This window comes from Schistocerca cancellata, chromosome 3 (genome assembly GCF_023864275.1).
Source record: "Schistocerca cancellata isolate TAMUIC-IGC-003103 chromosome 3, iqSchCanc2.1, whole genome shotgun sequence".
NCBI lineage: Eukaryota > Metazoa > Arthropoda > Insecta > Orthoptera > Acrididae > Schistocerca > Schistocerca cancellata.
In genome coordinates this window covers 756,682,056-756,826,234 of record NC_064628.1, presented here as the reverse complement: position 1 = coordinate 756,826,234, position 144,179 = coordinate 756,682,056, and the positions used below count along the sequence as shown (strand labels likewise).

General features: G+C 44.3%; 1 protein-coding gene across 1 annotated transcript; it reads right to left on the bottom strand.

Annotated features, from left to right (window-relative positions):
- Window positions 1–30,479: 30,479 nt before the first annotated feature.
- On the bottom strand, window positions 30,480–112,816 carry LOC126176552 (uncharacterized). The gene is made up of 3 exons (XM_049923711.1): window positions 112,755–112,816; window positions 112,273–112,316; window positions 30,480–31,333 (listed from the first exon to the last, which is right to left on the bottom strand). The coding sequence occupies exons 1-3, from the start codon at window positions 112,814–112,816 to the stop codon at window positions 30,480–30,482; spliced, it is 960 nt and encodes a 319-aa protein (XP_049779668.1).
- Between the last annotated feature and the right edge of the window lie 31,363 nt (window positions 112,817–144,179).

Below are 144,179 nucleotides of genomic sequence, written 5' to 3'. Positions count from 1 at the left end.
TTTTATATTTATTTGCGAACACCTTCACCAGTGTTTCACGTATAATCGAATGCAGGTAATCAGGTATCGCTGTCTTCAGTTCATTTGTTGTCTTCGGATTGTTTTGATACACAAATGCTGTAGACTCACCGCAAAGGAAATAGTAGGGCGGAGACAGATTCGGTGAGCGCGGGGCCAGAGACCTACCGCACTTTCTCTGTCTCCAAATATTTCATCCAAAAGTAGGAGAAACTGGTGTACCTTACAAGCACCAGCGTTGTCTTGTTGTAAAAGTGGATGACTGATCGAATTTTCATTCAGCAGGGCTATAAATAGGTGAATTATCTGGATAATATAGAAATAGGAAGTGACGGTAGTATCAAAAAAGATCGGCCCTATAATTCGCGCTCGCGTTATAGCAATCCACACCACGATTTTCTCTGCGTGCAGTGGCATTTGTCTTAAGGCATGTGGGTTTTCTGATGACCAAATCCGTTAATGTCTGGAATTAATAGGAATAGGTGAAACCAAGCCTCATCGGTGAAAAAAGTTCGATCTAAAGCACCAACACAATGTCAGTTAAAAAATCGCTGAAACCATCCCCAGTTCTTTGGTTACGGCTTTGTGTGTCGTACGAGAGACAAGCCTCTTGCGATAATCCCCTCACTAATTTTGTTGGACTCTGCAACATGATGCACGAAATGTCGTCAAGCTTCCGTTCTGTTAAAATTGTGGGCTAACCATTACATCATGATCTGAACCTGTTGTCTGGAATTTGCGAATTAAATCACTTCCAGTATCACGATGTGGACAACTCGAAGCAAGAAAAAACAATCTAAATTGCCGCCTCGCATGTCCCGTAAAAGTTTTCTCCCTCACGGAAAACCTCTTCCACTACAAACGCTCTCTTTGCAAGAGTAAGTATTCTCATTACACTCAGCCTACGCAAGAACTACACACAGCGCTCATACAACACCGCCACCCCCCCTACCACTGCATGTCCCCAGAATATGTGTGGGCGAGACGTGTGTTGCCAATCTCAAGCGCCTCGCAAGACGAGACACGCGAAACCCGCCGCTGCGACTTTGCGGACGCACGGTACTTGCGTGCACGTTTCACTTTCTGTTATCTCACCCAGACATCGAGCGTCAATTATCTGTTTATTTGTGGACAAATTGGATGCTAAGTGTAATATTTCACTGCTAATAGCGGCCGAACAGTAATTGCGAAAGCTGCTTTTAATGAAGCTTCCCATACTATTTGTTCATATTCAGTTCATGCGTAAATTACTAATTACGATACCGAAATAAATTATGCAATACGCGTCCCTGTTAAGTCAGTAAGTCTTGTCATTCAATTACAAAGAGATGCGCTGCATCCTTGAGACCACGTAATAGCTGCACAAGTTCGGTCACCTCACCGTCAGACAATTAAACTTATTTCGCAGTTTTGATTATTTTCTGTTGACTGAAGCAAGAAAGAAAAAGAAATTCATCGTATCGAGAGTGGGGCGGAATCTGAAAAATGGGAATACCAGGAGATAGTCAGCTGTACTATACTTTTTAGATGTCGCTAGGTTTAATTGGAAGCCTGTAATAATGCGGCGTCCCGTGGCGGTAACGTGAAATAAAACGTTCTAGTGCTTCCAGCTTCTTCTAGGGGTAATAATGTCATGAGCTTTCGACGAAGTACTTCACGGTCATTGTCAAGTGGGAAAGACAGCTAGCTTGAGTACCGCTCACATCGACGTCGGCAAATAGAACATCTTATAATGTTGTACCGTAGCTCAACAGATGGATTACGGACTTGCCGAAGACATCATATGTGTCAGGCGGGAGCTTTCGAGGTGCCTAGAAGCAAATTCAGTAATCTCTACTTTGCTAAATTTTAAAGTAGAAGTAAAAAAACAGTATAGGCGTTCATACAACGAAAATTCGATCAATTACTATGCGATTATGTGGAACGACATTAGGAAAACAGTTTTACATAATATTTTTATCTTGAAGTAATTGTGGTAACATATAATAATCCTTTTAACTTGAAGATAGCTGTTTTTCCTTTTGCAGGTGTATTTTGATGATTTTGCACCTTAGCCAGTTTTGCAGCAGAGTTTTGAATGTATATTTGAAGGCTTGAAATTAGATATCGATAACAAATTATTATATTAACAATCAAGCATACTCTCAAAGATTTACTTTTTATTTTCCGTTGGTTGAAGTTTCAAGAGAGTACAGTATAACATTTCTACACACTCATCTCTGGAGACTGTTTCATCTGTTCACATGCTTCGTTAGGGTCGGATGGATAGACGTTGTCAATCAGAGGCTTGTAAACATCCATTTTTTATATTATGACGCCAGTCCTCACTAAAGTGAATTTCAAGCAAGGTTGTGAAGGTTTTGTTGCAGTGGTTGAATGCGTTTTGGAAGCATATGAGCAACATGGGTGTCTTTTTTTGTTGTATGTATAAAGAAGCGTTTGTCAAGCATGTAGAATTTCTCACCTCTTACGAGTATCTTGCGCATGTTGTTGGAACATCTCTTGAGTACGTATCTCTTGCAGGCAGAAGATTAGAATTTTCAAGCATTCAGAGGCCACTATTTTTTCTGCCCCAGATTTTTATCAGTGCTATTCATTTTGCAGTATATCTTATATTCTTATAAATACCACTACTGTACATACTTCAACAGAAGCACCGTTAACACAATGCATGGCAGTGTAAGATCTGGTTGTGGTTCAACAAATGAAAAGCGACGGATGGCAATCACATGGAAAAAACGCTGCCCATGTATGGCCAATGTGGATATTGCACCCTTTGCTTCTCAAACTGCAACAGATGATCAAGTAGATTGCAATCCTTGCTTCTAACCCCAACTTTTAGTAGGGAAATAAACCCATTTACAGCTGCTTTTTCTTCTTTGAACCGCAGGATGTTGGTAGAAAACACCAAAGAAAATCCATTGTTGTCATAAGGAGACTTCAGAAAAAATATAGGTTTCTGATTTTGCTTCGAGCCTCATTTGTACGTTTCAAGGAAGTTGAGGGTTATGCCGGCAGTAGAATAGCTAGAAGTTCCAGTAGGGCCATCCAAACGTACGGCAAAGTCAAGACAAGGGAACCAGCGTAGGACAGGCACGGTTCGAAAGGCGCAGAGGACCCGACTCTCACAGATATGGCTTTACATGGAAGATGACTTCCGGTACTCACCGAATTCTTCAAAAATTTTCAGCCAGGCTCTGCAGTCATTTTTCTTTTCCGACAGGAGACTTCCTCCGCTGATCTCCTTCCTGCTGCCAAGTAGTATTTCACATATGACAGTGGGTCGAATTAAGAAAGATGAAGTCCAGTTAAACTGATGAACATCACACCAGACACATGATCCACCAAAAGGGCGTTTCTCATAGAGGCTACAATCTTCTTCTTGGAGCTAAATGAGCATTCATACTCAGCTGTTGATTCAGTAATATTGTTAGAAACACAAAGCTGTGGGAATAGATCACGAAGTTTCCTTTTAATGTTTTTGTATTCCTTAACTCCCAGTTCTAACCAAAGAAGGGAAAGTAGAAAGATGGAAGGAGTATATAGAGGGTCTATACAAGGACGATCTACTTGAGGACAATATTATAGAAATGGAAGAGAATGTAGATGAAGAGGAAATGAGAGATACGATACTGCGTGAAGAGTTTGACAGAGCACTGAAAGACCTGAGTCGAAACAAGGCCCCGGAGTAGACAACATTCCATTAGAACTACTGACAACCTTGGGAGAGCCTGTCTTGACAAAACTCTACCATCTGGTGAGCAAGATGTATGAGACAGGCGAAGTACCCTCAGACTTCAAGAAGAATATAATAATTCCAATCCCAAAGAAAGCAGGTGTTGACAGACGTCAAAATTACCGAACTATCAGTTTAATAAGTCACAGCTGCAAAATACTAACACAAATTCTTTACAGACGAATGGAAAAACTGGTAGAAGCCGACATCGGGGAAGATCAGTTTGGATTCCGTAGAAATATTGGAACACGTGAGGCAATACTGACCTTACGACTTATCTTAGAAGAAAGATTAAGGATAGGCAAACCTACGTTTCTAGCATTTGTTGACTTAGAGAAAGCTTTTGACAATGTTGACTGGAATACCCTCTTTCAAATTCTAAAGGTGGCAGGGGTAAAATACAGGGAGCGAAAGGCTATTTACAATTTGTACAGAAACCAGATGGCAGTTATAAGAGTCGAGGGGCATGAAAGGGAAGCAGTGGTTGGGAAGGGAGAGAGACAGGGTTGTACCCTCTCCCCAATGTTATTCAATCTGTATATTGAGCAAGCAGTAAAGTAAACAAAACAAAAATTCGGAGTAGGTATTAAAATCCATGGAGAAGAAATAAAAAATTTGAGGTTCGCCGATGACATTGTAATTCTGTCAGAGACAGCAAAGGACTTGGAAGAGCAGTTGAACGGAATGGACAGTGTCTTGAAAGGAGGATATAAGATGAACATCAACAAAAGCAAAACGAGGATAATGGAATGTAGTCGAATTAAGTCGGGTGATGCTGAGGGAATTAGATTAGGAAATGAGACACATAAAGTAGTAAAGGAGTTTTGCTATTTGGGGAGCAACATAACTGATGATGGTCGAAGTAGAGAAGATATAAAATGTAGACTGGCAATGGCAAGGAAAGCGTTTCTGAAGAAGAGAAATTTGTTACCATCGAGTATTGATTTAAGTGTGAGAAAGTCGTTTCTGAAAGTATTTGTATGGAGTGTAGCCATGTATGGAAGTGAAATATGGACGATAAATAGTTTGGACAGGAAGATAATAGAAGCTTTCGAAATGTGGTGCTACAGAAGAATGCTGAAGATTAGATGGGTAGATCACATAACTAATGAGGAGATGTTGAATAGGATTGGGGAGAAGAGGAGTTTGTGGCACAATTTGACAAGAAGAAGAGACCGGTTGGTAGGACATGTTCTGAGGCATCAAGGGATCACAAATTTAGCATTGGAGGGCAGCGAGGAGAGATGAATACACTAAGCAGATTCAGAAGGATGTAGGTTGCAGTAGGTACTGGGAGATGAAGAAACTTGCACAGGATAGGGTAGCATGGAGAGCTGCATCAGACCAGTCTCAGGACTGAAGACCACAACAACAACAACAACTCCCTGAAAGCTCTTATAGTTTTCCTGTTAACTGAGATTCAAAACTGTTTACAGGAATGAACTGTACTTTCTTCTCCATGTATACTGTCTAGCCTCTCGGGCCTTTCAGATGGACTGGACACTGTTAGATGTCAGAGAAGATCATTATATCTATTGCTGTTTTGCAAATATTGATTCATTCCACTCTAAGATGACTGAGTAGTTAACAATCTTGATTCTAAATTAACAGTAAAACTCGTGTAAAACTGTTCTGCAAGAACGATTTGTATTTTATTGGATATTGACAGGGGTGCAGATTTGAATTTATTTAATTCAGTCATACTGTTAGCTGCATTGGCATAATGGTCAGGATTCTGCTGGAACGACTTAAATATGGTGACACTCCTATTTATCAATTTAACTGCCGTTGGCAGTGTCATTTCCCTCTTTTGACGATCACATGAAAGTGCAGCTCAATGCGTCCAACATTATTCTTTAAGTTTTCTACTAACTCTGCACTATCTAAATATTTCTGTAAACCAGGATATTTGTCTCTCTCTTTCTGACCTGTTGTAATCTCATTCTAGCTATGTCAAAATGGGAATATAAACTTTCAAAGTTTCTCCATTTATCTTGTAGAGTTCTTTTAGTTGATGGAACCCAACGACTTGTAAAAATTTTAACAATATGCAAATTCGTTGCGCCAAATATTTTGCACAGGTGTTTACTTCCCTTTGCTTCTTAGGAGATTGATTGTTTGGACATGAGCAAACAGTTTTTCCGCAAATATCTGAAAGTAATTTATTCCCTGATGGAATCATCAACAGTTAGCTCAAGTCTATGGTTGCTGGAATACCAGATTATGATAGAGGGAAGCAAAATTTTTAAGTTGTGGCCCTACACAACTGTTTCGCTTATCATTCTTGAGGCACCACCATCACATGAAAACATTCTTTTCAATATTCTTCACTCATTCCAAAGAAGATGAGCTTTTTAAGAAGGGCGGAAGTAATACGAGAAGCTGTTCCATTCTTTGGTTCAATCAAATCCAACAACATAGTTTAACAACTGTTAGTATCCTCTGTGGACAGTTTTAAATACACAACTAGTGTCTGCATTTTGCTTAGTGTGGTTAGACTCATCCATTAATATACTTATTCTCCGTTTGTTTTCTATAATGTGTTTCACGGTCCTTTCATGCATAATTTTAACGATATGAGATGTAATATTAGTGCAAGAGAAATTTGTGTGTAGAATTCTTCGCGTATTAAGCCCCTTAAGAATTTCGATATCTGTATCAACACATATATAAGGTCTCTGATATTTTGTAATTTTGAAAGCTATTCTAAAAAGCATGAGCAATGGTTTCAACTTCTTCTTGTTGCAGTCTTATAACTCCTTGTTCTGAGTATTGTTTTTTGCTTAATTCTACTATTTATGTTGCTGATATGTGTGATTTACTTAATCTTTGTTCACAAGTTTTTTCTTCAAACTCTGTTTTGTAGTTCTTTATCATTTCCACAGCAATTTATTTTTTCTTCACCCATTCCCTCGAAATTTGAAGTCCCTGAGGCTTGCGAGGAATGAAATTTGCTTCTGAACACATCTTACATCCTAAGACACCTTCATTAATAATTATCCATGGATTTACCGCACTCTAGTAATTCCAGTGATCTGAAGTTCATCTAGGAGGCAAAACAATGGTGTCGTTGAATGAACCCTTTACACAATTTATTGCAAATCTTTCAGAGGTTTTGCACTTTCGCCGGCCGGAGTGGCCGTGCGGTTCTGGGCGCTACAGTCTGGAGCCGAGCGACCGCTACGGTCGCAGGTTCGAATCCTGCCTCGGGCATGGATGTGTGTGATGTCCTTAGGTTAGTTAGGTTTAATTAGTTCTAAGTTTTAGGCGACTAATGACCTCAGAAGTTGAGTCGCATAGTGCTCAGAGCCATTTTTTGCACTTTCCTCCGCGGCGTGGGTCTTTTTGCTGCATTTTCGGCACTAGTACTATTTTTAATCGAAAGTTTTGCAATATTAATGTCACCTTCACCGGTTTCAGATACTTTAGTAAACTCATTTTGCTTCTTATTTCGTGACAACATAAATAACATCTAATTCCCAACAAGTCACAGTATGTACTGCTAATGCAATCGAGATTCTGTTTCAAATTCAACCTAATTCCACATACATCAGGTCTCGTTAACATAAAACATAAATAAAATCTTGGTTTCAATGCTAAGTAGTATTGACTATTACCGATAAACATTTAAGTTCATTTGGTGCTAGCAGACGGCAGTGGTTAATGCCAGACGAACTAACACATTATTGAAGCACATTTTTCTTTCTAGTCCTTTGTAACGTGCGACAAAACGAAGTATGATTCTTCAATATCATCCATTATTTGGTGTAACATGTGAGACGATTTTCCATTACCTGACCAATTCAGCAAATTTATAGAATTTTTAAACAACTGTAGGGTTAGTATTTAATAGGTGGTCCATACCGCTATAGGTTTTGGAAATTCCGATACTCTATTCAGGCAATTCTATAACTACCGCTTCTGAGTGCCGGTGAGTGCTGGCTCAACTAAAGAACTGCTCTCAGGGGAGTAAACTAAAAGTTAACAAAAATAAAAAAAATATCATCCAGGTGCTCCCGGTTTCAACATGAGGTCAAAAACCCCACACTGTAAAAATGGCACATTACGCAACCACAAGAAAGGTCTCAGATTAGGGGTAGGCCACACGGAACATCAATTTGGCAAAGGAACTTTTCAGAAAACACTTAGCAACAGTAATTTGGAATATACAAATAACGCTGAAGTCAGAAAAATGAAAGAAATATCTGGAGTGGTCATGAAGTTTAAGTACAATTGCATAGGATTGTGGGTCCGCCTTGATGCAAAACACGTTTTGTTTATGTCGTTCCCAAAACTAGTTCGGTGCAATATCGCCATCTTCAGTGCGTTTCTTCATTTTTAAATACGAAAAATTAACATCGTCAGTTACATTGCGAAAAGAAGCATTATTATATGTGCACTGCTTGGTTTCTACATGTAGACATAAATATCTTCATAGTTCCTTTTTACTTTGATGTCACTGCATAATTTCTATGTTTGTTACCGTTTAAACAACAAAGCGTGTTATCTGTAAAGCTCTGAGAAACTGTAATTTACAAATATGAAAACGTGAACTTGAAAAATCTGTTACTACAAGCGGAATTTGAGACTGTATAGTTCAAAAATGGCTCTGAGCACTATGGGACTTAACATCTGAGGTCATCAGTCCCCTAGAACTTAGAACTACTTAAACCTAACTAACCTAAGGACATCACACACATCCATGCCCGAAGCAGGATTCGAACCTGCGACCGTAGCGGTCACGCGGTTCCAGACTGAAACGCCTAGAACCGCTCGGTTACACAGGCCGGCGACTGTACAGTGATACAATTTTTGTGGACAGTAGGCTGTAATGCGTTCTGCAGTGTAGGCCTGCTCATGTTAGTTGCTCGGCTCCGCGAAACACAGAAAAAGCACAACTGCTCACTTTGGCAGTACTTCAAATATTACACCATCTTGCTGTTGACATGTGTCGCGAGATGTATCGCTTATTACGTAAAATTTTGAAAGCTGTATCCGAAATTCTGGCGACTTATGATCCTTACAAATATTAAAGTGCGGGAATAGGCGGCTGGCTCAGCATGCATATGTTTGTGTGAATGGGGGTTGGGGTGGGGGACGTTATTTCTGACCTGTATCTGTTTTCTTAAATCAATGAAGAGTGTGTTGTTGGTGTGTGTTTCACGTTCATTTATTATGCTTTTTGCCTTCCACAAAAGCCTTTTGTGTGTAAATAGTGTTCTAACGGTAATTTGCTGTGTAAGCTGTTGCTGTGTTTCAGAATATGCAGGTCAGATTCAATATTTGCGATATGGTTGTTTCCATTTATTAAGTGTTCCACGAAAGTGGAGTATGTGCTCTCATGTGTTTTGTGTATCTTGTTCCGAAGTTCATACATATTTGTCCTATTTATTGGGACTGATAGAAGTTGCATTTGAGTTGGTTTTTCACTGCACTGCTGAATTTCCCTGGAGTTCTATTGTCCGATCTGAGTTTTTTGTTGTGAGTGCTATTTGACTATCTTGTTTCTTCATTATGTTTACAATTCTATGCACTATGTTAGTATTGTGTATTAGTACCCACCATTTACTTTCTTTAGAGTTGTGGCGTGGTCTGCTGTATTATCTATGTGTTCTGCTTTCGTGTTTTCATACTCTTTAGCTGTGCACTTCCATTATCTTCCATTTTTAAATTGTTGTTGACCTTTTCATGGTCTCTTTTTTGTATTCATTTTCAACAGGAATTTGTTTCTTTGTTTTAGTTCTTGTGGATGGTCTTGTAGTTTTAGAAATGATTTATTTAATATGTAGAGCATACGTGTGAAAATGTGTTGTAGGTGACTGATTGCGTTATGGATAAAAGAGCTGTTTTTTTTTCTCTTACTAGAACCTCCAGGAAATTGTTTTCGTAAGCTTCTCTTGTGAATCGTATTTGAGGGCGTAATGTTTTGAGCGGGCGGCTGTGGCCGAGCGGTTCTAGACGCTTCAGTCCGGAACCGCGGGACCGCTATGGTCGATGGTTCGAATACTGCCTCAGGCATGGATGTGTATGATGTCCTTAGGTTAGTTAAGTTTAAGTAGTTCTAAGTATAGGGGACTGATGACCTCAGATGTTACGTCCCATAGTGCTTAGAGCCATTTCTTTGTAATGTGTTGATTTTATTGTGTATCACTTCTACCCTACTTTGCCTTTCATTTATGAGAGAAATTATTTCGTCTGCATATCAGTACCAAAATATTGTTTTGTACTCTTTTCGTTTCGCAGTACTGTTGAATATTATATTTTCTGTATGATCGAACAAAATGTTGCCTAAGGTTCTACTGATACGCTCATCAGTTAAGGGTTATCCCCTTTTCTTGCAAATAGAAGTTGTTACTGCAATTAAAATAATTTTTGTTCTGTGATTGGCTTTGGTATAATATTGTGATACTACGAGAAGTGAGCTGGGAAGGGCAAGGACAGATAGATCCTCTTTATTATAAAAGAACAGAAAGAAGAATAGGCCAGTCTGGAATATGGTTTGTAATTATGAAGTCGAATCTATAGCGATTTGAACCTATAAACGAAAGGCTCAACAGCCTGCGAATAAAAAGTGAAATTCAGGAATATAACGATGATAACAGCATGAACACGAACAGGAGAAATAAAAGAAGGAATAAATGAATAGTTTCATACTGATCTTCACACTACAAGTAGTAAAATACAAAAATAAGAGCTGTTGCTAGGTTGGCCAAAATGAATGCATATGAGTATCAGTGACATACGTATTACTCGAAGAAAGTAATGCTTTGTCAGACTGTCGCTAGAAATAATTTACTCATTAAGAGTATCTGTTTTCCGCAAAAAGGTACACTGAAATCGGATGATCACAGAGTGTTAACCAAGTTAACCAATGTTTTACAATAAGAGCACGTCATGCTTCTTCAATTATAGATGTACGGAACCTCAAGGGTCCAAAATGTGACTCATACCACGAAGCTCTGACATCAGCAATGAGAGAGAAGTTAAGAAAAATAAAACATTACTTGAAAAACGAATAAAATGAAATAAAAAAAGCTAAATGAGCCTGAAACTTTAAGAAACTGGCTAATAAAAATTAGAGACGCTCTGCGAGCAGACGAGGAAACGATAGCCGCGAAACAGGATCCAGGAAACAGTGCAAAATGCACCAGAAGAAACAGTTAGGATAAAAATAAACGAAAGAAACTATTGCTTTGATGAGGAATGTACACTGAGATCAGAGTATAGAAATACAGCAAGACTGAGAATGCTACAAAGAGAGACAAGAGGAAATGTAGAAGTGCACAAATAATTAAGATCAAATACCCGAATAGTATGTACGAAAAAGAAAAAAGAATGCCTGACGATTTCTGGAGACAGTAGTACTAAAGGCAGTAAACGAACCAAAAAAGTCGGACAGATGAGGCAAAAAATTCAACCAACATTAAATGCATTTAAAAACAGAGATTCTGTGATAATTAAAGAGAAAACACAAATACAATTTACAAAAGAGTAAAATAATTTGAAGACATTATACGCATCAACTCAGATCAGACACTAGGAACTCCACAGGATCAAGAGAATATTAGGACAAGAGAGGAGGAAAGGGAAGAAGCCAAACACGATGGAGTCGATGATACACATATTGAAAAATAATTGTGCACCTGGTGAAGACAAAGTAGGATCAGGGATCATTCAGGAGATCTGTTGTGTGAAATCTACAGAGACATAGATAGCATTATTGAATACGTATTTATAGGAGTGCTGGTTGCAAGGATGAAAGGCGCTCAGAAAATATACTTGTAGAACAACAAAGTGGTTTTTCGACTTTGGTCCAATCGGAAAATAATGGGACTATCTTGTGAACATGATGTAGATATCCACTTCCCGTTTGTTGATTCTAAACAAACTTTTGGCAGTATTAACACAACAGCTACGTATAAAACACTACAAATACTAGGCATCTCAGACAAATTAATACTAGTTGAGTTAACACTAAAGGAAACAAAGGCAAAAGTAAAGATACGTAATAAAATGACTAACAGCTTCAGCCTCACAGCGTCGTAGCTGGAGTATTTTTCTTATAAAAATGCTGAAATCGAGTTAGATATGTGCATATGCAGATGACATTGCAATTGTGACGATAGACATAGACACCCTTAATAAGTTATATGAAGTAGTAGGATCAGAAGGGAAAATAATTGTACTCACTGCAAATGAAAATACGATATGACAATGTCCAATCCCAATTAATGCTTGAAAGCTGTCAGCTATTTCAGTTATTTAAGCGTCCTTTCACTGACCGATAGTAAAATAAGACAGTGTATTACAGAAAGGAGACAAGCAATAAATACAGCCTACTTTGCAAATTTATCGATGCTTAAATCTCTCCAATATTAAGAAAAGGAAACTTAAAAGCATATTTTTCCCTGAACGACCAGTTGTTACATTTGGGGCTCAGGTGTGGACAGTGACGGGAAGGGGTATAAAGAACCTATGAGCATATGAACGAAAAATATGAGGGCTTATGAGATTCTCAGAAAATTGGAGAGAAAGGTGTAATCATGAACTACGTATATAGTTAAATTCATCAAATCTCAGAGAACATAGTGGTTAGGACATGTGGAGAGGATGGCAGATCAGTGGCTGCACAAAAGTACAATGAAAGGAAGACTATATTCCATTAGAAGGAACGGCCAACCAAGAGGAAGCTAAGGGGACAATGTGTTGGATAACCATGCAAAAATAGAGCCCCGAGGATGGAGGAGAGAGCCAGTAAATATATTATTGAGTAGTCCAAAGCCCATCAAGGGCTGTAGTATCAAAGAAGATGAAGAAGTAGCCCAACAGCAAGATTTTCATATTTGACAATGTCCATGGGATATTTGATCGAACCACTCGAAGTCTCTAGAAACCTGGTAATATGTTATTAATTAGGGCTTTGTGATCTTTTCCACTCTGAAAAGTTCAATTGCAGTCTGCTGAAGACAACATAGCAGTTCTAGAAACATTTATGACAGAATGCTCATTGTTTTTATATCTTCATTGGTTTCCAAAATTGGAGCAAAACCATGAAAAATACTTATTTTCAGTTTACTTTAAACTGTTGCCACAATAGTGATGTATAAAAGTTTCCCGTGCAAACCTGTGAAGCTACATATTCGTTAACGTCATCTGTATACAGGGTGTTCGGAAACTTCCGCTACAAGCTTCTAGAACTTGTACAGCGGATTGAGTACATAATACTTTGAATAGGAACCCATTTATACGGCGGTTTCAGTTCAGATGTTTACCTCATCCGCTTCTGCTTCAGAAACTGAATGACGCATGATGCAGTACAGTTATTAGGTAAAAATTCGAAAGGAAACGTAGCGAAACATCCATTTATCACTTAAGCATATTTGTTTGTATTGCCACATTTTTCTAGAGCAGAGGCCAGAACTCATGCCTCTGTCTCTACAGGAATCTCGTAAATTAAACATTGTATACTATCGCACAAGAAGCGTACGTCATGCTCTCTACCCGATCGCATACCAGGACAAGCAACTCCGAGGCTTTTCTCTTTCCCTCAGCAGACGTGGATGCATTCGAACTAAAATAATTACAGAAAGGAAACGGTACGTTTCCGGACGTGTATTCCTATTCGAAATATTATGTACTCACTACCCTCTACTAGTGCTAGAAGTTTGTAATGGGTATTTCCGAACACTCTGTATATCAAACAACTGCATTTCAGAAAATAAGGTAGCAGTTGGCACTCTATAAAGAAGTAGGTTATCTAACTTTACTGAACTGAGTCAAGGCCTAAGGAATTAAGATGAAAGGCCATTGGCAGAGTAGGTGGAGGTGAAACTTAGACAGAACTGGCGAGGTGTTTAAATGTTTCGCTCGCAATTATCCACAGACTGTATCAACTTCTACTCAGCATTGCCAACTACAAATCTTAACCAAGGATGATCATGAGCTACCATGGTACTTGGTGTTATGTCCTCATTAGCATAAGACCAAAACGCAATTACAACTATTGTCGGCCATTGTGTAGCTGCCGAAAGGATGTGATCACAGAGATCTGTGTGAAGAGCATTTCAAGATGATCGTGTGCCTGCAGACAACAAACACATGTGTCACGTAACTTTTCCAATGCGCATTCCAGTAATTACAGTGGGCAACAGAAAAGCTGTGCAGATGAGTTCCAGTGTAGGATGCAATGAAAAATGACAATGAACGTGCCTCGATTGAACGAGAAGCCACAACCAAACGGCAAATAATCATTGAAATTGATGTCTTTGGACGAGGCACTACATGTGACTGTGATATGTATTCAGGTGAAAGTGCAGACAGATCTTTCCATTTTAAACTGTAACTAGTCCATAGCGATGGCATAAAAAAGGCTTATTTACGTCCTTGTACCAGGACAATACCTCATGAGTTAATATTACAAGACGCCAATTATTGATCACACAGGGCTCCTCCTATGGAATAATATCTCAAACAGGAAACAAGTCTGTGTATGAAGAAGCCGGCTTTGCTGCTGCAAGTTTTCATATTCTCTAGGAGTGCGTTCCTACTAGAAATCCTCCTCCCAAGACACTTGCTGTTACGGGCTTTGCAAGTTACATTTATAACAAACTGATGCAGCAATCTTCTACAGTCAAACATGTCCAATGGCCGAATGTAAATCCTTTACCTGGTAGTGTGTTTTTATACTTCGTTCACGCATTCCATGCGTTGTACACATCAGCAAAGTTTCATAACATTCGGCCTGTAACTTTAAGCCATTTCGTTACTTTTATAAATTGTCTTAATTTTATGGACACCAGTGTAGCGATGTATGACGCTAATATTTTTTAGAGATACACAGAGAAATTAAAACGTTTCCCTTTTGAATAATAGTTTAATTAGCAGCTCACTAATTAACTACACGTTCCAAATTATCTGATACCAGCCAATTTGCAAGCAGTGTATACATGACTTGTTTGTGAATGCCACGCACTCGATTTAAAGATTCTTAATCAGCGTAGTGCCCTAAATTTATGAAACACAGATTTAATAACTAACTACACTACATCTGCTACTTCTGTTTAATCAAATGTTTATCTGTAGAATGGAATGACTTGTTCACAGGAAATGATTTCAGATTATATTTAAAATATTCTTTACTACCCATCAGACATTTATTTTATCAGGAAAATGATGAGAGATATTTGTGGCTGCCTGTTAAAATCCCTTATGTGACACTGAGATGTACAGGGCATTTATAAATTAGTCGATACGGAAGTAACCTTTGATTGCGAAAAAGGTAATGACGTACACAAATTTGAAGCCATTTTGCCTGTTTTTCGGCCGTGATTGTCTCAAGAAATATGTAAAGTTTTTTTAAATTACCGCTACCAGTCACAAATTTTGCTAACTATTGTATTATTTATTTGTTTTGCGACATGTGTCGAAGGAATACCTCATCTTCAGACTACATTACAAAAACAATTTCACTAAAAGATCATACTGATGTTAAATAGTCTTTTCATAAATGTTGTGGTTATCCTGTGGAAGAAGAGTAAACTTAGTAAGAAGCGACGTCACTTTGGAAGCTGGACTGATGTTTGCATGAAAATGTTTTGTAATAGTCACTCACTTTGTTCTTCTGGCTTGGCAGTCACGTTGTGACGAGCTGAGGTGTTTCCATTTCCGTGGCTCAGCTCATTACAACGAGACTGCCACACCAGAAGAACAAAGTGAGTGACTGTTACAAAACATTTTCATGCAAACATCAGTCCAGCTTACAAAGTGACATCGCCTCTTACTAACTTTTCTCTTCTTCGACAGGATAACAACAACATTTATGAAAAGAATATGTAACATCAGTATGATCTTTTCGTGAAATTGTTTTTGTAATGCCATTTAGCCTGAAGATGAGATACTCCCTCGAAACATGTCGCAAAATAAATAAATAAATAATACAATAGCTAACAAAGTTTGTGACTGGTAGCGGTAATTTAAAAAAGAAACTTTACGTACAGAAATGTTTGATACAGCACTGAACGCAGTACATCAAGTTTTATTTTCAAATGTTCAATGTGGCTACCTTTTCTAACGTTACAAATGGCCCATCTGTTATCAGTTTCCTGCCAATACCATCTGTAATCAGTCTCCTGCCAAATCGTATGAAGCAAGCCTTGATGTACGGTGACAGCTGTTTGGGTTAGCTGCTGCCGCAGCTCTAAGCTGAGGAACAATCACTCTGTCTTGAAATTAATCCTGTACACAGAAGTCCGTTGGGGTTACATCAGGTGATCGTGGTGACCCAGGATATTATTCCAACACGCCATCTCGCTGAAAAATAAATTTTTTGCCCTTATCCTGTTGTAATTGAGATATCAGATAATCTTCGAGAATGTCCAGGTACAATATGGCTCTTGCAGTTGACTCGGCATGGAAGAAAGGAGCCCGCATCTCGTGGTCGTGCGGTAGCGTTCTCGCTTCCCACGCCCGGGTTCCCGGGTTCGATTCCCGGCGGGGTCAGGGATTTTCTCTGCCTCGTGATGGCTGGGTGTTGTGTGCTGTCCTTAGGTTAGTTAGGTTTAAGTAGTTCTAAGTTCTAGGGGACTGATGACCATAGATGTTAAGTCCCATAGTGCTCAGAGCCATTTTTGGAAGAAAGGACCGTAAATCTATTTCAGCTTACACGTTCGATTACGTGGCGTGGTTTCTACTTACCCCATGAACATTACGCCGATTCACTTTACCGCAGGTACGAAAGGTGTCTTCGTGCTGAACACAGAGTTTTATTAAGAAAATCGTCTTCAGCCTGCATTTTGTTAAACAATGCTACAAAACGTTCCGCTTGTTTTTCTTTGTCACTTTCCCTTAAGGCTTGCACCAATTTCAATTTGGAGGATTTGAATGATAGGCGTTTCCATTATACCTTCCACACTGCAACACTAGACTATTTAATTTTAAACTGGCACGTGCCGGCCGCGGTGGTCAAGCGGTTCTGGCACTGCAGTCCGGAACCGCGGGACTGCTACGGTCGCAGGTTCGAATCCTGCCTCGGGCATGGGTGTGTGTGATGTCCTTAGGTTAGTTAAGTTTAAGTAGTTCTAAGTTCTAGGGGACTTATGACCTAAGATGTTGAGTCCCATAGTGCTCAGAGCCATTTGAACCATTTTAAACTGGCACGTCTCATTTAGCCGGACTACGAACGTAAGACTGCCGAACTTGTTCAATTGCTGCGTCGGAGGTTGCTGACCGAACCTGCCGCGGCGTCCTATATGACACACAGCCAGTTTCAGTTGAACGATTGTACCAATTAATAAAAGTTTGTTTTCGAGAAGGTGGCTTCCGATATTTAGGCGTGAATTGCCTCTAACCTCCAATAGTGGCTTTCGATTCATGAAACTATAAACTACACTGTGTACGCTCTGCACCATTATACGATTCCACGATGACTGTCGGCATAACTCATTCACGCCCGCCACGTAGCGGGAAAATCGGGAACTAAGAGTATTACGCGGGAATAAAACCTGAAGATATACTACACTTAGTGCTGTATCAAGCATTTCTGTAAGTTATTTACCCTTTTAACAATTAAAGGTTACTTTATAACTAATTTAGAAACACCCTGTATCTTAATGAGTAATGAAGATCCTGTTTGCATCTAGTGTTGCCGTTGTGGACATCACTATTCTTGTAAAATTGTGATGGGTTATTTATCATGTCTTTCATTATCATGAAGATGCTGTCAGAACTTCCAAATTCTTGAAGAGGCGGCCTCGAGATAATTTTGGGTGAACACATTATTCTAACGACTCGCTTTTGAGCAATCAAACCTTCTTTTGTAACTGACGAGTTACCCTAGGGAATAGAGCCATAAGGCGTTATGAATGGAAATAGCAAAATATCTTAAGATCTTGATTCGTTTCTATCTAAATCTGGCAATTATACAAAGAGCAGAAGGTGTTGAACTTAGTTATTTGAGAAGTTCAATAACATGTTTCCACCGGCTCAAATTATTATCAATATGTACAGCCAAAATTTTGATGAATTTTTCGCTGTTCACGTCCTTCTACACGTGGACTATATTAATTGTTAGTGTTACCCTGTTTGTTGTGTACGTATCACTAATGCTATGGCTTATTAAATTAGAACAAATCTTCACGATTCTGTTTGAAACACCCATCAGTTCCATGAGAGTTCCATAGAACTTTTGTAGTTCTCTCAGTCTCATTGAAGGCTGATGGTGGTACTTACTATTTGTAGCCAGACAGCAGAACACTGCGACTACCCGTCTATAAAGCTGAATTTGTGTAAATTTTGTTCGGTTATTTTTCTTCGTGTGCACGTGTTGCCTTGTCTTTCATCGCTTCTCGACTCTTTGCTTCTATTTACATTCCTCTCGAAGTACACCACTCTCATCATAGGCTTCCAAGAGGGCTCAAGTGAATATACCGTAAGTTTAATATTGTCTTATATATGATGATATTTGCAGATTACAAATTTCGTTCAGCGCTTTCAACTTGGTTGTAAGACATGTTTAACTTGAAATTACCTTCTTAAATACAGTTGCGTCAGTTATCAGCACCTGTGTGTACAGTGTGCATCTGCAGTGGCGTTCCAAATGGGAATTTCTTCTTGCTGCTACTTGCACAAGTAAAACGGCGCCGAAAGTTCCATATAGGTATTCATACTTCAGTGGCTCTTCATACTGAGTACGGACACAGTTAGACTGGATCTGTGTCCATTTTATTCTTCATTGTGAATACATTGCCAACAGAATGGGATGCATTCGAATATTCAGAATGAGCTACCTTGAACGAAAAGTGCGAGGAATAGACGTAGAACGTCGTTTAGTACTTTGTGTGTATCAAATAGTGACAATATTGCGTTTTTATTCCAGTCTTAATATCTTCTCGAATCACTTCTTCATATACCTGCGTAAATTTTTATATTCAGAATAACCTCAAGAACAATAAAGAAATATAATTTTAATAACACAATAACTGTTTGGTAACCAGTATTTCCAGATCAAAACATGACAGCTGTAAATCGAGTAACAAGTGTGTTTTGAAACCAAATGAGCAACCTTGTCCCGAAAATTGACCTGTTAGGAAGCATGTACTATGGTCAAACTGTTGGGTGTTATTACAGTACTGACTGCGTGTGAACACAAAGACCAACTCACAATAATATGTCTGGTTCTATGTTGTCTCCAAAGACTGTATAACGTGTTGCATTCGGCGAGGAGAAACGTGCGAATGAAGACAGTGCTTTAATTACTCCACATCTGATTTCATTTAATTTTGTACGCATTTTATGTGTGAAATCTTGCATTTAGTTCTCACGTATGTTTCTGAAAATTGCAATACCCAGAGAAAATGACCATTTTGAACAATGATAAGTTGTGGAACAGCATTAAGTGAATAGGATTGCAGAAGGACAGCGCGTCAGCTGATGTACGTAATCCGCCAAACTCATTTAGTGAAAATCAGCCGAAGGAAGTGGAAACGAAAGAAAATACCACTCATCAGTGTCCTCAGGGTTGGCTCTAGGGTGGAGGGATGCAGGGATGTGCCATCTTTTGTGTGGACACCACTGCTGCTCTCATCTGTTGCTTTCCCCTCTTTGGGGAAGTGTGAGGGGGAGTCTGTAGCCTTTCGGCTTTTACTCCCCTGTGAACGTGTGTGTGTGATTTTTCTATAGTTTTTGGTGTCTGTGATTTGTGATGATTGTTGTGAGTGTGTCTGTGGACACCACTAACGGCTCAGAGTGTGCTTGTGAACGCCGTCGTTGGTTGACAGATGCGTAGTGTTTTCGCCGAGGGCCATTTTAACATGTCATACAATGAGAGCTGCATACATGTCACACGTTATCATAATGACTGCAAAGTGGCAATCTGCTTTTCCTCAATAGCATACCACACAAACGCGAAGTGTAGAGACACGGGAAGCGATTATAAAAGCGTTCACGACTTCCTACTATGGAAGACAATCGGGACACAATGTCGTTTTATAGTCAGACTTAATGAGTCTGTTTTAGGCAACTCCACACGCCACATTTTTGCTGCTCATTTTCCAATGACGTGAGGGAAAAGCAGGAATGTTCAAGCAGTCATGGAAGAAAGACTAGTACCATTGCTTCTCGACCTGCGCGTTCGCCTGAAGTGCAGCCCATTGAATATGGACAGAAAGGAAGATCAGGTATTAACGTACCGTCGACAATGAGACATTTAATGGCGGAAAATGTTTGGAATATTGTAGTTTGTCAGTCTTCCAGTATACGAAGTCCATGAACAGATATTCTCAAAGAACAAATACACGCCATCTTTCAAAAATGGTTCAAATGGCTCTGAGCACTATGGGACTTTTAACATGTGAGGTCATCAGTCCCCTAGAACTTAGAACTTCTTAAACCAAACTAACCTAAGGACATCACATACATCCATGCCCGAGGCAGGATTCGAGCCTACGACCGTAGCGGTCGCGCGGTTCCAAACTGAAGCGCCTAGAACCGCTCGGCCACACCGGCCGGCCCACGCCATCTTTCATTGTATGTTACGACACACATAGGGTCCGGTTACAGCAGGTTGGGGCTTCGCGTCATACTACGAGGGCTGATCAGAAAATAAGGTCCGATCGGGCACGAAGTGGAATAGATGTCTTGGGCAATGTTAATACACTGAAGCGCGAAAGAAACTGGTATAGGCACGTGTATTCAAATACAGAGATATGTAAACAGGCAGATACGGCGCTGCGGTCGGCAACACTTATATAAGACAACTCTCTGGTGCAGTTGTTAGATCGGTTACAGCTGCTACAGTTGCAGGTTATCAAGATTTAAGTAAGTTTGAACGTGGTGTTATAGTCGGCGCACGAGCGATAGGACACAGCATCTCCGAGGTAGCGATGAAGTGGCGATTTACCCGTATGACCATTTCACGAGTGTACTATGAATATCATGAATCCGGTAAAACACAAATCTCCGACCGGAAAATCCGCGACCGGAAAAGGATCCTGCAAGAACGGGACCAACGACGACTGAAGAGAGACTTGCAATGTGACGGAAGTGGAAACCTTTCGCAAACGGCTGCAGGTTTCAATGCTGGGCCATCAACAAGCGTCAGCGTGCGAACCATTCAGCGAAATTTCATCGATATGGGCTTTCCAAGCCGAAGTCGTACTCGTGTACCCTTGTCGACTGTACGACACAACGCTTTACGCCTCGCCTTGGCCCATTAACACCGACATTGGACTGTTGATGACTGGAAACATGTTGCCTGGTCGAACGAATATCGTTTAAAATTGTATCGAGCGGATGGAAGTGTACGGGTATGGAGACAACCTCATGGATCCATGGACCCTGCATATCTGCAGGGGACTGTTCAAGCTGGTGGAGGCTGTGTAATGGTGTGGGGCGTGTACAGTTGGAGTGATAGGGGATACCACTCTGACAAGTGACACGTACATAAGCATCCTGTCTGATCACCTGCACTCATTCATGTCCATTGTGCATTCCGGCGGACTTGGGAAATTCCAGGAGGACAATGCGACACCCCACACGTCTAGATTTGCTACATAGTGGCCCCAGGCACACTCTTCTGAGTTTAAACACTTCCGCTGACCACCAAACTCCCCAGACATAAACATTATAGAGCATATATTGGATGCCTCGCAACATACTGTTCAGATGGGATCTCCGCCCTCTCGCAGTCTTGCGGATTTATGAACAGTCCTGCGGGATTTCTGGTATCAGTTCCCTCCTGCACTACCTCAGACATTAATTGAGTCCATACCACGTCATGCTGTGGCACTTCTGCGTACTCGCGGGGGGCCCCACACAGTTTTAGGTAGGTGTAGCAGTTTGTTTGGATCTTCTGTGCAGTATGGCCGTTCGTCGTGTCACGTCGCTCTATACAGTACTGAGCGCCCAGTGAGCACGTAAGTTGTCTCGAAAATAGCGTATCCCGGTAACTGTGCTTGCCTGCCGTAGGATTTCGTCAGATTTCATGCAGCCCACATAACGTAACTGATATGCATTTCCTTGATCGTGACAATTCTCGGCCGCACAATGCAGGGTCAACGAGGACGGACACTCCTGCAGCGTTTTCGATGGGAAGTCTTTTATCACCCACCAAACAGCCCGGACGTGGTTCCCTCTGATTTTCATCTCTGCTCACATGAACCGCTGGATATGAAGACAACACTTTGGCACAGACAACGAGATGCAGACCAGCATAGAGAAATGGCGGAAAGCACAGGCGGCTGTCTCCTAAGAAGAGGATACTGAAGTTGGTGGAACACTGCGACAAATATCTAAGTCGGAGTGGCGACTATGTAGAGAAGTAGGTGGAGTGTGTGGGAAATAGAAACGTTTTTGACTTTCTTTGCGTTTTCCATTTCGCGACCGATCGGTCCTTACTTTCCGAACAACCCTCCTACATTCTCACAGTCATAGTTCTGCAATCCTTTCCATTTGTGTATTGCCACGCACCTAAGATGTGGCACAACTACCATTAGAGTAAATTGAATCCTTCTATCCTTCTCGATGCTGCAATTTTCACACTGTATATACGTGACTTTCTGAGTGTCTCGCTACAGAGCCTAATTTGTTTTTGTTTTGACACCTCAGATTTTAGTTTAATAGTACATGGCATATTTGTAACAAATTTCTTTAAGACATTTTTCAAACGTTTTGTAGCATTCTACTTTATTTTATCTCATGTTTCGAGGAGATTAAATTTGCTCTGAGGTGAAGCAGTGCAAGGTCGTCAAAACTGACCTTTCCTGAAAGTGAATAAACCTTTTAAGCACACAGTGGCGAGACAGACACTGATCATTGGAAGAAACTTCTCTCTCCACTATGTCGGAGTGGATGATTTACTGTCTTTTTAATCAACAGCTTGCTATATACTCAGTTTTTAATTTTTGACACAGGAAACCAAAACTACCATCGATCACTGGGTGCCAACTAGTGATGAAGTTCACGTTACAATTAATGCAAATCCATGAAAGATTGCCATTATAGTCTGTGTAGCTGTTACAATAGTATCTGCTTGAAAATGGCTTTAAAATACGGATTCAGTAGTGAGATGGAAAACTGTGACCACAAAAATACCAGTATGTAATCTGGTTTAGCTGCAACCACTTCAAATATCAGATAGAAAGGAGAAAACTCTTAAATGAAACACACAAACAAATTATTATATTTTCTGATAAACTAGCAGTTTATTACCATTTACAATATTGAATCCAAACTGATACAATTTGGGTGTGTGAATAGTAATTTTTTTAATGTTTTTGTTTTATTCTGTGAGCCATTAAAAAAAACTTGGCATAATCTTGACCAGTGAGATACTTTTGTTTAAAAGATAATACGTACAGTCTCTTGCAAACATTATAGAGCAGCTTCATTACTTTCACACATGTTCATACTTTCGCATTCTCTCACATACACCCACGAACATTTGCATTTAAAAAAAGACATCTCCTCAATGTCATGGGCCTTTACACATTAATAATAATTAATAATATGTAATAATATATACATCACAAACATTGCCTTCGTGAGGGGGAGGGAGGAGATTGAGGAAAAATAAATTAGAATTAGTAATTTAATATATTTATATAAAACATTTCATTTTTCTGCCTGGCAAAACGAACAAAATTATACAGCAATAATATGTAGTTCGAAGTAATATACAAATGAGACATACATAAGACATGCGTCATTAAGAAAAACTATACACTATTTACTAATAACAAACATACTAAATGACAGTTTGGATATTTCTGCTAAAGTCTCTCACAAATACTTTTACAATAAAAATCACAAATAATTCAACTCAACAGATATTTCGTCACGGGTTTTACGAAAATGTTGTACAAGCAGAAAAAGAAAACCTTCTGTCAGTGAGAACTGTGAAATTTGTTTAAGTAAATAGATGCAAAGTATCTAAAATATGGTTTTTTTGCACTTCGCAAAACATTTTTTCATTTCAGCATAATGAAGATGAACGTGTCAATCACATATGTGATCAGGTAAACTTAACAAACATGACATGAATTCGTTGAACTTACAAATTCACAATTCTAGACTAAGCATGTCAGAAAGGCAAAAGCAAACATCGTTCAATGGGCTTTAAATAAATATTTGTCTATAAAATTCTAGAGAAATAAACGTTTGGCTGTAGCATTCATAATGTTCACAATTTTCTAAACAAAATTTTACTTATTCAAAAAACATAGCAAAAAATGTGTTTTTTTCATTTCACCAGAGATTACTTCCATGAGAGAATCGAAATCATCTGTCACACAAATAACTCAAGCTTTCAGATTCATACACTAACTCATACTAACTACATAGTTCTTCCTACTCCTCATCATTAATTCTGTCTACATTCGGATAACACGAAAATGAAAACAAATAATAAAATGCAAAAAAAGAGAAACAAGTTGTAACAAAAGAAAAAAGACATGTTTTGGATTAGACCTGTCGCGAACAACAAATTATTTTCAGCTATGGATATCAGAAAACTTGAATTTCATTTTCAAAATAAATGGGTGTAGTAAAAAGCAAAAATGTGAAATCAATATCCAGCACCCACATTTTACTCTATCACAATAGAGGAAATGAAAAACAATGAGGATGCCGAGCATTATGAAGAAAAAACTAAAGAAGTAAAAATAATTACACCTCCATTAATCCTCGAAAACAGAAATGCGCAAAAAGGATAGAATAAAGAATGTCAGAAAAGTTACTCATGCACATGCAGTTAGTATAGTTAATGCATAAAAAGAAAGGAGGAGTACAGCAGATATCAGTACAATACAGCATTTCAGTTTCACGACAAATTTGGCTGTCGACTGTAAAGTGCGAAAAATATGTGCACACGAATAAAGGTTGAAACAACACGAATAAAGGTTGAAACAACCGACGGCTAGCATTCAGAAATCAGTAACATTAACAAACTGTATAAACTTGAGTTGGATAGTAATCTTCAAAGTATCTTTTGACATTGTACCCACTCAGAGAGTACTGAAAACTGATTTTGAAAACATGTAGCAGTACGGAAGTACAGAAATGCAGATTTCTACATGTAGAACCATATATCAAATTTCTAATTTCTGTGTCTAGTGACGGCACGCGCCTGAAGCTGCATCTAATGTGAGAGGTAGCTTGCTCACACTGGTTTACACACAATTCTAACATAGAAATCTAAATCTAATTCAAAACATTTATAGAATTTCTGCATTCTCGACTATCGAAATAGGTTTCTACACACTCTAGCCACAATTATAACAATAGAGCAGTGAGATCTCTACAGTAATATGACTATATCACTCTTTCATAGTCTATGTAATTCACACACATATAAAATGCTCGTTTTAGTTCACAGTGGTGTACATATTAAATATTTTTTTTTTACTTTAATGACAACATAGTTCTTTATTTGGACGACTTCAATAGGAACAAAGTTTCATTCTGTCTCGTGTATTTCTTCAAGTAAAATATACTGAGATATAAAATAATTATATATGCGAACACTCCGCAAAATTTTGTGAAAAACTAACGAAGTATTTAAGCAATGACGTGATGCTCGTAGGTACACGGCGAGCGACAGAAGCTGCTAACCGACCTGCTGTGCTGCTAATGCGACATGAATTTGTACTTTTTAACAAATCTGTTCTCTACCAGACTATGAAAACACATCGAAGGAAAGCCCAAAACCGCAAGGATAGTTTCAGTGTGATAGAACCGACCTGTTCTAAGCATCTAACACTCCATCTAGTGCAGACCGAAATCGAGGCGAGGCCTCAAATGGGAGGGGAATTTGATATATGGCAATACAACAAAATCAGTTTTCTTGTCATAATGAGCTTGCGGGACGAGTAGCAGAAAAATCCTCGTGTTAACAATAATGCTTACATCACACATAACAGCTCAAATAATTCTCGTAATAATTAACAAGTTTCAACTGGGTGGGGGGAGGGGGGTTGTGGAGGAGAGAACTTAGGATGGGGGCGGTTGCGTGTGCCCATGATATGGTAAGTTGTCAGTGCCTCGCTCTCTCGGCCGCGCAACGCATCGCCCACCCAAAGAAGCTACAGCATGCTCTGTACGTTTCCTGAATGCAATGGAGGCTTCATTCCCGGTCAGGATAAAACCACTGAACACTTTAGTGCTCTAGTACCGGTGGAATATCGCAGTGTAGGTGGCAATCCTTTGCTGAAAGTAGCAATTGGTCTTTTCTCGTAGCAAAAAACACTTTGCTGAGCTAGTGGAGTTAGCAGTTCTCGCTAGTCTGTTACAAGAGTGGCCGGTACAGACAGAAGATGATGGAACGAGGCCTTAGGAGTGGACAGTGTCCAAGAGCGAGAACGGTCCGCTACTTTTGAGGAGGGCCCGGGAGATGGACTTTGCAGGGTGGGCGGCGCGCAGACACGGCCGGGAGTGTAGGCTTGCGGCTGGGCTGCATGAGAGACAGGCGGCGAGGAGGTAGTACAGTACATACAACTATAACTTCACTTATGGCAGTTTGCCCCCCTGCACAATAAGTTTAATTTATTTATCTTCAAAGATATGAAATCTACTAGGAACCATAATCAGTTGCATTTAACATGCATCTTCACCACACCATCTTCAATATCATGTACATTTACAAAAAATCTTGTGAACAAAGAAAAACAATTTTTATAGTAATAATATCCACATACGTACACTTACTACAAATATTACTTAAACTGGGCGAGGTTTCGTATTTTGTACGTCATTATTATATTTATATAATAATAAGAAGCTTTGTAGTGCCACACAACATAGCAGTTTTTTTTTTACTTCATTTTGCATCTGCCGGGCGCGTTTCTTCGGCTTTTCTTTCTGCGTTTGGCCTGGAGGATTGTTCTACAGTTCGATTTTACGAACGGCGGCAAAAACGAAATTCTGAGCCTGGTGTGCGATTTTTTTTAAAAAAAAAAAAAGAGTCAGCTTCCCTGCTGCACACAATTTTCCGAGTTCCTTCTCTTCTCTTTGACCGCTCTCTGATTGTATCTCGATCGCGGTACCCCCCTTGCAGTTTTCACCCTGCTGTTAAAATTCGTTAAATCTCCTTCAATAAATTTATACAAATGGAACAGCTCATATACGAAAATATTAAAAATATATATCAGCTATTGGTTAATATATAATTGAAATATTTCAATTACGTATTATGATCTTCTTAAGGATACTTGTGTTCTTTCCCAGACCGTGGTCAAAAAATTTTTCTTTCTTTTCCTTTTTTTTTAGCAACTCCGCTCGTCGCTAGGCGACATCTGGCCCGCAGGGTGCGCGCTCTTGAGGAACTGCGGCGCAGAATTTTGTTTTCGCGATCAGAGAAATTCGTCGGGTGGCGAACCACTGCCTATCCTCAATTTGATGGGTTTCAAACGGGCCCAACTGCCTGGGTGCGTACTGGCGACCCTACAGTTAACGTTAGTTCCGATGTATCGACTGCCGCGCAAGCAGGAAGTTGATTTAGCAAATCGGTAAAAGAAAAAAGGTCTCTCCCTCTTGTGAATGAAGGGCTTTCAGGATGTATTAATTTTGCTTCGAAACTGGCAGCAGTTTAGGAGTCAAGGGTCCGAAACCAAAGAGTAGCAAAGTAGATAACCGCGCGTTTCTGCAGTGCTGTGTACGTCCTTCTCCCGTACTCACATCGGAAAGGAACAGAGACGTTAAAATGTTTTGTTAGAGGAACTGAGAAGAGGAAAGGGCATAGCATTGAGGATGAGCACTAGTGTCAAGGCGAGCGCGCCGGGGGTGGAACCGCGCCTCCCGGACCCCGAGCGGCGGTAGCCCAGCCACCCACGCGTTCGCCCGCACACCTTAAAAATGGCGACTCCACGTCCTAGCACACACCGACCACGTCCCGGCACACAGATCTATTAATAGTTACAATTATTAATATCTTATCATTAGTAGTATTATTATTATTATAGAAAAAGCATTCATAAACAGGAACCTTAGTAATGTTAGCTAAAGATAGGAACCTTGGGTGCTGGGATGAGGCCCGCCGAGGCTGCGGCCGGGCGACTGCGGGGGCGGTTCAGCCCCCGGCGGCCGCCACGCCCACCGCCCCGACGAGCCCTTTTTAAAATCTGCGGAACCGTCCTCGTCCCGAGCTGCGAGGGCGGCCCGTTTCTTTAATTTCTCATCACTCTCTCTATCTCCCTCTTTCCTTCCTTAAAATTTAAACATCTGATTTTATCTTTTGGCGAGCGCTCCGAGCCTTCTTTTAAAACAATCACGCGTGACAAAGCTAAAGAACACTTCGAGTGATAGTTCTCATAGTACTGGGAGGCCGGAAGTGAGCGCCGAATTTCTTACGCTCAGCTACGAGCCACTGACCGGGCAAAGTTGACATCACTGAGAAAGTACCCTGGCTCAGAAAGGCGTCTCTAAAGTGGCTGTTCACCTCCCGAGAAATTAATATGGCCTCTGTGGCTACAACTTTCTTTTAAGTTAATAACACACAAAAGTTTTCATACATTGGACCCTATCTGCTGAGCTAAACAGAACCCAAATCTGACAGAACACAGTTTCTCTTTTTTCACATTAGTTTTTAAACTTTTCAAGTGTAATTTTTTGTGTAGACGTGTCTTGGTTACATTTTCGTGTGTGTTTGTATCTGTATGTGTCTGTGTTTGTGTATGTGTGTGTATACATTTGCGTGTGTTTAACGTGTAGAATAATAACATGATAATAGTACAACCAGAAACAAACTGACATATACACAAACAATAAGCTAGTCACTTGTTTTTAATATATGTTTTTTCTTTACTCATAATTATTTTCTTTTAAAAATTGTCATCTCAGTACTCCAAAGTCACAGAAAGCAGCGAGGTTTGGATTTCATTATCATTAAAATTTCATGACATTTATAAAGTTTCTCCCTCTACAATTTTATAGTAATTTGCAGTTAATAATCATTGCCTTAATATTTACACATGCACGATCAATATACTGTAGCCACAATGCTCAGATTTTGAATAGATTTGCGTAGCTACTGTGAAATACTCTGCCCAATTCATACTTCCATTACGTTACTTTTCATTAAAAATGTAAAGTTGCCCACGAGGCGACAACAAAAGAAGACACATTCTAGTGAAACGTGCAACAGTCTTTCAAGCACAGTTCAGTACGGTTCAACATGTATACACTCAGTGAGAAGAATAAACTCTGTGCCAAACGCTTAGGAATATTTTCGTTAGTGGCGCTGGTCATGCAGCTTTACTTTAGGAACTCGGTACACTCCAGTGGCTGCTCTGTAGGTGCAGTCAACGCCTTAGTAGCTGTTTGCAAATAAGACTCTAGTAACAAATCAGTCAGTATAAATTTGACAATAAATCCAATGTTTACCATTCGAAAGAAAATAAATAAACAGGTGATAAACGTACTGAAGTGGATTGCAATAATAATGATTTTTTTCAGTAAGGAAATTATTTGCCAACAGTACACAAAAGTACTTTTGAGGGATACAAAAGTAACAGTAAAATTACGTTAGTACAGCTCCACGGTATTGACTATCACACATACACACCTAATCACAACACATGATTTGGTCTAGCCCAAAAATAATAAATCTCAAGTAAACAATTATCATCTCCATTAAGTTTATTCAGATGATAAAACTCATTCCAAAACTATCTTTGTTACATATCTGTAATAAATAGTAACTATGTATGTAGTATTTCTTCCTAGGAGAAGTGTTAGGAATATCTCACGTGTGTACGGTTATTTTTTAAAAACCTGGCACGCTTGACGAAAAAGAATCACACAATCACAGTTTTTTAACTGCGACCGTTCCATCGCTTTAATTAATATTACACGACATAGAATCACAAACAGAACGTTTTAGAGTCTACCCTTGACCTACAAACGTCGGATACTAAACTTTCTTTTTTTTCTCCAATGTCTACACCAAACAACATAGATTTTTTTTAAAAGCCCAAAATAATAAAAGACATGTCATTTGTCATTACAAGCTATTTATGGAACTGTAAAATACTTCTCCAGCATAGGATCTGCCTCTGTTGCGGCATTATTTGCGAGGAGAGTGAGTAAACTATTACCACGAGTTAACTACGTGTGTCGTTGTACGGTACAGGAGAACAGGTGTCCAGAGTTCGGGCAGTGTCACAGCCGAACGGAGGCCTGGTACATCGACGGCAGCAGCAGTTGCTTCGAGCCGCGGACTAGTTGTCCATAGGTTACAATAATTTGACAGACCAGTGCCGGTAGTACAATTTTTCAGACATTTCACGGTTGGTGATCCCATTCGGATCACGCACAGAAGTTATGGGCGAAATATTCTACAAACATACGTCAGAATGGTTCTCGGTAGTTTTAAATTTTTGAAAGGTTCAGATTTTGTAGGGGGGGGGGGGGGGGAGGAAATATTGTGATTCTGCAGCAGCATCGAAGAGGATCGGGTCCCAACTTATGGCCATGAGGTTGGCTATTATGGATTTGCCAATTGTTTTTGCTCCAGAGGGCTAGAGAACTGAAAATATTTCCTGTAATTTAGTGGTCGGTCACGGAAATGTGCGGCGGAGAGACCATCTGGGAGTATGTTTGGTGGAATGTTCCGCCCCCAGCATCTGTCAGTGTACAGTTGGTTGGGCAGAGAGGTCGATCATCTGCAGAGTCACAGGTGGGTACTCCAGACTCCCACGCGGAGAGTCGAGGCGAGGGGGTTGTGGCCCCAGAGGGTCAGCTATTGGCCGGTGCTGGGTACGGCGGTAGCGAGCGGCTGCATCGCCGGCGAGAAGCGCTTCTGCTGGGCCGCCGCCATGCCCTTGGCGGCCGAGCCGTCGACGGAGCCCGCGCCGGTGGCGATGTTGGCGTTCGAGTCGGTGCTCTCTGCGGCGGCTCTGGCGGCCAGCAGCGTGATCTGGTTGACGACGTCCTCCATCTGGTGGGAGAGCGAGGGCGAGTCGCGCAGGCGGGCGCGGTGCGGCTCGGAGTCGGCGTGCGCGCGCGCCTCCGCGAGCGAGGCGCCCACGTCGGCGACCGGGCACAGCGTGCACTCGAAGCGCTGCGCGCGCACCAGGCGCACGGCCGCGCGCCGCTCGGCGGCCGCCTGCCCCGCGTAGCAGGCGACGCGCTGGTGCGCCAGCAGCGCCGCCTCCGCCGCGAACGCCAGCCGGCACTTGGCGCACGCGAAGCCCGCCTCGGCGTCGACGGCGCGCACGTGCGCCGGCAGCAGCGCCTGGCCCTGGCCGTCGTCGAGCGGCGTCGACACGCGCACCGAGCGCACGCCGGGCTCCCCGGCGGCCGCGGCGGCGCTGACCGCCTGCAGCGCCGGCACCGACAGGCCCAGCGCGGCTAGCGGAGTGCCGCCGCCGCCGCCCACACCTCCCAGCTGTTGTTGCTGTTGCTGCTGCTGTTGTTGTGGCTGCTGCTGCTGTTGTTGCTGCTGCTGTTGTTGTTGCGCCTGCGGCGGGGCTGGGGGAGGGGGTGGTGGAGGAGCTGGCTGTTGCTGTTGTTGTTGTTGTTGCTGCTGCTGCTGCTGTTGATGGTGTTGGTCGAAAATGATGCCCGGAGCAGCGCCGCCTCCGCCTCCTGCACCTGAAACACGTCACGAAAAAAACTTAGCGCCCATTTAAGTTCACATCTACAGACACCCCAATAACACACAATTCTTTTCAACGAGACACACAGAGACAGATGTAAGGGTAATTTCAAGAGTATTATGAGGACGTGGGTCCGATTTTTTATATGAAACTCTTAAAACTTTTTAAATAAACAATATTTTACTAACATTCTCCATCTTTGATCTTCATGTCCACATACACTGACGTGACAGAAGTCACAGCACACCGATATGCATATATACAGATAGCGGTACTATCGCGTACACGAGGAATAACAAGGCAGTCCAGTGGCGGAGCAGCCATTTTCGTCTCAGATTATCGGGAATTAACAACCTTTCAACGCGGTATAGTACACTACTGGCCATTAAAATTGCTACACCACGAAGATGACGTGTTACATACTCGAAATTTAACCGACAGGAAGAAGATGCTGTGATATGCAAATGATTAACTTTTCACAGCATTCACACAAGGCCGGCCGCGGTGGTCTCGCGGTTCTAGGCGCTCAGTCCGGAACCGCGCGACTGCTACGGTCGCAGGTTCGAATCCTGCCTCGGGCTTGGATGTGTGTGATGTCCTTAGGTTAGTTAGGTTTAAGTAGTTCTAAGTTCTAGGGGACTGATGACTTCAGATGTTAAGTCCCATAGTGCTCAGAGCCATTTTGAACCATTCATACAAGGTTGGCGCCGGTGGCGACACCTACAACGTGCTGACATGAGGAAAGTTTCCAACCGATTTCTCATACACAAACAGCAGTTGACCGGCGTTGCCTGGTGAAACGTTGTTGTGATGCCTCGTGTAAGGAAGAGAAATGCGTACCATCACGTTTCCGACTTTGATAAAGGTCGGATTTTAGCCTATCGCGATTGCGGTTTACCGTACCGCGACATTGCTGACGCCGTTGGTCGAGATCCAATGACTGTTAGCAGAATATGGAATCGGTGGGATCAGGAGGGTAATACGGAACGCCGTGCTGGATCCCAATGACCTCGTATCACTAGCAGTCGAGATAACAGGCATCTTATGCACATGGCTGTAACGGATCGTGCAGCCACGCCTCGATCCCTGAGTCAACAGATGGGTACTTTTGCAAGACAACAACCATCTGCACGAACAGTTCGACGACGTTTGCAGCAGCATGGAGACCATGGCTGCGGAAACCCTTGACACTGCATCACAGACAGGAGCGCCTGCGATGGTGTACTCAACGACGAACCTGGGTGCACGAATGGCAAAACGTCTTTTTTTCGGATGAATCCAGGTTCTGTTTACAGCATCATGATGGTCGCATCCGTGTTTGGCGACATCGCGGTGAACGCACATTGGAAGCGTTTATTCGTCATCGCCATACTGGCGTATCACCCGGCGTGATGGTATGGGGTGCCATTGGTTACACGTCTCGGACACCTCTTGTTCGCATTGACGGCACTTTGAACAGTGGACATTACATTTCAGATGTGTTACGACCCCTGGCTGTACCCTTCATTCGATCCCTGCGAAACCCTACATTTCAGCAGGATAATGCACGACCGCATGTTGCAGGTTCTGTACGGGCCTTTCTGGATACAGAAAATGTTCGACTGCTGCCCTGGCCAGAACATTCTCCAGAATGTCTGGTCAATGGTGGCCGAGCAACTGACTCGTCACAATACGCCAGTCACTACCCTTCATGAACTGTGGTACCGTGTTGAAGCTGCATGGGCAGCTGTACCTGTACACGCCATCCAAGCTCTGACTCAATGCCCAGGCGTATCAAGGCCGTTATTACGGCCAGAGGTGGTTGTTCTGGGTACTGATTTCTCAGGATCTATGCACCCAAACTACGTGAAAATGAAATCACATGTCAGTTCTAGTGTAATATATTTGTCCAATTAATACCCATTTATCATCTGCATTTCTTCTTGGTGTAGCAATTTTAATGGCCAGTAGCGTTCTTGGAACTAGACGCATGGGACATTCCATTTCAGAAGTCGTTAGAGAATTCAACATTCCGAGACCCACAGTGTCAAGAGTGTGCCGAGAACACCAAATTTCAGGCATTACCTCTCACCACGGAAAACGCAGTGGCCGACGGTCTTCACTTAACGACCGAGGGCAGCGCCCTATGCGCAGAGTTGTCAGTCCTAATAGACAAGCTAGACTGCGTGAAATAACCGCAGGAATCCATGTGGGACTTACGACGAACCTATCGGTTAGGAGAGCGCGCCGAAGTTAGGCAGCAGGCGACCAACGCTAGTGTCTTTCTTAACAGCACGTCGTCGGCTGCAGTGCCTCTCCTGGGCTCGTGAACAAATCCGTTGAACCCTAGAGGACTGGAAAATCGTGGCCTTGTCAGATGAGCCCCGTTTTCAGTTCGGAAGAGCTGGTGGTAGGGCTCCAGTGTGGCGCAGATCCCACGAAGCCATGGACCCAAGTTGTCAACAAGGCACTGTGTAAACTGGTGGTGGCTCCATAATGGTGTGGGCTTCGTTTACATGGAATGGACTGGGTCCTCTGGTCCAGTTGAACCTATCATTATGTTCAGCTCCTTGGAGACCATTTGCAGCCATTCTTGAACTTCACGTTCCCAAACAACGATGGAATTCTTATAGGGGACAACGCGCCATGTCACCAGGCCACAACTGTTCGCGTTTGGTTCGATGAACATTCTGGACAGTTCGAGCAATAGATTTGGCCACTCAGATCGACCGATATGGGACATGATCCAGAGGCCAGTTCGGCATAAAATCCTTCATCGGCAAAACTTTCGCAGTTATGAGCAGCTAGAGAGGCAGCTTGGCTCCATATTTCTGCAGTGGACTTCAAACGAATTTTGGTGCCCTTGTCACGTCGAGCTGCTGCACTACGCCCCGAGTTCGTTGACACATGGAGCTCCCTCTCCTTCAGCAGCATGACAGACAACACACGAGCGCTGCAACATCAGCAACAAGCCGACGCCTTGTGTTCGCTGTCGCCGATCATCCTCCATACAGTCCCGACTTGCTCCCACCTGACATTCATCCGTTTCCAAAATTTAAACAACCCTTTCGAGGACTTGACTTTGATAGCGTCGAAGCGGTGCAATCAGATGTGTGGTTGTGGCTCCATGAACAAAGTCAAACATTCTACAGTGGCGGCATCAACAAACTGGTCTCTCGTTGGGAGAAATCTGTATGTGCCAAGGTGGCTATGGTGACAAATAAATATGATATGTAGATATGAAGAATTAAGATGTAGAATGTTTGTCTTATTTAAAAAGCTTTAAGGGTTTTCACACAAAAAATTTCGGAGGCGTTACTTTCCAGTATCTCAGTATTCTAAGAAATACAGCGAACAGCCACGTATTTTTGTTTATGCCCATCCGCGTTCCGGGCTTTCACCCATGTTACAGCATCCAAAGGGCAGTCGATGTTTTAACGATGTACTAACCGAAGACTGAAATATGTATTATACCAGATGAAGATGGGTGAAAGCCCGAAACTCGTAATGACGTAAATAAAAATACATAACAAAATGGGTGGTTGGCGTATTTCTTAAAATAGTACCATCCACAGTCAAGAATCTCAATAAGCAGGAAAATGGATAAATTATTATTTCAGGAATAAACTGTTACTGTTTATAGTGCATATAAATGGTCTAGTTGATAACGTCGGCATCTCCATCTTGCTATTCGCAGATGATGCGGTTGTCTATAGCAAGGTAACAACGGCAGACTGTAGCGAACTGCAAGAAGATCTGCACAGGAAGATGGTTGGTGGAGGGACTGGCAGGTGACCTTATACGTCAGTGTAACGTGTTGAGCATAAGCAGGCGAATAGAGCCACTACTGTTCTATTTCTCTACCAGCGACAAAACACTGGAAACAGCGCCATAAAATACCTAGGAGCAGGCATCCAAAGCGACATAAGGTGGAATGACCACATAAAGCAAATTGCAGGGAAATCAGATGCCAAATTGACATTTGTTGGTAGAATCTTAAGGAAATGTAGTTCATTCGCGAAAAAATTAGCTTGCAAAACAAATGTTCGACAGATTCTTGAGTGTTATTCGTTTGTCCACGACTCGCGCCAAGTTGGATTAATAGAAGATAAGCAGACAGTCCGTCGAAGAGCTGCACATATCACAAGCTTTTGAAATGTGGTGCTGCAGGAGAAAGGTAAACATTTGACGGGTACATCGGATAACTAATCAGGAGGAAGGCCTACTCTACTGAACTGAGGAGAAAAGATGTTTATGGCACAATTTGGCTACAAGAGTTGTTCGGTTGATAGAACATGACGTGAGGCATCAAGGATACGACAACTTGGTAATGAAGGGAAGCATAGGCGCTCAAAATTATAGACGGAGACCATGGCTTCACTACAGCAAGGAGCTCCATATGTATATAAGTCGTGTAATGAAGAGACAAGCTCAGGGCAGACTGGTGTGGTCAGCTGATTCAAACCGGTCTACGGACTGAAGACCGCATCTACAACACAGCGTATTTCGGAGCGAAATCTCCATCGTCCGAAATGTCAAGATTCAACAAGGAAACCCTGACGATGAAGCTTTCGGTCCAAAATACATATTGGAAATAAAAGAGGAAGCTAGAAACGTCGAAATACAGACAGTCTACGAACGTTTACTAGTAGGACACATAATCTACTTCAGTTCTTTGGTTACAAATCTTTTTGTAAAACTGTATGATCATTTCAACACTACTGAAAATACTACGTCAGTGTATAACAACAGCGTCACTCTATATCTTACAAAAGCTCACTAAACTTACTTTTTCTTGAGACATTAAGAACAATAGATCAGGGTCAACCTAGCATTGCCCACTTTCGGCTACTATTACGTTGTGCAACTTAGTACGAATAATCTGAACAGTAACATTTTATCACGCGAGCTTTCATTGGTGGAAGTAAAATTACCTTTCACTGAACAGTTTCGGCTGTGAACTCATTTCAAAGCGTAGTTACTTAATTTGGGATGCTCGACAAGGAAGTGGCAAGATCAAAGTCATTCCGAAACAGCCATAAAAACTCGAACGTGTGCGGAATAGAAAAAAGAATACTACTACATGAATGGGCTTTATATTTTTGTTAGTTACTGTTCGGTTTATACGAATTTCATTTAATGCCATTTCATTTTATTCATTTATTACTTACCGTAAACCTTTTGTTTTCACGCGCGCGCTTGACTGTGTGTGTGTGTGTGTGTGTGTCAAGGGTTCTTCTACATAAATTCTGAGGGCTGGTCTTTACGGGATAGCAATAAACAAATAAAGAATAAGCACAACCTATCTGAAAGGCCATACTTCTGGCTGTCGTGATGTCCCATCAACAACCCATGGAACTCTGGAAGCAAGAGAACGACTGGAGATATGGACAATAATCATCTTTCCTGATCTGCATAACGAAAGCTAGCAATGAAATTTCTATCCATCGTCGACGTTCGGATTTTCATTGATACATAGAGCAACCTAGCTGCAGTTAACGTATTTCTACAAAGAGTGTCAGGAAAAACCGAGTAGGAAATGCGAGGAGAATAGTTCGTGTTACAACACTCACTTCTCTCAGTCTATCCCTGACAGCACTAAAACGATAAACGCAGAACATCGATTCCCAAGCTTTCACAGCGCACCATTTAGAAGAGATCAATAAACCTTCCACCCTCGATTCTTTAAATAATAGAATTCTCAAAAAAATTGTTCAAATGGCTCTGATCACTATGGGAATTAACATCTGAGGTCATCAGTCCCCTAGAACTTAGAACTACTTAAACCTAACTAATCTAAGGACATCATAAACTTCCATGCCCGAGGCAGGATTCGAACCTGCGACCGTAGAGGTCACGCGGTTCCAGACTGAAGCGCCTAGAAACGCTCGGTCACAACGGCCGGCGAATCGAATTCTCATTATAAAGCGTCGCAATGATTTAATTTTGCAGGCACATTCGGCAGTCCATGGGCAAAACGTGTTGTGAATACAGCTAGTACTAAAGAAGTAATAAAGTGAAAAGTCATGGGTGATGCTGATGTTTCACTTGAGTGAACAGCATACATGTAGTAAGCGATAAACATTTCTCCTTTAATTATTTTGTGGGGGACTGGGTATGTCACCAAAGAAAAGTGTCATAAACATTTTAAATTATGTTTAGAGTTTGTTGGCAGTCGCTAAGTGCTCTAATTCACAAATGCTGGATGATTATGGTCTGCCGTGAGTTGTGAGTTGTGTTGCCTCACAGTTTCTAACCCGAATAGTTGACTTTGGTCTTAAGCCTTAAAAGTACGATTATATCTCATAATGAGTAATTACGAAAGTATTTTAAATTTATAAAATCGGTCAATAATTATATGAAATAATGAAAATCCAATTTTTGTGTACCCGATTAACTATTTCGTAATTTACATCGTCCCGTCGCCGGCCGCGGTGGCCGAGCGGTTCTAGGTGCTTCAGTCCGGAACCGCGCGACTGCTACGGTCGCAGGTTCGAATCCTGCCTCGGACATGGATGTGTGTGATGTCCTTATGTTAGTTAGGTGTAAGTAATTCTAAGTCTAGGGGACTGATGACTTCATATGTAATGTCCCATAGTGCTTAGAGCCATTTGAATCATATACGGCTCTAACGGTGAGCAACAAGTTTGTCTGGTTCTCATTGCAGCCAGCACACTGCCCAAAGGCAGTATTTTCATTACTAGAGTGATCAAATAGCAGCGAAGTCACAGCGCTGGTCATTGCGTACACGACATTCTGCCACTGCCGCTTCCTATACGAGACGAAATCACGGCCAACACTCCTCGAGAGCGGCTGCCGGCGTTGCGCGCGATAGAGGCCGCGGCCAGATTTCCAAACTGAATCTCCTGTCGATTCGCGCAACGATACGTCGGCAGTGGCAACGCCCACCGGCTGTGCTTTATTATACGGCGAACGCATTAAGAACTCTCCCCTGCAGACAAGGCAGCGCTCAAATCGTGACGGCGATATTTAGATGCCAATCGTGTTCTCCGGGAATAGATTTTGAGACACGATTACAATGGGTACCTTCCGTGAGGGCTGTTTCGGTTACTCGTTCTCTCTTTTTTGCGCCACACACCTCCGGAGAGCCAGGCGCGGAGCGGGCGCCGGCTGGGTGCCGGTGACGCACGGCCGCGGATCTCATTAGGAGCCGCTATTTACATAAAGGAGGGCGGGTGCTGGCGACATTGTGTTTACACGCCGGTATGCAAATGTAATGTGATAACGAGGATGAGACACGCTCCCCCGCCGCTGCGTTTGCCGACGCAGGCGCCGAATACGGCGGCCAATTAGGCAAACCCAAAACCCACGCGGTCCGCTTGCCGTCGTCTCAGTTCGCGGTACCGGGGGGAGGGGGCAGTGTCCGCCGCTCGGGTAGCTCACAGGTACAAATTACTGTGCGCGCACCCTCTAGTACTACAAGACGGCGAGTTTACCTGAGGCAGCTGCAGCGCGACACAACAGACCGACCAGGCAGCATTATTCGTAAATGCAAATTATTCCGCACCTCGGAACAGTACTGGAAAACCACAAGTAATTCGTGGTAACCGAGTAGGAAATGTAGCAAATGTCTAGCAGAAAACCGACGAAATCTCCGAAGAACATAAGTAAATATTTATTTCTCTACACTGCCACAACAAAAATAAATAGAGCCTTTTAGAGGTTTCCTATTCACTCAAGATTTACTGTTGCAAGAGTGTATATGGAGAACATGAAATGATTACATTTACAAAGCAATAGCACAGGCGGTTCCCACGTATCGACCCATGCTGAAACACCCGCATTAGTAAGTCGTGTAGCTTCCACGGAAGGTAATGCAGGCGCTGATTCTGGCATCCAGTCGATTGTAAAACTGGCGAATACTGTTCTGTGATACATTATACGTGTGTGAGGAAGCATTAACCTGTTGGAACGCCGGCCGGAGTGGCCAACCGGCTCTAGGCACTACAGTCTGGAACCGCGCGACCGCTACGGTCGCAGGTTCGAATCTTGCCTCAGGCATGGATGTGTGTGATGTCCTTAGGTTAGTTAGGTTTAAGTAGTTCTAAGTTCTAGGGGACAGATGACCTCAGAAGTTAAGTCCCATAGTACTCAGAGCCATTTGAACCTGTTGGAACAACACATCACATCCATGTTGCGAGAAAATCGGACTAAAGTGCAGGTGGCATTAATCTATGGAAAGAGATATCCCTTATGGGAGACTTTGCACTCGTAAAGGAAAGACTGAAAACAGAGAGGTTGCAGGAAGATACAGGGAGTAAACAAAGAACGACAGTAGGAAAAGACTGGTTATTTTTTGTGGAGCAAACTCATTAAGAATACAAAACGGCTGCTTTCCTCTCAGAGAAATACATAAATACACCTGGATGCAACCTGCAAGCAATTTAAGATCATAGGTTATACGATACTAAATAACTCCTCCCGAACAAGCCACGAAGGTTATCGGTACTGACCGGCCGCCGTGTCATCGTCAGCCCATAGGCGTCACTGTATGTGGATACGGAGGGGCATGTGGTCAGCACACCGCTCTCCCGGCCGCAAGTCAGTTTCCGAGACCGGAGCTGCTACTTCTCAGTCAAGTAGATCCTCAGTTTGCCTCACAAGGGCTGAGAGCACCCCCCTTACCAACAGCGCCCGATAGACCGGGTGGTCACCCATCCAAGTGCCATCCCAGCCCGACTGCGCTTAACTTCTGTGATCTGACGGCAAGGCCGTTAGCAGGTTGAACGATACAGCCGCAAAATTAAGAATTGAAAACGCAAGAGGCTAGAGACTTCAGAAGTGCAGAATGTGAATCAGACCATTTTATAACTCAAAGCAAAAGCAAAAGTTGTAGTAAAATCAACACCCACGGCCAAGAAGTGTGAAAACAGTAAAATAGCTGAAGCATCCAGATACAATTTGGAAAATTTACAACAAGATCGTGTGAAGTTACTACAGAATACGATATTGACTTGCAAATCAAATAATCTTAGGGAAATCAGTGATCCACGCAACAATAATGTACAATGAAATAAAAGGGTGCATTCATAGTGCAGTACGATAAGTCTTAGGAATAAAAGAGGGTTCTAAGAATATGAATCGGGAATGGTGTACAAAAGGTATTGAGGAAATGGTGAAAAAGAAAAAAAAACAACTGTACCACAAGTGGTTAACTCGCAGGACAACGAGAATAGAGTGTGCTATACAAGACGGAACAGAGAGACTAAAAAATAAATTTCAAGAGCTAAAAATGGTGATGGGCAAAATGTGTGAGGAGATAAACATGTATATGGGTGGTTCCAAAGTAAAATATGCCTGGAAAACAATAAAACACCTGAGAGCTGATACAGCAGAAAAAATAAATATGCCAATATGGATGTCCAGAAGACGGACATCACAAAAAGCTTTTGAGCGAGAAGAGGAATGAGTACAAACAGGCAGTATATCGGCTGAAAGATGCAGATATCACAGTCATCACTGAGTCAGCTACCATCTATGGTTCGAAGTGATGGACTATTATGGAGAAGAAGAAAATTCAAGTTGAAGAAATGGACTTCCTACGGAAAATAACAAAAAAAAAAAAAAAAAGAAATGGACTTCCTACGGAAAATAACAAAAAAAATACCTAACGGATGGAATATAACGCAAACAAATTTTATGATTTGAGCACTTAATGAGAATGGGAATTTTAAGAATACTCAAAATATATCTGAACATAGAGCTATAAACATAAGGAGGCAAATGCATTATCTTACACCTTTTCTTTGTTTGCAAATTCTACCATAAGTACCTCTCATCAAAATCTAAATACTTAAAATTTGATTCACACAAAACGTGTGCCATTCACTAATATCGTAGTTTGTTCAAGGAATACTCTTCATAGACTTGTCGTACTTCTATTTATAGGGGACAGTCAAATAAAAAAAAACATGGAAAGAAGTAAAGTAAACCATATATTTTTTTCAAAAGTAATCGCCATAACTGTTAATTTACTTATCCCACTGTGAGACAAGAAAGTCAATGCCTTCATGGAAAAATGTTTGCGTTTGCATACGGAACCATGATTTTACCCAGGTGTGCAACTCTTCGTTCGAAGCAGGTAGACGGACACGAATGTCTTTCTTCAGAGCTCCAAAAATATGGAAATCACATGGAGGATGTGCAAGAGCTTACCAGCGAAATTTCTGCAGCGTAGTCGAAACAAGAGGCACGCCAGCTCTGGGAGAGTTACGATGACCTTTTTCTTTGACTTCAAGGGTCCGCTGCTCATTGCTTTTCTGGAACACGGCGTAACTCACAGAGGTACGCAGACACTTCGGAAAAACGAAAGAGCGCCATCAAGTCCAGTCGCCAAGGAATGTTGACGGAACACATCATTCTGTTGCAGGATAATGGCCGCCCACATGTTGCCAACATTGTTTCGACTACGCTGTAGATTTGGCGGGAAGCCCTTATACATCCTCCACACAGTCCCGACGTGTCCTCATGCGATTTCCAAATTTTCGGACCAAGACATGCACGCCTGGGTGCAACTATGGCTCCGTAACTTTTGAAATAATAAACAGTTTACATACTTTTACCATCTGTATCGTTTTCGTTTGACGGCCCCTTATATCTCCCGCAAAAACTTTTCAGCAGCACAGTTACGGCTATGCTAATCCGGTTCTTTTGAGTAATATCACAGCGGAGATGGTGTCATCGTAAATTAATAACTTCACCAAAAGAGCTCTCTAATTTCAAGTTACTAATCTGTGTAGGCTGACCAAACTGAGCCTATAAGATTCGATTATACTGCACTTTGAGGAATTATCGTAAGAGGTTTGCAGACCAAGATCAAAATTCAGTTTTGTTAGTTCCTAGTATCACCCCCTCCCCCTTCCCGCTCGCTTTATGCGTGATGTTCGCCATCTGCGAAACATTAATTTTTAACTCAAATCTCGTTATTGGTTGGACACATTTAGTTTCTAGGGTGTATTTCAGGGCAAAACCGAGCTCATAATTTTGTATGAATTCTCAGGTACAGTTACTGAAGGAGTGTTAGGACGGAAATCAGGTTTGCTTTAAATGCACGCTGTAATGGTCGAGAGAGTTGGTTGCCTTTGAGATTGGATGGGGTGAGCTGATGTTAGTTAAGAACGCCTTTAAGGCGACAAAGCGCCATTGTCAACTCTCGCTGAGTTTGAACGAGGTCATGTAATAGGGCTACGAGAAACTGGATATTCCTTCTGCGATGTTGCATAAACATTTGGCAAGAATGTAGCCACTGTACATGATTGCTGGCACCGGTGGTCACGATAATGTACGGTCGCAAGAATACCGGGCTCCGGACGGCCACTTGCCACTATCTACATGGATAGACCATCGTGCTTGGCGTTCGAGTTTTGGCGCATCGTACTGCATCTGCAGTAGCAAAATTGCAACGAACTGTTACAAGTTGGTGACTTCAAGAACAGCCCCAAGCCATTCCACCGGCCCCAAACCACCACCATTTGTGCCTTCAGTGCTATCAAGCGCGAGTTCATTAGAGAGCGGTTGGAAGTCTGTTGTGTTTTCTGATGAAAGGGGGTTCTGGCTCGGTGCCAGTGATGGTCTGCAACCAATCTGTCTTCTTGCTAGGCATAATGGACCTACACCTGGAGTTATCCTCTGGGGTACGATTTCGTATGACAGATTTGGCGGGAAGCCCTTATACATCCTCCACACAGTCCCGATGTGTCCTCATGCGATTTCCAAATTTTCGGACCAAGACATGCACGCCTGGGTGCAACTATGGCTCCGTAACTTTTGAAATAATAAACCTCTCGTGGTTATTCCACGCACTCTGACTGCAGATTTGTACGTCAATCTGGTGATTCAACCTGTTGTGCTGTAATTCATGAACAGCATTTTAGAGGGTGTTTTCGAACAGGATAACGCTTGCCCAAATACCGCTGTTGCAACCCAACATGCTCTGTAGAGTGACGATACGTTGCCTTGGTCCGCTCGAGCACATATGGGAGATCATAGGACGACAGTTTCGGCGTTAACCGTCCCTGTATTGACCGACCAAGTGCAGTCATGGTACTCCATCCCGCAAACTGACATACGGCACCCGTACAACACAATACATCTACGCTTGCATCCTTGCACTCAACATTCGGGCGGCTACATCTGTTATTAATGTACCAGCATTTCAAATATTGAATGGCTTATCTCGCGCTTGTATTAACCAGTGATCTTGCAGTGTTAATCACGTCCAATTGTTACCTAAACGAATGTATTCCCGAAATTTCATTACTCTACATTATTTTTTGCAATACGATTTTTTTCGTTGATGTATAATTTAGGTTACCTATCTTAAGGTACATGAAATATTCTTTCGGCCTTTTTTTTCCAAACTATATGAGTAGTTTGCAGTACTGACACTGATATAGGCGTCCGCAAGGGGTTAGGGCAAGAACTTACCGCTCCCCTCTGCCCTAGAGTTTGAAATACAGAGTTTTTTTTCATTACACAGTTCTTATACATCATGGATAATCATCAGTTCTCTGGATATAATAAGTTGTATTGCGTAACTTGCTCCCGAAAGAGACCAACTTATTCACATCAAAAAGTAATTTTCGAGTTTTGCCTTTGCTGGATATGTTTATTCGGTCTATCACTGACACTAACCATACAATGTTTTTCAAAAACTAAAATAAAAAATCCTTCAAAAATCCTGTGGGGACGACGATTTTCTTGGTTGTGAGACAAATAGCATTACTAAAAACCGACCTGTTCTCATATGTGTCTCTATCGCTCCTGTTTCATATTACTGAGCTCTTAATATCAATGACATCGACAGGGAACAAATGAATAATAGTAACACTGCAATTCACCGGCATTGCTTATGATCAATCAATCGTTTTCTTCTCACTGGATTACTTGCATGCGTTCTGTGTATGGCCAATGAGGCCGGACACCTTACAGACAATTTCAAGTGTTATCAGCTCTCGATCTGACTCTGTGACTTAAATGTCGAAGACAGCTAGTGTTCCGGTGCAGCAATGTTGTTACGTTTTTAGAAACGTACAGCGCAACATGAATTTCAAGAGGCAAATATCACTGAGCCAGTAGCTATTGCTGTACTCTGCCTTCCCATAAATACGTAATTACCAGTAACACTCATGAGTCAAGGTTTGGTTAGAGTAACGCATTAGATGCTTGCTTCCGAGATAAATGGCCCAGCGTAGCTGTCAATGTGCGTCTCATTTCGAGTGACTTTAATGCAGTCGCGCAAATGTTTGACTAGTCCCTCATTTCACAAACATAATACGAGAACAGCTTAGTAAGGAACTAACGCACAATATGCCTTAAGCTGATTACTCGCAGAAGGTTGATACTTGTCCTCTGCGTTAGCACTAGCTACAGTGGAATGCATCGGCAGGCGTTTTAGGTGGTCTGTGAAGACTGTATAGGAGGGGAACGAATTTTTAATATTTAACACAACTTGCGTGACGTGAAGTTGTGTTGTGGTATAACTGGAAACGCATAGTAAAAAAGTTAAGAAACCACTAAAGAGTTCTGTATTAAACCAAGTCATGTTTACGGTTGTATATTTACTATTCGTCAATATTGATCTGAAACAAACTAAAACGATCGTTAGGTTGAGATTTGCCGATGCCATTACAAACACCTTTTTTTTTCAAGTGGTAAACAGCATCTGCGCAATCGTGACTTCTTTTAATCTACGTCCGATGGCTGTGAATGCAAGCAAAGCGAAAACCACTTAATTGAATACTGACGAAATATTAATCAACAATAAAATGTCAATCTCGTCTACTCGAAGATGGTCGCGTTTTCCATTGCCCATTTTCAGTTTGCAGTTATATACAATGCATTTCAAAGCTTAAAGCTATTAATGCGGATTACGTCTGTCTGTCTATCCGAACTGCAGGTATAAACAGTAAGACAACCATGAGCTCATTAGACACAGACTCTTCATGTGTTTAGATAAGGCTCCGGCAAAGACTTTGGTGAGGTATTCTGGGAGGAACTATCTTGATATCTGACTGAAATAGTTTAATTAAACACTGATTAGCAAAGATTGTATAAGATCTCAGTATTTTATTACTGCAGTGTATCTCTCTCACTCTCTTCCACTTCGTGAAGTTGGCATGATATACTCATAACAAATGGTTCAAATGGCTCTGAGCACTATGGGACTTAACTGCTGAGGTCATCAGTCCCCTAGAACTTAGAACTAATTAAACCTAACTAACCTAAGGACTTCACAAACATCCATACCCGAGGCAGGATTCGAACCTGTGACCGTATCGGTCGCGCAGTTCCAGACTGTAGCGCCTAGAACCGCTCGGCCACTCCGGCCGGCTATTCATAACACGAATGCGTACAGAAAGCACACACGAATGACGCAATTACGACTCATATCTGGCTGATTCCCCCAAAACTGTGAGCCAAGTGCGACGAACTGGCTGTCGCATTCCTTGGTTACTTTTTCCGTGCCTTTAACGTTCCGCTTTTGCTTTCCAGTCATCACGTTCAACGGTAACGTTCAGGAAACGGGAAAATGAACCAAACGCAACAACGGAAATGAGGTAGAAAACCGAGGTGTCCGATACTGATGTTCCCTCGAGGTAATGAGCGGGATGATGATGGGCGGACCCGACTCCTGGCTTAACAGCAATTAACACTGACGTCACTTCCGGTGCTCCGGGCTGCGCGCCAGGGGCAGGGTTGTTTTTTGCGTGGCTTGCTGCCGAGGCTAATGATCAGGAAGTTGCGCCAGTTACCTGGCCCTGGGGCTGCTCAAGCAAGATGCTGCACCCATCACAGTAGTTACTGAAAGTATTATCAGTAAAGCAACTTTACAGCAGTAGTACATAAAACTTCAGCGAGTTATACAGGGTGAGTCACCTAACGTTACCGCCGGATATTTTTCGTAAACCACATCAAATACTGACGAATCGATTCCACAGACCGAACGTGAGGAGAGGGGCTAGTGTAACTGGTTAATACAAACCATAAAAAAATTCACGGAAGTATGTTTTTTTACACAAACCTACGTTTTTTTTTAAAATGGAACCCCGTTAGTTTTGTTAGCACATCTGAACATATAAACAAATACGTAATCAGTGCCGTTTGTAGCATTGTGAAATGTTAATTACATCCGGAGATATTGTAACCTAAAATTGACGCTTGAGTACCGCTCCTCCGCTGTTCGATCGTGTGTATCGGAGAGCACCGAATTACGTAGGGATCCAAAGGTAACGGTGATGGACCTTAGGTACAGAAGAGAATGGAACAGCACATTACGTCCACATGCTAACACCTTTTTATTGGTCTTTTTCGCTGACGCACATGTACATTACCATGAGGTACACGTACACACGTGGTTTCCGTTTTCAATTACGAAGTGGAATAGAGTGTGTCCCACTGGAAACGCGTCGACGTATGTGGTATCAGCATGATGGTGCACCTGCACATTCCGCAATTAACACTAGGCTGACCCTTGACAGGATGTTCGACGGGCGTTTCATAGGACGTGGAGGACGCATAAATTGGCCAGCCCGTTCTCCTGATCTTACACCTCTGGACTTCTTTCTGTGGGGTACGTTGAAGGAGAATGTGTACCGTGATGTGCCTATAACCCCAGAGGATATGAAACAACGTTTTGTGGCAGCCTGCGGCGACATTACACCGGATGTACTGCGGCGTGTACGACATTCATTACGCCAGAGATAGCAGCAAATGATGGCCACCACATTGAACATCTACTGGCCTGACATTATGAAGCATTATGGGCAGGGCACTCCAACGACTTCGGGATTCTGACGATCTAACGGGTAAGCTGGACAGAAACTGGCACCATATCCCTCATGAGGACATCGGAAAACCTGTCAATCGATGGCAAGCCGAATAACTCCTTGCCTAAAGGGCAGAGGTCGACCAACGCGTTATTGACTTTCTTAATTTATGAAACGCCTTCTCTTCAAAAAATTCTTCAAATTATTCTAAAAGCCGTGCGGGGTAGCCGCGTTGTCAAGTGTACCTTGTCACAGTTCGCGCGGTTCCCTCCAGTCGGAGGTTCGGTTCCTCCCTTGGGCATGTGTGTGTGTGTGTGTTGTCCATAGCGTAAGTTAGTTTAAGTTAGATTAAGTAGTCTGTAAGCCTGCAAGTAGGCTGTTTAGGTTTTTATGTTGGTAACGTCACGTAGAGCTCTACATGAAAATCACTGTCTGTGCAGTCTGTGGCTGGCTGGCATTGTTGAAATATTCGCTACTGTAGTGTTGGGCAGTTGGATGTGAACAGCGCGTAGCGTTGCACAGTTGGAGGTGAGCCGCCAGCAGTGGTGGATGTGAGGGAGAGAGATGGCAGAATTTTGAGAACGGACGATCTGGACGTGTGTCCATCAGAAAGAGTAAATTTGTAATACTGGATATCATATATATTGAACTTTATTAAGGTAAATACATTGTTTGTTCTGTATCAAAATCTTTCGTTTGCTAACTATGCCCATCAGCAGTTAGTGCCTTCAGTAGTTAGAATCTTTTATTTAGCTGGCAGTAGTGGTGCTCGCTGTATTGCAGTAGTTCGAGTAACGAAGATTTTTGTGAGGTAAGCGATTCATGAAAGGTATAGGTTATTGTTAGTCAGGGCCATTCTTTTGTAGGGACTGAAAGTCAGATTGCGCTGCGCTAAACATATTGTGTGTCAGTTTAGTGTTGATCAGAATAAGTAAAGAGAGAAATGTCTGAATACGTTCAGTTCTGCTCAGCTGTTTGAAAATCAAATAACGTAAGAGATTTATCAGCACAGCAATTCATTAATTTTTCTAAGGGGACGTTTCAAGCCTAGGGACCGACGACCTCAGCAGTTTGGTCCCACAGGAACTTACCACAAATTCCAAAAATTTTTTAATTCTAAAATTGTAGTCATTTGTTTGTCTGTACGTGTGCACGATTATCTACCGGTTTCCATTGTACTCTGATAATTTCTTCGTGGTGTGTCTCTTTTTTCGTACAGTGTATTATAATTTGTAAATTATTAAAAAATGGAGCACTACATTTTGACAGTTGATAATATACGCCGACAGTGTTTCATTAAACGGTAGATGTGGTGAATGTGAAGGAAGGAAGTAGAAAATAGTTGCTATGGCACGTACTGCGGTGCGGGAGGAGAACGGCACTTTGCGTGGTAGCCTACAGTGTAGCAGCGGAGCGGTGCGTACCAGCGGTGGGTGCCGTGTTGTGCCGCGCTGCGCGGGGCTCATCTGTCAACGGGCGGCTGCCGGCCGGCTCCCCCTCAGTCACCGCATCTCGTCTCTATGACAACATCCTCTGTTTCACTCGCTTTCGTAAAGAGCTTTAATTAATTAGGATTTCCCACCCCACTGGTTTTATTTAAACCACTCACTAACTCGGACTTCCAAGGGAAGTGTCATTTCAGGCGCTCACCCATCGCGCACACGCTTACACACACACACACACACACACACACACACACACACACACACAGGCAGCAGTGACGCACACGCACCGACCACGCACTCGCGGCTGTGGCTGGCGGCTCGCCCGCCGCTCTTGTCTGTGAGCGCGTACGAGGGGCAAATTACAAGTAATTATCTCCAAGTTCAAATTAATTAAGTATTCTAAACGAGCGTGGCGGTGGCAGTAATGACGGTCTTCCTGTGTGAGCGGGCGGCGCCGGGCGGAGGCGGGATGGCGTCCGTGAGAACGGCCCGAGCCGAGCCGCGGACCATTGCGTTGCAGCCAGCGATCGCCCACCAAACTCACCCAACTCGGAACGCTCGACGGCCCGATGAAATGCCGCTCCGGTTTTTACGCTGGATACTGAAGGGAAACCTGGGGTTTAACGACCCGTCGACGCCGCGGTCTTTGGAGACGGATCACAAGCTCGGATAGGAGAATGTCCGAGACGGCAACCCCAGCATTTGCCGTAAGGCGATTTTTAAACGGGACAGAAAACATAAGTCTTATTTGACATTCTTCAAAATGGTTCAAATGGCTCTAAGCGCTATGGGACTTAACATCTGACGTCGTCAGTCACGTAGACTTAGAACTACTTAAACCTAACTAACCTAAGGACATCACACACATCCATGCCCGAGGCGGGATTCGAACCTGCGACCGTAGCAGTCTCGCAGTTCCGGTCTTTTTCTTTTATTATCGAAGGAGGGTGGGGAGGGCAGAGTGATCAGGGGTCGTAACCCGAGGCCTGGCCAAAGTGTCCCCCTCGCCCGTCAAGGAATCAGGGATGGTAAGGGGAAATCTTTTGTGGGAATTTTTATTTATTTATATTTATTTACTGTTTCTGATATATTTTTAATTTGGTTTTACTTTATACCACAACAAAAATAAATGTACCTAGCACCTCATCGTGCTCTGAGTAAACAAAACAATATCTCGGCACGTTCCTACACCGAGGTAATGTATATGGGGAAAACGAAAAAAAAGTGCCGCGTACATGATGCAGAAGGGTGTGTCGCTACTCTCCTTACGCTTCATCATCCAGTTACGTCTTCACGTATGTCGTATGTTATTTTACCGAGAATCGAACTTAGTCTTGTCAGCTCACTCAACGGGTGTCTTCTCCTACCTGTTGATGATCCAGCTGCGTGGAGGGTCGCGTGGGGCACTCCCTAAGTAATTAGAAAAATACTGTATGTATTTTGGGTTCCGTACGTTCTTGCAATGACGTTCTTGTAGGTAGTTCCAAAAGTCGAATACATCTTTAGGTCCATTGTGAAGTAAGTAGCGTACCGTATGCGCACGGATCCACGTGACTGCGTTGGTCTTGGTGCGCAGGAAATACTGTTGATCCGGAAATAGTAGAAACCGAGGTGTAATGTGTTCCGGAGTCACTCGTAGAAAATACGTCTTCTGCCGCTCCTCATGTGAGACGGTGTTCGTCCGTGGCTGGCATCCCGCAATCCAGGACTGAAGCGCCTAGTACCGCTCGGCCACCGTTGCCGGTGGACAAATTAAACTGGCTGGAGCATTATCGCACGATTCAGTAACAATCATTAGTCCACGAATGCCTACACGTCAGTAACGATGGTGGTCACAGCTGATGGCTATGCACAGTCTGCAGCTATACGAGGGTTTGCCCAGTGACACCCTAAGTCGGATTGTAAACTTTCGACATAATGAAAATATTGTTACAAAAAGCACGAGAATCCGTTTTCGGAACGTTGAATATTACGTGGTTGCATCAGCAGTGGTGACAGATCACATATGAGAACGTAATACTATGTCAAGGGAAGGACTTGAATCCGGATCTTTGCCTTTCACTGGCAGTGCGCAACCACTTAAGCAATCCAATTACGCCCCACGGGCAGGGGCTTTCCTTCCACACTGTGGAGGCTCTCGTATGGTGGTGTGAGACCAACACCTTCCAAGAAACAATGAAGCAGTGAAGCAAAGAGACTGACTTTTACACTGCCGTAAGGTTGGTGCTGAGAATGAATTCTCTTACTCTGCTCAGACTAAAAGCTCAACTTCTTGTATGTTACAAACCCGCATGCAGGGCTGGCATTTGAGCCAGGATCCGTACCTTCGTGATCGGTGCGCTGCAATGGAGAGAGGAGCTACGAGCAGAACTGAATCCGTTAGGGTGGGTCTTGACTCGTGCTTGGATAGCTCATTACATAAGAGCACTGTCTATCAAAGGGAAGGTTCCGGGTTAAAATTCCTACTCGGCACACAATTTCGACCTGTCACAAACTTCCACAATTTTTTTTGCAATTTACGTAGCAAGTACTGTTAATAGATATTGAGAATTCATTGTGAAGAAAGGTAGGTAATAATATCGATTTGACGGCGTCTGAGTAGTGGACTTCTCGGCGCCTCTAATCGACTGAGAGTATCCACGCATTCTCAAAAAATGTTCAAATGTGTATGAAATCTTATGGGACTTAACTGCTAAGGTCATCAGTCCCTAAGCTTACACACTACTTAACCTAAATTATCCTAAGGACAAACACACACACCCATGCCCGAGGGAGGACTCGAACCTCCACCGGGACCAGCCGCACAGTCCAGGACTGCAGCGCCCTAGACCGCTCGGCTAATCCCGCGCGGCCACGCATTCGCAATGCAGCCTATGTGTGGTGCACATGCGGGACATATCAAAGTTGGCGGTTATACAAGAGACGGTGTTGCCATCGATTGGAATAAGGGAAGAAACTTCTCCATGATGTTGATATTAGAGATAAGACATAAACTCAATTGAAAAATTGTGGAGAAAAATAGAAGACGTGACCTTTTTCAAGTCACCAGTTGAAGTACTTATGAGGAACTATTCAAAAACTATATCGCAGTACTCGTAAGGAGATTTATATTCTGTTGTAAACGATTGATACAAACAGCGCCACTTTGCTATGCGTGAAAATGAAGTTAAGATAAGCTGTTGTGGTGTTCTTTAGCCTGAAGACTGATCTGATGCAATTCTCAACACTACTCTATCTTGTGTAAGCCTCTCCATCTCTGGTTAACTATTGCAACATGCATCCACTTGAATCTGCTTACTACAGCCAAACCTTAGTCTCCCTCAACAGTTTTTATCCCCAATATGTCCCTGTATTACCAAATGTAAGCAATGTTGATGCCTCAGAACGTGTCCTGTCAAAAGATCCCTCCTCTTCAATTCTGTAGATATACAAGCTGTCCCAGAAATGTTGCAACAAACTTTGAGGAGTCGTAGAGGGTGTCTTGAGGAACAAGTCGAGGATAGGAATGTCGAGGATAGGAATCCACGTGCGGAAACGTCGTCCAACGATGGTACAGAGTGTCGTAGTTGTAGGCGCCATCACCTGCTAGTATTCAACCCTTTTGGCAGCAAACGTGACTTCGTACGCTGACGAACCGTAGGCGGAACTTATTGCACCGTGATTGTTATTCAGTGATCGCGACTGATTGCCACGATCTACAGTGAAGAAGATGGAGCTAGCTGTTAAGTAGAAAGGCTTTGTCTGCTATGAATGCAAAGCTCTGTTGCCTTAGTGGATGAAGGTTTCAGACACGGATTTCCATCTGCAGTTTATTTTTCTCTTGCATACAGAAAAGAATTGCAGATTTTAGAGAGTTCCAGGACAGAAATTAAATGCAGATGGAGCCTACGTCCAGAAACGTCATCCACCGATGCAACAGAGCATCGCAATCATTCGAGACAAGGCCATTCTACACTGCACCGAGCGAGGTGGCGCAGTGGTTAGACACTGGACTCGCATTCGGGAGGACGACGGTTCAATCCCGCGTCCGGCCATCCTGATTTAGGTTTTCCGTGATTCCCCTAAATCGCTACAGGCAAAAGCCGGGATGGTTCCTTTCAAAGGGCACGGCCGACTTCCTTCCCCGTCCTTCCCTAATCCAATGAGACCGATGATCTCGCTGTCTGGTCTCCTTCCCCAAAACAAACAACCAATCTACACTGCAGCGAGCTCCATCTTCTCCAACGGCGATGGTGGCTATCAATCGTGTCACTGAATAACAAACAATATTGCGAGTTGTTCCGCCTATGGTCCATCAGTGTAAAAAGTCACATTTGCTGCTGAAGGGGTGGCCTAACAGCAGGCGCTGGCGCCTATAACTTCGATGCTCTGTAACATCGTTGGATGACGTTTCCGAGCACGGATTCCTGTTCTCGGTTTGTTCCTCAAGACACCCTCTACAAAACTTTGAAGTTTGTTTGAACATTTCTGGGACACACTGTAGATTATTCGTCTGTTTATATAGGGTTATTTATTAGTACATCCTAGGTTTCAGAAGACGACTGAGGGAAAACTGCAAGACATACAGAAAACAGACATGTATTAGTAGACAGAGCATGTCTCCAAGTTTTTAACTTACTTTACAGGTGTTCAATGTGGGCACCATTAGTCACGCCGCAGCAAATTTCAGTACGAGCGTGCAATTTATCCAGGTCGCTGCAACGAATTTTGAGGGAGCTGCGACAGCAGTTCGCTTTCGAAATCGTTTCATTGAGTTACCTATCTGGTGGCGCAAATACTTCGATTCGGCATTACGGAGTCAATGATTTGTCTACACAGAACTTCTTACGAATTGAAACTTAGAGAGATATTCCGTTTGCTAACATGTGTCATTCTCTTGTATATCTTGTACTTTTGGTGCAGTCACATCCTGAAACCCTGGCGATGCTTACGAATTACCATGTACAGTTCAGCCCAAACTTGTAAGGATTTTGAACGTCTTATACCACCTAACATTGTGTGTTTCTCTACATACGCGTATGCTCGAACTTATCCTGAGTTTTCTCTAATAAACTCGTCACCGAAGGGACGTTAAACTCTAGCTTTCCTTTCTTTTATTTCTGCGTTACGTCGGACGGGCTTTGTGATCAGCACATACTTGCAGCAGAGGCAAAAGCGAGCTTCTACAAAATCTACACGTCGGCTTCCCCCGGAAGTAATGGACAGGCGATCGCCGCCGATTGCTCGGCGACCGATCAACAGTGAACCTCGTGCCGCACCGACAATGCGTGTAGACGGACAGAGATTCGGGCCAATTATAAGATCGCCGGCGGCGCCCGGTCAGCGCCGGGCGGTCTAACGTTAACAGCGGCAGATGCGCTCATCGCCCAGCGAGCAACACGCACCGCTGAGTGGCCCAGTATCTGATGCCTGCAGCAGTCGGGATTTCGGCTCTGGTGTAATGAGCAGTGCGCGGCCCCGTTTCGGCACGCTCCGCCTTCACGGGGCTACCGGAGACACTGCCGTGCCGGGATGGCCGTTACGGCAGCCGATAAGGAGCGGGCTGCGTCGCCCACGCCTCGCCACACCTACACTCGCGTGCCGTCGGGGAGAGCGTAATTTTGTAACGCGGCCACGCCGCAGAATGTCATGCAGGCAAATCCGTTTAACAGGGTGGGAGCCTTGACATTTCATATGACAGTAAATCACTTTAACGAACTTTTTGCTGCGGAACATTGTACTTATTCCCAAGGATGCAGGCGCAATAACACCGAAAAGGGGAGCACCGGCGTCCGCTATCCGTCGATAGCGGAACAGAAACGTGAGTTCGCGGCCTTTTTTTATTTTGTGAAATATCCGGCCAGATATGTGATTTCGTTGTGGGCAGAAAGCCTTGTCCTGGAACTGAGGAACAAATGTGTCCCAGCAAAACTAGTGCACGATTCCGTTAAGTTATTCCAAGGAAGCAACAGTTTCCTTCATCAGGACATGCCCAACTCTCTAAGTGATGTAATAATTGCAACAGCAGTGTTTCTGCCTCGGAGGTTTTTGTTACAAAATTTTTGTGCTGAAACAATACTGCCTGTTAGAATTCAACTGGCAACGTGAGATGATGTACTGTACTACGCGATTCAAAACAGTCCTCACATAATGAAGGAGTTGATAACGGAGTCGAAATGAAATAACTTTGAAACAACAACTTACGATCTTGGAAGTGACGCTGTGTCAGTGAAAGCTTCGGAATTGGTACAGTCAATATACACGCAGCTCAAGTTCACCGAAGATAATACACTTTGATATGAATGAGTGGTGCCTGGCCGAAAGAACAGACATCACGCTGAATCCGCAGCTATGATACAAATGTGACCAAATGTGTGTGAAATCTTATGGGACTTAACTGCTAAGGTCATCAGTCCCTAAGCTTACACACTACTTAACCTAAATTATCCTAAGACAAACACACACGGCCGGCCGTGATGGCCGAGCGGTTCTAGTCGCTTCAGTCTGGAACCGCGCGACCGCTACGGTCGCAGGTTCGAATCCTGCCTCGGGCGTGGATGTGTGTTAGGTTAGTTAAGTTTAAGTAGTTCTAAGTTCTAGGGGATTGATGACCTCAGATGTTAAGTCCCATAGTGCTCAGAGCCAATTTGAACAAACACACACTCCCATGCCCGAGGAAGAGCTCGAACCCCCGCTATGATACATATTATGTAAATTGGTAGTAGAGAGTGTTTATCCAATAACGTTGTACATTACAGATGGTGTTCAAAATGGCGACCACCACAGACATAACATCTTAGTAGAAAATACTAACGTATAAAAGGCATCGCATGAACCCTATTAGACGCTGCAAGAGACCAAACCAGAATTGTTTCGTCCTTGGAAACTGGTGTCTCATAAGCCACACAAGAAAGTTCAAGAGGCGGTCAGCCCAGGGGAGGGAGGTGGCCATGCAATTGGACCCACTTTTCCATTCCAACGACTGGGATAGGCACTGAGTACGACGCGTACTGCGCAAAAAAGATGCAAGTTCCCTGAGTAACTGAGTACCACCGTATATGCGCTGAAAAAGGAAATCATCTTCGCGCATGTGGATTGTCCTTGTTGTTCCTGACATTCCAAAGCCTTCACTGGCTCAAGATTACTGCCAAGAGCGTAAGTTCCGATACCAAAGATGCTGTATTTCACGTCCTTTTTCACCTTCTTCTATTTATACGCAACCTACTGAATTAACCTGCATAGCATCTCCTCACTATATCACCAAAAAAACTGACCACGGAAAGTCCTTTAGGTAAAGTGAAATAAAGTCTCTGGTCCAAATAAAACCTTATGCAGTAGCAAAAGAAGGAATAATTCCCACATTACGTGTAAAACTCAGTCGGTGGAAAAGAGGCCCCGAAACAAAAAGACCCCAGGTGTGAGTGGCTGCTTTGTTTCTTTACTCGGTATAGTAGAAACATGTGTCAGTATTCACACGATGGCGATGTCATGATGTTACATTGTACTCGTCAGCAGTGCAGTATTCGTGTGAATAAAAGAATGTTTCGGTCCTCTGGCTCGATTTCATATTGTCTAGGAGATTATGCAGTATTCGGTTTTTTGCCACTCAGCAATCCAGTTATCGCTTTGTGCATGGTTTTTCTAAATGTGTGTAACTAGTTGGTCAAAACTAAAATCACAGATAGAACAGACACGTCCCATTATTAACATTATCACTGCACGCTAGGCTGCCCCTGACGAAAAGACCACTAACAGCATAATATTTCCTCGTATACTGGCATTTTAACATATTCTTAAACCCTGAATTCACTTCGTCTTCATGAAACACAATTATTTTATTCCACTTAGGGCCGAAAATTCTCCTCAATGTGTGGCGCATGCATACAATCACCCTCGCGATGTCTAAGAGCTCGGAAATTCCCGCGTAAATAACTGATACGCCCAAGTAATATCTTGGAGATAGCTTTAAAATGCGTAGTGGTGCCGTCTGCTGGAAGATGATGCATTATAATGTTTTAATGTTAAGCTTGTATATCATGGTAATGTATTTTGAGAATACTGTATTAGGGACAGATGTCGCATTTAACGATTTTCCTTGTTTTATACCGAGTTAAGAGTGTACCTGCAGGAGGTACAGTTCGCTCTGGGCCTACGTTCTTCATCCTTAATGTTTCAATTTTCCAAGGAACAATAATGCCGACATCAAGGTTTTATATTTAGCAAGGTACTATTCATTTTGCCTGAGTACCTTTACCTCGCACTAATGAGTCCATTATTGCCGCTTGTCATCATCTGTGTGTCATTCAAAAAATGATTCAAATGGCTCTAAGCACTATGGGACTTAACATCTGAGGTCATCAATTCCCTAGACTTAGAACTACTTAAACCTACCTAACCTAAGGACATCACACCCATCCATGCCCGAGGCAGGATTCGAACCTGCGACCGTAGCAGCAGCGCGGTTCCGGACTGAAGCGCCTAGAATCGCTCGGCCACAGCGGCCAGCTGTGTGTCATCAATAGAGAGACATTAATTATCAAATCCTTTCCCAAGTACTGTTTATTTCAGGTCTTAATGTGTGTGATTCCGACAATACCGGAACTAAATTAAGACAAGAAATTAAAGTTTTGCTTATTTTCAGCGTGGCAATCAAGCGTTTCCGATATGTGCACACTATGTGTATAATCTTCGTCGCTCATTGCAAATGGAGCTTCCCCTATCCCCAGGTCCGCAAGCTTGCCTCATACAGTAGCATTTCAGACGATATTACGCTGGCAAATATAGGTTTCAGGCCACAGTGGACTATAATAAACTCAGCTGAATGATAATTTCTTGTTTGTGGTGGATAGCAGTAATTATAACAGTTGTTTCAGCGGACTTCCTTTAAACTAACATCATCAGAAGATCTTCCTCTACACCAGGCAAGGGACATAAAATGCAGTTAAGTAAGTTTCATCCTTTGTCTTGAACGTTATAGGAGAAATGGACAGACGATGACTTAAATGTTTTGGTAATAATCGAAGAGTGCTTACGTCAGAAGAGATTAAAGCGGAGAACACATTTTAAAAGGGGGTACATAGCTGAGTACTTGGCGATGCCTGGGTATGTATTTATTCCAATTCTACTGGCCCGTCCCCTCCTTCCCCCTGTGTCAATCTCCTCTCCCCCCCTCCCCCATCTGCGTATACCTGTCCGTCTCCTTCTCCCCCCCTGTCTCTGTCCACTTCCACCACTGCTCACTCTCTGTACATCTCTTCCTGCACCATCTCTCTGTCTATCTCCTTCTACCCTCGGCCTCTGTTCACCTTCTTCTCTCCCACCTCTCTGTCCAACACCACCTCCCCTATCTCTCTGTCCACCCCCTCCACATCTCTCTCTGTCCATCTCGTCCTCTTTCTTTCTCTGTCCATCTCCTCCCCCTCCCCCCCTCTCTCTCTCTCTGTCCATCTACTTCTCTTTCCTTACTCTGATCATTTCCCTCTAACACTTCGTCAATCTCGTCCTTTCCCTGATTGTGTCCATCTTCTCCTTCCTCCTCTCTGTCTGACCATCTCCTATTCCCACTTCTCTCTCCAAATTATCACCGCCAGGTAAGTAGGTTCCTCGCTCCTACCCCCTTAGTAGTTCTTTCGAGATGGTAAGTAATATATGTATCAAGTCTGGTCGAAATCGATACAGGGACTAGAAGGAGCCTTCAACCCGCGGCTTTGCCGCATACGCAAATATCACATGTATTTCACAGATATTTAACATATTTGACATATACTTGTATACATATTTCACCTGCATCTCTAGCGAATTTCACCCTTCAGCTTCGTTTTCACGCATCTCAATGTTTGTTACGTCACAGCTCCTGAGCTATGCGTCGCACAATGCTATAATTTTGCAGGTACATCCAGTGGTTTATGTGGACATTTCTACGAAATGTGTTGGGGATAGAGCCAGAAATAAAAAATTAATAAATTAAAACGTCATGCATTAGGCAGTTTCTCACGCATCTCAGTGTTTATAGAGTCATATCTCCTGAAATATAATATGGTTTTGCAGGTACATTCAGTGATGTATGTCTATACTGTCTGCGAAATGTGTTGCGCATAGAGTTAGTAGTAAAGAGGTAATAAACTGAATCGTCATGTCTGATGCGGCAGCTTTACTGCACGAACATCGAAAATGAAGCGATAAATTTTTTCCCCTTTATCATTTTGTGGGGGATGTAAGCGAGAAAAAGTCTCGTAAAGGTTTGAAGTTAAATGTAAAGTTGGTTGCAACTCACTAAATGCTCTCAGTCTGAGCAGAAGCTCATTCTGGGAAGGTTGGGGAAGAAAACTGGCCGTGTCCTTTCGAATGAACCATCCTGGTATTCGCCTTAAACGATTGAGAAATATCACAGAAAGCCTAAATGTATATGGCCGGACGGGGATTTGATCTGCCGTCCTCCCAAATACGAGTCCAGTGTCTGACCACTGCAACACCACACTCTGTAATAAGCAAAGGGGACGTTGTGAATTAAGCTAGAAAATTGTACAAATTTTGACAGTGAGGAAATGTAAAATATTAGATTAACTCATCAGCGGACCAGATGAGATAGTTTATTGTACGGAAAAGAAAACGCTGTAGTAATGATATTCTAAGTTCATCGTGATGTTTTAACACTCGTAGTTTTGTCCCTCAACACAAACGATGTAAAACTCTGGAAGCGTCGGAGGAAGAAAGGCTCGTGCGTCGGCAGAAGCAACACGTGCAGAGCGAGGAAGGTGGAATGCGGTGCACTAGTAACTGCTCGCTGTGCAGCGTGTCATCGCGAACAATGGCAACGGGTCCACACGAGGCCGTGGCGCGCCGGCTCGCCTCTCGCCTTGAATGGCAGCGTCAGCATCAGCTGCAAATGCAATTAGCACCGCTTCCGCGCAGAAACAAGGCCGCTCCTATGGCTTTGCCATAAATCCTTTTAATTGACACGCTGCCACCTCGCGTGGCGGGGGTTGCCACCGAGCAGGGATGCCAACTGCGCGGACGGCCGGCTGGCCGGTCGGTCGGCCTGCCGCGTAGGTGGCTGCAATGAAATGGAAATTAAAGCAGTGACGTAAGCGCGGCTTACGGCGCAAAAGTGGATGAGGTCGGGGATTATGAAGCCGCACAAGCTACCAATTAACAGGTTCTAACGCGCACTCGGACGTCAATACCGCCGCGGGCTTACACGAGCTTCGTGCCGGTGAAATATGGAACACGCGAGGACGGCGTTTCTGCGCCGGGCTTCGCTTCCCGCCCAAGCTCGGGGAACTCTCTCAGGGAGTCTGTGATTAGTGCTTCGGCAAGGGGTGCGCTGTCTTATGCGTCCAGATTGTTTCCTTTGCAGTCTACTACTATCCGATAACGAGTTCGGCTGTTGCCTATCACAGCTTAATAGGCAACCTCCGCAGCTGAGATCGCTAACGAAGGAGAAAGTAGGCAGCTCTCGACGCGGAGGTAGACGGTTCGAATCTCGGAGGGCAAGTAAATTTTCATCGCCAGTATGAAGCCAGTAAGGGGGTTGTGCGACAAACTTTCCGCAGTGTTTCATATAAACTTTTGATGGCGATCCATCTGCCGGAGGGCATATTAAGCTTATGGATACCTTTATTAATATTCGATAGGAGTAGATACCAACCAGGGCCGCCTATTCGCACCCCTCCCCCCAATTCACTCTATCTCTCTCTCATCATCATCATCATCGCCGGCCGGGGTGGCCGAGCGGTTCTAGGCGCTTCAGTTTGGAGCCGCACTACTGCTACGGTCACAGGTTCGAATCCTGCCTCGGGCATGGATGTGTGTGATGTCCTTAGGTTAGTTAGGTTTAAGTAGTTCTAAGTTCTAGGGGACTGATGACATCAGATGTTGAGTCCCATAGTGTTCAGAGCCATTTGAACCATCATCATCATCATCATCATCATCAACAACAACAACATCAACACTAACACGACTGTACACGCTATCATCACATTAAGAACACAACACTTATAATTCATAGCGAAGAACGAACTACGAAGTTTAAATAAGCTAAAAACTCTTTTCCGATTTAAGTGGCTAAATGCATAAGAGTTTTCCCATGCAACAATACCATATATGGTCATCCCACTCAGTAAAAATAGGTCACTGTGTGTCTACACTCATGTTTGAGCAGACGTCAACATTATTATATGAGTAAGCAGCTGCATCGACGGTTACGTGTCTCACGGAGCCTATGGTGCGTGGTTTGAACAACGATCCCCTTTGTGCAGTTCTTGATGCGATGTCACGTAACGGTGTACGCTTAGATTGCACACACACTCGTAAGCAACTGACTTTTCCGGAACTCTGCAGAAAGCAGAGGTGTATGTGATGAGCAAATAACTATGGAGCCAGACTGAGCTGTGTTATACCATTTTCTAAAACAATATTGGCACTAATTCGTATTTCACATGTACACCTACATCTACATGGATACTCTGCAAATCACATTTAAGTGGCAGGAAGAGGGTACATCGAACCAACTTCACAATTCCCTATTATTCGAATCCCGTAGAGCGCGCGGAAAAAACGAACGCCTATATCTTTCCGTGCGAGCTTTGATTTCCCTTATTTTGTTATGATGAGCGTTTCTCCCTATGTAGGTCGGCGTCAACTAAATATTTTCGCCTTCGGAGGAGAAAATTGGTGACTGAAATTTCGTGAGACGATTCCTCCGCAACAACAAACGCCTTTAATGATGTCCAGCCCAAATCCTGTATCATTTCAGTGACACACTCTCCTCTATTTCGCGATAACACAAAACGTACTGCCCTTCTTTGAACATTCTCGATGTACTCCGTCACCCCTATCTGGTAAGGATCCCACATCGCACAGCAGTATTCTAAAAGAAGACGGAAAAGAGTAATATAGATCTGATACATTTTCTAAGAGGCCTGCCAATAAAACCAAGTCTTTGGTTAGTCTTCCCCACAATATCTTCTATGTGTTCCTTCCAATTTAAGTTGTTCGTAATTGAATTTCCTAGGTATTTAGTTGAATTTACGGCATTTAGATTTGACTGATTTATAGTGTAACCGAAATTTAAGGGATTCCAGTTAGCACTCATGTGGATGACCTCACAATTTTTGTTGTTTAGGGTCAACTGCCAATTTTCGCACCCTATAGAGAACTTTTCTGGATGTTTTGCAATTTACTTTGATCTTCTGATGACTATACTAGTCGATAAACGACAGCATTTTCTGCAATAGTGGAATGTCGTTCAAAAAAATTTCATCGCAAATGGCTGTAAATGGCCTTCAAGTAGCCGAACATAGCCATTTCCAGTCAATGATCTGTTCAGTTGGACCAGTGGTTCCAGTCCATTCTACACTCCTGGAAATAGAAAAAAGAACACATTGACACCGGTGTGTCAGACCCACCATAATTGCTCCGGACACTGCGAGAGGGCTGTACAAGCAATGATCACACGCACGGCACAGCGGACACACCAGGAACCGCGGTGTTGGCCGTCGAATGGCGCTAGCTGCGCAGCATTTGTGCACTGCCGCCGTCAGTGTCAGCCAGTTTGCCGTGGCATACGGAGCTCCATCGCAGTCTTTAACACTGGTAGCATGCCGCGACAGCGTGGACGTGAACCGTATGTGCAGTTGACGGACTTTGAGCGAGGGCGTATAGTGGGCATGCGGGAGGCCGGGTGGACGTACCGCCGCATTGCTCAACACGTGGGGCGTGAGATCTCCACAGTACATCGATGTTGTCGCCAGTGGTCGGCGGAAGGTGCACGTGCCCGTCGACCTGGGACCGGACCGCAGCGACGCACGGATGCACGCCAAGACCGTAGGATCCTACGCAGTGCCGTAGGGGACCGCACCGCCACTTCCCAGCAAATTAGGGACACTGTTGCTCCTGGGGTATCGGTGAGGACCATTCGCAACCGTCTCCATGAAGCTGGGCTACGGTCCCGCACACCGTTAGGCCATCTTCCGCTCACGCCCCAACATCGTGCAGCCCGCCTCCAGTGGTGTCGCGACAGGCGTGAATGGAGGGACGAATGGAGACGTGTCGTCTTCAGCGATGAGAGTCGCTTCTGCCTTGTTGCCAATGATGGTCGTATGCGTGTTTGGCGCCGTGCAGGTGAGCGCCACAATCAGGACTTCATACGACCGAGGCACACAGGGCCAACACCCGGCATCATGGTGTGGGGAGCGATCTCCTACACTGGCCGTACACCACTGGTGATCGTCGAGGGGACACTGAATAGTGCACGGTACATCCAAACCGTCATCGAACCCATTGTTCTACCATTCCTAGACCGGCAAGGGAACGTGCTGTTCCAACAGGACAATGCACGTCCGCATGTATCCCGTGCCACCCAACGTGCTCTAGAAGATGTAAATCAACTACCCTGGCCAGCAAGATCTTCGGATCTGTCCCCCATTGAGCATGTTTGGGACTGGATGAAGCGTCGTCTCACGCGGTCTGCACGTCCAGCACGAACGCTGGTCCAACTGAGGCGCCAGGTGGAAATGGCATGGCAAGCCGTTCCACAGGACTACATCCAGCATCTCTACGATCGTCTCCATGGGAGAATAGCAGCCTGCATTGCTGCGAAAGGTGGATATACACTGTACTAGTGCTGACATTGTGCATGCTCTGTTGCCTGTGTCTATGTGCCTGTGGTTCTGTCAGTGTGATCATGTGATGTATCTGACCCCAGGAATGTGTCAATAAAGTTTCCCCTTCCTGGGACAATGAATTCATGGTGTTCTTATTTCAATTTCCAGGAGTGTATGTAAACTCAGCCCACACTATTATGGAGCCATCACCAGCTTGCACAGTGTCTTGTTCACAACTTGGGTCCGTAACTTCGTGGGTACTGCGAACCACTCGAAGCCTACCATCAGCTCTTACCAACTGAAATCGGGGCTCATATGATCACGTTACGGTTTTACAGTCATCTACGGTCCAACCGCTATGTCCACGAGCCCAGGAAGGGCTGCAGGCGATGTTGCGCTTTTAGCTAAGACGCTCGCGTCGAAGGTCTGCTACCATAGACCATTAACGCCAAATTTCGCAGCACTGTCCCAACGAATACGTTCGTCGTACGTCCTACACTGAGTTCTGCGATTATTTGACGCAGTATTGCTTGGCTGTTAGCAGTGACAACTCTACACAAACGCTGCTGCTCTAGGCGTTAAGTGAAGGCCGTGGGCCACTGCGTCGTCCGTGGTAATGCCTGAAATCTGGTATTGCGGTACGCTCTTAACACCGTGGATCTCGGAAATTGAATTCCCCGACGATTTACGAAATGGAATATCCCGTGCAGACATGATCACGTCGGAAACCTTTTCACATGAGTCACCTAAGTACAAGCGACAGCTTCGGCAATGCACTGCCCTTTTATACCTTGTGTGTGCGATACTACCGCCATCTGTATGTGTGCATATTGGTGGCCTATGACTTTTGTCACCGAATAGCCGCATTGAATAATTGTAATTTTTCTATCGAGATTACTGGAAGAAAGAGATTGAAAATATATCGTATGCTATTGAAGAAAATATATACTGAGCATTTACATCAAAGGTGTCTAAGGAATTTCATTATGTATATGTTGTTGTTGTTGTGCTCTTCAGTCCTGAGACTGGTTTGATGCAGCTCTCCATGCTACCCTATCCTGTGCAAGCTTCTTCATCTCCCAGTACCTACTGCAACCTACATCCTTCGGAATCTGCTTGGTGTATTCATCTCTTGGTCTCCCTCTCCGATTTTTACCCTCCACGCTGCCCTCTAATACTAAATTGGTGATCCCTTGATGCCTCAGAACATGTCCAACCAACCGATCCCTTCTTCTAGCCAAGTTGTGCCACAAACTTCTCTTCTCCCCAATCCTATTCAATACCTCCTCATTAGTTACGTGATCTATCCATATAATGTTCAGTATTCTTCTGTAATTATGTATATGTATTCTCTAATTGAAAATTTGCACGGAGGTGTCGTTTCGTTGGTAATCAGAAGGGAACTTCCGAAGAATTGGAAACGAACCTGCAATTATTAGATCCAAGAGCTCCATTATTTCATCGGATAATTAAACTCTATCAAAGCAAACTTTCCGCTGGATCTGAGGTTTCCCGACTGAATACGCAACGCAAGAAAACCAAGACATTTTATTTACACAGGATTGCAGATCGCTTCGAATCATCGAGACTGCGGACAAGGAGAGTCATCGTCCGATTCTGATTAGACAAGTAAAGCTTAAGTATAACTTTCTTGAGCGATTGTGATGACTGTGATATGGCTGCTTATGAATGAGATCATTAATAAAATACTAATAACTGACTTTCCTCCTGACCAGCAACCAGTATAAACACAATATTAATTAAAATTATAAACCCTTGGGGAAGGGCCGGCCGCTGTGGCCGTGCGGTTCTAGGCACTGCAGTCCGGAACCGCGGGATTGCTACGGTCGCAGAGTCGAATCCTGCCTCGGGCATGGATGTGTGTGATGTCCTTAGGTTAGTTAGGTTTAAGTAGTTCTAAGTTTTAGGGGACTGATGATCTAAGATGTTAAGTCCCATAGTGCTCAGAGCCATTTTGAACCTTGGGGAAGGGAACGCAGAAGAAAAGTTTAACATAGCTTGTAGCAGATACAAGGCGGTGTAAAAATGAATAAGCACCATTTCATTACTGACTCATCAGAGTGTGTACAGACAACTGATGAAGACGAGAACTCGACGCCTACAGTGGATATACGTATTCTCAAATGGTTAAAATGGCTCTGAGCATTATGGGACTTAACATCTGAGGTCATCAGTCCCCTAGAACTTAGAACTACTTAAACCTAACTAACCTAAGGACATCACACACATCCATGCCCGAGGCAGGATTCGAACCTGCGACCGTAGCGGTCGCGCGTTTCCAGACTGTAGCGCCTAGAACCGCTCGGCCACCAAGGCCGGCTACGTATTATCCACCCGCCCTACAGACCCATATTGGTCACGAGGAGACAGCAAACGACATTCACGGCACTGCGCCTACACGGCGAGCGAAACAAAAAAAATCTCTAAACTGGTCCCGACAGAGAAAATTTCACGTAAATTAGATTTGACACGTAATTAAATCAAAGGTCATTACGTTGGCAAACTGTGGGAAGAGTCTGTTGGTAAGAAATTTGTAAGTTAAATTTGAGAAGGCGACATCAGCCTGCTGCGTTCATTAATGACGCCATTAAGTTACAGGTGCAGCACGCCCTACTAATTCTTTACTTTAATTAAAAACCTGGCGCCCGCAGGTGGCCGAAATGCGCGCCTCGAGTCACCCCGCCTCGGGGTCGGGCAGGCCGGATTTCCCATTCCTCCAGTCGAGAGGGCAGAGAGACACGACGCCCGGCGAGGGTCACGCAGAAAGAGGGTCGGCCGCATGCACCGTCGGAGAAACGCGCAGAAAGAGGAATTAACAGAGCCAATTTAATTTCTCGTGGGGGGCTCCGCCGACGTCTCCGAGACGGCGAGCGGAAGGAAGACGGGAGTAGAAGAAGCGGGAGAAGAAGACGGCGTAGGCTGTGGCCGGGGTGAGGGCAGGCTGGAGAGCCAGTGGGGTAGTCCGACAAGAATTTCAAAGTATTTTTTAATTAGGAGCTTTGCCGAGCATTATGATTTAAAGAGGTTGTCGGAGCGTATGCCGCGGGGGCGGTAGGCCAATTACTGGCCTCTCGACTGCTCCGCGGCCGGGCCGGGACGGGAAGAGCCGGCGTCCACGTACGGAGAAGCGAGGGGCGAGCACTCTCGACGCACAGCCCGACCTCGCGGGGCAGGTGGACCGTTACTTTCCGCCATACACCCGGACCATTCGGCTCGAGCGTTCCATAACAAACCCAGGCTTTTCCTCCGTGATTTACAAAGCGAGGCGGGGCGGAAATTCCTATAATGGTTAGTGGTGAGCCGCCAGTTATCTCAAGAAATGACGGCTTGCGCTGAGCGTATTGGTCTTGCGCAGCTAATCCGCTGACGATCGTCGCTTTTCTTTCTAGTCGTAAATCTACTGGAGAGTGTGGCATCATCTTCTTTTTCTAGAGCACTCTGAGTTCTACAGCTGATTTATACTAATATTAATGACACAACCACCACATTTATTCTTCGTTACAACATTTTCAGATTGTCGAATTGTGCCAATATCATGACGTAAAAGGTCTATGGCAGGGCCGGCAGGTGTGGCCGAGCGGTTATAGGCGCGTCAGTCTGGAACCGCGTGATCGATACGGTCGCAGGTTCGAATCGTGCCTCGGGCATGGATGTATGTGTTGTCGTTAGGTTAGTTAGGTTTAAGTAGTTCTAAGTTCTAGTGGACTGATGACCTCAGATGTTAAGTCCCATAGTGCTCAGAACCATTTGAACTTTCTGGACAGACGGGGAATATCTCGCTAAAATACAATGATAGTAACATTAGAGAGATTCGAGTTTACTCGGAGGCTTATCAACAATCGTTGTCCACGCATACAGTTCATGACTGGAATAGCAAAAAGGCAAGTGACTGTTGTACCTCAGTACTCCGCCATCACATCCCATAAGGTCGCTTGCTTAATACAGATGTAGATCCAGATGAAGATGTAGGCACCCTTCTGTCACCAAATCCGTCAGAAAATGAGGGAAAAAATCGTCTCCGTCATCTTTCTGTGAACCGTCCGTCATTTATTATATGTTTATTCATACTTTATTTGAGTGTGCGTTACAAAATGGTTCAAATGGTTCTAAGTACCATGAGACTTAACGTCTGAGGTAATCAGTCCCCCATACTTAGAACTACTTAAACCTAACTAACCTAAGGACATCACACACATCCATGCCCGAGGCACGATTCGAACCTGCAACCGTAGCAGCAGCTCGGTTCCGGACTGAAGCGCCTAGAACCGCTCGGCCACAGCGGCCGGCGGTTGCGTTTATGAAGCAGAGATGGAACTGGGAACTAACGAAATATTCACTATGTATGCAAAACAGCCTAGAAACGGCAGTAGGGCTATGATTTCTCGGAGCTTTTATCCGGGCGTTCAGCTAAGTCGACGGTCACAATATGATGACGAATGGCCTAGTTGCGTTCATTAGCTGTTGCGAGATATGTATATCGGTAGCAATGTGTATTCGATTAGCCATTTCAGCACAACAGTTGCACATGACTGAACAGCTACTTCTATACAGTCTCCGAACCTTTAGAAACAGAAAAGATAGGTTTATTTAATCTTCACATGTGACGCACTTCACCTGTTCTAGATATCATCAGACAATCGATGAAACTCTTGCTAATTGTGACCGAAGCATCGAACGTAATTAAAAGTACCACAGAACCCGGAGGTAACAGCCAGACAGCCACAGTCAATGCTTCAGTACATCACCGATAAAATTCTTCCTACTCGTAAACGAAGCGTTAAACCTGATCAAGAGTCCCAAAGAACTGGAAGGCAACAGCCACACAGCCACTGTGAGTGCTTCATTACAACGCCCATGAAGAAAACGCCTCATATTTGCGTTCATCTGTACGTTACCTCCAGGTTCTATGGGACTTTCAATTACGTTCGACGCCTCGGTGACGATCAGCAAGAGTTTTTGTCGATTGTCTGATGAAACCTAAACAGGCGAAGCGGGTCACATGTGAAGGTTAAATACCCATATTGTGCAACCAAGGCTGTCTTTCCCACATCTAAGGGTCTATCACGGTTGCTGTACCAGTGCCACGGCGGCAGTTATGGAGTGGAGTGACTCGATCTGCCCATTATGTTAACAGTTTCGAGGGATTTTGTCTTTCGCGAACTCGCAGTTAACGCCATGGAAGGATATGCACTGGCGCTTCGAAGAACGAGGTTTATAACACGATGCGATTTTCCTGTATTCTCATGCGCAAGTAGAATATAAGCATAATCTGGAGAAGGAAATCACTATAATGGTGGTTGAAATCACTAGATTTTGAGAGCCCGTAAGTACTGTCGTAGAGTGTGAGAGTTAAACAGCATCGACTTGTTGGAGTAAAAATTGGTCTTCACACATGTTAAATATTTTGATAGAGGCGTAAAAACTACCTGACAGTGCACGAGATAATAACATACACAAACCAACTGGAAAGGAAGAACGACACTATACCTGTGTACTAGATTAAATCCCACAACAGCACACGGGAAAATAAGGCTTCTTACTATCTAACTAAGGAAGAAGCGATGTGAGGTACATATAAACATGTTGCAACGGATAATCTTTTAATGAAAATAATAAAGAAGATCTGTAATAAAGAAGAAGACGTTATTAAACAACCGACAAGCAAAAGAAAATAGCTGGATCAAATTTAGCAAATTACTCACCCGCAGAAAGAGAAGTCAAGTTTGGTTACGCTACTGGAAAGGAGCTCGTGAGCAATGAGAACGAGGTAAGTGAAGTAATGGTCACGAAATGGGGGATACGGAATAAATGGCGAGTACCTCTCACAGCAACCATTCGCCTGAAGAGTGGGCGGTGTTGAGTTCTTTAATTCAGAATAACGCGTTTTTCTTCAAATTACTTACAGAAAATTCATGACACTGCAGCAACTAACCTTGCAGGAAACCCTGACAGAGAGACTGAAGCAGAGCCAAAATTAAGGAAATTTGATCGAACCCAGAACGTAGTCTGTCATCTCTAGGTCTGACTGCACTACTACCGCAGATCTTTCTCTACAGCGTATGGGATAAGTCACAGGTAATGCTGAACAGGTGTTACGTTCTACATACACGAAAGCAAACAGTATACGAACGTTAAGAATTTTCAGATTTTCAGGTGAGCTGTGTGCAATTCCAGGGAGAAAGTGGAGCAGTGTGATAGCATTTTATTACCGTTCTATTTTTTTTTTCCTTTGGACATCGTACATTCAACCAGTTCGACGTGTGGAATATAAACTCATTTCCATTTTATTTAAAGGAAGTTTTCATTGGTATGTATACAGAGTACGTTTGCATTTGCATCTCTTTTCATCTATGGACCACACATATGTTACAGAGGCGGACAGTTGGAAGACTGGAACATAAAGTTTTTCGCGAAGTCACGCATATAGACATAAATTTAAATTAGAACTCTAACCATCATCCACAACAAATTAGAGATATCGTTAGAAGTATTGCCGACAAAGCCAAAAGAATTTGTGCACTGGAGCATCTACACGCCGAATTAGGACACCTGAAGCAGGCTTTTAAGAAAAATGGTTATTGAGGAAAATAAGTAAATAGACTTATGCAACCAAACAACCCTAGGACGATGGACAAGAATGAAAAACGACGATGGAAGAAAACAGCTTCTGTCCCTTTTATTGAAGCAGTAACAGATGGAACTGATAAAATTTTAAAGAAACGTAACATCAGACATGTCTTAAGACCAAAAAAGGAAATATGTCAAGCCCTCAGATCTGTAAAGAGTAAACACTCTCCTCTGTCAGTAGACACGGTATATAAAATTCTAGATACGTGTAGTAAGGCCTATACTGGGACTACAAATGGAAGCGTGAATACTCGTCTGAAAGAACACAAAAGTCATTTACGACTAGGGAAGCGCAAGAAACGATGAAATAAAGTTTTCCGAAACCAGAATTTTATCTAGAATGAAGAACTATTATCCACGGCTATGTAAAGAAGCCACCGAAATAGATAAATATGGGGACAATTTTAACAGGAAAGAAGCAGCCATGAAACGTAGTGATATATGGATAGTAGCTTTACAGATTTGATAGATAAGTTTTATCTCTGACAGAAGATCATTCGATAGTTGAGTTTCTCAAGGATTATCTCTATAGGTCACATGTAAACTTCTACCACGCCTCCTTTTGAAGGTATTTATGTCGCTCTCTGATATTCGATCTGCCAGCTCAGCGATACCAGGAGCACGTCTGACCGATGTCCAACACTGCTCTGGACGAAATTTCAGTAAAGATAATGTTACATGGGCCGGAACCATACAACGCGTAAGGTTCACCAGGAAATAAGACCAACTGTTGTGAAAGCCTTTGTGTGAACACACACTACTTCTCACCGTACATCCTTCATACATGTCGGAGGCAGAATTCGAAACCGTGATTTCCACTTCACGAGACAGTGAGGCTTCCCATATCCCATGGCGATATTTCTGCAGAAATTTTATCTTTCATCAGTGTAGACCGTGATGAACAGTCGCTAAGGTGAAAGAAAAACTCTGCACGCGTTACAAAGGCGTAATAGTTAGTCCTCTGTTGGAAAATAAGAATCTTACGAATCCGGGACGTTTTTACTGACCACTAATTCAGTTCTGCGACGCCAGTATTTTAATTGCAGCCGTAATTGCAGAGGTAGCGTATTTACGAAACAGAACTGGTACAAGCCAGGAAGTGTGTGCCGCTAACTGGTGTCAGAAGCCTTTAATTAGCGGTACATAAATCAAACAAATCCGCGAAAAAGAGTTGTTTAAATGCTTCTGCGGCACTATAATACTGTCGGTGTCGTAATTTATCAGCGGCGGCGTGATCGCAAATTAAATGGAATTAACTGCAGAGAGAAGTCAGATTATCTGCGCAGTCTGCGAAACTGCTATTAAGATGGAGGGAAATCCAAAGGAAACAAAAAAGTGGGATTATCGGAGCTAAATGAGGAAGCGGGGCAAGAGCCAGACGATAGAGGAGTGGAAATTAGAGGGCTGGCGTCGCACTCTTAGATCAGCTGCAGTGTCTGAGAATGCAAATGCCCGGCTTAAGCGCTAAAAGGCACCCGAGGTTCACAGGTCGGCCCAATTGGCAATTCAGAGCGACTGCCGCCGCGATTTCTCAGAGAGCGAGAGCTTCTCGCCGTAGGAATTCATTAAGGCAATTCATTTAGCGCGCCGTTAAGACAAACGAAGTGTTGTAGCGAGGGATTAGTGTAATTTTGAGAGGAAGGCGAGGGAAAGGGGAAAGGGCCGAGCGAGGACTTTATAAAGCATTAGCGACGAGGCCGAGGAAATTACTGCGGGCGACAGAAGGAAGCGCCGGAGGGAGTGTTTTCATTAGGGCGCCGGCCTCGCGCGCCTGCAAAATCGCAATTAAAAGGCTTAAAACGCAAAGTCTGCCTCCCCCACCGCCCCCACTTCCCCTCGGCCGCCACCGTGCCCCTACTTCCGGCCGGCGGCGCGCCGCACGCCCCCGCCGCCGTTTGCGGAATAATTAAGTAATTAACATTCACGCTGTGTAAAGCCGGCAAGTGTCTAATTTAACCCCTTGGCTCCGGCGGCACGCCGCCATTGATCTCGGCGGCAACAGCCTGTTGCTTCAGGACCGCAGCTTCCGCTCACAGTAGACACCGTGCCTGGAAGCTCGCCCGAGGCGACTGCGGCAAAGTCTCGCACTCAGAGAACGCTTTTACCAGTCGAGATACGACTTAACGCGTTTGCTACGGCAAACTAATGGCGTCTGCAAACATGGTACACACGTCAACACCTCTAACAATACGACTAACTCTTCTATTTTATTTTGACAAAAATTGAAGATATGAGACACGACTGGTTACAAAACACACGTGTAAATAAATATCTTTATTAGCAGTGGGCGGGTGATGTTTTCTTCTTTCCAAGAATTAACTTTGTTACTTACACCTCCATAGTTTTATGATCTACTTGCTCAAGCGTATGAGGGCTACTCATAAAGTTTTAATTATTGCCTAAAAAATGAACTTGCCTAATCAATTTTTTCCCTTGTATACAGGGTGTTACAAAAAGGTACGGCCAAACTTTCAGGAAATATTCCTCACACACAAATAAAGAAAAGATGTAATGTGGACATGTGTCCGGAAACGCTTAAATTCCATGTCAGAGCTCATTTTAGTTTCGTCAGTATGTACTGCTCAATAGAGCACGTTATCATGATTTCATACGGGATACTCTACCTGTGCTGCTAGAACATGTGCCTTTACAAGTACGACACAACATGTGGTTGATGCACGATGGAGCTCCTGCACATTTCAGTCGAAGTGTTCGTACGCTTCTCAACAACAGATTCGGTGACCGATGAATTAGTAGAGGCGGACCAATTCCATGGCCTCCACGCTCTCATGACCTCAACACTCTTGACTTTCATTTATGGGGGCATTTGAAAGCTCTTGTCTACGCAACCCCGGTACCAAATGTAGAGACTCCTCGTGCTCGTATTGTGGACGGCTGTGATACAATACGCCATTCTCCAGGGCTGCATCAGCACCCCTGCGACGGAGGGTGGATGCATGTATCCTCGCTAACGGAGGGCATTTTGAACATTCCCTGTAACAAAGTGTTTGAAGTCACGCTGGTACGTTCTGTTGCTGTGTGTTTCCATTCCATGATTAATGTGATTTGAAGAGAAGTAATAAAATGAGCTCTAACATGGAAAGTAAGCGTTTCCGGACATATGTCCACATAACATATTTTCTTTTTTTGTGTGTGAGGAATGTTTCCTGAAAATTTGGCCGTACCTTTTTGTAACACCCTGTATATCTGCAGTTCTAGTACAGATTGAAACCGTCACAGTACCGTAGAATGTTACAAGAGAATCCAGCACAAAATGGTGAGCTCATTTTTTCTCTGCCTCGTGATGACTGGGTGTTGTGTGATGTCATTAGGTTAGTTAGGTTTAAGTAGTTCTAAGTTCTAGGGGACTGATGACCTCAGATGTTAAGTCCCATAGTGCTCAGAGCCATTTGACCCATTTGGTGAGCTCATTAATAAAGTGAACTATTGTGCGGTAATTCATTTTCAGCACTGGAAAGGGGGAAGGGAGGAGGGGGCAACGCTGCAGCAAACAATGCTTATTTGATATAGGTGTTCGACAACAATGCACCATCATATAACCACTACTGAACAACTGCACTATTGATGGGAATCTGCTGTAAACAGAATTTATCGTAAAATATCTAGCGTAAAATATCTAGGAGCGACCTTAAGTGGAATGACCACTTAAAATAAATAGTAGGAAAAGCAGATCCCAGGCTCAGAATCAAAAGAAGAATCTTAAGGAAATGTAACTCATTCACGGAGGAAGTGGCTTATATGGCGTTGTTTGTCCGATTCTTGACTACTGTTCATCAATGTGGAATCCCTACCAGGGAGGAGTGATATAAGAGATAGAGAAGATCTAACGAAGAGCACGGGATCGTTTCAAAAAAATGGCTCTGAGCACTATGCGACTTAACATCTAAGGTCATCAGTCCCCTAGAACTTAGAACTACTTAAACCTAACTAACCTAAGGACATCACACACATTCATGCCCGAGGCACGATTCGAACCTGCGACTGTAGCGGTCGCGCGGTTCCAGACTGAAGCGCCTAGAACCGCTCCGCCACACCGGCCGGCACGGGATCATTAGTCGGCGCGAAAGCGTTATCTACATGCTCAAGAAAATTGCAGTGCAGACGCTACAAGAGAGGCGTTGTGCATCACGGTGAGGTTTGCTATTGAAGTTTCGAGAGAGCACTTTCCGGGAAGAGTCGGACAACACATTACTTCCTGCCACATACATCTCGCGAAATGACCATGACGAGAAAATTCGAGATATTAGAGCCAGTACAGAAACTTACCGACTATGATTCTTCCCACGCGTCATTCGCGAATGGAACAGGGTGGAGGGATCGGTTAGTATTACCCGAAGTACCCTCCGCCACACACCATAGGGTGGCTTGCGGAATATGATGTGGATGTAGAACACGGTAGTTTTGTGGGGAAAACGCGTTCAAATGTGGTCTGACAAATCTGAACGGAGAAGAGCGAAATGGCAGATCAGCTCTCAGTGAAGAACGGTAAATCGCATGAGAAATGGAGGATCTGGTGTTCATTGACCGGCGTCTCACAATCGAGGCAATAATGGGAAAGTGAAGATCTGTCACTGATCGTTTTCCAAATCTTGCACGGCATTTTGAATATGTCAAAGGTCGCCCGTTGCCTTCCTCGACAGTTCACTCCAGTTCAAAAAGTCTTCCGAACCGAGGCAGAACTGCAAATGTTGCTGTTACGTCCGGCCATTTCGGATGAATTCGTCGTAAAACTACGACCCCCTAGACTCACTAGACTGTGGAAACATGTGGATTTACCACCTACGAAAAAGGGGAAGACCCATTCGTCTTCTGGCAGGTATTTCTTCGGACCGCCATCTTGTGGTGCTAACAGTTTACGCTCCTAAGGAGTAAATCATCACGGGAATACACTACCGAAATCTCCTGACTAGATTACGACAGGCTGACAAGAGGATGTTTCATGGGTAGGCGAACAATGCCACAGCTCATTCTGCAAATTTGCTTTTTTGGGCTATTGAATGTTGCCTCCCTCCAGACATGACATCCAGTGACTTCTTCCTTTTTTCTCAATTGGGGAAAATATTTCGAAGCAGGCATTTCTAGTACGATGACGAGCATAACTCTAGAGCGCCTGGAGCTATGTGGGGTGTTCAACAAGTAACGCAAGACTTTTTTTCTCGGCCAATTTCGTTTGAATAAATTAGGAATTTGTTGCTGGACAACTTTAAATATTCCCACTTCAGCCCCTATAGTTTCAGGAAGTTCCGAAAGGGCAGTGCTATCCGTAACCTTCAAAATGCAAAATGGTTTATGTAATGGAGGTTTGTTCCAAGCAGAGAGCTGTCACGGAGTTTCTTTTGGCAAGAAACGAGAGCATCCAGATATTCATAGGCTTCTGCAGAATGTCCAGGGAGACAAGGCAGTAAACAAAAGCACGGTGAGTCGTTGAGCGAGCCGTCCGTCATCATCGCAACAACGTCGTGCAAACCTTTTCGATCTCCACCGTGGCACCCGGCCGCACTCATTTTTGACTCCTGCAACGATGCAGTTCGCGGACACACTCATTCGAGGCGATCGACAGATCACAATCAAACACGTCGCTGCTCAACTGACAAGGCAAGGCCTCAAGCAAGTATGCGCACCTGACGGGAGTTCACAAAATTTCATTGGACTATTCTTCCTCATCCACCGTACAGCCTTGATCTTGCACGTTCCGACTTCATCTCTTTGTCCCAATGACCGATGCACTCCGCAGGAAGCATTACTTGGATGATTGAAGGTTACTGATGCAAAATAAGTTGGTTCTGACGGCGGCAACTTCAGTAGTAGAACAAAACCAACTTGCTTTCAGAGAAAATTGTTACACTACTTATTGAACGGCCCTCGTATTTCAGGAAAAGTCAGTACACCTACAACTTCCTACCTAGAATAAGACATCTCTATCATCGTTTGGTCTAAGCTGGGATACGTAGTGGGTGAAATTTGAAAAATAGTGGAAAATTATAATAGTGTTTAATTCACTGCTTCTCTAAGACCGATTCTTTTCCTTCCCCTTGTCCTAACCGAGGTTGTGGTCCATCTCCAATGACCTCGTCGTTAGTGGGGCGTTAAAGCCTCAGCTGTCTACCTTTCGAAACAAAGGTTAGAAGAGAAAAGTAGTTAGAAGACGATAAAGTCTGTCTTTAAAATAGCCTATTCGACGGGAAAGACCAGTTAGTGGTCACAGAGTGTCCCCTGTCGCAGACAGGCGGCGGCGGAGGCATAAAAAAACTGAACGAGCCGTCGCTCTGTGAGGCGGCTGCAGAAATGACTCCCGACAGCAGTATTAACCGCAGACAAAACACACTATAAACGTCAGCTGCGGCGATACTACGCCGGAATGTGTCGCATGATTACCACTAATGGTACGTATACAGTAAATGCATTGTCTCTAAGAAAACGTAAAAAAGTTATTATTTTCTTTTATAATACATGATTGGTCCCTTGATTTTCGCTACAAATGTTTTAGAAAGAAGTCTAGTTAACAAAAAAACTGATGTACGCAAGGTTCAAATGGTTCTGAGCACTATGGGACTTAACTGCTGAGGTCATCAGTCCCCTAGAACTTAGAACTACTTAAACCTAACTAACCTAAGGACATCACACACATCCATGCCCGAGGCAGGATTCGAACCTGCGACCGTAGTGGTTGCGCGGTTCCAGACTGTAGCGCCTAGAACCGCTCGGCCACACCGGCCGGCTGTACGCAAGGTAGGAGATACAATGGATTAAGCAACGTAAGAAGTGAGTAAATATGTTTGACACTTTCGATTTGTCGAAAAGACTGGATCGTTATCAATCTATACAAACAACGCCAAATTTCTTGAAAATAATGCATTCAGGTGCTATGAGAAACCAAAAGGTGTATGATGGAAGAAAGAGTAATAATGTCATACAACACACAAAGGGAAATAAGAAGAAGAAATCCAAGCTCGAAGCATATCATACGAAGGCTACAGCGAATTAGAAATTCATTAATAAGTAGGTATTGTCATACATAACTCTGATTGTTAGTATATGTCATCAAAGTTCTCAATAATTGAATGATACTAGATTACTGTTTTATTACAAGAGATACCAAAGAATAAAACGCCGAGGCTCCTAAACATTAATATCTACAATTTCGCAGAGCATAAGGAGGTATTAGGTTTTTGTAAAGCTGTAGCATTTCTTTTCTAAAATGGATGTTAAAGAGCAGCTGCCATCCGCTCTTTGAAAAGTTATGGTTTAAATATTGAAATTAATCGGCCAATTAAATATACTAATTGTAACTTGCCAGAGCAGCTAGTCGTCCCCTACACTCTCCCCCACTTTTACGATCGTCGCATAGATGCAACAACAATAGAAAATTAATTTCAGTAGATGGTAGTGTTAGAAAAAAGGGTGGAAAAGAAGCATCGGAAGCCCTTGGCCGGTAAAAGGGGCTCCAGTTTTGGCTGTCAGATGAAAGAATACTGTACAGTCCCGAGGCCGGGGACCTCGAACACTGTATTCCTCCGCAGCCTTCGGCACTACCTGCCCACTTATTCCCAACTGCAAGAGATGTTCATCTTAGCGTAGACTGCGGAAGAATGGGGGACAGTTTTTCAGGTCACTGTCTGTTGTCATGGTACCTGGTGCCAAGAGGTGGGGGCTTCGATCAGCGATAAATTCAAATCGCGACTCTACAAAATCACCAGCATCCCGCTGTTTTTACCTCATTTTTGCGCAGTTTTCCGTCATTATTTGAGTTACATGGCCGTCCGCAGTCCGTCCCAACTGCCTCCGGCCCTTGATACATGAGTAGCTCCAACGAAGTGAACCGTCCCGTTCTTACTCCCCCTTGCGGCATACTACATCGTTTCCATTCGGGTTCAGTCTTTCTTCTAGTGATTCATAGAGTGATTTGCTGCATTTAGACATATGCTGTATCTGGTATTTCCTGAACAATATATAATGTGTATGCGCGCTCTTTTGTATTGTTTCATATGATTTCAGAACACCCTCTGCCCACAACTAAGTGCTAACGTAACAGCGAGAATATATGGTTCTGACAGTCCAGTCATGCACTCTTTGCAAACCTCCTAATAAACGTCTGGTACCTGTTTTTCAATTACGGATTTGCCGTATTCTTGTGTTCAGTGACGATGGTAGGGAGGAGTTACTTTATTCGTTGCAAGACACAGTAGCTATCAGTTAAATTACAGAACACGAACCTCTAATGCACGTAGGAAAAAAAATCCGCACTGCCTGTACAAGGGATACATCATTTAACCAAATTAGTTCCGTGTGAATTACTTTCACTTATGACAACATCTTCGTCAATCACTACGAACACTCAATCGATTTCCACCTCATACCACCCCCGCGCTATAGCAATACGAATACCTAACAGTACTGGAACTTTTTTTGATCAAGTAGCTATTGCGACTTTGGTGGATGCATTTGTGACACCTCTTTTCCGTCTGATTTTGTATTTTAGTTAACTTCGTAAACTACTAGGGAATCAGCCCGCTATTCTACCGAATAAAAAGCTAAAAGTGAGCAGGAATCACACACAGGTTGTACGGTGTGCGGTACCTGCTCTCGTCGGTGGGGTACAAGCAAGCGATACAGAAAGAGTGTACCTTCTGTCTGGGAAGAATGCGTGCAGTAAATTGCGGAAGACTATATTTCGGCTGAGATTGTAGCCCACTAGAGGCTAGGATGCAGACCAAACTTTTCTATTGTCTGTATTCGTGAGTGACTCACTCCCTCAATAAAAGAGTGTGTATTGGTAATAAAATATGGTGACAGGTCGAAACGTCTTACTGGAACGGGCATCGGAAAAGTATCTCTACCTCTGTCAGGAACTGTTGTTACCGACTGAGCTATTCACATATGTCACACGAAGCGACTCAAAAGCTTCCATCTTCGAACACAACTCCACTACTTTCCTAGCCTGCTCATCTTCATGGCCGGCCGGGGTGGCCAGGTGGTTCTAGGCGCTACAGTCTGAAACCGTGCGACCGCTATGGTCGCAGGTTCGAATCCTGCCTCGGGCATGGATGTGTGTGATGTCCTTAGGTTAGTTAGGTTTAAGTAGTTCTACGTTCTAGGGGACTGATGACCTCAGAAGTTAAGTCCCATAGTGCTCAGAGCCATTTGAACCATTTGAACATCTTCATGGAACGGTGGACCTGGGAAAGAGGACTTTGGGCAGAACGGTTTCCCTACAGCCTAAGGGTTGTTCTTATGTCGAATAGTACACTCTGTAAAACACTGTACCTTGAAAAGCAACTTTCTGAGCGATTATAACCTCGCTCCGTTGGAAAGAGTTTTGCCAATGAAAGATGGCTCTCGCTCCGGAACATAACTGTAATGGTATTTAATTTTCTTCTCTCATGCTGATTTTCTCTTCTAAATATTTAATAGGTATTCGGTTTATTTCGATTTGAATTTCGTAAAAGAGTCTTTTTCCTTTGTGGTGTTTTGCTAAATTAGCACATACAGAGAGAAGCAACTGCCATAAGAGACTACACTTTTCGAATTAGCCGCACTGTATAGCGTACTGGTACCCGCTTTATAGTCATGAGGCAGTTGGTCATATTCGCTGGTTTCATTTAATTGGCCTGAAGAAGATGGAATTATCTATCAACTGTGATGCTGATTTAGTGATACGCTTATGTGTAGCCTCAGACATCTTCAACTTATACTTGTGAAACATGCAAAGTTAAGGGAAGCGGTAAGTGGAACGAACATATAATATTCAGTCTAGGTAAATTTCATCTTTTATTTGGAAGGCTTGCAGTAGCACAACACAGTTTTTTAATGAACACACCACCATTTCACTGTATTGTTGTTTATTTAATTAAGACCCAGATTTCGGCCTTTTGTGCCATGTTAATGACAGTATATGTTAAGAACATACACTCAGTCACTTGGAAATGGCATAAAACGCCGAAATCTGGATCGTAATTAAATAAAGAACAATACAGTCAAATGGCGGTGCGTTCATTTAAAAATTATTGTATAACTGTTGCTCGGCAACGTCAAAAACAAAAACTTGTGACACAGTGTAGGTATTATCACTGTTTTTATTTTTAAATAAAGTTGCATTTTATCTAGATACCCCGAAAGCGACTGTATAGTTTCTAGAGGTAGGTATTTCGTAGCAATAACGGCGGTTTTGCGTCGCGTTCGATTAGCGTGTTGGAAGGAAAACTGATTGTCTAGCGTACCCAATTCTTCTTATTCTCATAATGCACACATGAGATTTACGACATACGTACGAGAACTGTCCCACAGTCTTCGTCGAATAACAGTTCTACAATTTTACTCACCAAGGTCCCATGCGCCTCCTTTCCCCCACAAATCCCCATTTAACTGTCATGGACATTTCTTATTTACTTTGGTATGGGCCATACCGAACCATTTCACATAAGGAAATAGGTGTATGTTAAAAACGAAGATTACTCAGACAGCAACACGTCTTCTCGCAATGCTAATCCTTAATTTACTCTGAGATAATTAATTCAATGGGTTTCTTTATAAGTAACTTTTCTGCTACCAGCCACACACATACACGATACAGGACTCCTACTTGGAAAATTAGAGTAAAATGACAAATTACTTCACCGACTAAATAAAGGGCATTAAATGGATTTGTTAAAAGAACTGGAGACATATTCACATTACAGAACATATGGACATAAATTGTTACACGAGAAACTTGAAAGTTGGTAACTGAATTTCTTCAGATACTTTGACAGTATACTTAAATAAAAATTGTAACACATAGAAATAAGCACCATTGTAAAGTATATATAGTTATAAGCAAATTATGATCCAGATTTAAGATAAATACCCTCTGTACAAAGGTACATCATACTTTGTGGAAGACCTTTAACGTTATCTCTGTGGACCACATCTAAAAACATCTTTGTAACTTTCTCGATGTATACTATGCACAGAAAATTGTGTGTGATATTAACATTTGTGAGACTCTGCGCAGGTGGACCGTAAGAAAACAGTAATTAAAAGTGCTTCCAAATTTTGTCACTAAGTATGTATAACATATAATAATCGATAACCAACCAAAAATTTCGGGTTTTTTATGTATTGCAGTAAAGTAAAGATAACAAAGCAGAACCTCACACATCAAAAATACCGCGTAAAAAGGGTTTAGTACACAGAAAAAACGCACTTGTAAATGGCAATCATTTTCCGAAACGCCTCGTGTGAAATATGAATAAAACAAAATTGTGACTGGTAGCAGAAAAGTTGTTTATAAACCAACCCACTGTTTCCACAGGCGAAGGATTTAACAAAACCATTCACAATGGACAAAATTAGATGATTAATTCAGTGATAATGATATCTTAATAAACACTTGAATACACAGTATAAATGTTTCACGATATTATTTATTTAATAGCTCATCATGGGCTGGATTTCGCCTTCTTAGGCCGTTTTCAGATAACCTAACACTAAACAACTTGTGTGTACTATCTGTTTAGTATTCAGTTACCGACTAAGCCTTGCGTGGCTCATGTTCTCGCCATCATGTATTTTACACCCTGTTTTTAACGTAATTCCACCTTACTGCATTAATTTAAATTACTACTGTCACTGAATTGCTGCTTTGCCTGACCGTGACCGGCGCTAGCTGCCATTACTTCCCGCTCGTTGTCTGTGGTAGGTAGTAGGTCGCAGTTCGGGTTGCGAGTATGGGGTCTGCCAGTCAGTTGTAACGTGTCTAGAGCACAGTCTAGACCTGCCGGTCGGGGAGTTGCATGAGGCACTAGTGCAGTCGGGTTGGAGCAGTGAGGTCTGCGCCGACACGGCTCGCCCGACCATTGCCGCCACGCATCACCTGAGCCGGGCCGCGGGCTTGGTGGATCGTCGGTCGGTCGTTCTACCGGACGACGCGTTTTGGCTGGCCGATCGTTCATGAGTCAGCTGTGTGTGTGCGTCGATTCCCGATTTGTCTTCGTATGTAAGTAGTTACTGTTGGGTATCGTTCACGTCTTCGTCCAAGTGTTTGTCAGGTTGTGTGTAGTTGCCGTTATTTCCACTGACGACTGTTGTCGGCATTCTGAGGGCAGTGCTTCGGCTCTTCTGACGACGTGTAACGTTCTCCGAGCGCTTCTGGACCCCTTCCATTACCTTCTTGTGGAACTTGGGTCGGTCCTTTCCTGGTGCAGAGATGTCGTTTAGCCAGTGGGCGTGTTTCCTCTGCATGGTTGAGTCCGAGCCAATATTTCCGCCGTCGTGTGTCTGGAAGTGAGTGCGAGACGCACCAGCAGTACAGTCGCGACGCAGCAGCAATCGCGGACGGACCAGAAGGCGGTCGGTCGGTTGTTGCTGACGAGGGAAGTAAACTCCACGCGGTGCAGTCGGCTGGGGCCGCTGGCAGCCCCTGCACAGTGCCGGAGCGTGTGTGGAGCTGTGCAATCGCTACGAGCTTCGTGGTTCACCGACCCAGGACGTCAAAGTTGAGTAGTGGTTTCAGCTACCCAAGCCACGTCGATTCATGTTGTGTGCTTCGTAACTTTGGTGTGTTTGAGTTCTCCTATACCGATTGGTGGCAAGCAGGTCGTTGTGTCGGTCGGTTCATGGCTGTCCCCTGGTTGGGTTCCGACGGACCAAGTATAGTTGGGCTCACCACCTGTCCCGCCTAAGTGAACGAGGGCAGACCGACCTCCCTGGAGGCTTCTGAGTGCCACCGGTGTTTATCCGTTGTCAGCTACTTTAAATTCGAGGCTTACGGTTATTTTTTATTTTTTTTTTTAAATTCTGAAAAATTAATTTTTAAATTTACACTCCTGGAAATTGAAATAAGAACACCGTGAATTCATTGTCCCAGGAAGGGGAAACTTTATTGATACATTCCTGGGGTCAGATACATCACATGATCACACTGACAGAACTACAGGCACATAGACACAGGCAACAGAGCATGCACAATGTCGGCACTAGTACAGTGTATATCCACCTTTCGCAGCAATGCAGGCTGCTATTCTCCCATGGAGACGATCGTAGAGATGCTGGATGTAGTCCTGTGGAACGGCTTGCCATGCCATTTCCACCTGGCGCCTCAGTTGGACCAGCGTTCGTGCTGGACGTGCAGACCGCGTGAGACGACGCTTCATCCAGTCCCAAACATGCTCAATGGGGGACAGATCCGGAGATCTTGCTGGCCAGGGTAGTTGACTTACACCTTCTAGAGCACGTTGGGTGGCACGGGATACATGCGGACGTGCATTGTCCTGTTGGAACAGCAAGTTCCCTTGCCGGTCTAGGAATGGTAGAACGATGGGTTCGATGACGGTTTGGATGTACCGTGCACTATTCAGTGTCCCCTCGACGATCACCAGTGGTGTACGGCCAGTGTAGGAGATCGCTCCCCACACCATGATGCCGGGTGTTGGCCCTGTGTGCCTCGGTCGTATGCAGTCCTGATTGTGGCGCTCACCTGCACGGCGCCAAACACGCATACGACCATCATTGGCACCAAGGCAGAAGCGACTCTCATCGCTGAAGACGACACGTCTCCATTCGTCCCACCATTCACGCCTGTCGCGACACCACTGGAGGCGGGCTGCACGATGTTGGGGCGTGAGCGGAAGATGGCCTAACGGTGTGCGGGACCGTAGCCCAGCTTCATGGAGACGGTTGCGAATGGTCCTCGCCGATACCCCAGGAGCAACAGTGTCCCTAATTTGCTGGGAAGTGGCGGTGCGGTCCCCTACGGCACTGCGTAGGATCCTACGGTCTTGGCGTGCATCCGTGTGTCGCTGCGGTCCGGTCCCAGGTCGACGGGCACGTGCACCTTCCGCCGACCACTCGCGACAACATCGATGTACTGTGGAGACCTCCCGCCCCACGTGTTGAGCAATTCGGCGGTACGTCCACCCGGCCTCCCGCATGCCCACTATACGCCCTCGCTCAAAGTACGTCAACTGCACATACGGTTCATGTCCACGCTGTCGCGGCATGCTACCAGTGTTAAAGACTGCGATGGAGCTCCGTATGCTACGGCAAACTGGCTGACACTGGCGGCGGCGGTGCACAAATGCTGCGCAGCTAGCGCCATTCGACGGCCAACACCGCGGTTCCTGGTGTGTCCGCTGTGCCGTGCGTGTGATCATTGCTTGTACAGCCCTCTCGCAGTGTCCGGAGCAAGTATGGTGGGTCTGACACACCGGTGTCAATGTGTTCTTTTTTCCATTTCCAGGAGTGTATCTTTCAAGCTTAAACGTTACGGCCTTCTGCCTTTAAAGATTATAGTAATATATTTTAAAATTTTGAAACTTAATTGTGGCCTTCAGCCATTGGTATTGCACCTTGCATATGTTTGTTCGATCTACTTTGCTGTGATTTTTTTAAAATTATTTTATTGGTATCTTAATTGGATCTTATCTCGTTGATTTGATAAGATTTCTTGTTTGGAGGGCTTCAGTCGTGTTAGAATTGCATTCGGTAAATGTGCCGGTTTGGTTGTAAAAGTTATTAAATTACAATTAGAAGGCGAAACTGAGCTCAACCTGTTTGGCCCTTTCCACAATCCTATTACCTGTTCTGCCCAGCGGGTTTAGCGGGCGTATCACCGACGACGGCCTAAAAAGCCGAAAGCTAGTTCTTAACGATTTATTAAATAGATATTATTGTGAAACATTAATACTGTGTATTCAGGAACCAACAGAATATTCCATAAACGTAAAGGTATCTCTTTAGCGAAATTTCTTTTGTAATAACGTAGTGGTCGACATGACTGTAAGAAGCGAACGGAGGAAGGCGAGTGCGTCACGAAGGGAAGCAGTAGCATTAACGGAAGAGCCAGAGTCGCTGGCAGTTATTGCGGTCCAGCCGGGCTGCAACAAGTGGCGGTGAACGGGGAGCGTACGGTGCGGTGCGGCCGAGTGAGTGATGGCCGGATTATCTGCGCCGAGCGCTGACTTAATAAAGGGTTGAAACAATTTTGTATAACGAGTCGCTGAGTAATTAAACACGGGGGAGCGCCTTGCAGGGACGGCGGAGGGCGAGGGCGCAAATGAACCAGCCGGCGCGCGGGGCCCGGTTGGCTTCATTACGGCACGCAACGCCACGCAGCGCAGCCGCCGACCGCCGAACTGATTCACGGCTGCCAGCCACACCATGCTACGCTACCACACTCCCCGTTTGGTCCGAGATTTCGCTCAGCTCAACAGCGCAATGCGAGTGGGATAGTATTTTGAAACAAATGTAATGTACGAGTGGGTAGGCATCCAGGGCCGGTGTGATTTTGATAACATAATTTTGGATGTCATTTTGATAACATAATTTTGGATGTCATTTTGATAAAATAATTTTGGATACTGGGCCGCGTCATTGTGAACTCTTAAACCAACTAAACCGTTAACGTTTCGACCGACTTGCTGCAGTCCTCTTCAGGATGGTTCACTGCTGTATACCTTTTTTTTCTTTATTGTCATTTCATCCCCCTAGGCTCATATGGGCGGCTGGAGGGCTGTCAGCGGAATAAAAATTTTAAAACATAGTACAAAATTGGACATGGTGGTTGACAAAATGAATGTTTGACACAACAAAAAGACAGCCAGTCAGTAGCATAATTAAAATATGAAAGGCTGATTGATTGATTCACTAATACATTAGCACAGATGACATGACAAATGATTGTTTCACAAAATATAAAGGAGAGATGGACAGCTGAATAAGTTAAAAGGTAAAAGCCGATGTGCTGCCTGATAGACACTGAAGTGGTGAGTGGGCGTGGATTGGCAGGGAGATGGGTAGAACGGGAAACGCAGTAGTCGGTGTAGTGTGTAAGAGGATGTTTGTGTGGGCTGATGTTGGTTCAAAATGGTTCAAATGGCTCTGAGCACTATGGGACTTAACATCTGAGGTCATCAGTCCCCTAGACTTAGAACTACTTAAATCTAAGTAACCTAAGGACATCACACACATCCATGCCCGAGGCAGGATTCGAACCTGCGACCGCAGCAGCGCGGTTCCAGACTGAAGTACCTAGAACCGCTCGGTCACGACGGCCAGCTGCCGATGTTGGGAAGAGGGATACGGAAGAGTGTAGAGAGATGCTGTTCCACACCAAGCCTTAGCGGGTGGGTGGAAATGTATGTAAAGGAAGGGAGCGCTGGCCGAGAGCGGTGGTCTGGGTTCTTTTAGATCTGGTGGGACGGGTATACAGGGTGAGTCGCGTAAGACATAACACTCCCTTTATTCAGAGAGCGATTGCACGTATCGGCATGTGGTTTTCGGCGAATCATATAGGACTATGGGGCACATACGTTGGTACATGCACAATGCTCACAACGTTTATATTATCCGAGATAATGAGGCAAGTACATGTTTTTTAAATGGGACGCTATACTTTTTTTACCATCATTCGAACGCTCTGGAAAAGACACGTATAGTGATGTAACTCATGTTGCTATTGTGATTCAAACTTTGCCTAAAAGAGGACGGGTGAGAATTTACCTACGTAGCGTAGGCCGTGCAAGCTGCATAAGCACGGCAACTCGGACCGTGGGTCGCGCGAGGCGTGTTTACAGTCTGCAGCCGCTTCCGACCGCCTCGACCTTCAATCGTACAATATTTCCCAGCGTCTTAAGTTTGAATCACAATAGCAACATGTGTTACATCACTATACGCGTCTTTTCCAGAGCGTTCGAATGATGGTAAAAAAAAGTATAGCGTCCCATTTAAAAAACATGTACTTATTATCTCGGTCGATATAAACGTTGTGATTATTGTGCATGTACAAAAGTATGTGCCCCATAGTCGGCTATGAATCGCCAAACACTGCTTGTCGATACGTGCAATCGCCCCCGGAATAATGGGGGTGTTACGTCTTACGCGACTCACCCTGTATACCAGGGCTGATTTCATGGTCGGGTAACGGAAGGCAATTAAAGTTTCGTTGGGAGAGAGTGTGGTGATGTAGTGCTCGGGGAAATTGGTCAGCATACTGGTGAATGTCTTCTTTTATAATACTGTCATTTTCGGTTACATGGTGGCTCCCAATGTCACATATCTGAGATGTCATTGAACAATAAGAAGAGGTTTTATGGAGGAGGTGGCTGTAGGGTACGCTATTGCCTGTGCTGCTCTGGTGGCTGACTGGATGGCAACTCTAGTATGTGAGTGGTAGGAGGTAGCGTATCGACTGTCTGTTGCCTGTGCCACTCTGGTAAGTGACTGGTGGACAATCTCTCGTTGGTGACTGGAAGGTAATAGCAAATCGGCAGCTTGTACCCAGGGGATGGTGTTCAGCAGATAAGCGTTAAGGCAGCATAGCCGTTTCCTCGCGGCTGCTGTTTACACTGTTAAACCCGGGACAAGTGATGCTGCTAGATGGCGAAAAAACGCCGTCCACCTGGCTGGAATCCCTGGCAGCCAGGCCGTAGGTAACTTGTAGCTATCCTACTCTTCATTTTGCTATGGAGTTTAATTATTTCAATAGCCTCTCTTATCTCTTCCGTTGCATACATGGCTGACGAACAAGCACGGGAGGTTCTTGAAAACTGATAGGGCGGCCACGTTCGTGGTAGTGTTCTTCCCCAGCTGACTCGTTATTCTGTCCTGATCGTAAGTAACGTTTATGCTCCGAAACGCGAGTGCCACCAGCGTAGCACAGGCAACAGCGTTCCGTACAGCCAGCCATCCGCTCCATAACAACCTCTTCGAATCGTCCAATGGCACTTGAGACTCGTGACGTAGGGAGCCGCCAGTAAATCGAAAATTATGTTATACACTCCTGGAAACTGAAATAAGAACACCGTGAATTCATCGTCCCAGGAAGGGGAAACTTTATTGACACATTCCTGGGGTCAGATACATCACATGATCACACTGACAGAACCACAGGCACATAGACACAGGCAACAGAGCATGCACAACGTCGGCACTAGTACAGTGTATATCCACCTTTCGCAGCAATGCAGGCTGCTATTCTCCCATGGAGACGATCGTAGAGATGCTGGATGTAGTCCTGTGGAACGGCTTGCCATGCCATTTCCACCTGGCGCCTCAGTTGGACCAGCGTTCGTGCTGGACGTGCAGACCGCGTGAGACGACGCTTCATCCAGTCCCAAACATGCTCAATGGGGGACAGATCCGGAGATCTTGCTGGCCAGGGTAGTTGACTTACACCTTCTAGAGCACGTTGGGTGGCACGGGATACATGCGGACGTGCATTGTCCTGTTGGAACAGCAAGTTCCCTTGCCGGTCTAGGAATGGTAGAACGATGGGTTCGATGACGGTTTGGATGTACCGTGCACTATTCAGTGTCCCCTCGACGATCACCAGTGGTGTACGGCCAGTGTAGGAGATCGCTCCCCACACCATGATGCCGGGTGTTGGCCCTGTGTGCCTCGGTCGTATGCAGTCCTGATTGTGGCGCTCACCTGCACGGCGCCAAACACGCATACGACCATCATTGGCACCAAGGCAGAAGCGACTCTCATCGCTGAAGACGACACGTCTCCATTCGTCCCTCCATTCACGCCTGTCGCGACACCGCTGGAGGCGGGCTGCACGATGTTGGGGCGTGAGCGGAAGACGGCCTAACGGTGTGCGGGACCGTAGCCCAGCTTCATGGAGACGGTTGCGAATGGTCCTCGCCGATACCCCAGGAGCAACAGTGTCCCTAATTTGCTGGGAAGTGGCGGTGCGGTCCCCTACGGCACGGTCTTGGCGTGCATCCGTGCGTCGCTGCGGTCCGGTCCCAGGTCGACGGGCACGTGCACCTTCCGCCGACCACTGGCGACAACATCGATGTACTGTGGAGACCTCACGCCCCACGTGCTGAGCAATTCGGCGGTACGTCCACCCGGCCTCCCGCATGCCCACTATACGCCCTCGCTCAAAGTCCGTCAACTGCACATACGGTTCACGTCCACGCTGTCGCGGCATGCTACCAGTGTTAAAGACTGCGATGGAGCTCCGTATGCCACGGCAAACTGGCTGACACTGACGGCGGCGGTGCACAAATGCTGCGCAGCTAGCGCCATTCGACGACCAACACCGCAGTTCCTGGTGTGTCCGCTGTGCCGTGCGTGTGATCATTGCTTGTACAGCCCTCTCGCAGTGTCCGGAGCAAGTATGGTGGGTCTGACACACCGGTGTCAATGTGTTCTTTTTTCCATTTCCAGGAGTGTATAAAGAAAGACATTCATCAGTATGCAGTAGTGAACCAGCCTGAACAGTATCGTAGCAAGTTGGTCGAAACGTCGGCAATTCAATTGTTTAGTATTTTACAACGACACGGCCCAACCAAAAATTATTTTATCCAAAATGTAACGTTTTTAGCAGGAGGCCTCTGGGACGACGGCCGTTTACTATCGTGACAAATAAATAAAAACACCTACAGCCGTCCTTATGATTTTACTTTGTCGCTTCCAGTTTCAACGCTTCAGTGCGTCATCTTCATGCTGTTTTTGATGCGATAAAGGTTGATATGATCCCCATGCATAACACATCAGTTGCCAGCATTACTGGATACGCAGATGATATGTCAGCACTCAAACCATCAACTGCCAACAAAGTTGCAGTTAATGGTTGAAGTGCTGACACTATCCATCCCGTTCAACTGCTCTTCCATGTCCTTAGCCGTCACTTACAGAATTACACTGCCATCTTCAAACCGCAATGTTTTTATTTGTTCTCCCTGCACTTTAAGTTCCTTGCCAAATTTGTCGTTGGTTTCCTTCATAGTTTGCTCAGTATACATATTGAATAATATCGGAAATAGGCTACAACCCTGTCTCACTCCCTTCTCAACTACGGCTTCCCATTCGTGGCTTTCGACTCTTATATCTGCAATCTGGTTTCTGGACAAGTTGTAAACAACACTTCGATCCGTGTATTTTATACCTGCTACCTTCAAAATCTCTTAATAGAAATGATATTTCCTGTGTTATTACGACGGTGATGCTTCGTCAATAAAGAAAATCATAATATCTTAAATTCTACAGCGTATCTTGCGAAACACTTCATCTGCTGACTCACGAATAGAAAACTATTCTGCAAACGAAATTTTTTTACAGAACGTTACGTTGGAGATTGCAATCGAACCCTTACGTGGATGGCAGGACACGCTGCATCATTGACGTAATGTAGGAAAAGTATGTCTATCAACTACAGCTTTATAGTGCTGTGCTTGTAGAGCACCCTACGAGTCGTGTTGTAACATAGCGTTTCCTCTGGCCGCACAGCCAAGTCGACCTGGCAGCTACCGTGAGCACCAGAGTCGAATTCCCATGTCTGGGGCATGGGATCTTTTAGTCATACCGGGAGTTATGAGCCTGTCTTTCTCTGGTCCTCCCGAGTGGGCCGTAGTCTGAACCGACCAGACTGATTTGAAGGTCAAATAATTTTCCTGCGGCGGCCAGTAATTTCTAGCTTCGGATGGAAATTAAGTTAAGAAGGACCTTGCAAAAGAGAGATATTAGCGGGAGCAGGAAATCGCAATCAAAATGTCACATTCTGATCCAGGGTTTGATAAGCTGAAAGGGCTAATTACTCTGGTAGAGCGGTTAGGAGTTTGTGAAATCGAGGGGGGATATGTTTTAATTGTCGCGTGTAGTACGAAGTCGGAAAGGAGTGGTACTTAAGTTAGTGATAAGTAAAGATGATCTGCCACTATGGAAAAAGTACTACACTCGAAAATGCATTCCCGTGTGCGGGCGCGGAATTCTGATTACATTTCCTCGGTTTTCTAGGCGAGTGTTGCCATTTAGCGATCGTGCAAGATCTCGATTACTCTAGACGCAGATGATGAAGACACATTCAGCCTACATCTACGCCAGTACTCCGCAAGCCATCTGACTGTGTGGTGGAGGGTGTTTCTAGTTCAAAAATGGCTCTGAGCACTATGGGACTTAACATCTGAGGTCATCAGTCCCCTAGAACTTAGAACTACTTAAACCTAACTAACCTAAGGCAGGCTTCGAACCTGCGACCGTAGCAGCAGCGCGGTGCCGGACTAAAGCGCCTAGAACCGCTCGGCCACAACGGCCGGCGGTGTTTCTAGTACCCACTAACTGATCCTCCCTTCCCTGTTCCACTCGGGAATGGCGCATGGGAAGAATGACTATCGGTAAGTCTCTGTATTAGCCGTCATTTCTCTAATTTTCTCGTCGTCGTCCCGGACAAAGTGGTGGTGTCAGGAAGGCCATTCGGCCACGATCTACCACTAACAGTGCTACAACCCCCATAGCACTGTCTACGCAGTAGATGGACGTCAAAGGACAAAGAAGAAACAAATTCTTGGAGAATTTCTCTATTTGTATGAAGAACCGAAGAGTCAACCCTTGCTATTAAAAGAGTATGCTCGAATGTTAGCTACAGCGTTTGGTTGTACCGTGGACACTTTAAAACCTTGAATTCCACTGACCAGAATTTCAGAGATTATAACTTGATATACACACTGCAAACCGCATATACTTCGAGCGAAAATGTCAAACTGTCGCAACGCACGTCGCTCAATGCTCCGCCAATGTGAGCACACGTATGACAGTTCAACCGCTGGCGAGTGTTCGATATGGATGGTGTTCAAAAAATTGTGGTATATTATGGAGGTGACAGTACCCACCAAAACAAGGAAAAAAGTTAAGTAAACTTGGGCTCAAAAATGCTCATCTTGAGAGCTGTAAGCACTTTTGTATCTTTGCTACTGTGAAACATCTGTCTTGTGTTGAAAAAGTGCTCAAAAGTGTTATTGTATTGTATTGTATATTGTATTGTATTTTAACCGGGGACCTAGAAACGACGGAGAGGCTCCGTCCCCGCCGCAGCCGCAGTGGTCCACAACCCCACGACGACTACGGCGGTTTACTTCACCCCTCCGCCGCCCTACACCGAGCCCAGGGTTTATTGTGCGGTTCGGCCCCCGGTGGACCCCCCAGAGTCCAGACGAGTGTAACCCCGATGTTTGCTGGTACAGTAATGGTGGTGTACGCGTACGTGGAGAACTTGTTTGCGCAGCAATCGCCGACATAGTGTAACTGAGGCGGAATAAGGGGAACCAGCCCGCATTCGCCGAGGCAGATGGAAAACCGCCTAAACCATCCACAGACTGACCCTCTCACCGGACCTCGACACAAATCCGCCGGGAGGATTCGTGCCGGGGACCAGGCGCTCCTTCCCACCCGGAAAGCCGTGCGTTAGACCGCTCGGCCAACCGGGCGGGCGCTCTAAGGCAGGGGTCTCCAAACTTTTTAGTCCGCGGGCCACATTGGCTCCTCCACGAAGTTATAAGGGCCAAGATCTACCTAGTGGGATTAAAGCACCCTAGCACTCCATGATCACCGTAATGTAAGGCTAAAGGAAAGGTGAAATCGCAAAAATCTAAGGTTTTGGGAATAGCTAGCACTGAAACGAACTACGATTTTTATTTAATTACATAATTTTGATTGGTGGACGTGCCTGACCGAAATTCTGGCTTATTTTATTCTGGCGATTTCACCGACAAAAAGTATGTCACAGCACATTCTTCACGAAAGCGTCCTGCAAAGTTAACGAAATCTCAAAATCATTGTTAGCAACACTATTACTGCAAGACGTAACAGAGGTAGAGTATGTGAACGCATTGTTATTTCAAGCGGCGCAACAATAAGTTAAGTTATGTAGTCTTGTAGCCAGTAGCAGAGCCAATGTCGCGGGGTATTGGTAGCGATAGGCCTCGCAACTCAATTGTTGGCAGTATAGGTACCACCTCAAATATTTGGCGGGCCGGATAACAGGGATGTCCGGCCAGCTAACGCGGGCCGTTTATCCGGCCCTCGCGGGCCGGTTTCGGCCCGCGGGCCGTACTTTGGAGTCCCCTGCTCTAAGGTATTAAGGTATGCATTTTAGAGCCCATGCTTGCTGGACATTTTTTCCTTGATTTAGTCCCTACTATCTCCTCCCAAAACATGGAAAGCAAAGTGATTTCCTTCACAGTATCGAAGATGAATAAGTGCTCATAGCTCTTGAGGAATGCGTTTTACATCCCCTATTTTGTGGACTTTTTTTTCTTGTGTGGTGTGTACTACCACCTCTCAAAATATTCGACAGTTTTTTAACATCCTGTACACGCGCGGTTGCCGCGAAGCATTCTCAACAGATCGGCCGCGTGGGATTAGCCGAGCGGTCCTAAGGCGCTGCAGTCATGGACTGTGCGGCTGATCCCGGCGGAGGTTCGAGTCCTCCCTCGGGCATGGGTCGTGTGTGATGTCCTTAGGTTAGTTAGGTTTAAGTAGTTCTAAGTTCTAGGGGACTGATGACCTCAGATGTTAAGTCCCACAGTGCTCAGAGCCATTTTTGAACTACAAACACCCTCCACCACAGAGTCAGATGGCTTGCGGAGTACTGACGTAGATGTAGGCTGAATGTGTGTTCATCATCTGTGTCTAGAGTAATCAAGATCTTGCACGGTCGCTAAATGGCAACACTCGCCTAGAAAACCGAGGAAATGTAATCAGAAGTCCGCGCCCGCACACGGGAATGCACTTTCGATTGTAGTACTTTTTCCATAGCGGCAGATCATCTTTACTTATCACTAACTTAAGTACCACTCCTTTCCGACTTCGTACTACACGCAACAATTAAAACATATCCCCCCTCGATTTCACAAACTCCTAACCGCTCTACCAGAGTATTTAGCCCTTTCAGCTTTACAAACCCTGGATCAGAATGTGACATTTTGATTGGTCATTTCCTGCTCCCGCTAATAGCTCTCTTTTGCAAGGTCCTTCTTAACTTAATTTCCATCCGAAGCTAGAAATTACTGGCCGCCGCAGGAAAATTATTTGTCCTTCAAATTAGTCTGGTCGGTTCAGACTACGGCCCACTCGGGAGTACCAGAGAAAGACAGGCTCATAACTCCCGGTATGACTAAAAGATCCCATGCCCCAGACATGGGAAATCGACTCTGGTGCTCACGGTAGCTGCCAGGTCGACCTGGCTGTGCGGCCAGAGGAACGACTCGTAGGGTGCTCTACAAGCACAGCACTATAAAGCTGCAGTTGATAGACATACATTTCCTACATTACGTCAATGATGCAGCGTGTCCTGCCATCCACGCAAGGGTTCGATCGCAATCTCCAACGTAACGTTCTGTAAGAAAATTTCGTTTGCAGAATAGTTTTCTATTCGTGAGACAACTGATGAAGTGTTTCGCAAGATACGCTGTAGAATTTAAGATATTATGATTTTCTTTATTGACGAAGCATCACCGTCGTAATAACACAGGAAATATCATTTCTATTAAGAGATTTTGAAGGTACCAGGTATAAAATACACGGATCGAAGTGTTGTTTACAACTTGTCCAGAAACCAGATTGCAGGTCCTTAGGATAATTTAGGTTAAGTAGTGTGTAAGCTTAGAGACTGATGACCTTAGCAGTTAAGCCCTATAAGATTTCATACACACATTATTACATTCTCAACAGATCGTTCACGTAGGACGACGCCTGTGGATTCTGACCGCAGCCGCGCTATGCCACGCGAACTCGGAGGAAGGACGAAAGGAGCGCTTCAGGGTAGATTGCCCACTTGGTAACTGTGCCGAGGAAGATATGCAAGAGATGAGAGAGGGCTGCGTCGTTGTGGCAGTACGCGGCAAACAAACCGCTGTGTGTCGCCAGCAAGTTGCAGAGCAAGTGCCGGCGCGGCCCCCAGCCATTAGGGGCACAAAGCGGCCCGGCAGAGTGTTTACCGGCGGCACCGGGCGCAAGCTTCTAATTGAAGCCCACTGCCGCTGCCGCCGCCCGTCTCGTGTGCTCACGCAAAGGCAGCCGACGCCGCTGCTGGGCTCCTCCTTTAAATTTTTCCCTTTGCGCCGCCGTCCTCATATCCCTGGCTGCGCGGCGCCCCCCAGCTCGGCCCGGTTCTCCCCTCGGCACTTTTCTTTTAAAAATTCCTCCATTATCTTTATTTTCTTCCCTCTCGCCTCTCCCTCGCAGCCCGCCCCCGCCTTTATATTTGCGATCTCTCTGGCTAGCAACGCGCCGTCTCGGGGGAGGCCCGGCGAGCCGTCCGCCGGCTCCGCGTGTGCGAGCGCCTGTGTACACAATTTCAATCTTCAGCTGTCTGAATCATCCCTTCTCCAGTTGCCGGCCCGTCTGCCTCGCCTCGCCTCGTCCTCATCTCCTGGCTCGCCTTCATTACCCGGCTGTTGACATTGCAGCCTCCAGGACATGTAACGAACGCCAACTCTCTCCTCTTCCTCGTTTCTTTAAATATTCGACGGCGCCGGCCCGCCGTCCAATCGATATTCGCTTTTGGTCTCCTCGCGTCTCCCCTGCTGTCGCCTTTCCCAGACTTATTCCTATTTTCGGAAGTTTCATCCTTCGCTCTCCAAGCATATCACTCCGTTCTTCGGCTCCCAATTCCTTTCTCTCTCGTCTTTTGTCCCTTATGTGCAAACTGGCATCTTCGAGACTTCGAATTTTTGCGTGTGGGCACGTGTGATAAATGTAACTTCGCTGTTTCCGAGAATAGCTTCTCCTCCATCCCTGATGGTGTTATAATACAACTCGTATAATGAATCGATACCGATAGCATTAGCACGAACCAGTCTCTCGAACTGTGGAGAGAGGAAGATGTGGGAAGTCACACGCCGAAAGTGACAGATATAGTCTGGATGTACTGAAGAGGTCACCAAGACACAGCGAAATTATATACCATAAAGTCTTTATTCTATTCTTACATTCCCTCATTACATGGGTGTAACTATTTGCAGAGACACAGAATAAAATTCTCGCATAGGCTCATTCGTACGTAAGGCAGGCGACAGACTCCGATTCATTGGCAGGGTGCAGAGAAAATGCTGTCAGTCTACAAGGGAGACTGCTTTCAAATCATTTGTGCGTCCTATGTTAGAATACGGCGTTAAGTGCGTGGGACCCGTACCAAATAGGATTAACAGGTGATATTGAAGGTATACGACGAAGGGCGGCACGAAGGGTCCAGGCTTGTTTAACTCATTTGAGTGATTCACGGGAAAGCTAAACACGCTGAATTGGAGCTCTTGAAGACACATGTAAATTATCCCGCTAAATCCTATTTACAATTTTTCAAGAACCATTGTTAAGTGAACAATGGAGATAAAGGCTTGCGACGCTAAGTACGCTCCCTAAGCACCGAATAAAAAAAAGGGCGGAAAGAGATCCGAACAAGTGGTACGTTCTGGCATGTACTGCACAGTGACAAGCAATATATGTAGATGTAGATCTACAGACTGAAAATTAGTAAAAATGATAAACTTATTATAAAAAATTATACGAACATGTGATCAAATAACAGGCAACCATTTACATAAAGAAATTTAATTTTTTTGCCTGTTTCGGGCACTTAAGAGTCCTTTTTCAGAAGATTGTACTCGTACCAATCGCATTATTTGCAAGTGTCGACAATAGGGTGCATACAGCAAAATGCCGTGGTCCTAAACAATACACAATAGCAACAAGTAATACAATACTGAATCCATTAAAACAATAAGAACTCTTAGATGCTTAGTGTATTAATGGATTCATTATTGTATTACTTACTGCTCCTGTGCTTACATGTAAACACTCTTCTGATATTGTAGGTTCTTCGAAGGGTGGCGCCGTTTTGAAAGGTTACAGAACAAAGTGACTTGGTCGCTCGGCAACAAAACGCTGCCCACACTGAGACGGGGTAACGAGCCAACTGGCACACCTGCGATCTGACCGAGCGGTTCTAGACGCGTCAGTCCGCAACCGCGATGCTGCTACGGTCGCAGGTTCGAATCCTGCCTCGGGCATGGATGTGTGTGATGTCATTAGGTTAGTAGTCCGTCCCCGGCAGCTGAGTGGTCAGCGCGACAGAATGTCGATCCTAAGGGCCCGTATTCGATTCCCGGCTGACTCGGAGATTTTCTCCGCTCAGGGACTAGGTGTTGTGTTGTCCTAATCCCTTCTCTATTCAGTTCTCTCCCATCCTTCTTTCTAAATATTTAATTTCGTTTTGTTTATTAATATCTTACTTGATTTTGTATTAGTTATAAGTTTTTCTAATGCTGCACAAAAAAAAAGATATCAAATGGATCTAAACAAATAGAGCCCGCCTCCACGTGACGGGACACGGGCAACGGTGTGAGTTGGGACGGGAGCCGGGGTGGTGTTACTTTCAGTCACACCGGACCCCGGACCCAGTCACAGCGGCTAAGTGGCAACATACGACCCACCATAAGAAATTAGACGGTGGGTCATAAAATATAAGCAGCTAGTGAAAAAAAAGTGTCCTAATCTTCATCATTTCATCCCCATCGACGCACAAGTCGCCGAAGTGGCGTCAAATCTAAAGACTTGCACCCGGCGAACGGTCTACCCGACGGGAGGTCCTAGCCACACGACATTAGGTTAGTTAGGTTTAAGTATTACTAATTCTAGGGGATTGATAACCTCAAATGTTAAGTCCCATAGTGCTCAGAGCCATTTTTTGAACACCTGCGATCGCGGCGGTGGGAGGATCGATGCAGGGCATGGTGTGCAATCGTTCTTTACTTTCTGGACGACCCTCGCAATTACACAACTATTTTTTCGAGGCGATAATTGAAACTTTGTGACTACCGCTCGTATCGGCATAGCACCCGAGCCTCCCGTGGTAGTCTGGAACGGAACGGGCCAAGCAACAGCGCGAGACAAGAGCTCCGCAGCTGGCGTCATCTGCTTGCCGCAAGACGAATTAAAGAGGGACGGCGCTGCCTCGCGGCTGATACATAATTAACGGAAAAATGGCATTGCGTGCTGCATTAGTAGAATAAACCGGCGACCCCCTTTTATTCGGCGCCCGCCTCCCCCGCGGTGCATATTTGATGCGCGGCGCCGGGGAAGGCGACTGGCCGTCCGTCGCGGCTGTGACGTGTGCGCCCGCCGGCGGCTCCTCACAGAACTTACTTACTTACCCGCGCCACGCGTTCTGAAAAAATAATTTAAAAACTTGTGAGGCGGGGCCGCGGCACGGAACATGTTTATGGATTACAAGTTTCCGGACTGAATCACAAAGGGCGACGGAGAGAGAGACAGCGAGAGGCACGGAAGGAGAGACGGGCAGAAACAGAGAAAGAGGGAGGAACGGGGAGGGAAAAAATGGGGCTACCGACACCACGCACGCCACACACTGCTCTGAAAAAATCATCTGCCTGTCTAGAACTTGCAGCGGTTAGCGCATGTAACTTTAATTCGCTAAGAACGATACCTCGCGTGTTCTCTTAGGCGACACGCTGCGAAAAGTTTGGAGGTTAACGCCTACTTCCCGTCTCAGACGTTCTAAATGTATTTTCACTTCTAGCAACACTGATATCTGAACGCTATAACCAGAACGAGTTCCGTACTGCGACTGTATGTTCTGCAGGTCGAATACTCTGCTTACTTGCGGCTAAGTATCTAGGCCAGGGGTATCAAACCTTTTAGCATTACGATGCCACATTGGTAGAAGACGAGTACTTTTGGGTCACACATAATATACTTAACACTAACCGCTGAAAGAAAAACATGTGATCTACCAATGACCAACAACACAATGCCATCGTGTCGCGGGAGTTTGAAAATGAAAATATTCAATTTATCATAAATTTACATAAACGGAATTTCTGAAGTGTTTTCACCGATCGTGTGATAGATGCCTACTTCTTGAGCCGCAATGATACTCGTCTTGGGCTGCATGCGGGTTGCACATTGCTAGTCTATACAGTAATCCATGTATCTGTCAGCTACGTTGGAGCTACACATGCACAGGGTGTCTCAGGACGAATGACCAGTTTTCAGTGTTACGACAGGAACGATCATTCGAAGCAAAAAAAGTCTAGTATACATGGACTCTAAAGTGTACAGCTTAAGAGCTATGAACACTTATTCAGTAGAAGGTATGTGTAAGCGAGTTCTCATACCTCTGTTTACAGCATCATGATGGTCGCATCCGTGTTTGGCGATATCGCGGTGAACGCAGATTGGAAGCGTGTATTCGTCATCGCTATACTGACGTACCACCCGGCGTGATGGTATGGGGTGCCATCGGTTACACGTCTCGGTCACCTCTTGTTCGCATTGACGGCACTTTGAACAGTGGACGTTACATTTCAGATGTGTTACGACCCGTGGCTCTACCCTTCATTCAATCCCTGCGAAACCCTACATTTCAGCAGGATAATGCACCACCGCGTGTTGCAGGTCCTGTACGGGCCTTCTGGATACAGAAAATGTTCAACTGCTGCCCTGACCAGCACATTCTCCAGATCTCTCACCAACTGAAAACGTCTGGTTAATGGTGGCCGAGCAACTGGCTCGTCACAATACGCCAGTCACTACTCTTGATGAACTGTGGTATCATGTTGAAGCTTCATGGGCAGCTGTACCTGTAGACGTCATCCAAGCTCCGTTTGACTCAATGCCCAGCCGTATGAAGGCCGTTATTACGGCCAGAGGTGGTTGTTCTGGGTACTGATTTCTCAGGATCTATGCACCCAAATTGCGCGAAAATGTAATCACATGTCAGTTCTAGTATAATATATTTGTCCAATGAATACCCGTTTATAATCTGCATTTCTACTTGGTGTAGCAATTCTAATGGTCAGTAATGTATTATGATTTCCAGGAGACCGAAAATCTCCTTTATTGTAATCAAAACGAAGTGCACAAACAACGTTCTTCTGAAACCCACCTCCCTCTGGGTGTTTCGAGACCCTTAAAGTAACATATCTCGGTGCCCAGGGTGATGCCGTGATCCTTGACTTGCGCCTCACAAAAATAAATAAAGCTATTTTCCTCAGGTGCACAGCAGATGACATGAAACCTCACATTATCGACGCAGGCGCGCTAGATACACTACGAGAACCGAGTAGGCTACAGTTGGTTGCGTGGATGAAGTGCGCCGTGCCTTTAGCAGCTTGTCTGTAATCTTTAAAGGTCACGGTTCGTCGCATGCGCATGCGATGCCTTTTAGTTCACGAGAACGGATTCTTGGTTCCTAGAAATTTTCGCTTTTGCTCCCCACTAACTGGACTTACCGGATCGTCGGAGCGGGGCCCGCGACGACCTCACAGAACACCTGTGCCCTTTCTGGCCTTCGGAATTGAAAAGGGCGACCGGCGAGCTCTTCGCGACGAGAGCCACCCTGTCACTCTGCCGGGACCTGCCCGCGGCGCAGGATGAAAATTCATGAGCCAATGACACGCCAGCCGGCCGATGCACCGGATTAGCGCATTTGCATAGGGCTGCGCCGTATAAGAATTGAGTAATTACGGAGGAGACGGCGAGGGGACGGATGCGCCGCGGCTGCCTCCTTAATGCTGGCCTTAAAGTGCGAATAATGGACTCGTGGCCGCTGACTCACACCCGACCCTCTCTACCTGCTTCCACCAGCGCGTATGAACATGCAGCACCACCGTGTCATCGAGTATCTTACGAGGTGCATTCAAGTTCTAAGGCCTCCGATTTTTTTTCTCCGGACTGGAAAGAGATAGAAACATGCGCATTGTTTTAAAATGAGGCCTCGTTCATTGTCAATACGTCCCAGAGATGGCAGCACCGTACGGCAGATGGAATTTTACCGCCAGCGGCGAGAATGAGAACTGTTTTAAATACTTAAAATGGCGACGTTTTCCTTACTTGAACAGCGTGCAATCATTCGTTTTCTGAATTTGCGTGGTGTGAAACCAATTGAAATTCATCGACAGTTGAAGGAGACATGTGGTGATGGAGTTATGGCTGTGTCGAAAGTGCGTTCGTGGGTGTGACAGTTTAATGAAGGCAGAACTTCGTGTTACAACAAACCGAAACAACCTCGGGCTCGCACAAGCCGGTCTGACGACATGATCGAGAAAGTGGAGAGAACTGTTTTGGGGGATCGCCGAATGACTGTTGAACAGATCGCCTCCAGAGTTGGCATTTCTGTGGGTTCTGTTCACACATTCCTGCATGACGACCTGAAAATGCGAAAAGTGTCATCCAGGTGGGTGCCACGAATGCTGACGGACGATCACATGGCTGCCCGTGTGGCATGTTGCCAAGCAATGTTGACGCGCAACGACAGCATGAATGGGACTTTATTTTCATCGGTTGTGACAATGGATGAGACGTGGATGCCATTTCTCAATCCAGAAACAAAGCGCCAGTCAGCTCAATGGAAGCACACAGATTCACCGCCACCAAAAATATATCGGGTAACCGCCAGTGCTGTAAAAATGATGTTCTGGGACAGCGAGGGCGTAATCCTTACCCATTGCGTTCCAAAGGGCACTACCGTAACAGGTGCATCCTACGAAAATGTTTTGAAGAACAAATTCCTTCCTGCACTACAACAAAAACGTCCGGGAAGGGCTGCGCGTGTGCTGTTTCACCAAGACAACGCACCCGCACATCGAGCTAACGTTACGCAACAGTTTCTTCGTGATAACAACTTTGAAGTGATTCCTCATGCTCCCTACTCACCTGACCTGGCTCCTAGTGACTTTTGGCTTTTTCCTACAATGAAAGACACTCTACGTCGCCGCACATTCACCAGCCGTGCTGCTATTGCCTCAGCGATTTTCCAGTGGTCAAAACAGACTCCTAAAGAAGCCATCGCCGCTGCCATGGAATCATGGCGTCAGCATTGTGAAAAATGTGTACGTTTGCAGGGCGATTACGTGGAGAAGTAACGCCAGTTTCATCGATTTCGGGTGAGTAGTTAAATAGAAAAAAAATCGGAGGCCTTAGAACTTGAATGCACCTCGTAGTGCACAGCAGAGTTCAAAAATGGTTCAAATGGCTCTGAGCACTATTGGACTTAACATCGGAGGTCATCAGTCCCCTAGACTTAGAACTACTTAAACCTAACTAACCTAAGGACATCACACACATCCATGCCCGAGGCAGGATTCGAATCTGCGACCGTAGCAGTCGCGCGGTTCTGGACTGAAGCACCTAGAACCGCTCTGCCACCGCGGCCGGCCACAGCAGAGTTCAGAAAAAATATATGACTGCGCCGACATAAAAATCTTAGAAATCTGCACCCACTGTTCTTTGAAACTACCTGCTGACTAAGCCAAGCAGTCTTCCTGCACCCTGAGAGTCCTCATACACGGGAAACGTTACCTGTATCTGCAGTGATGTTCCGAGCCGTGTCGATGTCGTCATGCAAATGACTAGCAAACTAAACATCCTGCTGCCGGCAGACGAGAACCACCACAGGTCAAAAATAACGTTCTACAATATGCTTTCTTACATACGGATATTGCACTGGTTCTAAGACGGTCACTCCAAAAGAAATGCACACTATTTTTTTTTAAATCCATCTTTTATTCTACATGTTTGAATGTTTTACAGTGTCTAGATAATTCCTTTAGGAACAATATTTTCATTTCTCCACATAATTTCCATCCCTCTCAACTGCCTTACGCCATCTTTGAACCGCGCCCGTACACCCGGACGGTAAAATTCTGGGCCAACCTGTTGGAGCCACTGTTTGGCAGCGTCCACAAGGGAGTCATCATCTTCAAACCTTGTTCCACGAAGAGAGTCTTTCAGTTTCCCAAAGAGGTGATAGTCACATGGAGCCAGGTCAGGACTGTAAGGCGGATGTTTCAGTGTCGTCCATCCGAGTTTTGTGATCGCTTCCATGGTTTTTTGACTGACATGTGGCCGTGCATTGTCGTGCAACAGCAAAACATCCTGCTTTTGCCGATGTGATCGAACACGACTCAGTCGAGTTTGAAGCTTATTCAGTGTCGTCATATATGCATCAGAATTTATGGTGGTTCCACTTGGCATGATGTCCACAAGCAAGAGTCCTTCGGGATCGAAAACACCGTAGCCATAACTTTTCCAGCAGAAGATGTGGTTTTGAATTTTTTTTTTTTTTTTTTTTGATGACTTTGCATGAACCCACTCCATTGATTGCCTCTTCATCTCTGGTGAAAAATGTTAGAGCCATGTTTCATCACCTGTCACAGTTCTTCATTTCCACCATTCTCGTACTGTTCCAAAAGTTCGCTGCATACCATTTTTCTTGTTTCTTTGCGAGCGACTGTCAACATCCTGGGAACCCACCTGGCAAAAACCTTTCTTAACGCCAACACTTTCAGTATTGTGCAAACACGTCCTTCCCCTATCCCAACGTAGCGTGACAATTCGTTCACTGTGATGCGTCTGTCAGCAGTCACCAATTCGTTACCTCTCTGCACATTGTCTGGAATGTGTGCAGTACAAGGCCTGCTGATGCGAGGACAATCCTCAATATTGCCGTGCCCGCTTTCATCATGTAACCTGCTTGCCCACCGACTGAGTGTACTGCGATCGACAGCAGCATTTCCTTTTACATTTTTCAACCCCTTGTGGATGTTTCCCACTGTCTCGTTTTCACAGCACAGGAATTTTACGACAGCACGTTGCTTCTGACGAACGTCAAGTGTAGCTGTGACGGCGCCACTCACGGGAACAGGTTGAACTAAGTTTGAAAACAGCTGGAAGGATGTAGCTACACACTGTAAAACTTTCACACATGAAGAATGAAAACTGTATTTTTACAAAAATAGTGTGCATTTCTTTTTGAGTGACCCTCGTAGTTGCTTCAACGTGCAAAGCTATTTGTCTTTCTTTTACACTGGTGTGCAAAACTTAAGGACGAAAGTAACTTCCATATGGTGTGTCGCTGCCAAGGAACATAGTTCGATGAAACTCGGAGTACACAAAGAAAGAGCCGCTGCAATATAGTAGAGAAGTTAACAGAAAGAAATACTCAATGAGACGAACAGAAATGGCACTTTTATTCAAAGGCAATACACTAAATTCACTACGATTCACGGAGGTCCCCTGGACATTACAAAAGGCGGAATATGGTTCTTGATAGAGTGTGTGTTCATCAGGACGGCAGTGTACTGCAGACCACATGCTCACGTGCAGACCACAAAGTTGGCAAGGAGTCCTTGTGGTAAGTCGTTCCATTTGTAGACCAACGTGATTGACAACTATGGGGTGGTCTTTGGTGCACATGGAGATACCTGCAATATGTCTCCCCAACGCATCCCACACGTGCTTGATGGGATTTAAGTGTGTGGTGGGGGGGGGGGGGGGGGAGGAGGGGGAGGAGGTAGACGGGTAGGTCAATCCATTCCGAGCTTAACCTCGGTCTCTAATGACCTCGTCGTCGACAGAACGTTAAATCCTAAAACTCCTTGCTTCCTTTTTGACCTCCATCAACTGTTTTGTTTTGGGAAACCACAAGCTGTTCAACTGGATTGATAGTGTAATACACGTATATAAATAAATGTCGTGAATGAAGATCGATAATGACAACGGCAAGTGTAAGACGCAGTGTAGATTAGGAAGCAATGAATGAAGGAATTGTAAGAAGGAAGTATTTCATGCATAAAAGCAAGCGTTGCAGATCATATGATTCTATATAGTCTGTCATAAAAAGAAAAAAGCTAGCAATACACCATCATAAAATGCATTATTGGCCACAGATAGTAAAACTAACAGAAGCATACAGCAGCAAACAAAAGTGTTAATTCAGTTGCACACCATTCAAAATGCAAAGATAAAGTCAAAATTGTTGTCGTTGATGTTGCTGTTGTGGTCTTCAGTGCAAAGACCAATCTGAAGCAGTACTCTGCGCTATCTTATTCAAGTCTTTACACTCTGCGTGAACAAAACCTCAGTAAGTTTATTTCCGTGTACCGAGTGAACGATTCCATTTTTTTTTTTGCGCAGTATTTCAACAAACGACCTAAAATAGTCCCGCAAAAGTTGTTAACCGACGTTATTTACTTCTATTAGGATGTAATTACTGTCAAAATCTATAAGACTAACACAGTAAGCTGATTTTTTCTTTGCCTCTATGGTGATTATCAAGTCATCGATAAGTAAGCTAACTCAGAACAAAATTTCATTTGCAATTTTCCAGAAATGTATTCTATATTATCAGTTGGTACATTTTTTGAACAGATACAGATGAAATTTGGAGTCATCGTGTATTATTCTAATCTAGTGTACGCTTAAATCGCCTAGAGACAAAAATCGTCTGATTGAGTTAGACATATAGATTTTTGTCTGGTAATTAAAACCAAGTATAGGAAAAACGACAACAGTAAATAATTTCATGCAGATTATGGACCTTATATCGAACAAATTATAGAAGAAGTGTAAGTTCTTGGCTGAAATGGTGTGCCCTCCCTAGTCTCAAAATGTCAGTATTGAGTGGTATTATTGATGTCAGGTAAAAGTAAGTTAAAATGCACAGTAAATGAACTTGTCTCATTCTGTGGGCTCTGTTATTATAAATGCAAGAATTCTGATGTATTCATTTTAAGGTATCGTAAAACGATGTAAATTAGAGACACTTTACAGTTTTATTTTGGCATTATTTACCAAACCAGTTCACTAAGACTTTTTTTGTATGCAAAGTTGACCACCTTTCCAAAAATGGAGATGAATCTAGTTTAAGAGCAATAAAAATTCAATAAACGCCTATAATCAGTGTCCCATTCTTTTGTCGTTATCTGGGCACACATTGGGTTAGCAGCATTTTTTATTTGAAATACTAGGAGAAATCAATTTCTTCCGTTCTTATACATCAGTGGCTTATTTCTGAAGACCTAAGCCGAAAAGGAAACTTATTACAGCTACGTTTCTGTGGTTAATATGGAAAGTAAGGTTGTCGCAAATAATGACTTTTTGACTGCCATGGCTCTCTTAAAAGCAGACAAAAATAATGTGAACAAATCCTCAAAGGTGTGCTCGTCAAACAAACTGGGGTTGCTTCGATGGTGACGACGCCTGCAGGGCTCAGTTTGGTCCAAGTTGTCCAGAATTTCTCCTCCTTGTAGTTACATCGGGATGCGCGATGTCCCTTGCTGCATTTCCACACACAATTGTTGATGAACATACCACAAATTGCAGCCTCTCCTCATTGTAAAAACGGCAGCCCGACCAACACGATTGGAATATTTGTCTTTCCTCTTTAGGTGGAAAGTATGTTTTGGAATTCCAAATCTTAATGCTGCTTGACGAATCAAATAGTTTTGGTTTTGATTGCTTGCAGGACTTATTTAAATTTTCCTCTGTGTAATTCTTGTATGGTCGTGTTCTTAACTCAGGACGATCCTACAGTTACGCATCTTTTGGCTGACTTTTTACATTTTTGTGGTTGTAAAGTAATATACGCTAATTAATGAAACTATTATGAAAGAAAAGACCTGTTAGAGCATGTAATTCTCAAAATAAACGCGTGTTGGTAATGTAATATGATCCATTTTCTACTGGTGTATGTAATTTTTCGGGAGAGAAACAACTTCGAAAATTTGACGTGAGAAAAAAATACGATGTTTTGAGGCAACTGTTTTGAGGCAACTGGGTTTTTGAAGTGATCAGCCAGCCGCATATTCCTCTGAATCTATTTTAGTTTACTTCGCGAATTACTTAAATCTTAGTGGCTGGCTCTGAGCGCTATGCGACTTAACTTCTGAGGTCATCACTCGCCTAGAACTTAGAACTAATTAAACCTAACTAACCTAAGGACATCACACACATCCATGCCCGAGGCAGGATTCGAACCTGCGACCGTAGCGGTCACTCGGCTCCAGACTGTAGCGCCTAGAACCGCACGGCCACTCCGGCCGGCAGATTTACTTAGTTTTTGAACATATTTAAAGCTATCTTCCTGATTTCAACTATTGTACTTGTGGAGGTGATGATGGGCCAGACTGGAGGAAAGAGAGTGCGATTTTATCTCAGATTGCATTTTATGTCTTTTGCTCATTTTCTTCGTTTTATCCACATTCGTGTCCACTAATTTCGTATGAGCGCTGATAACCTCGTCACTGAGCGCCAGTAACCTACAAACAAACACACACATTACTTGTGAGAGTGGCAGTGTTCTATTCACCTCTTCGTGGCTCAAATGGCTCTGAGCACTATGGGACTTAGCTTCTGAGGTCATCAGTCCCCTAGAACTTAGAACTACTTAAACCTAACTAACCTAAGGACAGCACCACATCCATGCCCGAGGCGGGATTCGAACCTGCGACCGTAACGGTCGGGCGGTTCCAGACTGTAGGGCCTAGAACCGGTCGGCCACTCCAGCCGGCTCACCTCTTCGTGGTCGATACGCTGTCTCACAGTGCGAACATGGCGAGTTCCGCGTTTTTTGAAATGATCGTGTGCAGTAAAGTCGACTACGCCGATAGCTGAGCTGTCCGGAGCGGCGCGAACCGAGACGGAGCCTAGGGGAGTGATCTCGCCCGCCGTCTTGGGGTGTCGTTCGAGGGTCGTCCGCGGAGGGGCGGGGGTTGCTTTGCTTTTTGTTCATTACCGGGAGGGAGTGACGCTGGAACACCAGGGGAGAGGCCAGGAGGAGGGCGTAGGGACAGAGAGAACGCGGAGGGAAAAAAAAAGAAACCTCCATTAATGCGCGAGGCTGAGACCATAAATAAATGCTCCCTCTTTATTTTTTGGCAACCACGGCCGTATTCTTTTATATCCAGTGGTTATTATACGTGTGGCGCCACGGCGCGCTGCGCGAGCCTCGGCCGTGGGGAGGACGGGAAGGGAAAGTTGCACAGTAACAATGCGGGCGCCAGTTAACGAGAAACCCAGCTCGGCGGGGCGCAGTGCGGATCGCGCACCGCTCGTTATTGTAGGCTGCGCAGCGGCGCGCCGTGCAGCGGCTGCAGGAGCGAAGGCAGTGGCCGGCCGACCGAGGGAGCTGCAGGTGGCAAGTGCCACGCGCACCGCCTGCCGCGTGGCACCGAGCCACGCCGGCTCCTCCGACTACAGAGGCGAGATCGATGAAGGTCGTGCTTCCGCTTGCTGCAGCCGGTCTTCGGAGCACAGAGTCCATGTGCCGGCTCAGATGAACCGTTCCTCGCCAGTGCATGCCCATGAAGTATCATGTCGATGACTAAGATAAAAATACACTACTGGCCATTAAAATTGCTACACCAAAAAGAAATGCAGGTGATGAACGGGTATTCATTGGACAAATATATTATACTAGAACTAACATGTGATTACATTTTCACCCCATGTGGGTGCATAGATCCTGAGAAATCAGTACCTTAGAACAATCACCTCTGGCCGTAATAACGGCCTTGATACGCCTGGGAATTGAGTCAAACAGGTCTCGGATGGCGTGTACAGCTACAGCTGCCCATGCAGCTTCAACACAAAACCACAGTTCATCAAGAGTAGTGACTGGCGTATTGTGACGAGCCAGTTGCTCGGCCACCATTGACCAGACGTTTCCAATTGGTGGGAGACCTGGACCTGCGACATGGGGTCGTGCATTATCCTGCTGAAATGTAGGGTTTCGTAGGGATCGAATGAAGGGTAGAGCCATGGGTCGTAACACATCAGAAATGTAACGTCCACTGTTCAAAGTACCGTCAATGGGAACAAGAGGTACCCGAGATCTGTAACCAATGGCACCCCATACCATCACGCCGGGTGATACGCCAGTAGGGCGATGACGAATACATGCTTCCAATGTGCGTTCACCGCGATGTCGCCAAACACGGATGCGACCATCATGATGCTGTAAACAGAACCTGGATTCATCCGAAAAAATGACGTTTTGCCATTCGTGCACCCAGGTTCGTCGTTGAGTACAACATCGCAGGCGCTCCTGTCTGTGATGCAGCGTCAAGGGTAACCGCAGATGTGGTCTCCGATCTGATAGTCCATGCTGCTGCAAACGTCGTCGAACTGTTCGTGCAGATGGTTGTTGTCTTCCAAACGTCCCCATGTGTTGACTCACGGGTCGAAACGTGGCTGCACGATCCGTTACAGCCATGCGGTTCAGATGCCTGTCATCTCGACTGCTAGTGATACGAGGCCGTTGGGATCCAGCACGGCGTTCCGATTACCCTCCTGAACCCACAGATTCCATATTCTGCTAACAGTCATTAGATCTCGACCAACGCAAGCAGCAATGTCGCGATACGATAAACCGCAATCGCGATAGGCTACAATATGTTTGTTTACTTTTCCTCTCACATGAAACTAGTGGAAGTTCATGCTAGTAGCTGTAGGTCTATTACTCAATGTACAGTTTGTCATAGTTTTGGTGCTGTGGTGTTTTTACTTCGTATGTATATAAGTAACTCGCTTATTTCTTGCACTTTTGTCGATACGCGTGCATTTCTTACGATTTGTTCGCCAAGCACAGAGTTTTCGTTGTCATTACGTATTGTTGTATGAAATAAACGTATTACCTCGACACAAACAAAGCAAAAAACACAATATCAAAAACTATAAAAAGCTGTAGATTGTATAGCAGACCTGCAGCTAAAAGCACAAAATTCCAGTAGCTACATGTGATAAGAAAGGAAACAGATCCACTGAAGATAGCACAGAGAGTGGTGAAATACGTCTGGGTGAAGACAGAACTACAAAGGTGTCTTGCATGAGGGGAATCCCTCTCCAATATTCACAGTAGTTTGGCAGACTACTTCGTCAGCAGAACTGGAGAACGCTAATGGCAATATTCTCGAGTGAAAGTTCAAGGAAGATAATTTGTAGCTGCAGTATAACCTATCAGTTACATACGTTTATACAGTAACGAGTAGTTGTCCATAATTTTCTTCTTCTGTAATAGGAAAATGTGAAAATCGCTCTTATACAGGATGATTTTGCTAAATGGGGACGAACCACAGAAAAATGTCCCTGAGGTGGGAAGGGGCGGAGAAGGTCATATGGACACACTGGCGGAAATGCGTTCCAAGTGAGGGAAACCCACTTGAATGTGGAGGCAAAATTTCTTTTACAGTGTACTTTCGGTGATGGAAAGCACACACGGGAACAAGCCAGAGAAGTGACATGTTCTGCCTGTACTAGCGTTTAGCTCTTATACTCAAGACGGCAGTAATGTTCATGACGGCGGCGCAGTCACAAACCGGTGGTAGCCGATGAAGTTCATATATGTGAGCGCATCGCCGTCATGAACATTACTGCCCTCTTGAACATGGAGCTAAAACATTAATACAGCAGAACAGTCTCACTGTCTGGCGTGTTCCCATGTGCGCTTTCCATCACAGAAAGTACACTATAAGAGATATTTTACCTCCACCTTCAAGTGGGTATCCCTTACTTAGAATGCATTTGCACCCATATGTCCATATGACCTTTTCTTTTCCCTATCGGCTCAGGGACAGTTTCTCGTGGTTTCTCCCGGTTTACGAAACTCAGTCCGCATACGATTGTAATAAACTTTCAGGGATAACAGAAGCTTGTGTGATCATCAACGGGCGCCCTGGATAATAGAAAGGTGTCGTTGACTCAAAAGAAGTTGCTTATTTAATAAGAAGAAAGCTTCATTTCCAAGGTACGCCATTTCGATGAAACAATTGTAAAATGAGAACTAGATGAAATAGAGAAAACCACATCTATTTTTATAATATTTGGAGCTAATTAAAACCTTGCTCGATTTCTCCCTTACTATCTGTTAGCAGTAGTTCCCACCCCACTGAGGGGTAACATGTAATTTTCTGAGAGATAAAAGCTAGGCCTACGTACAATGTGTGGTGAAGGTTGTGACGCGAATCTAATGAACATCTCCATCACTTAGTCCACTCATTACACACATACTTCGAATAATGAGATATAGGTTCCAACCTTTATGCAAAAAACACTGTTTTTACTTGCTATCCAAACATGTCTTGGCACCTCTGTGACATCATCAGTGGGTTTTGTTTATTTTTGAACGGTTTTGCAGGACCATCTGTTTGGTGTCCTGCACTGATAGCAACATAGTGCTCACAGCGTTTTGCGAAGTGAAAAGGCGTTGAAACGAAATTACACAAAGTACATTAATGTGTGTGTGCAGTGCCCTCACAACGTAAGAGAAGAAGCTTCAGCCACAACTAAACATGACAAGCTATCATTTCAGGACACCATACAGAAGGTATTGCAAAACCATATAATGTAAAATCACGTTTTCAATAAACAAACCCCATTTATGATGGCACAGAGGTGCCGAAACATGATTGGGTAACAAGAAAAAGTAGTGTTTTTGCATAAAAGGCGAAACCTATATCTAATAATTAAACTGCAAACACGGAAAGAAAGACAAGAGCTGCAGATCCAAAAGGTGAACATACTTTGAACTTTGTATCAAGTACAAATGGCAGCAAAATTGAGGCATGTACATCATGTATTCTTAAATATCTGACGAAAATGTCTTCTCTGAATTGTACTCTGTGAAGGAGTTGCAGGTGCCCTCGCGTCTCACAGACAATTTTTTCATCATTGTATGAAAAAAATAAATTGTTAGAAATAATCAGTATCAATTGTCGCATCGACTCATTATGTTGTGGTTTAATAAAACACCTACGTAATCTAAATGTAATTTATATTTCGTAATTTTAAAAATTAAAATGTTCAAACAAAATTCTTGTTCATTCTGATGGTTAGTTAAGGGCTATTATTGATGATGGTGTGGGGAGGGGGGACTGGTTGCTAATACCAGACTGTTCTGCGGGGTAATGATGTAAGAAAGATTGGGAACCACTGTGTTACAGTAATGGATGAGAGGTGCAAAGTAACGAAACACTTTTTTTTATGACTGCATTGAGCACTGATCTGATTCTCACAAAATCACAAATGGCCCATACGACAAATAATTTCATTGTGTGATAGAGCTTCATAAGGTTTATGCCTCAGTACAACTTATAAAACTACATAAAGCAGTACAAAATTAGGAAAACTTTTGGTTATAATTAGCTGGCATCACTTTCAATCCATAATCGTTGCCATTGCCGGTTAGAGATGAGGAAGAGTAATTCCTTTGGAATTAGAGATACGCTGACCACATATTCCCGAAAATCAAATTGATTAAGTAGTGTAATTTTTAACAAGCTTGGTAGTATAATTTCCTTGTCAATGCAAGCCCAGTGCCTGGAGCGCTTTCATCGCGCACAGTGCCTTTACTGACGAGTGAATTTTAAGAAACGGCAGTTTGGAAACCCGTTTCGCTAAAAGTACCATAACTCTGCCTGCAAATAGGAGAAACTGCTTAGTTCAATGACCTCTATAGTTAAATGCTTCTGTACCGTATGGTCACTGACAAAAGGGAGGATTTAAAGTGCCTTCTGTAATGCTACTGGTAAAATGGAGGTAAAAACAGTATATCAGGTGTGATGACTCTAAATATCAATCGATTTCGAAATAATTAAAGAAAAGGAGGAAACAAAGTACAACGCAAAAAGAGTTCGCAGACTGTTGACAAAGTTGAATAACGATGAAAGTCTTTACACCTCATATAACGTATAAAAACGTCGCGTAAAATGGATTTTTGTAACATAAATCTGACATCTTCAAACGAAAGGCGTTGGTATAGCCTAGCAGGCTTTTACTGCACATGATTAGGAATACAGAGAATACAATCACGTTTGTACAAAGAGGCAAAAGTACGCAAGCGGAACAACTGCTGACGAAATATTACGATACTACATTAGGTTCTAGATATTAGGAAAACTGTAATTTTTTACGAACCTCTGGAGCAGACAGTATTCCAATCTCGTAGGGGGAATCGTACACTGAAAGCATGGAAAACTGTATTAGTTCCAGTTGGAACATTTGTTCTTTGGAAATAACTGACCCGCAGCTTTTGGTATGAGAGTCTTTAACTGTTTTCTAACATAAACATATAAATATATACAAGAAACGAATATAAAATTATTGTCTTTAGAAATCAAAGGTCCCTGTTTTACATCTGATGGTAGATACTAACAATATTTCTACATGATTCAAGTGTACTAAATTTTTAATACTGATGTGTTGTAGCGAACACCTAATCGATGAAATAGACAAGGAAATCTCGCCGCACATTTCTGATGCACACACAATCCGAAAAAACGTCTTAGGGGCACTATGCAATACAGATCATTCGCAAACTGTAACGAAATCTTTCACCTGCTGAAATGATGTGGACATCCTACTGTTGCTGTTAGCAGAAAGAAGTTAGCCTTTCTTACCTGAATGGTTTTCGTGTATTAGATGCAATCATAGCAATTACGTGATGCTTCTGATCTGCCATTTTCAGATAAGCAGCTCTACTATGTCATACGCGACATTCCCAGGTGATCTTAATAGTGTCAGGTAATCTGAGAATAGTAACAGGGTGCTCTGCCGAAATAAGGGGTGATAATACAGTTTCACTCGGAAGAAGCACTCTTGTCTGCATAAGACGGAGAAGTTGGAGTGCTTCGGTTCGAAAGGCTGGATTTCATTTATGCAGTGAACTTGTCTGTTACATATTATATGAAACGGATAGATAATGACAAACGAACTTTCGGGAGACCCAGTGAAGGAGGTAGTAATTCTAACAGGAATCTTTCTTCTCTACTAGCTGCCTGTAAAGTAGTTAATCATATCGCAAAGTTCTCTTATGGCATGGAAAGAGGAAGACTTTGATAATAACGAACTGGAAGCGAAGAGGCTTCCATACATCTCTCCATTCAGCCGTTCAAGTAATGACAGCTATATTTAGGACCAATAAACATGTAGAACAATGATGTCTGCATTCTTATGACTCCATCAGAAGTGCGATGAGTAGAAGTACTCATCTCCAGCATAAGTGCTCTACATCCTGTGATTTGAGCTTCATATGTTACGTGAGTTACAGCGCATGCGCGCCGCACGAGATGTTGAATATCCTCTCGCCTCGTTATGCTTTCGTTAACATCAGTAAGTTCACCTTTCCTGCGAGGGCAACGAAAGTAATTTTGGACCCTTATGCAAAGACTAATTACGTTTCCAATTCGATCTAAACTTAGCCCTTACAAGCACAGTCGTCTCTTAGTGCGAAGAACAGAGTTACGAAATTATTTGATTGTTAATTTTACACTGCTAAAATTCACGGAACTGTGAGGTAAAACTTACAATAACGAAAAATTTTGCAATTAGTGCATACACAACTAAGCTGATGGCATAAGAGAACAGAGTATACAGGGTGTCCCAGCTATATTGTCCACCCAAAATATCTCTGGAACAGTAACAGCTATTGGAAAACGACTTCCACCGGTATCCATGTAGGGCTGGGGCCCATGAATATACATATTTGGAAACATTCTAAAACGAAAGCATATGTGTTTATTAACACAAACTTATGTTTTTTTAAATGGACCCCCTATATTTTTTCTTCAGCAATCCATAGCATGACAAAGCACATACACAATGGCGTTGATTGCATCGCAATATTCCCATTACATCCCGACTGGACTCGCATTCGGGAGGACGACGGTTCAATCCCGCGTCCGGCCATCCTGATTTAGGTTTTCCGTGATTTCCCTAAATCGCTCCAGGCAAATGCCGGGATGGTTCCTTTCAAAGGGCACGGCCGACTTCCTTCCCTGTCCTTCCCTAATCCGATGAGACCGATGACCTCGCTCTCTGGTCTCCTTCCCCAAAACAACCCAACCCCAAACCCAACCCCATTACATCTCGAGATATTAAGACGCGAAGTTAACGCTTGAAACACCCGACATGCGCTGCTAGCGCACGTCCTGAGGCTCAGGCGTGAACCCCATGCTGCCCGTAATCGCGATGTGATTGACATGCGTAATCACACTTCCATACTTATCAAGAGGTACGAAACGAATAATACGGTCTGCTGCCATCCCGCTGCGATTACGGGCAGCATGGGGTTCACGCCTGAGCCTCAGGACGTGCGCTAGCAGCGCATGTCGGGTGTTTCAAGCGTCAACTTCGTGTCTCAGTATCTCGGGATGTAATGGGAATATTGCGATGCAATCAACGCCATTGTGTATGTGCTTTGTCATGCTATGGATTGCTGAAGAAAAAATATAGGAGGTCCATTTAAAAAAACATAAGTTTGTGTTAAAAAACACATATGCTTTCGTTTTAGAATGTTTCCAAATATGTACATTCATGGGCCCTAGCCCTACATTGATACCGGTGAAAGTCGTTTTCCAATAGCTGTTATTGTTCCAGTGATATTTTGGGTGGACAAGATAGCTGGGACACCCTGTATTCCAAAATCTCGCACAGTGCACATGGTTAGGGGGGTTTTATAGGTCAGTTTGAGGTTGAATCCTGGCTTGACAGGCCATAAGTGACCTTATTGTTCGTCTCGACTTCCCCTACACCACTGTGGTACGGTGCAAGCCACTGTGGTATGTAGCAAACAGTTGTGCTACATTACAAAAGACAAATATCTTTTATACTCGTTAACAGATATAGGTGCAGATACTTCTTCTGGTGCCTGGGGACAGAGTACTGAAAAACATTACATCAGTATCTGTTTCATTTGTAGACTAGTAATTATGACTATTAGAAGTAGTATTCTTTAGGTTGGTTAGTACCTCCAAGTACAAGAGGCAAGATCAGCCATTGATGCTTACTTTCCCCTGGGCAGCAGGTCAAGTGTTTTAATGTGGATGTGTGGATGCAGAATGGTTAGTCTACACTGGCAGGTGTAGTCCAGTTAATGGTGCAGAAGCAACCATGAAGAAAAGGTCAGGTAGAAAATTATGTGATGTATTTGCAGGAAGACTGACGCAGAGAAAGAATAACCAACATGATTATGTGTGTACATATTTACGTACCACACACAAGAATGTCTGTACTTACACAGATTACATCCAGAATATACATAGGATGTTAGCGGTATAAGTGCGGATACTGTGATGATTGGTACCATAATATGTACCTACCTCAGTGTTGTAGTGTGTTAGTTATTTTTTCTCTGCATCTAACAGTCTTCCCACGAACATATCACATAATTTACCGATGTTTTCTGCATGGTCATAAGTGCAACAGTAGGTGGACTGTGCCTGTCAGTATAGATTAACCATTTTTGTCCATGTTTTCAAAATTAAACATCTGACCTGCTGTCCAGGGGAAAATAAACATTAATGGCTTGCTCTTGCCACATGTACTTGTATGTGCTAACCAACGTAAAAACATACTACTCCTAATGGTTATAATTATTAGTCTATGTTGTTCAGTACACTGTTGTCAGTAAACAATAAAAATATTTGCACTTACACTCCTGACAACTAGTATATAAATAAGGAATGAAAAGCCTGAGTTTGTGATCGTAGTAAGTACATACATCTCCTACAAATAAACCAGTTTCTGCAGGTCCTCCAGGACTCCATCATCTTTGACACCCTGTATTTCCCTCTAACATGCAATCAGCTACTTCTGTATCGTTCATCCATGCCACGTGATTCGCTCATCTCAATCTGCCTGATTTCACCATTATCCCCCTCCTTCTCCAACTTCCTCTTTCACATGTTGGGCCCAAATCCTTCGAAATACCATACTCTCAGAGGCATCTACCATTCCAATATCTTTTCATGTTAATGACCAAGTTTCCGAGGCACATGTAAGCACTGGTCTTATAAGTGTTTCATAAATGGTTTAGTCTGGTGATCCGAGTTAACAGCCTTGATAAAAATGCAAAATAGGCTCTGTTGTCGGCTATTAATCTCTGTTTAATTTCCGATATCTCAGGAACTCTGGGTAAATTATACTTTTGAGTGAGGAGCACTTTAAATATCTGGAATCGACAATAAAACACTCGAATCACGCTTCTTATGAATGTGCAGGGTCGACAAAATAAAAATGAAAATATTTCATGCACCTTAAGATAGGCAACCCAACTAAGATAACCTGTATTGGGGGCTCATGACGTAAACTGATTGTTTGGTTTGGAGATTAAAGAGAGTAAACTGCATGGTTATCAGTCTCTTACGAAAGTTCAGTTGCTTATGTTAAGGTATATGAAATATTTTCTGGGTCAGTTTCATTTCCAGAAATTGAAGTCTGTTTGAAAGTATCCAAGAACAGTGATAATCACATGACACCGTAGCTCCCATTGGACTTCATGTCTGTTTTGCCATAGATTCTATGAGATAACCGTGCTCACCCTTTCCTCTTATTATACACCATCATGATCTTGGAAAACATAAAACTTAGCTTTGTGTATTTCACTACCATATTTAATGTTTCACTAAGCTATAGGGAAAGATGGTTAATATACGGTTTGTACAGGAACCAAGACTGAACAATAAGACTGGAAGACCAAGAACGAGAAGTTCGGTTTGACAAGAGTGTAAGACAGGGATGTAGTTCTTCGCCTATACATCGAAGAAGCGATGACGAAAATAAGAGAAAGTTTCAAGAGTGGATTTAAAATTCAGGGCGAAAGAACGTCAATGATGAGATTTACTTATGACATTGCTGTCCTGAGTGAAATGGGAGGAGGATTACGGAATCTGTTGAATGGAATGAACAGTCTGATGAGTACAAAATATGGGTTGAGAGTAAATCGAAGAAAGACGATTGTAATGAGAAATAGCAGTAATGAGAACAGCTAGAGACTTAATTCAGAAATTGGGATCACGAAGTAGACCAAGTTACGGAATTCTGCTACGTAGGCAGTAAAATAACCTATGATAAACGGAGAAAGCCGCGCGGGATTAGCCGAGCGGTCTGCGGCGCTGCAGTCATAGACCGTGCAGCTGGTCCCGGCGGAGGTTCGAGTCCTCCCTCGGGCATGGGTGTGTGTGTTTGTCCTTAGGATAGTTTAGGTTAAGTAGTGTCTAAGCTTAGAGACTGATGACCTTAGCAGTTAAGTCTCATAAGATTTCACACACATTTGAACATTTTTTGAAACGGAGAAAGGCAGACATGAAAGGTAGACTAGCATCGGCAAAAAGGCGTTCCTGGCCAAGAGAAGTCTACAAGTATGAAACATTGGCCTTGATTTGCGGAAGAAATTTCTGAGGACGTATGTTTGAAGTGAAGCATTGTGTAGAAGTGAAACATGAACTGTGGAAAAACCAGAACAGAAGAGATTCGAAGCATTTGAAAAGTGGTGGACTCATAAGGTAAGAAATGAGGAGCTTCTGCGTAGAACCAGGGAAAGGAAAATGTGGGAAACATTGACAAGGAGAAGGGACAGGATGATAGAACATGTGTTAAGACATCACTGAATAACTTCCGTGCTACTAGAGTGAGCTGCAGAGCGTAAACACAGTAAGGGAAGATAGAGATTGGAATACATCCAGCAAATAGTTGAGCAAGTAACTTGCATTTCCTATTCTGAGATGAAAAGGTTGGGACAGAAGAGGAAGCATGAATTTATTCGTGTTTTATGACTAGTACCAACATCTTTGTCACACGGCACGACAGAAAAGAGTATTCACTTTCGCTGTTTGTAGAGGGTAAACGAATGGCGTTAATTAAAACTGCTTTAGAGGAGTATCTCGCGGGCTACACACGCTGTTGATGTTCTCCTATCGGCAGATACGCGATGTACGTGCGCGTAGCGAAGAAGTCACGAGAACGGTGGAGAGAGGACGGAGATAACGGCAGTTAGCGCGCTTCCGTTTTCACAACAGGTCGGAAAAATGTGCTGGAGATGGGATGAGGCGAAAATCGAAGAGTGTGAAACGGACGCGTGAGCGCAGTGGCCCTCTGCGCGTGCGCAGACCGGGGCCACCCCCGTGCCCCACCCCCTGCCCCTCCCGCCGGCTAGCTATTCGGATGATAACGCGCCTTTATCATGCGACGGTACCAAGCACCCTCTGGCCCAGACACAAAAACCTCCGCCCGCACGATTTAAAAATACGCCATTTACAATGCGCCCCCCGGCCCGGCTAGGGAATGAGAGAGGAGGACGTTATGGCTTCTCCCCGAGATAAGCTTCCAGTATCAGATGGGGGGGAGCAAAAGAACACAGGTACTTCTCCTGGCTTCGCGTCTGCAAGAGGGGGGTGGGGGAGGGGAAGGAAGTGGAGGGGGAGGGGGGGGAAGGGAGCGGGACGTGCTCTTGATTTGTAGCAAACGAAGTGAGAAGAAATGGGAGAAACGGTCACTTACAACTGCCAGTTCCTGAAAGACCCATTCGGACAACTTACGTAATGGGCCAACAGCCTAATCCTATTATTGAGAATGTGGGAAGCTCCTCACAGCAGTAATATTGGAGCTCTGTGATGGCACTCGTGGAAAAATGATCTGGAAACTTCTAAAAAAAAAAAGTGAGGACTATGTGTAACTTTCTGCATACGGCAACGTCATGACAAACTCGGCACAGTCGCAGTATACCGAAAAGATGCCTCGTTGTGGGAACGTCCCTGCATTTGTCTGAATCTATTTATGGAAAGTATATGAAACTTAAGTTAAGACCATGTCAATACTGTTTGTTCACCCACTGCGTCCTCTGTCTCTTGATAACGCGTGGAGTGAATTTAGCAAAATTCGTTGTGGATAGAATTTAGCTTCATAGTAAGCGTTGCACTTGTGTATTATCGGAGAGGAGGCAGCAAACAAGATATTTCTTTTTTGTTAACATCTTTTATAAACACGTTCAGTGTGAACAGTGTACCAGGCAGCATGATCAATGGCGGCGGGCGTGGCGGGAGCGATTACGGGCATACAGGATGCGAATGGTTTGGCGTTATATCGATAGCTATAGTTTCTCCGTGCGAATAAACAAAGATTAAACAATATCTTCAAAGAATCACACCCGATAGTGACTATTACATAAGTGTACAAAAGAGCGTTACTAAAACATTCCATATTCCAAATGAAGAGGCCAGGATAATAACATCAGGATTTAAACTTCATAACTTGTAAATGTTAAAACGAATTATGAAAGAGAAGCCCAACAGAGAATGAAATGCTCTAGAGAGCATGAGAAAACTAAATGTGGGACAATAAAACTTCAGAGGATCACCAGTACTCTTGTATGCTATAAACATAAGTACTCGACTAAACTACGCAGAAAGCAAAAGGTTTAGCACATGCTTACGTAAACGTTCTCAAGAATAATTTAAATAAACTGTGGGAGTGAGACAAAGAGAATTTTCTTCCGCGTCAAAGATTATGAAAGGAAAGGAGCAGGAAGATGGGGTGCTTAAAAAACTGGCTCGGAACACTATGGGACTTAACTTCTGAGGTCATCAGTCCCCTAGAACTTAGAAATAATTAAACCTAACTAACCTAAGGACATCACACTCATCCATGCCCGAGGCAGGATTCGAGCCTGCGACCGTAGCGGTCGCGCGGTTCCGGGCTGTAGCGCCTAGAACCGCTCGGCCACACTGCCGACGGGGTGTTTAAAAATTGGATGAAAAAGGTGTCAAGACCTCATAAAATCTACTACCGCATGAGAATATGGCTAATACCGTATATCGTAACTGTTGCACTAGAAGTGGAAAATGACGAAGAAGAGAAGCGTAATCGATAGTTCAGCTTGTTTGAGGGTGGCACGCAGAGACGCCAACTACTGCAGGAAGATAGTTAACAACGTGATAGCCACAGCTTTATTAAACCTCGAGCCAAGATTTATTGGAAGCCTCCAATAAATTCGACAAGAAGCGTGACAGAAATTTTAGGGAAGGAAATATCCGATAAAGGCGGGACATGGCCCGTCTTTTAGAGAATGGTATCTAGTAGATAGGATGGACTGCAACGTCGTTCATTCCGAAGGCTCGCTGCACTTTACGTCATAGTAAAAGATTTAAAAAATATATTACGGACGACATATTTGCTTAGAGCAGCATGAAATGGAGAAAGTGCGTATCTCTGTCACAATGGAAATGACAAAGAAAAAGAGATGGAAAACTAACTTAAGGAAGACAGCTAAAACCGTGGCGAACAAATTAGCGTCCCGTTGTCATATTTCAACTTCTTTGTCCCGCAGAGTTACTCGTCCGCTGTATCTGGATACCGCATTGTATAGAGAACCGTAAACAATTTCCAAGAATGCACGATTATGAAAAATTGTGCCCAGTCCCCACTCTTTAGCAGCTAGGCGTGTTTGTTAACGGTTCATCAATCAATAAAGTAAGCAGGCACTATTCCACCGTAAGCGTATATATCAGCCGTATTTACAATGCTAGCTTCCCCGACGGTCGTCAAGCTCCAATAAATTCTGCCACATGGTGCACAGAACGAATTCTGGAATATAAAGAACAGCCCTTCGGACCGTTCATTTGAAAACGAGAATTCGAACGCATTTATGTAAAATATTAAACAAGAAAAATAATAAAAAAAAGAGAACCGTGTCGTGATAAATGAACCGCTGTTCCCTCTGCCGAAGATAAAGAATGACCGCTAAGAAAAATTCAAACTAATGTGAAAGAGGGGCCGAAGAGCGTCCGTTTTTTTATTATTTGATTTTCCAAAGTCATAAATAACCAATGAATGGTGTACTGCTCGGCTTTACAAGCACTTTTATGTATATAGCAGTGAAATATTCCCGAAATACATGCCGCGTTAAAGCGAAATAGTTAATTTTACAGCGAAGGGTGCAAATATAAAATCCCCTCTCTTGCGAGGACAGGCAGTTTGGCAAAGCGTCCCCCCCCCCTCCTCTCCTACGCCTCACCCTTCGCCCCCCCCCCCTCTTTCCCGAAATTCGCGTCCGCATCCGTGCGAACGTGTTGCGGAGGGAGAGAGAGGCGGAGAGGGGAAAACATCGAGAAAGGAGAGAGTTGACAAAAATAACAAATGAGAGAGGACGTGTGGCGGCGATGAATAACACATAAGTTATCGACGTGTGCGCCCACAAAGGCTCTAACTAAGGCCGACCTTTCCTCACTCTCCCACTATCGTTTTCTCCAGTGTGCCTTCCAGCGGAGACTGTAGGATACAGAATATACTGTTGTGTGCAGCTCCCGCAACGAGCATTAGCCGCTGTTGCTCCCGCGATTCGCCCACTTCTTAATTCATGCAGCTGCGTTTGCTCATCTGAATAAGTGGATTGTGGGCGCTGTGACGTTAGGTATTTATCACTCCCCAGTGCCGAAGATTTGAATGACGGCTTCAATCTATTAATCATGTAAATGTATTAAGACCGAAGGGGGTACAATGGAAGGCAGTCAAGAATTAGTCAATCAAATTACACCCAAATTTTCTGCAACATTGTTCAACTGCGTCACGGAAGAGTTCGTCACTTCGATCGCCCATGTTAATTCGGTGTTACTGAACAGCACCTTTAGCGTCCGGTAAACAGGACGGTACGGACTGCTGCTCCAGTATGCGCTGCAGATGACGCAAGCGACCGGGACTCGGGCGCTAACCGACTGGAGCAACGGGTAAATGGGTTGGGCTCGAGATGAAGATAAATGGAAAAACGAAAGAGTGAAAGGAAAATGAAATATAATGAACAGCACGAGAAAAAAGGGGGCGAAATAGCGGCGCCTGCACAAAAGACTTAGATTTATATGTACCCTACGCACGAAATAGAATCGCCTCTTTCATGAGAGCGCACGCGCGCCCAGTCCCGCTCGCGAGAGTATTTCTGATGGCGACCATTCCTAAATCACCCGCTAGCTCGCGATATTGTTCTGCTGGCGGGGAGGGCTTTTCGCAGCATTTGCTAAGCGGGCCCGCTGCCGCTACTGCGCTTCTCCCATTTCCCGGCACAGCCGCCGCCACCGAGCAATATTCGCGCGTTCTCGCAATTTCGCCATGAGCGATTTAACCCCCTGAATGAGACCGGCGCGGTGCTCTCAGCTGCGAGGGGGAAAAAAAAAGAAGAAGGAAAGGGTCGTGATGTGCATGAATCACTGCCTCGTTTTCTCCGGGAAAGAGGCATAATGAAATTAGTCACCATCTGGTGGGACTACAGTCACATTTGAGAACAGCTAATTGTGATCACTATCCTGTACTCAGAACAGCAATCACTTGGGTTTTGGCCGGCCGGAGTGGCCGAGCGGTTCTAGGCGCTACAGTCTGGAACCGCGCGACCGCTACGGTCGCAGGTTCGAATCCTGCCTCGGGCATGGATGTGTGTGATGTCCTTAGGTTAGTTAGGTTTACGTATTTCTAAGTTCTAGGGGACTGATGACCTCAGAAGTTAAGTCCCATATTGCTCAGTCATCTTAACCATTTTTGAACTTGGGTTTTCGTATCGCGTCATTCCTTCCAGATTCTACGGAGCCAACATCTCGAGCATGGCACAGAGAAGTGCATGATGGAGGGACCTTGTACAGCAGCAAGTCACTCCTTTTTCTCTTCCACACGCAAATGGAACGAGGGACAAATACTGTGTATTTGCTTCCATATCCCTGATTTCTCTTACGAGGGTGGTTTGATAACTCTGGTAAAAAAAAAGGCAAGAAAAATGTTTGTTTCGTAAACTACTCACCTTACTTCTCGATATACCGAGCGAGGTGGCGCAGTGGTTAGACACTGGACTCGCATTCGGGAGGACGACGGTTTAATCCCGCGTCCGGCCATCCTGATTTAGGTTTTCCGTGATTTCCCTAAATCACTCCAGGCAAATGCGGGGATGGTTCCTCTGAAAGGGCACGGCCGACTTCCTTCCCCATCGTTTCCTAATCCGATAAGACCGATGACCACGCTGTCTGGTCTCCTTCCCCAAACAACCAACCAACCAACCACTTCTCGATATAGTATCCTTTGACTGATGTAAGTTACACTTCGTCCAGAGATCCTCCAGCTTTTTCATCCCATCGGATAAATACTTCGCGAAATGTTCACTGACTGCAACATTTGATGAGGAGTTTTTCCCAGCAAGGGAAAGTTAGGGAACAGGAAGAAGTCATTGAAAGACATTATGTTTACGCCAGTGAATGTTAAACTTTTTATTTCCACTATTGCAATTTCAGCCTTAGGCGTTTATCAAGTGCAAATATTTTGGCTTTAAGCCATGTCTACTTTATACAAGCTGACACATTTATATGTCGTTGTCATTTGCTCTTATATACATTCGTAACGCTACTAAGTAGTGGGTTACGGATGTATGTAACAGCAAATGACAACGGCATATAAATGTGTCAGCTTGTATACAGTAGACATGACTCAAAGCCAAAATATCTGCGCTTGATAATAGCCTAAATTGCAATAGTGGAAATAAAAAGTCTAACAGTCACTCGCGTAAACATGATGTCTTTCAAGAAATGACTGTGAATCCCAGTTATGAAAAGTTAATTAAGGAAGAAATCACTTGGGGCTAAATCTGATGAGCAGGGTGGATGACGAACCAATTCAGAGCTCAATTCATGTACTTTCGCCCTGATGTCGCTGATGTGTGGGGCATCATCCTGGTGAAAGAGCACTTTCTTGCGTGCCATCCTTGGACTTTTTTCAGCCAACACAAGTTTCAAACGATCCAAAAATGGAGCAGTAAATGGCCCAGTTATGGTTCTGCCTTTTTCCAAATAATCTATGAGGAGTCTTCCTTGGGGATAAAAAAAAAAAAAACAAAAAAAAGACAGTGGCTATCACCTCACCAGCTGACAAAATGGTCTTTGCCTTCTTCGGAGGACTTCACCAGCTTCTGTCCATTCGTTTGACTGCCGTTTTGAACCTGGTGTATAATGATGAAGCGACATATCATCAACAGTCACAAATTGGCGCAAAACGTCTTTCGGATTTTGATTAAACATTGCCAGGCACTGTATTGAAATTTGTGCCCGGATGGCTTTTGATCGACAGTGAGAAATCACGGCACCCACCTCGCACACAGCTACTTCATAGCCAATTCTCCGTCCAGGATACTATGCATACTACGCACTCGCTCAGTTGAGATAGCTGCATTGTGAGCACTCTCGTTAATTTTTGTTCAGCGGTCTTGCATTACCTATCACAGATTTTTGTGACCTCAATTGGGCGGCCGGAGCGCACTTCGTCTTCGGTGCTTGTCCGACTACGTTTAAATTCATTAATGCAGAAGTAAAAGTTCTTCAATGGTGGTACAGAGTTCTTGTGAACTTTATCCAGTTCTGTTTTGATTTGTGCGGCAATCCAACCCTTCTAATAAAAATGTTTTAAGAACAGCACGAAGCTCGGTTTTCTCCATTTTCAATCGCAGTCGATACACAAACCAACTCAGACGGCTAGCAACAATGAAGTGTACACTGTATATTGTTGGAACTTTTTATGCGATGCTTGGAATAATCATGCCTACCAACCATGAAGGCACAACAAAAATGTTCCATTCTTTTATGGAAATTTACCAGACTTACCAAATCCCTTCACGTCTTGTCTCAGTGGTCCTTATGCAAGATGCAAGTTGCTGGCTGTAGGCTCGTTCTGCAGTCTGTTCCAAATCCCGGTTCCCTAAGCTTTCTAGATAGCTTTCGTGAAAAGAACATCATATTTCCTCCAGAGATTCCGATGTGTATTCACGGAGCATTTCTTTACGCTCGCGTGTTTATCTAACCTGCCGATAACAAATCTAGCAGCACGATTTGCTTCGATGTCTTCCGATAATCCGAACTGATGGGGATTCCCATAAATCACGCAGTACTCAAGAGTGGGTCGCGTAAATGTTGTATATGCGGTTTACTTCGTACGGGAGCGGGGGAGGGGGGGGGGGGGGGGGCGTCACGGACCGTGGTAGCGAATGAGGGAAATGAAAGTAAGTGTACAACGCGTTTTCCGTTGCAAGTTTCACAAGACACGACCAGTTTTCAACAGCACAGTGAAGTGGTACAAGAAATTCGAGAAGGGTGTTGTTTATGCTACGTAAAACGATCAGTATGACAGATTCAGCTGACAGTGCGATGGACGTGATGCATGCGATGTTCCGTGAAGTCTAGCTGTCGAGTTGGTGCTGAGTCATATAATCCTCAGCCAAAAGAGTCGAAAATCCTTCGTAAGCGATCAAGAGTAAAGTGAAATTGCAGATCCTGCGAGCCATAAGCGAAGGCTACAAATCGCGCCGTCTTTTATGCAGAACAGTCTTGAAAATGATGACTTTTCAAGCAATTTAATCTTCAGTGATGAAGCCAGTATCATCCTTTGGGAAGGATCAGCAGAAAAACACACGAATTTGGGAGCTAGAGAATCCCTAGGGAACTGTCGAACACATCAGGGATTCCGAGAAAGTTAACGTGTGCTGTGCCCTGTCCAAAAAGGCAGTCTACGGGCATTTCTTCTTCGCTGAGAGGTCAATGATATCACTTGTCTCGACATGCTATGGCTCATGCTACAACTTGAAATTAATGGCAGGGATTTCATCTTTCAAAAAAATGGTGCTCCTCCACAATTCTGTAATTGAGCACGAAATATTCAGGGAATTTAGTACACAAGTGTGGATATGTTGTGACGTCGCTGGACAGTCCTTGTTACGCCCACTGATATGGCAGTACTCGATTCCCGTCGTAATACGTAAAAGAGATGTTGGAAGTTCGATACAGAAAGCTCTAAATCCACCGATATGATTTCGGACGTTGTTAAATGATATTTTCTTAGAATTTTGGTATAAGCGATCCATGGGCTCATTACAGCGTATTAGAGCATTGATGACTTTTTAGGTTTGTTATTCTAATTCCTTTTGTTCCTGTGAGAACATATTCTCAACACCGGAAAGGTGGTGGAATCATTCAAACGTTGAAGGATCCGGTTTCTCTCAGACACCTATGAACAGATGCGAAAGTACTGTGATGTGGTTGCTGTCGCTGTGAGAACAGCTCCGTATAGCATAGGTGTGCCGCACTTCTACTGCATACAGTGAATCCACACACGAGGTGCATATCCACGAACTCTTCGTCAGTTAATCCATGCATACTGGTCTGTATCGTTGTTAAAGTAGTACTACGACTAACTCTCCCGGAAAAACAAACCAGAGCGGCACTGAACTCAAGCGCGAGGACGAAGAGTAAACTGGACATCACTGTTGTCAATAGCGTGTATTAGTCGACCACAATACAGGGTGATTCAAAAAGAATACCACAACTTTAAAAATGTGTATTTAATGAAAGAAACATAATATAACCCTCTGTTATACATCATTACAAAGAGTATTTAAAAAAGTTTTTTCACTCAAAAACAAGTTCAGAGATGTTCAATATGGCCCCCTTCAGACACTCGAGCAATATCAACTCGATACTCCAACTCGTTCCACACTCTCTGTAGCATATCAGGCGTAACAGTTTGGATAGCTGCTGTTATTTCTCGTTTCAAATCATCAATGGTGGCTGGGAGAGGTGGCCGAAACACCATATCCTTAACATACCCCCATAAGAAAAAATCGCAGGGGGTAAGATCAGGGCTTCTTGGAGGCCAGTGATGAAGTGCTCTGTCACGAGCTGCCTGGCGGCCGATCCATCGCCTCGGGTAGTTGACGTTCAGGTAGTTACGGACAGATAAGTGCCAATGTGGTGCCGCTCCATCCTGCTGAAATATGAATTGTTGTGCTTCTTGTTCGAGCTGAGGGAACAGCCAATTCTCTAACATATCCAGATACTGTAGTCCAGTTACAGTAGCACCTTCGAAGAAAAAGGGACCAAAAACTTTATTGGCTGAAATGGCACAGAAAACGTTCACCTTAGGCGAGTCACGTTCATACTGAGTTGTTTCCCGCGGATTCTCGTCGATTCACTTCTGCCGTACTCAATAACACAAAAAGCTTTCTGTTGAGCGGTCGCCATCTTAGCATCAACTGACGCTGACGCCTAGTCAACAGCGCCTCAAGCGAACAAATGTACAACTAAATGAAACTTTATAGCTCCCTTAATTCGCCGACAGATAGTGCTTAGCTCTGCCTTTTGTCGTTGCAGAGTTTTAAATTCCTAAAGTTGTGGTATTCTTTTTGAATCACCCTGTATAATTGCACCTGGGAGAGAGGGCGCTTCGGTCGGCTTATCGGGAATTTTTATCGTGGTATTTCACGAGCACACGATGAACCACTTAATAGTATAGAAACAACTATCTTGTGATCGTTCACAGTGCGATGCGCTTCTCTTAATCACCATTGTGCTTTTTTCCCGTAACGTCACCGCGTGTGTTTCCGATAACGGCCACGGGGGCAAGTGCAATAATACCATGGTCGGGTAGTACTGTAAGCCAGTGGAACAAATTCGTTACCAAAAACGACACAGGATACACTGTCGAAGTATGAAATTAATTTCAGTGCGATACAGGTATACATCGTCCGACCAGAAAGTTCCGAGGCTGATTTTGTTCCTGGTGTAGAAGGGACTTCAGCGCAGGAAGTGCGGTGGCAGCTTGAACTAACAGGTATGAGCAACAGAGTCGCATTCGACCAGTCAGACTGACCGTAGTACGTCAGTGTAGTGGGGTCACAAATCGCAATGAAGCAACGAGTGGTCTGAGTCCATCAAAAAAAGGCTTCAAAAAATGGTTCAAATGCCTCTGAGCACTATGGGACTACACATCCATGGTCATCTGTCCCCTACAACTTAGAACTACTTAAATCTAACTAACCTAAGGACATCACACAACACCCAGTCATCGCGAGGCAGAGAACAAAAAAAAGGCTTACTGTTTAATTCATGCACGGGTGTTTAAGTGGTTTAAACTTTTTGAAGAAGGACAGGTGTCGCTAGAGGACAACGAGAGATCGGTGTGACCCACCTCAAGTTCAGTTCGTGATCTTTTGAAAACTATCGCTGAAGAATGAAACATCTCGAAATCAATATTGAAGACTTTCTGCGGAATGTTTTGAACAAGAGGGCAGTGTGTGCAAAGTTTGTCCCGCACACCTTGACTCCCGAACACGTCGACGCCTGCCGCAACTTGATTGAAATGAAAAACGCAGACGAATCTTTTCTGAACAAAAATAATCACTGATGACGAGACTTGATGTTATGAATATGAATCTAACACTCAATGACAAAGTGCTGACTGTGTCTCGCGTGGTTCGCCAAGACCGAAGAAAGTGCGAATAACAAAATCGAAAGTGAAGACAATACTTATCGCCTTTTTTGAGGTTCGCGGCATTATCCACAGGGAATTTGTTCCCATCGGCGGCTTTGCAAATTCCCAGTATTATCTGTGTACCGTGGATCAGCTGTGCATGAGGTTTCAGATGGTTTGCCTAGAGCGATGGAAGGGGAGAGAGTTGTTCCTGATGCAAGAGAATACGTCCGCTCACGCGGCTGTAGCTGCAGTGTAGTTTGCGTCGTAAAAACAAGTGCCAGTTTTCAACCACCTTCCAAATGCACCCGATTTGTGACCGAATGACTACTTTTAACTTACAAAAATAAAAGTTCACATGAAGAGTCAAAGCTCTGACTACATAACCGACATTTTGACGCGTGAGTTGAACAACATCTCAAAGAACGACTCTTCTGACAGATTCACATAGATGTATGAAGTTCAAATGGTTCAAATGGCTCTGAGCACTATGGGACTTAACTGCTGAGGTCATCAGTCCTTTAAAACTTAGAACTACTTCAACCTCACAAACCTAAGGACATCACACACATCCATGCCCGAGGTAGGATTCGAACCTGCGACCGTAGCGGCCGCGCGGTTCCAGACTGTAGCGCCTAGAACCGATCGGTCACTCCGGCCGGCTATGTATGAAGTGCTGTGCGTTGTAGTCAGGTGGGGCAGGGGGGGATCTACGTAGTACATCTGAAGCACTAAAACTACTATCTTAACTTTCCTTTGTGTTTTCTTAACACACACTTGAAACTTTTTGGACTAACGGGCTAGATATAAAACTGGGTAAGAAATGAAATGAGATGCAATTAACCAGTAATGAGTCGCTTAAGATGACGGGCATCTCATACCAAAATACCAGAAAATATCTCTGAACAACTTCAGAACTTATTTTCGGTTCACACTCTGCAGAAGCAGAGAATGAATTTGCACGAAAGTTCGACAGGAGAGAGACGACGGTACAGGGGGCTCAGAAACGATGACCGCACTATTTTTCGTGGATTTCCAGTACAGCGGCTTGCGGGAAACTAGGAGGGCGGTGGACTAACTGAACTCGGCGATGGCAGAGACGCCGGGGGGTAAATCGCGTGGCGCAGGGGGTTGTGGGGGAGGAGTGGGAGGAGACGGGAGAGGAGACGAGAGGGCACGACGGGCCGGGACGAGACGCCAGTAAGAAAATCTATCCGCGAATTCAATTTCCCCCGTCGCTTGTCAAGCCCGCCCAAGGGTGCGATAGGCGGGTCTGGGGCCCGGATTAAACGCGCCGCGCCGCGCTGCTCCGATTTCAGGCGCGCCATCGCCCGCGGCACGGCACAGCCCAGCATAGCGCGGCGAACTGCTCGCCCACACACAGCCTCCAGCTCATCACGGCTGACCGAGTTTCGTCTCATTACCACAGCCGGTACCGTCACTGACATCCCTCGTCCGGCATTACTTCAAGACGTGGGAGCTTACCTCTATATCCATTCTTACCGAATACTGTTCAGACTGAATCAGACACTATCGTGTGCCACTAACGGCGCCTGATAGAATTAGCTGTTACGTTTACATTATTCGTCGAGTTTCATCCGAACAGGCAGTGTACGCTGCGATTCCTCCTTCCCTCTACGAGCCAACCAGAGAAAACAGGATGTCCCAGAGTTGTTGAGACAAACTTAATAAACCGAGGATACGAATTCCTATCCTCGATTTTTCCGCAAGACACGCTCTACAACTCCTCGAAACCTGTCGCGACATTTCTGGGACACCCTGTACAATGCCACGACCAAGTCGTGGGCGTGATTGCCTACCAGGAGGGGCATAGCAGTAGTCAGCACCCTGGAGTCTCTTGGTCTACAATCCACGCCAGCCCATCTAGCTATAGGTTTTCCGCAGTTGTCTTATAACGAAAAACGACAATGACCGGTTGATTTATTTGGAAATTCGAGCCTCAGTTGATGGATGAAGGCAAATATTCATCTTTCTGTTGCACTGTTAAGACTTTTTTTTACTTCCGGTTTGCTCTCTTAGCCTTCGATAGTCCCCTATCCTGTCAAGCTTGCATGCAGTAGGTACATCCCAAAAAAAAAAAAAGCTGCAATGTCAGTCAACAGGTCAATTAACAGATAAGACAAGAACTGAAAAAATAGGGCTTGAAGATATACAGCTGCTAAAAGTATCAGTACAAAATTTTTGGGTGCATTATTTCAAGCGATAACAGAATACAGCATGATAAAATAACCGAACTCAAAAATCCAGATCTGTCATCACGTTCGGAATCTACTCTGGAATGAACAGCTCCCCTTAAGGTCAAACCAACCCCTTTAATCATACTTTGTCTGCGTAATAACGTATAGCCTAGAAACTTAGCCGGCCGGTGTGACCGAGCGGTTCTAGGCGCTTCACTCCGGAATCGCGCTGCTGCTACGTTCGCGGGTTCGAATCCTGTCTCGGGCATGGATATATGTGATGTCCTTAGGTTAGTTAGGTTTAAGTAGTTCTAAGTCTAGAAGACTGATGACCTCAGATGTTAAGTCCCATGGTGCTTAGTCATTTGAACCATTTGATTATAACCTAGAAACTTGCTTAACGACCAGACAACAAACTGCAATCCCCAGAAATACAGTTCTTGCCGCGCGGGATTAGCCGAGCGGTCTGAGGCACAGCAGTCATGGACTGTGCGGCTGGTCCCGGCGGAGGTTCGAGTCCTCCCTCGGGCATGGTTGTGTGTGTTTGTTCTTAGGATAATTTAGGTTAAGTAGTGTGTAAGCTTAGGGACTGATGACCTTAGCAGTTAAGTCCTATAAGATTCCACACACATTTTTTTGAAATACAGTTCTTACGAATTGTGGTCCGGAAATCTGGAGGATAGGATAAGAAATAAATAAATGAAGAAGCTCTAGTGTCTACATTCCCGAAAGAAAATGTGACAAGGGTCCGTTTGAGATAGTTTGACCATGTCAAGCTATGGCTACACGCAGACGTAAGAAGACCAAGGAATCATTGGTGGCGACAAACGGAGAGGTACACCAACAAGAGGATTCAGGTGAGGTAAAGTCCTGAGAGAAGAATGCTACGTGGACAGCCACAGATGGGGGTATTCGTAAACCACACACAAGCAGCAGGATTGAGAAACTGATGATGATCGAATTTCTTTGCCATATTTATAGAATACGAGACAGTTATCTGTAATGACACCATCGTCGAGGAAACGTTAAACCTTAAACTTCCTTTTTCTTATTTTCTTATTTGATGTGACTCTTAGTCTGATAACTCTGTGTTAGTGTTTGTTGATATATCAGCGAAACTTGCAAGGAAACTTTTTGGCATGGTGCTTTAACCGTCAATAGTATGTTTTCCAGTGCAGTTGTCGCATCTTTTAGTCTTTCTAAGAGCACTTACTTGATTGCTGACATTTAGCGTTGCTGTTGGACGAATGATTGTTTTAGCCTCTCCTCAAGCGTCATAGGGTAACTGACGCCCTTAATGTTGTTTTGCTAATGTAGCAGCGTCGCGAGTTGATCTGCTTCTGCAGATAAAGGTAATCTTTGGTAATCAGCGATGTGAAATTGCGGGGGCGTGTGAACATCGGACGCTGATATGGATGAGACTTAGCGCAACGCAACAAGTTAGGTTGTTTTCTGTGATTTACGGAATCCAGTAAATTAAAGTGAAACTTCAACAATTTGCTTCACCAGTATTAGATAGGTATGGCGTAATTTTTTCTTGTATATTTTTCAGAGTGCATTTGTAACAAACACTGGCAACTCGCTTTAAATGTTCAGAAATGTAAAATTGTGGGCTTCACAAGTAAGGAAAAAGTGTAGTTCCCTATGACTACTAGTATCAAGAAGTCATGAGCAATTTAACTAAAAAGAAAAAAAATATTAATATGTAACAATTTTTGAGGATTTGAAGTGGAACGATCAAATCGAAGGTGGAGTAGGTGGCAGATTCATTTGATGGATGCTGGAAAAACGCAGTCAATCTAGAAAGGAGGCTGGTTACAAAACACAATTGTGAGGCAGTCTGGAATACTGTCCGAATGTGTAGGACCTATACCAAATAGAACGGAAACTTGGGAAAGGTCAGCACAAATGGTGACACGGTTGTTTGACTCACAGGAGAACTTCAGGATACGATGAAAACCGGAACTGGTAGACGCTTGTTGAAAGACATGAACTCTCCCACAAAAGTCTCCATACGAAATTTAAAAATCCAGTTTTAAGTAAAAAAAAATACTAAAGTGCCTACCTACTGCTTCCGTATCGATCACAGAAGCAGGCGGTAGGCTTGTTAACATCACACACAGACGCATTTTAGCAGTCAAAATTCGTGCGCGCCACATACCAATGGAAATGGAAGAAAATGTAATTTGTGGTACAACCGGAAGTACCCTCCTCCAAGCACTTCCGAATGCTTTGCAGAGTATAGCTTTAGATGTAGCACTTCCCAGAAGTATTAATTTCAGTCTACAACTGCAAATAGAATACGCATCTACATCTTCATGACTGCCCTCTAGTCAACATTTAAGTTCTTGGCAAAGCACTCATCGAAACATCTTCAGGCTATTTCTCTGTCATTCCCTTCCCGAGTAGCATGTGGCAAAAACACACACTTACATCCATCCGAGCTCTCATTTCTCTCATTTTATTACGATGGTCATTTCTCCCTATGTAGGTGGAAGTCAACAACATATTTTCGCATTCGTAGAAGTGATTTATATTTCGTGAAAATATATCTCCGCATTTACAAATGTATTTGTTTTAATAACTTCCATCCTAAGTCGTGTATCATATCCGTGACACTCTCCCGTGCTTCGCGATAATACAAAATGAACTATTCTTCTCTGAACTTTCTCGATGTTCCCCGTCAATCCTATATGGTAAGGATTCCTCAGCAATACTCCAGAAGACGACGAACAAGCGTACTGTAGTACTCTCTTTAGTAGCTATGTTGCATCTTCAAGTGTTCTGCCAAATAAACGCAGTCTTTGGTTCGCCTTCTTCACAACATTTTCTGCGTGATGGTTCCAAATAAGTTGTTCGCAATACTCTAATCCCTAGGTATTTAATACACATCTACATAAATTCTCCGCAAACCACCGTGCGGTGCTTGGCGGATTCGTTCCTTTCCTGGTCCACTCGTGTGATGTTCGAACCTATCGATAAGAAATTTCTTACTTGCTTCGATGTCTTCCTTTAATTCGACCCGGATCCCAAACAGTCGAACAGTACTCAAGAATTGGTCACACTAGCGTCCTATACGCGGTCTCTTTTACAGATGAACCACACTTTCCTAAAATTCTCCTAGGAAAAGGAGTAGACCAATCGTCCTCCCTACCACAATCCTCACTGGTTCATTCCATTTCATATCGCACGCCAAGATATCTAAACGACATTATTACTGCTGTATTCGAACATTACGGGTTTGTTTTCCTACTCATCCGGACTGTCTTACATTTTTGTACATTTAGAGCTACCTGCCATTGCCCACACCAACCAGAAATTTTGTGTAAGTGATTTGTATCAGCAAACAACTGCAGACTGTTGCTCATCCTGTCCAACATATCAGTTATGTATCTAGAAAATAATAGCTGTTCTCTCACACTTCCTTTGAGCCCTTCTGAAGATACCATTGTCTCTATGCGATTGCAGTTTTTCTTGGCGTATTTCACTGATGAGTTCTTCTCGGGTTACCAGCCGAGCGGTGGCGTCGTCTTGTGGCAACGTTTCAGTTAGTTTGGTACCCATCATCTTCGCCAGAAGATGATCGGTACGAAACTCATTGAAACGTTGCGACAAGACGACGCCACCACTCGGCTGATAACCTGAAAAGAATTCATCAACATTGTCTATGATGAACACTCGCCGTCGAGGACAACATATTGGGTTCTGTTACTTTTAAAGTCTTCGGGCCACTCATATATCTGTCAAGCTATTCCACATGTCTTTTTATCTTCGTTAATAGTCTGCAACGGGGAACAATGTCAAATGCTTTTCGGAAATCCAGGAATATGGGGGTTGCCTGTTGCCCTTCATCCATAGTTCGCAGTATATCACATCAGAAAAGGGCAAGCCGTGTTTCAAACGAGCGATATTTTATACAACCGCACTGATTCGTGGAATTCAATCGACAATCTTTAAATTTGTATGATTTATCGCTTATCCGAAATCTAAAAAGTACTCCGTCTTCAGGCCACAAGTGGCCTACCGGGACCATCCGACTGCCGTGTCATCCTCAATGAGGATGCGGATAGGAGGGACGTGTGGTCAGCACACCGCTCTCCTGGTCGTTACGATGGTATTCTTGACCGAAGCCGCTACTAATCGGTCGAGTAGCTCCTCAATTGGCATCACGAGGCTGAATGCACCCCGAAAAATGGCAACAGTGCACGGCGGCAAGGATGGTCACCCATCCAAATGCCGGCCAAGCCCGACAACGCTTAGCTTCGGTGATCTTAAGGATCCCTCAATGACAATGGATGGCGGAGGGTACACCGTACTAACATTTTTCTTTCTGTTCTATTCGTGAACTGAGCGAAGGAAAATTTCTCATGTACAGGGCTATTACAAATGATTGAAGCGATTTCATAAATTCACTGTAGCTCCATTCATTGACATATGGTCACGACACACTACAGATACGTAGAAAAACTCATAAAGTTTTGTTCGGCTGAAGCCGCACTTCAGGTTTCTGCCGTCAGAGCGCTCGAGAGCGCAGTGAGACAAAATGGCGACAGGAGCCGAGAAAGCGTATGTCGTGCTTGAAATGCACTCACATCAGTCATAACAGTGCAACGACACTTCAGGACAAAGTTCAACAAAGATCCACCAACTGCTAACTCCATTAGGCGATGGTATGCGCAGTTTAAAGCTTCTGGATGCCTCTATAAGGGGAAATCAACGGGTCGGCCTGCAGTGAGCGAAGAAACGGTTGAACGCGTGCGGGCAAGTTTCACGCGTAGCCCGCGGAAAATTGGCTCATGCCAGAACTGGAGACCGACAGCGCCGACTTCATCTTTCAACAGGATGGTGCTCCACCGCACTTCCATCATGATGTTCGGCATTTCTTAAACGGGAGATTGGAAAACCGATGAATCGGTCGTGGTGGAGATCATGATCAGCAATTCATGTCATGGCCTCCAGGTTCTCCCGACTTAACCCCATGCGATTTCTTTCTGTGGGGTTATGTGAAAGATTCAGTGTTTAAACCACCTCTACCAAGAAACGTGCCAGAACTGCGAGCTCGCATCAACGATGCTTTCGAACTCATTGATGGGGACATGCTGCGCCGAGTGTGGGAGGAACTTGATTATCGGCTTGATGTCTGCCGAATCACTAAAGGGGCACATATCGAACATTTGTGAATGTCTAAAAAAACATTATGAAAATATGTCAAATAATAAAGTTATTGTAGAGCTGTGAAATCGCTTCAATCATTTGTAATAACCCTGTATATGCCTCTGTTCGTGTCCTAACATTTATTATCTTATTCTCGTGATCCCTATGTGAGAATTACTCTAACGGCAGCATAATAGTCTCACAGACCTCTTAGAATATAGGTCCTCCTAAATGTACTAATTAGGATTTCGCGAGTTCTAAGTCTTTCTTCCAATGGTCCCCATTATAGTTCCCCAAGCCTTTCTGTTACCCTTTCTGTTGCTTCTCATGTTGCTGTCATTCATCCTTCGGCAGCTAATCGAGCACAAAGGAAAGTCATTCAGGTATCAGGGGTGTAGAGTCAAAGACTCGCTGACAGTGGCCTCGATGAGTGTCGCGGTTTGGCGGACGGGTTCCGGACGTCTGCGGAACCAGCTGGCTCGGCGCAGCAGTGGCAGCGTGAAGAATCGGCCGCAGGGGGCGTCGGATGCTGGCGGCTGGCGCGGCACCAACGTCACCGCAACCTACCTGCCGCCATCACTCATCATTGCGGACACATTGTTACCGCTGTCCGACCAGAAATTTGTTTGCTTACCCGGCGACAATGGCGCGGCCGGCTCCCCGCGCAGCGCCGCGTCTCCTTCGGCCGTCCCTCGCTCATTCACTACGATAATTGATCACCCGTGGCGATTAGGCGGTGCGCGACAAAGCCCTAATGGTGCGAGGCTGCATTGTCTAAGCGCGACCCACGACCCGCGGTCGCCATACGCGCCGCTGCGCGTCCATTCTGTCGCGCGCCTTTACCGTAAACTGCGCAAACTGAGGGGTCCACCGACGAAACCACTGGCCTACTCATACACCACGCCAACTGCCGAAATATCAAAGATCATTAAGGCGACACTTCCCTACTCTTTGGCGGAGTATACACTGTGCTGAACGTGATACATTATAACCAGGTACAAGATCAAATGGTTCAAATGGCTCTGAGCACTATGGGACTTCTGAGGTCATCAGTCCCCTAGAACTTAGAACTACTTAAACCTAACTAACCTAAGGACATCACACACATCGATGCCCGAGGCTGGGTTCGAACCTGCGACCGTAGCGGTCGCGCAGTTCCAAACTGTGGCGCCTAGAACCGCTCGGTCACCCCGGCCGGCCGGTACAAGATCAGTACTCGAACCAGGACCACTATCAACAGCAGGAACTGTTCTTCCAATTTGGGCCATCCGATTACATATCACGGGTACAATCACTAGAAAGTTTCTATCCCACGGCGCTTATCAGGGAATCATTAGTGTTTCCTCACAACTCCGGGTGGTTTTTAGCTTATAAACTCTCTTCTGGTGCAGACACTAACTTAGTGGATAAAGCCGGAAGCTTCACGAGGCTGCTGCTTTATACAAGGTGATTTCGCGAAGATGTTCCAAACTGTCAGGGACGATGTATCAATTTGAGGTAAGGAAGCCTGTCCAGAAACCACCAAATGGAAAGTTACAAGCGAAAATCATACTGATACCTCTTACGGTGGAATACTTATACCGGCACTGTTGTTGCTAATACTGTAGGACAGGCAACTCTGAGCAGGTAGTAAGGACGAAAACGAGGAAAAAAATTCTAATTAATATGTGCAGCCGGCAGTTGGGGCCGAGCGGTTCTAGGCACTTCAGTCCGAAACCGCGCTGCTGCTACGGTCGCAGGTTCGAATCCTGGCATGGATGTGTGTTATGGCCTTAGGTTAGTTAGGTTTAATTAGTTCTAAGTCTAGGGGACTGATGACCTCAGATGTTAAGTGCCATAGTGCTTAGAGCCATTTGAGATATGTGCACTAAAATGCATGGCTTAACAGCTACTGAGCACTTTCAAACACATCTCTTCTACTATAAGCTCTTTGGCTTCTATATTTATGGAGGAGACAGTAAGAATCACGACAAGAAAAAAAGTCCAGTAAAGATGAGCTCTAAAATGTATACCTTAAGAGCTATGGCACTTGTTCAGTAGAAGAGATGTCTCACAGTAGTGCGAAATTGAACAAGTTTACATAGTTTTTAACGTATACATTTTAGTGCCGATATTTACTGGACTTTTTGTTGTTGTTGTTGTTATGATCCATACAACCTCCTTCCAAAATATGGAAACCAAAGGGCTTGCAGTACAAGAGATGTGTTTCACACTATCGAAGGTGAACAAGTGCTCATAGCTCTTCAGGTATTCAAAAAACGGTTCAAAATGCCTATAAGCACTATGGGACTTAACATCTGAAGTCATCAGTCCCCTAGAACTTAGAACTACTTAAACCTAACTAACCTAAGGACATCACAGACATCCATGCCTGAGGCAGGATTCGAACCTGCGACCGTAGCAGCCGCGTGGTTCCGGCCTGAAGCGCAATCCGAATGGAAGCATGTATATTTGAAAGAGCGCGCGATTCACTGAGAAGAAGGACTGAAGAATGTATCAGGATATGTGGTAGCCGCATGTAGCACTATCTATATGTCTGTTTCAACCTAGCAGACAGGTGGGAATAAGAGCACGGACTGATCTATATCTCAACAGATATTGATTTCCGGGCGTATGATTATTGGACCTTTTCTTCTGCTTTTGACTGATGTCATCTCCTGTAGGAATGTGTAACACTTATTTTTTTTTTTTTTTTTTTTTTTTTTTTTTAGTCACTGAGCCCGAAGACACAAAGTTTTCAAACTCGTTGGGACAAAGGTCTAGGGATGATAGATCACTTGATGCGGACAAATTTTGTTAGGAACAAAATGTTCGCTGAAGCCTCCCAGTGACTCTAGGCGTCCTTTAGTATTCGCCATCCCTGACACTACCAGATTTCACCGAACTAACAGGACCTGCTAACCAGGTTTGCAGCATACTACATACCCCAGTAAATTTTCAACAAGAAATCTATAAGAAGATATTTTAGAAGTTTTCAGTTTTTCCGCCCGACATAGCCTACTGCCTATGCCTTTTACACGAAGCCGATGGCTGGATGTTGGGCAACACGCATTACATGTGAACGCCGCAGAGTGTCTACTCCCTGCCACCTTGCAGGGGCATAACTAGTCATACACGGCGACTAGCGACGCCGTGAAACGTCAACGACCATTTTGTCTCTAACAGCAGTTGTTCTCTATGACGTGATCTGTTGCCCCTAGTCGTTTGTCGCGAAGGCTTCGAAACACCTTGTACTTGGTTAACGGGGCACGATAAACGAGATTGATACGATTAACTGAAACAATGAGAATATATTGATCGTGTGTTTTCTCCCCCCGGTCAGCAACTGGATGCGGTGCTGCTTCAGAAGCAGGAGGGCCAGCCGGCCAGGGGAAGACCATAAAGTGCGTGAGTTACCTGCGCGGGCGGCGACCGCCATGTCCGCCTTTGTCAGCTGGCATTAGAAAAGACGGAAATTATTTTAGCGGAGGGGGAGGCGGCAGGGTCAGCAAAAAATGGGGGCGGGGGGGAGGGGGGGAGGCAACGGCCCGGTGCAGGGAATCTTCCTTTATGCCGGCTGACATCCCGAGTAGTTAAGCTGAGGGAAGAGAAGCGACGCCTGAGAATTACTTGTTTCCTCGAGCTCTGGGAGTTTGTGGCCGAGGCGACAAAAGTAGAAATGTGAATGAAGAACAATATTGAGGCTCCGGCGGGCTTTGGGCTCGCGGACAATGTCCAGAGCCCGCGGCCGTGGGGCGGCGCGTCATTATTTCTCACCTCTGGGGGACCGGCAGCGAGAGGGATGTTTGGTCCGCGGCGCTCCCAGGTAAGCCGCCGGCGGACACCTTTGTGTGTCGTGATTCATCAGCGGTCCCCGAGGCACAGATTCTGGCCCGCGATTACTGACGCCGTCTCCGAGGCATTCTGGATTCAGCTGCCGCCGCGTCCAACAATACGCTCGCTCCTTCAGAGCGGAATGTCACCCTACGTCAACATTTTGCTGCGCGCAAACACTTGCTCTCGGAGCAGATGAAATTTTTTCCTTAGCTAATACTGTCCTCCCACGGGACGTGTTCCTCAACGTGAAGCACGCTAAACGTAGTTTCCGAAGTGGTTGGTCGACGCTCAGAAACGGAATGGTACAGCATGCGGAACTTGTTTCTCAACATGAAATACGACGGCTAAGCTCTCCAGCGGCAGTTATTTGCTGTATGTGATGCGAAACCACACAGTTTGTTTACGAAAATGGACGCGCATGGTAGCGGTTGTCGAATGTGAGCGTAAACAGTCGTGATAATGGAGCGCGCTATTATTTACACACAACATCGAATGTTGTTTCCGGCAAAAGAAAGACAGGTATTGACGGAAATGAAACTATGATGGCGGTTGAGAGTCGTACACGGATAGCTGAGTCGGTAGAGCATTTGCTCGCGACAGGCCGAGATCCCAGGTTCGAATTTGATCAGACACACGGTTTAATCTGCCGGGAAGTTTCAGCTTCGAATATCCCAGAGCAGGCATTAATTAATAAGAAAGCCCCAGAATCTTTCAGCAAGCATGAAAATGAATAACAAATATCTGCAGAAATCTGGACTCGATCCGGCAGCCTCGCAGTTAGCAGTCCGCATCTGTATTAACTATTGCTTTTTTCTCTTGTACAAAAGTACAATTTCTTATGTTATTTAAGCAGGAGAACTGATATTTTCATCACCTTTACAGCCATTGCCCCTTGGGCCTTTGTGACTACATTTCGACGCGGTTTTTTGTGACATTTTCGTCTTTAGTCTTCTCTCAAACTTAGCTTCTTTTTCCTCTCGTCACCCCAAAGGGAGATGTTCGTTACGTCTACATATGATTGTTCCGCAATCTAAAAATGCAACGTTTTTCCTTTTTCTTGCTAGTACTTTGTTCTGTATCTTATGTTGTTCCTCTGTCTCCGTGATCGTTATAAGAGCTTACTGTTCATAATTTTCTTGTACTTCATTTGGTATTTCTTCCGTTGATTTCGATACAGGTATTTGTTTTGCACACTACTGTTGAGAAATGTCAGTTATCCAGAAAGCCGGCGTTGTGTGCCAACATTTGTAGTACATTTGTACTTCACTTAAAGCTCAAATTTGGTAGTGTATTTAAAGACCTGTTCTTTTCAAAACAATCTTCAGTGTGATAGCTGCTTTAGTCAGTCGCATGTTGTTCGAAATATGTGACATATGGTAGTATGCACAAAGATTTATGGAAAAGGTTACAGCTGGTGGATGCGACTTGCATATCAGGTTACAAATAGGACTGATGCGAAACATCATTGTTCGTCTTACTCAGGTATATTTTGCTAAAGATCTGGTTTCATCAGTCGGGTGGAAATTTTTAATAATGGAAAAGATGTATAGCGAGAATACAAAAGCTCCAATGTTGTGACTGTAGCGGACCAATCGTGACCGACCTATCGCCGTGTCATCCTCCACTATACAGCGTCATATAGATCATGGGGTGAGCAAATCGCTCTCTCTCTTGTTGTCGGTTCAGCAGACCTAGTGCCACTACTTCTCATAAAGGTAGCTCCCCCAATGACATCGCGAGGCTGAGCGCATCCTGTCCCAATCTACTGACGAAGAAAAAATTCCTGGCAGTACCAAGAATCTAACCTGGGTCACATGCATGTCAGTCAGCCATGCTGACCACTCACCACGCAGGCGGACTATTTTATGTGGGTTTGTTACTAATTATGCGTTGAAACATTCCTTAAGGTAAATAAAAATAAATGTGTCATCAACCTGAAGGATTGTACGAGTACCACAATGCTGTACTTGACATGTTCCTATAGGAGGCAGAATGCGCTTCCCTTCTTTTGACCACTGGACTGACTTAAACTGTGCTGGTGTAAGCTGTCGCCAGCACACCAGTCGGCAAAGATGTAGCACGAAGATCGATAGTAGGCGTTGGCTCAAGTGCACCTACCACGAGAGAGGCCAGAGACGCACCAACAAGCAACAAGCTGCCAACGCCCTCTCGACAGCAAATATTCAGGCCGCCGCTGCTCACCGAAGGATTCTCAGTCACTGACTCACTAACTCGTCTCACTAACTCACACTCCAGTTTGGCGTCTGTCAGTCCACCTGCACAGCGGGTCACTGGCTACGAGGTGTAACCATCACTACTGACGTCTTGCAGAGGCAGTGCAAGAACAACGACCGGGGAGACTGCATGAAGCGGTGGTACTCCACGATATGGCCCGCCCGCATTCTGCTAGATTGACAAAAAACACTGTACAGGAGTTGGGAAGTCAGTCCACATCCGTCATATTCACTTGATGTTGCACCCTAAGATTTTCACCTTTTCCGCTATCAAACAACCTTCAAGGAACTTTGGCCGGCAGCTGTGGCCGAGCGGTTCTAGGGGCTTCAGTCCGGAACCACGCGGCTGCTACGGTCGCAGGTTCGAATCCTGCCTCGAGCATGGATGTTTGTGAATTCTTTAGGTTAGTTAGGTTTCAGTAGTTCTAAGTCTAGGGAACTGATGATCTCAGATGTTAAGTCCCATAGTGCTTAGAGCCATTTGAACCATTTTGAACTTCCTTTCCGGATGAAAATGCGCTCCGAACATGGCTCGAGTCCTTCGGCTGAAAACCACCTGATTTCTACAGTCGTCGAATCAAAGCGTTGCATCTGCGTTGGTAGATTGTTGTAAGTAGTGGAGGAGAATGCATTATTGATGACTAAAGATTCTCTTATGTGTATCTGCTGTATTTATAAAACTTACGGGAAAAAATGTAAAAGCTTTTTTAACTACCGCGACCAGTGACAAAATTTGTTAACTAATGTATTATTTATTTATTGTGCGACATGTTTCGAGGGTATACTCCATCCTCAGGCTATCTGACATCGCAAAAACAATTTCACAATAGGATCATGCAGATGTTAAACAGTATTTACATAAATGCTGTGGTTATCCTGTCGAAGAAGAGAACACCTAGTAAGAGGCGATGTCACTTTGTAAGCTGGACTGATGTTTGCATGAAAATGTTTTGTAACAGTCACTCACTTTGTTTTTATGACGTGGCAGTCTCGTTGTCGCACGACCGCTACGGTCGCAGGTTCGAATCCTGCCTCGGGCATGTGTGTGTGTGATGTCCTTAGGTTAGTTAGGTTTAAGTAGTTCTAAGTTCTAGGGGACTGATAGACCTCAGATGTTAAGTCCCATAGTGCTCAGAGCCATTTGAATTTTTTAGTCTCGTTGTTATGAGCTGAAGTGTTTCCATTTCTGTAGCTCTCTTGGCTTTCTTGATCAATGTTCACAAATTTTCACAAACCTACCAGTAACTTGGAAACACGATCACAAAAACAAATCTGTAGCGCAGTGGACAAGGTGGCGGTCAAAATACAGCTGGTTTCGATTTGACTATCGATCTATGTGGTGTCAGATGTTTACAATGTCTTCTGCACGTCTTGTTAGCTTAAAACCACAGCATTTATGTAAAGACTATTAAACATCTGTATGATCCTATTGTGAAATTGGTTTTGTAATGCCATATAGTCTGAGAATGAGGTATACACTCGAAACATGTCGCACAATAAATAAATAATACATTAGTTAACAAATTTTGTGACTGGTCGCGGTAGTTAAAAAAAATGTTTATATATTTTTGAGACAGTCACGGTCGAAAAATAGTTATAATGGCTTCAAATCATTTTAGCGGAAACGTCGCGAACATATGCAGCAAGGTAATACACTACTGGCCATTAAAATTGCTACACCAAGAAGAAATGCAGATGATAAACGGGTATTTATTGGACAAATATATTATACTAGAACTGACATGTGATTACATTTTCACGCAATTGGGTGCATAGATCCTGAGAAATCGTTACCCAGAACAACCACCTCTGACCGTAATAACGGCCTTAATACGCCTGGGCATTGAGTCAAACGGAGCTTGGATGACGTCTACAGGTACAGCTGCCCATGAGGCTTCAACATGATACCACAGTTCATCAAGAGTAGTGACTGGCGTATTGTGACGAGCCAGTTGCTCGGCCACCATTGACCAGACGTTTTCAATTGGTGAGAGATATGGAGAATGTGCTGGCCAGGCCAGCAGTCGAACATTTTCTGGATCAAGAAAGGCCCGTACAGGACCTGCAACATGCGGTCGTGCATTATCCTGCTGAAATGTAGGGTTTCGCAGGGATCGAATGAAGGGTAGAGCCACGGGTCGTAACACATCTGAAATGTAACGTCCACCGTTCAAAGTGCCGTCAATGCGAATAAGAGGTGACTGAGACGTGTAACCAATGGCACCCCGTACCATAACGCAGGGTGATAAGCCAGTATGGCGATGACGAATACACGCTTCCAATGTGCGTTCACCGCGTTGTCGCCAAACACGGATGCGACCATCATGATGCTGTAAACAGAACCTGGATTCATCCGAAAAAATGACGTTTTGCCATTCGTGCACACAGG

What these genes read in the sequence shown, in the direction of transcription:
- LOC126176552 (XM_049923711.1), bottom strand. Translation starts at nt 112,816, where the DNA reads ATGGCAGATCAGAAGCATCACGTAATTGCTATGATTGCATCTAATACA. An exon ending in AATACACGAAAACCATTCAG is followed by an intron (nt 112,317 to 112,754) that starts GTAAGAAAGGCT and finishes CCATGCTTTCAG; the next exon opens with TGTACGATTCCCCCTACGAG. An exon ending in GAATACTGTCTGCTCCAGAG is followed by an intron (nt 31,334 to 112,272) that starts GTTCGTAAAAAA and finishes GACGTGTTTCAG; the next exon opens with GTGCAGGAGGCGGAGGCGGC.